General features: G+C 44.4%; 3 protein-coding genes across 7 annotated transcripts; 2 read left to right on the top strand and 1 right to left on the bottom strand.

Annotated features, from left to right (window-relative positions):
* Window positions 1–10,630: 10,630 nt before the first annotated feature.
* Window positions 10,631–75,150, bottom strand: NAA16 (N-alpha-acetyltransferase 16, NatA auxiliary subunit). Its single transcript, XM_040341315.1, has 20 exons — window positions 75,004–75,150; window positions 59,964–60,048; window positions 58,163–58,267; window positions 55,133–55,290; window positions 53,876–54,010; window positions 52,848–53,001; window positions 51,489–51,608; window positions 46,729–46,824; window positions 41,720–41,826; window positions 40,075–40,147; window positions 33,262–33,431; window positions 31,826–31,978; window positions 30,070–30,198; window positions 27,345–27,558; window positions 23,851–24,044; window positions 18,844–18,952; window positions 16,387–16,485; window positions 16,168–16,311; window positions 14,212–14,309; window positions 10,631–11,032 (listed from the first exon to the last, which is right to left on the bottom strand). Exons 1-20 carry the CDS (start codon window positions 75,055–75,057, stop codon window positions 10,832–10,834), a joined length of 2,598 nt encoding a protein of 865 aa, XP_040197249.1. The 5' UTR covers window positions 75,058–75,150; the 3' UTR covers window positions 10,631–10,831.
* Window positions 75,151–75,163: 13 nt separating this feature from the next.
* On the top strand, window positions 75,164–107,134 carry MTRF1 (mitochondrial translation release factor 1). 5 transcript variants are annotated; one of them, XM_040341319.1, is made up of 10 exons: window positions 75,164–75,247; window positions 79,715–80,143; window positions 80,266–80,357; window positions 82,526–82,607; window positions 85,717–85,824; window positions 93,725–93,897; window positions 93,987–94,104; window positions 95,669–95,805; window positions 104,173–104,271; window positions 106,890–107,134. In XM_040341319.1, exons 2-10 carry the CDS (start codon window positions 79,732–79,734, stop codon window positions 107,004–107,006), a joined length of 1,338 nt encoding a protein of 445 aa, XP_040197253.1. In that variant the 5' UTR covers window positions 75,164–75,247; window positions 79,715–79,731; the 3' UTR covers window positions 107,007–107,134. The 5 variants fall into 5 exon arrangements, with proteins under 5 accessions (XP_040197253.1, XP_040197254.1, XP_040197252.1 ...); XM_040341320.1 differs by having other exon boundaries at window positions 75,171–75,247; window positions 79,712–80,143; XM_040341318.1 differs by lacking the exon at window positions 75,164–75,247 and adding an exon at window positions 75,260–75,444 and having other exon boundaries at window positions 79,712–80,143.
* An 11,834-nt stretch (window positions 107,135–118,968) lies between these two features.
* KBTBD7 (kelch repeat and BTB domain containing 7) lies at window positions 118,969–121,576 on the top strand. Its single transcript, XM_040341322.1, has one exon. The coding sequence runs from the start codon at window positions 119,086–119,088 to the stop codon at window positions 121,003–121,005; it is 1,920 nt and encodes a 639-aa protein (XP_040197256.1). The 5' UTR covers window positions 118,969–119,085; the 3' UTR covers window positions 121,006–121,576.
* The last annotated feature ends 12,921 nt before the right edge of the window (window positions 121,577–134,497 follow it).

The following is a 134,497-nucleotide window of genomic DNA, read 5'->3' on the forward strand; positions in this document are numbered from 1 at the left end:
AACTGTAGGTTAAGGATTGTGTATATGGGGTTGTATTTATTTTTATTTTGTTAAACTCGATTGAATTGTGTGTTTTTTCCATTTCAGTCGTTTTATTCAGTTTTGTCATGCAAAAGTTCTTCCCACGCATAAGAAAAGCAAAAATAAAGCAACACAAGTAGAAAAAAAAATGCAAGTGTAGTAAATTTAAGTGTGAATGAAACTGTCAGGATCCAGGGGTCCCAGATAGACTCTCCATAACTACCCCTAGGCCCCTTGAAACCCAAAAGGAGGTGCAATGTACAGCCAAAATGAAACTAACAAGGATAGAGGAGCAGAAAAGGGATAGGGGAGTCTAGGAAAGTTCAGAAGGATGGGGACCTGGGGATGGGGAAGAGAGAAGGGCTCGGAAACATCCAGGCCATCCGTCACAGGCAGCCCAAACTAGCTGGGGGGAGGGTGGGAAAGGCATACGACAGCCATGGTTTCCAAATTATGAGAAACTTGGCCTGAGCGTCACCGCGAATGCTCGACATCTGTTCATTAAGCATCAATGTGGTCATGCAATCTTTCACCTCCTGAAAGGTGAAAGATGTTTTTTTCCAGGTTTGGGCAATAGTTATTTTGGCTGACAGAAATAGGTAGGAGGCAAATTTCCGCTGAAAAAAAAAACAGGCCTGGAAATGAACAGTGGAAGGCAAACTTGGCCTCTTTTGGTACGGGCAGGTGAAACAACATAAATAGGAGGCCAAATACCCGAGACCAGAAGCCAATTCGTCTAGGACATTTCCACCATGTCTTTTTTCAACCTATGTAACTGCAGATAAACAGGTACAACTTATGTAGGAGGATTTGTTTAATCTCTGTGTATCACCTGAGGCAAGTCACTTTGCGTGGTATATGTAAGTGTTTACAATTACTTTAACTAATTTTAATGATTTAATTGATGTAAATGGAATTTTATTAGTGTAGCGCTACCCCCTCAGGAGCCGCTGATTTGTTGTTGGGATCAGCGTATTGAGTTACCGTAGTGTTGTCTAGGGGTGCAGTTGGAGAACAGAGTAGTGAGCGAATGTCCAGACAATGAATAAAGGTCTTCCAATGCTTTATTTCCAGGCCAACACAGCCAACATCAACGTCAAATAGGAAGAAAAGGTTGATGAAGCAGAAGGGAGAACTTTGCAGTATCAGGCCTGGATATGAACCGAGCAATCCTGCTCTCGGTAGTATCAAATTGCAGTTCGCCAGAGTGGGTGAAGTGCCCCCGGACAGACTTCTGCCACAAGCCTGGCAGCCGAAGTGTCACTTTAGATTGCTGGGAGGAACAGGCCTCTCTCACAGACCCGGCTCTAGGGCCTCTGCCACAGGCCTATTACTTTGGATGAGCTAAATGGATGAATGGAGCGAATCCTCCTAGTAGATTTAAGCTTAGGTCACCGGATGACAGCAAAGCGTACCTGTCAGCATTGCCATCACCAGATCCCCGATGGTTCGTTCAAGCTCTGTTGGATAACCTGCCTCCGGGTTCTCCTCAAGCCGACCCCCCAATCGAACGGCTCCTAGCCTGGGATCTTGTCAGTAAAGCGGGGAACCCAGCAAGTCACTGGGGCCACTCTCAGCAATATAGAAGCATTTGACCCCGGCCTGGAAGGCCATCGACGGGGTCCGTTGGATGCGCGCACCCTAAAGGTGGATGCTGCACCTGGAACCCGGAACCAATAGAACCAATAAAGATGGCCTCTGCCACAGATATACCCCTCCCCAGCATGCTCCGCGAGGGAAAACTCCTCTAATTGGCTGCTGGGGAAAAGTGGCTCCGCCAGAACCCCTCTAGCTCCACCTGTCGCCCAGGGGTGGAAACAACACCCCTGGAGCGCAGGCTGACCTACAGGACATTTATGGACTGACAGCAGCCCAAATTTGACAAATTGTGAATGGGAGCAAAAATAACCCTCCCATTCCCCACTAACTTTAGCGTAGTGCCCATACTGAAAGTAAGGGGGCGCTACAGTAGTGTTACCCTTTTTTACGCCTATTCCTGCATAAGCAGCTGTTATGTTTGGATAGAGGTAGGGGTGGTATGTAGGATTTTTAAATATTATATAGATTTAGGTAATATATTACTATAGGTGCATAGGGTATAGAGATATGGGGTTTTGTGGATTCATGCTGTTCCCTATCTTTAGATCCAGGTAAGAGCATACAGTATGGGCAAACAGTGTATATAAAATGGACACTTCCAGTTCTGATGACACATCCTGGGGAAGGAAAATTACAAAATGTGTCGAGCAGAAGCGACGTCATGACACCAGGAAGTACTGGAGCTTTTGCCTTTAATGGACTTTTTCCTTATGTGTGTAATAATTTTATTAAAGCACTTTTGATTATAAATTTACTACACTGTGGGACCATCTTTTCTTTTATTATTGGTTTCAGTTGGGCCACGCACAGTGTGAATCCGGATATTGGCCAGGGGACTGAAGGGATCGATTTGGACATGTGTTGGTCTCATTGTACATTAGGAAGCCCAGCAGGTGTGGAGGTGTTTAGCTAGATGTTCTATCAGTTGCAACAAACGAATAGGAAAAAGGGGGAGCACTCACATTGCCACATCCGTAAATTTGGAAGACGAAAAAGGAAAATATAGCACAGGCTATCCCCCGGGGCACACGGCGTCACTTGTTTTGTTATATTACTCTGGCTGCCTTATCTTTGAGGGTCTTTTAGTACATAAGTAGCTTGATCTAGGTTTGATGTACCTGGCTGTAGTATATTGGATGCCTATCTGCCTCCGTCATTCCCTCCTTGGATTGCCCCCGAATTAATGTTCCTATATCCTTGAGCCAATGGAACTGGTTTATTGAATACATGATGCCCTCCTACAACCGATATTTTGGGTAGAGGGAGTCTCTCCAGAGTGTTTGGAGATACTTCTGGCCATTTTCTACTGCATATGGAACCCTTCTATTTATGATCTTCCCAACATATATTTATATGATCTGGACTATTTTAAGATAGTGAAATGTTTTTTTTCTACTCTTATTTTCTTCTGCTCATCCTGAGGAAGCCCAACAGCGAAACGCGTAGACGATGCACAGAGGATATTTTCCATACCTTATATCCTATATAATTTTTATTGATCTGTTTTGTAAATTTTCTATTTTTTGTAATAAATTTATACTTTTTGATATCTCTGATATTCCTGTCCTGCCTCCAAAGTCCGACCATTAATTACCTTTTTTGAGTAATTTTTTGTTCGATCAGTTACCTCTACTGGAAGAAAATGATTGTCTCACCTATTATAAAGGGGTCAAATAAGTCTGGTGAGCCTGCTTTTTGTACAGTACCTGTGCTTATAGGTTTATAGGAGAAAAAGGGGGTAGATAAATGGTATGCTATGCGATTATATACTTATACTACACTATGGGAGTATTTGTGTTTTAATGCTGGTCCTGAGGGAATGTGAAAAAGATGAACTGACAACAACTGGAGGAGCTGGAGCATGCAGTGATCCTTGTTTCAGGGGATGCTCAAGGGGATCTGATTGGAGGACCTCCCTGAATAAACTGACCTGGGAAGAATGCAGAGACTCATTTGAGACTCAATGATGTGCAGTAAGCCTATAATCTTGACATAATACCTTACCTTACTTATCTCAATTATTGAATTGGCTACACTTGTTTCTTTTTTTTTTTTTTAAGTGTATTTTGTGCGTGTACTCGAGAGAGGAGCCGGACTGCAGGAGTTGGGAGTAGGCAGGCCTCCCCCAGAGGCAATCTGCCACCTTTCTCCATGCCCCGGTTGGCAATGGCGGGTGTGTGAGGGGGTCACACAGCCCGTCCTACCTGCTCCGCTTTGAAGCCCAACAGGCAGAGGGACTCCCTATAAGGGAGTGAGTGGATCTAGCCCGCTCAACCAGCCCCGTTAGTCCTTCGCCTCTCTTTTTAGAGACCGCGTGGTCAAAGTGCGTGCATGTTAACCCAATTTCGAGTGCGTGTAAGTGTGGTGTTTTTTGTGGGAGGGGGGTGGGCGTACTAAGCGCAGGCTTACCTCGCATAGCACACCCACCGGGAGCCGGGCTGAGACCACCAAACTCAATTCACATGTAGCCGAGACCGGGATCCGAACCCCTAGCTGCAGAGGTGAATGGCTTGTCAGCGCAGTGCCAATCGCGTTGAGCCACCGTAGCTCCCTGGCTACACTTGTTTTGATGTTGGTTCGGAGCCGAAGAATATAGGGAGAATATTTGGATTACAACCGAGGAATGGCGTTATGGAATCAGTCTAGAACAAACCTATACGTTTTGGTGGAGGGGATTTAGATATCCTTGTAATTATACACAACTGGGAAAGCGTTGTTTGACTCTTATTTTTACCATATGCCTACTGGGCACTTATACCCACTTCCTGCCCTGACCAGTTTTCAGTGCTGTCACACTTTGAATGACAATTGCGTGGTCATTCAACACTAACGAAATGAAATTATTTATTTTCACACAAATAGATCTGTCTTTTGGTGGTATTTAATCACCACTGCGTTTTTTATTTTTTGCTAAAGAAACAAAAAAAAATCAAAATTTGTTTTTGTTTTTTCTTACGTAGTTTGTAATAAAATATTGCAAATGTAATTTTTCTACTTCACTGATGAGGCTGCACTGATGAACACTGAGGCGGCACTATAGAAAAATTGGGTCAATGGTCCCCAAACCAAAGAGCCAAAAGGAAGGGGGGCGATTGGACTATTGTGGTACTGGTGAATAAATAACATCAAGTGTAAAAATGCAGATATAAAATAAAATGAAATTGTATTGAATACAGCATCAATAGGACACAATTGAAATGTACAAAGTTAAAATAGTGATAACCATACACAACACCAGTATAATGATCCCCAAAGGGGGGGGGGGGAACAAAATAAGTTGAGGGTCACGACAATCATTTTGACTAGTTTTGTAGAAAGTGCCGCTTCATCAGGAGCATATATGAAATTTAATTGACAGTCAGTCAATAGTTATACATTGAATAGGAGCAACAATGTGTGGATTGGGGAGCAAGGACTTAGCTGCTTACCTAAAAGGCCCCGCCAGGCGAGGGCAATGGGGGTCACCCTGAGGTGGCACTGATGGACACTGATAGGTACTGATACAGTGAGGGAAAAAAATAGTTGATCCTCTCCTGATTTTGTATGTTTGCCCACTGACAAAAAATATCAGCCTATAATTTTAATGGTATATGTGTACACAGGGGGAGGGAACCTGCTGCCTGTGCCGCGCTGATGGCTGATCTGAAGTACTGAATGGGATGGGGGAGGGGGGTCCGTCTGTGCGGAATGGAGGGGTCTGTGCGGAATGGAGGGGTCTGTGCTGAAGGGTGGTCCATCTGTGCTGAATGGAGGGGTCTGTGCATAATGGGGGGTCCATCTGTACTGAATAGGGGGAGGGGGGGTCTGTACATTCTCTAGGCTATATTTATATGGGCATTGAGTGACGCTGAATTCTCACAAGCTATTTCACACTGCCAGCTGGCCGCGTTATCGGTAAAGTGCCGCTAAAAAGCGGCATTTTACCATTGTTTTAGCTGCGCTATTCGGGGCACTTTTAACCCCCACTAGCGTTTGAAGAAAGGGTTAAATGTGACCATCGCCGCTGCCGAAGTCCCCCCCCCTGAAAAAATTTCAGCGGATGCCCATGTCCAAGTCATTGAGGTTTCTACATATTTTCTGTGGGATTAATGTCTGGAGACGGATAGGCCACTCCAGGACCTTAATGTGCTTTTTCTTGAGACACTCATTTGTTGCCTTGGCTGTGTTTTTGGTCATTGTCATGCTGGAATACCCCATCCGCAACCCATTTTCAATGCCCTGGCTATGGGAAGGAGGCTCTCACCCAAGATTTGACAATACATAGCCCCATCCATCGTCCCTTTGATGCAGTGAAGTTGTCCCCTTAGCAGAAATACACCCCCAAAGCATAATGTTTCCACCTTCATGTTTGACGGTGGGGATGGTGTTCTTGGGGTCAAAGGCAGCATTCCTCCTCCAAACACAGCGAGTTGAGCTGATGCCAAAGAGCTTAATTTTGGTCTGATCTGACCACAACACTTTCACTCAGTTCTCCGAATCATTCAGATGTTTATTAGCAAACTTCAGACGGGCCTGTACATGTGCTTCAGGGTTCCAGTCCTTCATCAGAATTATAGTCATCGCTCAAAATACCATTATACCCGTTTCTTAATGCCCAATGCTGTATATCAATAATGTTGTTCTGTACCAGTACTGCTCTATCCTATAGTGTAGGGTGTTATAACTGCCTGGCTTATAACCAAAACTAAAACAAATTGGAAAAGAAAGAAGGGAAAATTATTATTAATCACAGACTTCATTATTATCACCAAGTAGAGGCAGTATTGCAGACTCCGTATAACCGAGATTCATAGTAGCCCTTGGACCAAAAGAAATCTAGATGCTTTATGAATGCCCCACAATCCCACAGGTCAAGTATTAAAATGAATTACAATAAAGACTCATGTTTGTCTAAATGGGTGAATTTTCAAGTCTCTGATACCCCGGACTAAACACAGTTTTAAAAGGCCTTGGATATGCCACCCTCCTTTTCCCTATTTCTTCCCTTTTTTTTTTTATCACCTGGTACTTACTTACCATGTATCTGATATATATTACCCTGCAAAAAAAAAAAAAACTCAAAAAGGAAGAAATATTTTTGTTCCCTTGCTAGCAAGTATATATTTTTTAAATGCGATTTTCATAAGAGATGTTTGATCTAATCGTATTAATGATGGCCTGAAAATGGTAATTTTGACTAATATGTCGATTATTCCAGCACAATATTTGGCCGAAAGCAACTGTAGAATACTTTCTTCTCTTCCCTCTCCATACGATGAGTCTTAAGGTCCATTCTGGAGTCTCCCATGTGGGTTAATTGTGTGCTGATAAGGTAATTGTAGATGTGCATACCCTTTGGCTATGGCAGCGACCAATGTTTTTTGTATGTCATTAGTAAATAATGTCTGACTGATGCGTTTTATCATAGATAGTGAGACCGTTTTTTTTTTTGATCATCCCCAAGTATGTGTCCCGACGAAGCGAAATAGCGAAACGCGTTGACTCACAGCTGTCTATTTGGTGTCAACCTTCTGTTCACATCATAGTTTTATGTATCTTTTGTGCTCTATGTATGTTTTGTTAACTCTTTCTATACTTTATTTATCTGTGAATGATTCGTTGTTAATAAAATACAATTATTTTCTTAATTATACTCTCGTCCACCTTGCCCATAAAGTCCGACCTAGAGCCTTTGACTCTATGTTTTTCCACAAATTACAATAAAGCTTAGTGATACTTTAGCTGGGAGTTTCTGTGCACAGAGGGCTCTTCCACCCAAAACCTACTTTTGTTTTCTACAGATACTACTAAAAAGATCATTTTGGATCATGATAGATAGGTCTATCTATCTCTCTTATGTCCTGTACACACGACCGTTTTTTGCTTCGGAATAAACTCAACGTTTTTAGCGACGGAGTTCCGCTCAAGCTGTCTTGCATACACACGGTCACACCAAATTCCGACCGTCTACAACACGGTGAAGTACAACACTACGACGAGCTGAGAAAAATTAAGTTCAATGCTTCAGAGAATGCGTCCACTTGATTCTGAGCATGCATGGTTTTTAGTCCATCGGAATTGCATCCAGACGAACGGAAATTCTGTTCTCTAATTCCATCAGAATTTCCGACAGAAAAAGTCCAATGGGGCATACACACGGACGGAATATCCAATGAAAAGCTTTCATCTGACTTTTCCGTCAGAAATTCCGCTTGTGTGTACAAGGCATAAGGGGTTCAAAGCATCTCTTCCCCTTCCACTGAGAGAAGGGGTGCAAATGTACAGGCATTTGGACAAAGGGTAGACCATAGGAACAGCAGCAGTAACCAAACTAATGGCTCAGATATTATACTGGATCTGTAGTCAGTATCCTTTGCCAGCAAGGCTGGCAATGCTGAGAGTGGAGACGCAGACTTACACCTGGCAAAATAAATATTGTCGCAGTTTAGTATATTAGAAACTAGAAGGCTGGTTTGCAATCAAGAATTGGGCCAATTATTGGATGTTTGCTCATTTCTGATTATGATTGGATCTTTTTAAATATTGCATTATGGTAAAACAAAGAACGGAGCCAATACTCTTACAAAGAATTTATTTATAAATCCATATCACATGAAATAAATAGAACCTCTTTGTAGCAATGCAAAAGGTTATAATAACACATGGTACAGCTGTAAACGTATGTAACAAAGTGTGATAAAACAGCCGCCGATTTTGTAAAGAAAAAGGGATTATGAACGCCACACAATTCCAGTGCAATCAATAGATAAAACATGTTCTGTGATACCAGCTGATAAAAGTTTGAGATCTCAAACCAACCGAACCCAGGTGACTGGAAGTTTCATGGATGACACTATAATGCGAGTTAAGCTATCCTAGTGAACAGTTTCAGCTTTGTGTCACTGGCTTAAGCTGGCCATATATTATACAGTTTTCTTGTACAATTTCTCTTTAGAGAGTTACAAAACCATATAAGAAGAGGTCAAACCTAACCACTTTCAATTTGTATGCAGACAGGCCCCCTGAACTACAAAGTTGAAGGTAAATCTAATGCAAATTGAACAAGAAAATGGCCAGCCTTACACAAAACTCCTGGAAGAAATACCACCTGTGCCAAGCTATAAAAAAAAATATATATATTTGATATATATATATATATATCAACCACCACCTCACGTTTTCTGGGCTTTTAATCTCCAAGGCACAACCATACACTACTGAAGATCACAGAGGATGGCACAATGAAAGATTTTTCCATCAATCATAAAGATCACTTTATTGGAATGGCAGCAAATTAAATGGATTTCTGGCCAATATAAACAAAGGACTGAGCCTAGCTTTTATTTAAAAAAAAATAAGTGTCAGTGTTCGCCAAAACTAAGTATAAATGCTTATTATAAGTGAGCCCCATCTCTGCTTGGGCTTTGTGAAATACGTGATCCTGTACGCTTAAGTACAACATGCAACCTACACACTCAAATCCTATGTCAGTACAGCACGTAGGTTAGTGCAAATTCTGTTGTATGAGGGGTTCTAACTTCCAAACAATTAAACTGGCAGGTAAATGAGTAGTCCTTTCATCTCAGACCCATTCACATTCACGCAGGTCTTATCTGAAGGTCTAACACATGGGTCTTCGAACTACGGCCCTCCAGTTCAGGAACAACCATTCCCATCATGCCTAGACATGTCTGTGAATGTCAGAGTTTTACAATGCCTCATGGGATGTGTAGTTCTGCAACAGCTGGAGGGCCGTAGTTTGAGGATGCCTGGTCTAACATATCAACTAGTCTTAAAGACAGCTCCTCTGCAACAAAACCAAGATGACTGAAGTTGAGCAGGTACGTGATTGTGCCCAGCCGTGCCATTCTGCCGACGTATATCGGCGTGAATGGGTCCTTAAGTGGTTAATGCTCTAGGATTTTAGTCATATGACACAAAAGTAAGAACTTGTCTCAGGATCTCGAAAGGTGGCTTGAGAACACCCTGGCCTAGAATCGGTGGTTGAGGTCCACAGTGGAGACTGCGATTCAGTGGGAGCTTTTGACTTCCTACAATACTACATCCAGGCATTATGAAAGGTTGTTTGAGCAAATTACAGCACTTGTAAATCATCCTCATTGCAGAAGGCCTCATCATTATTTTGCTCTCAACATATATTTAACCACTTCCATACCAGGCCTATTCTGGCACTCCTCTCCAAAAATCATCATTTTTTTGGCTTGAAAATTACTCAGAACCCCTAAACATTATATATATTTTTTAGCAGACACCCTAGGGAATAAATGGCGGCCGTTGAAACTTTTCCTCGCACGGTATTTGCATGAATTAAAAAAATTAACAAAACAGTAAAGTTAGCCCAATTTTTTTTTTGGTGAAAAAGATGTTACCCCGAGTAAATAGATAGCCAACATGTCAAGCTTTACAATTGCGCACACTCATGTAGCTGCAGGCATCATTCAGATATTCCCACTGAAAGTCAAGGACGGCATATGACGTCCTTGGGCTGGAAGTGGCTAAGACAATGAAAATAATGAGTCTGAACAAGAAAAAAACAACCCACATGGACAGCTTATTCAGCTGACCGGTTTAAAAGCCAATTGAAAACTCTCCTCACAACGCACACAAGTTACAAGTAAACACAGATATTGTTTTGATATTGCTTCCTTGATATGTTGCATTCTCTTTTAAAAATAAAGTGATTGGTGTTTGATCGGTGTCTATGGTTGGCAAACAAGTACTATTCAGCCTATTCAGAGCACATGGCAGCGGTGCTTCCCTGAACAGGTCACTGACACTTCGCATTGTTTTAAAGAGACTTCATAAAAATTACATTTTCAACCGTTTCGTTTTTAAAATCAATCCAAAAAAAATGTAAAAATCTTTGCGCTAAGTGTATGCCCCCCCCCCCCCAACTAAAACTGCTACATATGATGCAAAATATACTAGATTTGCAACATTCTAGGAAAGCATTTTGCCCTGTCTTAATGTTCATATTGCAGAAGAGGGAGTAATTAAGAACTCCTTCAAGAAAAAAAAAAAAAAGACTGAAGACTGTACATTTGCAAACATGACAGATACTGATCTATTGGCCTTTCTTTGGGAGGCTCATTGAGAGAAATAATAGAAGGCCAAAAGGCCGCGACAACAAAGCAAACCACATTCAGATCTGCCATGCATTTCAATGCACGTGAACCCTGAACTTTTTTCTCCTGAATGCGGGCTGTCTGTGTTAGAGTTCGTTGCAGAGTACATCATGGTTAATGGCGGTGTGGTTTATTTGTCCGGTGCTACAATCTTCCTCATTCGCAGATAACATAAAGGCAGGCGTAAATGGGAAAAGTTTATGGCAGGCTGCCCGGTACTCCTCATACTGAGTATTACAGCTTCCAAAGCTGCCATCAAGCAGAGCTTCCAAGACGTTTGTCAGACTCTGTACAAGAATAATGGGAAAGATAAATATAGAAATTATATATACACAGAGTATCTATCGATCCATAGCTATAAATATAGCCTAAAGTATATATATATATATATATATATATATATATATATATATATATATATATATATATATATATATATATAAATAAATAAATAAATAAATACATATATAAAAATAAATAAACACATACATCTAATATTATATATATAAATAAACACATACATATAATATTATATATATATAAATAAACACATACATATTATATATATATATATATATATATATATATATATTATTTTAATTTATTCAGTTCTTGTATGTACATTGAAACGTTATGTAAATAAGCAATCTGCATATGCAATTTTATTTATATAACAACTGTCAAATAAAACAGTTTGGGGAAAAATGCTTTCAAAACACATGGCCTATTCAAAGAAGTGCAACTGCAGTAGATTTTTCCCTTTTGAGTGGACTAGTATCAGGTTCAACCCCTTAAGCCTCCTAAAGTAGTAGTTTGCTTCAACTATTTCCATTACTAAACGATGTGGCAGTTGTGTGAGCTGTAACACACTCTAGTAGCATTAGTGGTCTATGTTTCGGCAGCAATACGGGCAATTTTTTAAAATGGAGTTGGGCTGAGTGCTTTTCTGCCATTCAAGAGAAGCCTTGTGTTTTTTCCTCCGCCCCCCCCAATCACAAAACACAAGCCTTCTTTAGATTGGTGGAGAGGCAGGCAGATGATGTCACAATTTCCACCTTGGCCATTTAGAGGGAACTTTGTATTCACTGATAAAAAATACAAGGCTTCTCCTGAATGGTCGAGAAGACCTCAGCCCAACTCTCTTGGCGGTAGATGGGAAGTCCTGGTGATACTGCTGCCAGGACACGGTGCGGCTTACTGAATGTAGATAATGCTACTGCAGTGCATTATAGAACGCACAACAATGTCGTTAGCGATGAAAATAGGTTGTTTGATCTAGCTTAACCCAAACAAATTATTTAAAGTTAAACAGAACCAGGAATATTCCACCACTTCTAGTATGTGACATATGAAGCTTGGCTTTAGAGCTGTTCACCCGATTGTCCAGTTACCTGGGTCAATGCCAATTCTCCACACGCTACACAATTACAGGGTGTTCCGTTTCTGTGACCAGTACCTTCTATCAGGTGATTAGGAGCACATTAATAATTATTTTCAGCACGACATTTGAAGTGTGGCTAAAAGGGAAGTTAAGCCTGTCACAGCCACGCTAAATAGAAGATGAATATTCCCTCTAGAGTCCTAAAGAGTTAGAAAACCCAACAGGCTATAACACCCTGCCTTCTCCACCAAAACTGGAATCATTCCTGTGAAGCGTCTCAGGAAAGTGAAGGTTACAGTTTAAACCAACCCCCAAAAAGAATTCAGTGCCGTCTGTGAGAAATTAATGTACATGTAATAAACAGGAAAATTAGTTTGTTGCATGAAGGCATGGGGGGCACCTCTGAGGCCAACCTCAGTGTAAACTCAGTCCCCCACAAGGAAGGTCATAACTATGCAGCCAATTTGTTGAAAATTTCTGTCACAGTAAAAAATATGGTAATTGCCATGGGTAAAGACGTCACAAGCATCCACGCCCTTTGTTTACATCCAGCAGTGGAATGTGGCAGGGGATGAATAATCAGTTGCTAGGAAGTCGTGGCATCCAAGCAATCACAAGCCCTGTGCTTGAAGCTGCAACATTCATGTCAGCGTCCCAGCACAGACATGCCCCGCTCTGAGAACTCTCTCTGTGTAACCCAATTCAGATTTAGTCTTAAAGCGGAGTTCAACCCAAAAATGGAATTTCCACTTTTCGGAACCCACCCCCCCACGGGAGTCACTCTACCCCACTCCCCCTTCTGGGAAACACACTGGTCCCAGGAGACAGCGGGGACCAAACGCAGTAGGGAACCGGGCAGTGAAGTTCCAAAGCTTCACTTCCTGATTCCCTCAATGAGGATGGCGGCGGGGGCAGCAGAGAGATGATCGATTACTCGTCTTCTGCTGCCGACATCGCAGGTGCGCTGGACAGGTAAGTGTCCATTTATTAAAAGTCAGCAGCTGCAGTATTTGTAGCTGCTGGCTTTTAATAAGTGTTATTTCGCGGGACCTCCACTTTAATTACAGCCAGTTTCCTAATCTGCAAACTGGTGACAATTCTTTTTGAATCTGTTGCTGCCAAAGTGATAGATTCTAAAAACTGGCAGTAATAAGTACCTTAAAGTGATTGTAAATGTTCTACTCACCTGTCTTGTGCAGTGGTTTTGCACAGAACAGCCCGAGCCTCCTTTTCTCGTGTCCCACGCCTGGGCCCCTCCCCCTTGCCGAGTGCCCCCATGACAAGCTGCTGGCTGTGGGGGGCACACGTGCGTGCTCGCTCCAGAGCCAGCTCTCTGCATCCATAAGACAGAGTGCAGCTCAGCCCTGCCCTCTGCTCCCGCCTCACTGGCTGCAATTGATAGTAGCGGGAGCCAATGGCTCCTGCATCTCACCCAAATCAGGAGGGAGAGACCCAGGAGAGTCTCAGGTCTTGTGCACATCACTGGATCAAGATCAGGCTTAGGTAAAGTATTAGGGGGGCTGCACACTGAGGGTTTTTTATCTTCATACATAGAATGCATGAAGGTAAAAAAAACACTCAGTCTTTGCTGCAAAGCTTTCCTGAATTAAGAGAGTTGTAATAATTGTATTATTCCCCACACATGCACAATGGAGCTACTACTTGAAAAGCAATTAGCTCTTTCCTCTCTCTCTGTACATGGGAGCCGTTTTACCTAACAAAGGATTTATATTTTTGTCCATCCAGCCCTGATATTTACACAGCCCAGTGTGCATGTCAAGCCTTGCATAGGAGGAGACCTGATCTTTCTATGCTACAATTGAACTTTTACATACAGATCTTACTTTGGTGATAGATTCGCAGCAGTACAGGAGTTTATGCTTCTGACGTGTCAATTCAAACCCTACCTGGAAGGTCCTAGTTCCCAGCATATCAGATAAGCAATCCTATATTATTACAATGCCAAAGACAAAAAGGTTCCATCATAGGAAGCTTACAGCCTTCTGCTCAAGTACATACAACATTTTGTATGTGTGTCCACATTGGCTACTGAGTGTGACCATTCCACCAAGTTGCCAGCCTTACCTGAACATTTCTATCATTTAAAGTGTCTTCAAGTTTTGTAGCTATGGCAATTGCTTTCTCCTGTCTTGACTTGTCAAGATAATGCATCATCTTTGCGCCTGCAAAAAAAAAAAAAAAAAAAAAAAAAAAATGATTGGAGAGAACATGGTCAGGGTAAATTAAAATATAAAGGGGGTCACAAGCTGCAGATTATTATTTGACCATTATAAAAGAAATATGATCTTTTTTGGTAGCCGGACTTAAACCAGGCAGCAGGCCTGCCCTTTTTTGCCTCGGTATTGGTCGGGGATCAGATGCCTGCAGCCATTTGAATTTGAAATCTAGCCACTATTTTATTATCAGGAAACTCAATACAGGTAACCTTTAATTGGTAACTCCACTTTCATATAATATAGTATAGACAAGTATTACACAAGCCATATTGTATTTGAACAACTACCTTTCCAATCTGTAAACACTGGAATTTTCTGTAAAATTCTATTCAATATGGCAATCTGGAAACGTTCTGCATATATGGTGTATGGCATGTGCCCAGAAATGTAATTTCCTGCCTGTGTGATTGGCTCACTGATTTTATCAGAAATCTGCACCAAGATAAAAGAAAGGGCAATTACTCAAAAAAATAGCAATTGAAGAGTCAGATTTTGGAGGCAAGACGGGAATATATAAAAATATAAATGTTATTACAAAAATAGAAATTTAACAAAAAACAAGAATAAAGATAGTAAAACCATATAAATTGTATAGTATATATGGACAGTATGCTCTGTACATCGTCTACGCGTTTTGCCGTTGGGCTTCCTCAGGACGAGCAGAAGGGACTTAACAATGTAAGGATATATTTAATTGTCTATAGCATCATAATGGATATAGCCATCCAGAACACCTCAGAGCATTCCAAAAAGGTATATAGATATATCAAAAGGTGGTGTAGGGAGGTCCAAGTATAAATCGGAAAATCTCCAAAAATCGGAAAATCTCCAAAAATCGGAAAATCTCCAAAAATCGGAAAATCTCCAAAAATCGGAAAATCTCCAAAATCGGAAAATCTCCAAAATCGGAAAATCTCCAAAATCGGAAAATCTCCAAAATCGGAAAATCTCCAAAATCGGAAAATCTCCAAAATCGGAAAAAGGGGATTCACTAAGCCTATGATGTAAACCATAGGGGGACACCGCAGGTACACAGAAAGAAGTGGAAACCAAATCTGAAAAAATCCAGGCAAAGGTTTCAATTCCAGGGCAAACCAATAAATTATATCATAAGCAGCCAGGTGTATGAAGCATGCATCCAAGTACTATTTATATTAGTAGCCACAAAGCAGACAGTACAGTCTATGGAGCTGCAAACACTTGTACACAGAGTACCCCATGGTAATAGCCTGTGCTATACGTATTTTTTGTTAAATTTCTATTTTTGTAATAAAATTTATATTTTTATATATTCCCGTCTTGCCTCCAAAATCCGACCATCAATTGCTATTTTTTTTTGAGCAATTGCCCTTTCTTTTGTCTTCTAAATTTATGGATGTGGCAAATGTGAGTGCTCCCCCGTCTCTCTCCCCCCGTTTTTATGTTTTTTTGAGTCTGCACTAAGATACAAGTTAGATTTTTGGCATTCTTATTTTGGTTAGATATTCCGAAAGGGTTAAATCACGTCTAAAGGAATGCAGAATTCGATTTTTTTAATTAAAAGAATGCAAGTGCATCAGCAGATTAATAATGAAGAAGTCACTCCCATTCAGATGCACTCTGCACATCGACATAAACAGCTTTTTCTTCAGAGCAGAAACAGGTAGGATTTTGCAACAAAGTTTGTTAAAATCCTTGAAATGTACGTTGATCACCCAGAGGGGATTTTTTCCCCCTCAACAAAAGTGGAGTTACTCTAAGCTTCATTTACATAGTCTAAATATATTTTACACCAGTGGAGACAATTTCAACAAGGACGTTGTACCTGAAAGCAAATGCTGAATGGAGGTAGAATTGTTTCTGAGAAACTCTTCATTGAAGCTCTCCAGATCCTTGTTCGTAAAGATACTCTTCATTTCATGTAAGAGGACTTTATTCACAATTTCTGGGAGATTGCTGTGATCTGAAACTGAAATAATGGAAGAGACCCATTAGTTACAGACAAAGGCACAGAAAGTGTATTCCTTGCAGAAGAGGGTTTTACCTGATTTTGAGAATCGTATTAAACACTCATGTAGCCACGGGTTATTGCTATCAATGGCAAATGCCCTTTTCACAGACTGCAACATCAAAAGGAATCTACCTATGAAAAAAAAAAAAAATCCTGTTCAAAAGGCATAGAAGGATGACAAAATACACACCGACTAAGTAGTTATCAAAAGTGAAACCAGTAATTATTATATGCAGACCGGTACCGCATCCACATTTTAGCTTACTGAATCATACATTAGCTTCTGTGGATTACCTCTGTTTGCATGTGGAGTTTTGCCTTATTGAATAAGCAACACTGCATCTTCTTCCAATGCTCCTTTCTGCCCTCCACTGACAATTAGTTCCTGCATTTCCTCCACTGTCCCCTGTCCATGATCAGAACTTGATCTCTCTCTGCCACACAGGCTCCCATTCCCTCTAAATCAGGGGTCTCAAAGTCCTGGCCCACGGACCTGTTATAAATGTCCCGCAGGCAGGGCTGGGGGTGCCGCCTTGTGCTTGTGACGACAACAAGTAAACGCTGACCTGTGCCCCATGTACCCTGATTGTGCCCTCATGTGCCCCTGATTGTGCCCCATGTACCCTGATGTGCTCCATGTATCCCGATTGTGACGTCATGTGCCCCATGTACCCTGATTGTGCCCCATGTACCCTGATGTACCCCATGCACCCTGATGTGACATCAGGGTACAGGGCACAGCGCACATCAGGGTACAGGGCACAGCGCACATCAGGGTACAGGGCACAGCGCACATCAGGGTACAGGGCACAGCACATCAGAGCACAACAGGCCACATGTGGCACATCAGGGTACATGGAACACAATCAGGGGTCCCGGAGCATGATGGGACTGCGACGTCATAAGAGGCCTATATAAATCGGTGTGAGCCGCGCACCCGTCATTACAGCGGGAGGAAGCGTCGCATCAACATAAGAAGAAAAGAAGAATGCAAAGAAGAGCGGGCTGCGCCGCCGCTAGTAAGAGAGCTACAAAGAAGATAGCGGCTGCCAGCCCCGAAGAAGGCATCGGAGAGCGAGTGGGAGAAGAACCGGGGAGCGCCGAGACGACAGCGGAGAAGATGGAAGAAGACCTCCCGGAGAGTGGAGAAGACCTCCCGGAGCTGACTAATAAATTATTTTAAAACCCTGTGTTGTGTGTTTATTTTATTGACACTTTGCCTCCAGGTGAATGGGTAGGGGTACGATGTACCCCCATTCTCATTCACCTAGGGTGGGGGGGCCGGTATCTGTGGGCCCCTTATTAAAAGGGGACTCCCAGATTCCGATAAGCCCCCCACCCGCAGACCCCGACAACCAACGGCCAGGGTTGTCGGGAAGAGGCCCTGTCCTTATCAACATGGGGACAGGGTACTTTGGGGAGGGGGGCCGCAAGGCGCCCCCCTGCCCCAGAGCACTCAACCCCCCATATTGAGGGAATGCGGCCTGGTGCGGCTCAGGAGGGGGGGCGCCCGCTCGTCCCCACTCTATTCCTGACCAGCCGGGCGACGTGCTTGGATACGGGTCTGGTATGGATTGAGGAGGAACCTCCACGCCGTTTTTTCGGCGTAGGGGGTTCTCCCTACAATCCATACCAGATCTAAGGTCCCTGGGGGGGGGGAACCCATGCCGGTTTTTTATTTAAAATTTGTCGTGGAGTTCCCCCCTCATTATTCATACCAAACGCCGCGGCTAGAATTGGCGGGAATCCAAGTCGGATCCCCGTTGCTTCTATGATGGCTTTTTCCCATCGCGGCGAGCCGGCTTGGCGCTGGCTCCCGCGACGGGGCTCGTAGGTGGTCAATCTCGCTGAGAAAGGGAGCAAGATTGACACAATATCGCGGTCACCTACTGTAAAGATTTCAGTTTGTTGTTTCCATTGAGCTGTACAGTTTATAGGTCACATTAAAAGGTGGAAAAAGTTGTGAAATTATTAATCTGTCTCTTTTTTTTTTTATATCACAAAAACCTGACATTTTATATCCACTGTATGTTATGCTCCATGGTTTTGCTCCCATGCTCTCTCTGCCGCCCTGCTTAGTGTGTTTTGTTAGTCTCGGTGGTATGTCTAGGTACACAGGTGTCAAACTGGTGGCCCCCCAGCTGTAGTGAAATTACAAGTTCCATGAGGCATTGCAAGGCTGACAGTTAAAAGCATGACTCCATCAGGATGGAGCATGATGGGACTTGTAGTTCCATAAAAGCTGGAGGGCTGCCAGTTTGACACCCCTGGTCTAGGACATAAAACAATTCTCTAAATATTAATCACATTTCATAAAACAAACTATAAACCATATTTCTCGATAGTTTAACACATTATGGTATGCGGAGTGGTAAAAAAAAAAGAAAAGAAAAGTAAACTGGAGCATGCCAACTCTTCAAAATTTGCTCTGGGATTTTATTAACCCTTGAATTTAAAGTAGCTCAAAAATATGGCTGATTGTTTAGTTACCTTTTCTAAAGTAAATTTCAAATGCCAGTAGGTGCGTATGTATGTTATTTGCAGCAAGGCTTTTCAATGGTGTAAGAAACTTGATAGCTTCTTCTAAGGGATTTTCAACCTGTATGGGACACAATAAAGATCAGTCAATAACACCGCCACGGTGATGTCCCAGAGAGCACCATAACGAACATATTCAATAAAATCCTATTTTAACCACTGGACCTCCGGAAGGTTTACCCCTCTTCATGACCAGGCAATTATTTGCAATACGCCACTGGGTTACTTCAACTGACAATTGCGCAGTCATGCAACGCAGTGCTCAAATAACATTTATATAATTCCCCCAAACACCCCCCCCCCACAAATAGAGCTATCTTTTGGTGGTATTTGATCACCACTGCGTTTCTTTATTTTTTTCGACTGACAATTAAAAAAATATATATATTTTTTACTTTCTGCTATAAAATATATCCTATCCAATAATAAAAAATAAATACAAATTTAGGCCAACATGTAGTCTGCTACATATATTTTTTTTTAATACTAGTAATGGCGGCGATTAACGACTTATAGCAGAACAGCGATATTGTGGTGGACAATCGGACACTGACACTTGTTGGGAACTTGTAACACTAATACAGTGATCAGAACAATATGCACGGTCACTGTACTAATGACACTGGCTGGGAATGGGTTAAATATCTAGGGCAATCAAATGGTTGACTGTACCTAGCCAGTGTTTTTGTGTAAACTGTGTGCCGCTTTTACTAAGGGAAAGTGATGAAGTGAATGTACAAAAAGAGATGCCTCTACCGATATAATTTTAGAAACCTATACATAGCATAAACTAATATGAACTTTCAATCACTTTTATTGCTGTAAGATTTGCTGAAAATGTGATCATAGGTTACAGTGCCTTAAAAAAGTATTCATACCCCTTGAAATTTTCCACATTTTTTCACGTTACAACCAAAAACATATATGTATTTTATTGGGATTTTATGTGATAGACCAACACAAAGTGGCAAATAATTGTGAAGTGAAAAGAAAAATTATAAAAATGGTTTTCCAGATTTTTTTCCAAATAAATATCTGAAAAGTGTGACGTGCATTTGTATTCAGCCCCCAGAGTTCCTTTGTAGGAACCACCTTTCGCTTCAATTACAGCTGCAAGTCTTTTTGGGGATGTCTCTACCAGCTTTGCACAGCTAGAGAGTGACATTTTCGCCCATTCTTCTTTGCAAAATATCTCAAGTTCTCTCAGATTAAATGGAGAGCGTCTGAACAGCAATTTTCAAGTCTTGCCACAGATTCTCAATTGGATTTAGGTCTGGACATTGACTGGGACATTCTAACACATGAATATGCTTTGATCTAAAATATTCCATTGTAGCTCTGGCTGTATGTTTAGGGTTGTTGTCCTGCAGGAAGGTGAACCTCCGTCCCAGTCAGGTCTTTTGCAGACTGACAGGTTTTCTGCCAAGATTTTCCTGTATTTGGCTCCATCCATCATCCCATCAACTCTGATCAGTTCTCTGTCCCTGCTGAAGAAAGGCATCCCTACAACATGATGGTCCCACCACCATGTTTCACAGAGGGGATGGTGTGTTCAGGGTTATGTGCAGTGTTAGTTTTCTGCCACACATAGCGTTTTGCTTTTACGCCACTCTTCCATAAAGGCCAGATTTGTGGAGTGCACAACTAATAGTTGTCCTGTGGACAGATTCTCTCACCTGAGCTGTGGATCTCTGCAGCTCCTCTAGAGTTATCATGGGCCTCTTGGCTGTATCTCTGATTAATGCTCTCCTTGCCCGGCGTGTCAGTTTAGGTGGACAGCCATGTCTTGGTAGGTTTTCAGTTGTGCCGTACTCTTTCCATTTTTGGAATGATGGATTGAACAGTGTTCTGTGAGATGTTCAAAGCTTGGGATATTTTTTATAACTCAACCCTGCTTTAAATTTCTCTACAACTTTATCCCTAGCCTGTCTGGTGTGTTTTTTGCCCTTTATGATGCCGTTTGTTCAGGAAGGTTCTCTAACAAATCTCTGAGGGCTTCACAGAACAGCTGTATTTATACTGAGATTAAATTACACACAGGTGGACTCTATTTACTAATTAGATGACTTCTGAAGGCAATTGGTTCCACTAGATTTTAGTAAGGGGTATCAGAGAAAAAGGGGGCTGAATACAAATGAACGCCACACTTTTTAGATAATTTTTTTTACTACCATTTATCATTTTCCTTTCACCTCACAATTATGTGCCACTTTGTGTTGGTCTATCACATAAAATACATTTATGCCGCGTACACACGATCGGTCAATCCGATGAGAACGGTCTGATGGACCGTTTTCATCAGACCAAACCGATTGTGTGTAGGCCCCGTCGGTTATTTATCCATCGGTTAAAAATTGTGAAACTTGTTTTAAAATTAACTGATGGATACCTAACCGATAGAAAAAAAACGATCTTTTGTAGGCATGTCCATCGGTTTAAAATCAACGCATGCGCAGACTAAATTAGGGGACAGGAGCGATCGTTCTGGTAAAACTAGCGTTCGTTATGGAGATGGCACATTCATCACGCTGTAACAGACAGAAAAGCACGAATCGTCTTTTACTAACACAAAATCAGCTAAAGCAGCCCCAAGGGTGGCACCATTGGATTTGAACTTCCCCTAGTGCCGTTGTACGTGGTTTACGTGACCGCGTTCTGACACGATCGTTTTTTTAACCGATGGTGTGTAGGCACGACTGACCATCAGTCAGCTTCATCGGTTAACTGATGGAAAAATCCATCAGACCGTTCTCATCGGATTGACCCATCGTGTGTACAGGGCATTAGATTAGCTCCCTTATGCCAATTTTTCTTTCCAATAAGACAATTGGCATTCTTGCTGAACAATTCCTGGAGTGAAGTGCAGTGTAAGGTTAATTCTCTCAGGGGTTGTACTGTTTTCCATGCCGTGAACAGCCCAAGTTATAATAGATCTTCTCAATGAGGTGGGCTGATGAAATCACAATCTCCACCTCAGACAATGACAGGAAGCTTTATATTCAATCACAGAATACAAAGCTGCCTATGAATGGCTAAGCGCCGCTCAGTCCCAGTCTGTTTTGTTCCGTGTGAGATGGGAAGTCTCCGTCTCACATGCGGGAACCAGTACTGTATGTAGCTGAAGCTATATACAGTGCATATAGCCGCTGCAGCAGCTGGTGAAGGAAAACGTTTGTTTGGATCAGCTCAGTCCAAATAAACTATCTAAAGTGACAGGAAACAATGGCGATCAGCTTCCAATAAGTCTAAAAGAAACATAAAAATATTCACAGATGGGTTGGATCACTTGGCAGACTGTCTAGTGATGAGCATTACCCATAGTAGTTTGTGTCTACTCACTCATCCCCAAATCCCATGGTATCGGTTTATTGTGCATTAAAGAGGACCCATCTAGGGAGCACCTCACCAACATTCCGGTTTGTTATGGCCAAATGAGCTGGATAGACCAGAAGTTATCTTATCACTGGATTTCCCAAAAGATTTAAACCAAAAATGTGATTCAACTTGTCAGCAACTATGCCATTTTTTGTAGGGTGTCAATGTTTGGATCTAAAATTTTCTCTGCATATTTCTAGTGAACCGAGTCCAATAACAACATTTGAATTTTAGGCTTCATTCACATAGGGTGTACGTATTGATACTAAAGGGACATCTTCACCCGCACAGGTGTTCCATGCAGCCACGTGTGGGCAGCCTGTTCAAATCAATGACACGTGTGAGGCTGCCTGGACCTGCAGATATCTACAAGCGAATCCCCAATTGTACACCCCAACGCAGGGGTCGACAATATCCGGGCGCCAGGTCGCATTGGCGACAAGAAATTGTGACCAGGCGCCCGCCGGTAATTGAGGCCGCGGTTTTGCGGCCTACAAGGCTGCAGCCTCAATTACCGGCCACCGCGGGCCCGCCACGATCGCGCGGTGGGGGAGGCACAGGATCCTGTGTCTCCGTGTGCCCCCACCTCCCCCGCTGCTATCGCGACGGCCGGTAATTGAGGCCGCGGCTTTGCGGCCTTGTGAAGTCCCAAGCTCTTCGGAAGCTTCTGTGAGCTGGCTCCATCTGGTGGTGGCCGTTGGCATTACATTACATTGCATTGCAGCAATTCTAATGTGTGTCATTTTACACTATTTTCACTGCCATCTCCTTCCCTCTAATTAGAACCCCCAAACATTATATATAATTTTTTATTCTAACATCCTAAAGAATAAAATGGCTATCGTTGCAATACTTTCTGTCACGCCGTATTTGTGCAGCGGTCTTACAAGCGCACTTTTTTTGGGGGAAAAAAATACACTTTTTTTAATAAAACAATAAGACAACAGTAAAGTTATCCCAATTTTTGTTTATATTGTGAAAGATAATGTTACGCCGAGTAAATTGATACCCAACATGTCACGCTTCAAAATTGCGTCCGCTCATGGAATGCTGACAAACTTTTACCCTTTAAAATCTCCATAGGCGACGTCTAAAAAAATCTACAGGTTGCATATTTTGAGTTACAGATGAGGTCTAGGGCTAGAATTATTGCTCTCGCTCGAACGATCGGGGCGATACCTCACGTGTGGTTTGAATACAGTTTACATATGCGGGCGCTACTCACGTATGTGTTCGCTTCTGTGCGCAAGCTCGTCGGGACGGGGCGCATTTTCTGGCTCCTAACTTTTTTAGCTGGCTCCTAGATTCCAAGCAAATTTGTCAAACCCTGCCCCAACGGGTCTGATGAATGGATTAAAACACAGATGGCTCTAGGCACTGGTTTACCGATTGGTATACACGAGTAAATGAGGCCTTAATGCCATCAAACACAAATTAAGTCATAGTAGGAACAGATGCAGTTCAATCGATTTTAACAGTTCAAACTGTTGAATATTTTCATGAATAGGTACTTCACACTCTTTTCAGAACTGAACAGCAACAATAAGAATACAGTTTTACATGTAAAATAACAGGATAGCCCACCCTTTCCAGTTTTTCAGGAACAAGTTCTTCTTTAGGCCCACTTGTTTCCTCCTCCTCTTCATCTCTCTTTTTCTTCTGATTCTTCTGCTGTCGTTCTCTCTCTGCATGTTTTCTCTCCTCTTCCAGTTTAGCCTTCTTTTGCGCTCTCCTTTGTTTACTTAAAACTTTTTTTAGTTCCTTGGCCGAGAGGTTTTCTGTACAAAAATGAACAGAAATGATTCTTACTTTCGTATGCAGGATTATAGATTTTCGATCAGTGTAGGACTTCCAAAATCAGCTGCAGCCACTGATCAATGTAAACGGACATCAGTGGGTACCTTGTAAGTGTGGATGGAAGAAAACTAACCAGGGGGTTGATTTACTAAAGGCAAATCCACTTTGCACTACAAGTGAACTTGGAAGGGCAGTCGCTGTAAATCTGAGGGGAAGATCTGAAATGAGGGGAAGCTCTGCTGATTCTATCATCCAATCATGTGCAAGCTAAAATGTTGTTTATTTTTCTTGCATGTCCCCCCTCGGACCTAAAGCGACTGCACTTCTAAGTGTATTTGCAGTGCATTTGCCTTTAGTAAATAACCCCCCATGTGATGCCAGACAAAATGTTTAAAATTTGGCTGCTTGCTGCAGATTCAACTATTCTTACTTTTGTGTGCAGGATTATTTGGTTTCTAAAGAAAGCATAAATGTGTTAAATGGCAGAATTGTACATCTGCGTGGAACTTTAAATAGGAAATGATCGTGTATTTTTAGTGACTATCAAAGCATTGAAATGTTAACACGAAAGCACTTTTGAAATGCACCATTTCCATGATAAAATCTCATACACCATATTGAAGGCTCCCTCTAGTGGCTATTTGGATGTCAGAAAAGGCTCTCATTTAAAGAGCATGTAAACCCTTAAAGCGGAGTTCCACCTAAAAATGGAACTTCTGCTTAATCCACTCCTTTCCCCCTTACATGCCACATTTGGCATGCAATTTTTTTTTTGGGGGGGGGGGGCTTCAGGAGGAGTGGGACTTCCTGTCCCACTTCCTCCTTCTGCAGAGGGGCTGGTAAGGCGAATAGCTTAATCGCCTTATTGCAGCCCCTCCCTGTAGGCGAGCGCCTGTCCAATCGGACGGCGCCGCTCGCGCATGCGCAGTGGGTGCCTGGCCGTGAAGCCAAAAGCTGTCACTGCCGGGTGCCCACACTAGAAATGAAGACGCCGGCCGGCAAGGGGGGGCGAGGAGCAGAGCCCCGGCCGGCGCGTCGCTGGAACCGTGGAGCAGGTAAGTGTCTTTTTATTAAAAGCCAGCAGCTACACTTTTTGTAGCTGCTGACTTTTAATAAACTTAAAAACAGGCTGGAACACCCCTTTAACTTCTTTTATTTGGTCCCTGTTGGTTCATTCTAAATATGCCATTGAAAGGGTTTTGTTATATGCCTTTGTAGAGTGCAAACAAATCACTGATCTTGTCAGATCATAACAATTAAAAGCAAACAGCATTGGAAGTTATCAGTTGCATTTTATTAGCCATCTATGAGGACTACAGAAGAGAACAAAGAAGAGATGGGGGAGGTGTTTGTCCTAGGGGGGGGCAAGGTAGCTTCTACACGGTATAGTGAGTGAATGTTGTCACCCTAGCACAGGAAGCATGCTACTCTGAGTTCAGATATGCTTTAAAGTAGAGATGCACTGAAACATTTGTGGTGTTATTGGCATTTGGCCGATAAGAGAAAAAGGTGCCGATAATGGCACCGAAATTATCTGTCTGTTTTTCATAGGTCATGTAACTCAAAAAACACATTAAAAACGCAACACTGGTGCGTTCTTGCTGCGTTTTCAAGGCATTTCAACTGTGAGGTGCATTTTTTTTAACTGATGAAAAATGCACTAAGCTGGATTTTTAACACAACGGAAGCCAAACAGTTCAGGGTGCAGACCTACATAGAATTTAAAGGGATACATTTTTCTTGCGATATGGGCCGCTTCCCACTGCTGTGATGTCAGAATTTGCATGCAATTCGCACTGCACTGCAAATCACATGCAATGTCTGTGCGATGCAAATTCAGCCATACAGATAGTATGGCTGAATTTGCATCGCATTTGGACCAAACTCATGCAAGACCCTTTTTTGGTCCACACCAGAATCGGATCGCATGGGCGTTGAAACCCATGTGATCCGATTCCCGACTGAATTGACAGTTTGCACTGCAATATGCAAACTGATCTGGGTGTGTCAATAACTTTGTATTGATACTCCCAGCATGTATTGATATGCGATGCGGGAACCCATACTGAATTTGCAGGGTTCCTGCATCGCTGCAGTGTGAACCGAGCCTAAAAGGTGCCTATAACAGCCGGCATTAAATTCATATTCAGTTAAATGAATGATATGAATTAAAAAGTTGAATATTTATATATACCGTATTTATCGGCGTATACCGCGCACTTTTTTGCCCTGAAAATCAGGGCAAAATCGTGGGTGCGCGGTATACGCCGATACCCGCGCCGAGTTTTGAATACTGCGCCAACATATACAGAGTGCAGTACACTCGGGTATAGTCGGGCAGTCTCGGCACCTTCCGCGCTCACGTCCTGGACGTCAGCGCGACAGTTGCCGACAATACACGAGTGTACTGCGCTCTGTATATGTCGGCGCAGTATTCAAACTCGGCGCCGGAAACGAGCGGGGAGGACGCGGCAGAAGGACGACGGACCCGACGAAGAGGACACCCGAAGCCGCAGAAGGACGCCGGACCCGACGAAGAGGACACCCGAAGCCGCAGACGCGCAAGACACCAAAACTGGAAGTACAAAAAAAACGTTTTTTCTACAGGATTGGGGGCAACTTTAGGGGTGCGCGGTATATGCGGGAGCGCGTTATACCGCGATAAATACGGTATATACACATATACACATACATACATACATATACACACACACACCCTTTTTATTTTTTATTACATTTTTGGTTTTCGGCTAAGTGCATCCGGCATTTTCGGCACACATCTACTTTAAAGGATAAAGCAAATGAAAGATATGAAGCAACAATTCAGGTGATGGTATATCCATGGGCAGCCCAAGCCACATATATGTGGAATTCAATAAAATCTCACTACTGTGCCTATATTGTTTTATTATATATATATATATATATAAACAAACAACACATGTACAGTGTGATTAGCAAGATAATTTATATTATTCCCTAAACAGCGCGCTGTCTGTACAGGTTTACACTAGGCTGCGTTTTTGCAGGCCACGTATTGAACTGTATTGTAATGTCTGCACCTATGTTGTAAAGCGCTGCACAAACTGTTGGCACCATATAAATCCCGTATAATATTAAACAGAAATCACATCATCTACTGTATGTATAATGATCAAATATTACTGTCCAATCTACATATTGGTTTTATATTAATCAAGGCTGATCCTTCCAATAGATTGTCTGAATCACATGTTTATATATGATGCAAGGACATTGGTTGTCTATAAAGATGAGCTTACCAGAATTGACTTCCTGCTCTTTGCTCTCATTCATTAAAGGATTTTCATGCAGCTTTAGATAGATTCCTATAGCAGCCTGAGCAGCTTTAAAATAAAACACATGCTGCCGCAGTACATCTTCCAAGCGCAGGAGATCGACATATGCTCGCAAGGTCATCTTCCTCATACAGTATGTGTGGAAATCAAACTGATCATCGGTGATCTCAAAAAAGTGCTGAAAGACAAACAAGTTATTAAAGATTTACAAGATTACCTTTATAAAAAAACAGTAGCCTCCGATTCAAACCCCTCCAAAAGAAAAAACACAGATGGTTACCCTCCTTCAGCAGTGGAGTTGTGGACTAACACCTACATCACTAGGCCTAAATCTGGCTAATGTGCTGCTATAGTGGAAAACATGGGCGATCGCTTTTTACCATTTTCATGACTCTTGTATTAAAACAAAATTTGCTTATCCCAGAGTTTAGCTTAACCGCTTGCCGACCAGCCGCCGCAGTTATACGGTCGGCAGGTTGGCTCTGGTAGGCGAGATCATGTAGCTATACGTCATCTCTCCCAGCAGCCAATAGGGGCGCCCCCGCTCGCCCCTGATCCTGGCACGCATGCCTGGCGGGCGCGATCGCCACCGGGAACCCTGCGATCGCTCGTTACAGAGCGAGAACCGGGAGCTGTGTGTGTAAACACAGCTCCCGGTCCTGTCAGGGGGAAAAATGCCTGATCTTCTGTTCATACAATGTATGAACAGCGATCAGTCATTTCCCCTAGTCAGTCCCACCCCCCCTTCAGTTAGAACACACCCAGGGAACATACTTAACCCCTTCCCCGCCCCCTAGTGTTAACCCCTTCCCTGCCAGTGGCATTTTTATAGTAATCAATGCATTTTTATAGCACTGATCTCTATAAAAATGCCAATGGTCCCAAAAATGTGTCAAAAGTGTCCGAAGTGTCCGCCATAAGGTCGCAGTACCGAAAAAAAAAAAAACGCTGATCGCCGCCATTACTAGTAAAAAAAATATATATATATTAATAAAAATGCCATAAAACTATCCCCTATTTTATAGACGCTATAACTTTTGCGCAAACCAAACGCTTATTGCGATTTTTGTTACGAAAAATATGTAGAAGAATACGTATCGGCCTAAACTGAGGAAAAATCGTTTTTTTTTATATATTTTGGGGATATTTATTACAGCAAAAAGTAAAAAATATTCATTTCAATTGTGGCTCTATTTTTGTTTATAGCGCAAAAAATAAAAACCGCAGAGGTGATCAAATACCACCAAAAGAAATCTCTATTTGTGGGAAAAAAAAGGACGCCAATTTTGTCTGGGAGCCACGTCGCACGACCGTGCAATTGTCAGTTAAATCGACGCAGTGCCGAATCGCAAAAAGTGGCCCAGTCATTGACCAGCAATATGGTCCAGGGCTGAAGTGGTTAAAGAAAAGACATTGCCAAGTTCAAACTCAGCTTGTGCAGTTTTGGTCCTGAAGAAGGCAAAGCAAAATAGGTCTCAAAACTGATGGCAATACTGCGACAAAAGAGAAAACAATTTATCACAGACTTTAGAAAAGCAGTAGGATTCATGTCCTAAAATTAAAATACTGCATTAGCCTTTTTTTAAATTACAGTTCAGGATATTCATTAGAAAAAACAGTCATGGACTGGATAATTTCTTGTAACACTAAAGCGAAGGTGGAGAAGCATTACAGCTTAACCCCTCTTACTGCAGAGTGCCCAATGATAAACAAATGGGGAAATCTGACGTCCAATTTCATTTATACAGTCTATGAAATAAAACTATTCATTGTCAAATCTTAATTAGGATTGGATTAATTCTAAACCTGCTAAATAATTAGCCTCTAATTCGTCTTTTTTTTGTAATCTAAAAATGCTTTTTTTAATCATCCGAAAGGCTACACTGCCGGGTTCCCTTACCCGCAATGGCATTGGCAGCACCCGACAGCTGATGGAAACATCAGCTGCGGGTGCCAACATCGCTGGACTCCAGGACAGGTAAGTGTCCTATTATTAAAAGTAAAAAATATCTGGTTTTCTAATCATAGTATTACTGCGCTTGATAGGCCAGCCAACTCGCCTGACCTAAACCCCATAGAGAATCTGTGGGGTATTGTCAAGAGGAAGATGAGACACACCAGACCCAACAATGCAGACGAGCTGAAAGCCGCTATCAAAGCAACCTGGACTTCCATAACACCTCAGCAATGCCACTGATCGCCTCCATGCCACTCCGCATTCATGCAGTAATTTATGAAAACGGAGCCCCAACCAAGTATTGAGTGCATGAACATACTTTTCAGTAAGCCAACATTTCTGTATTAATATTTTTTTAGTGGTCTTATGCAATATTCAAATTTTCAGAATTTGGGGTTTTCACTAGCTGTAAGCAACAATCATCAATATCAAAAGAAAAAAATGCTTAAAATATATATCACTCTGCGTGTAAACACATCTATATAAAATATACGAGTTTCACTTTTTCAATTGAATAACTGAAAAACTTTCTGATGACATTCTAATTTTATGAGATGCACCTGTATACCAGACTATTAGATTGCACTATCAATTGCTATAGCACATTTAACATACACTAGTTCTATGATGTATTAAATCTATGTTGATTCTTCACACTCCTTAAAAAACACAACTACACCATAAAAAAGATAAAGCACAGAGATTTCAAGTTTCATCATATTTTGCATTTACCCTTTCTATCTCGTGGCATTTTTTTAATGCTTCCCCATATTTGCCCATTCTTTGATAGGCACCGCCACACTCGGTCTGGAACCACATGCACTGCATCTCATTCAGATTCTCCATGGCAGGTGTTCCTTCCTGAAAGAAAGGGTCCGATTATTAAAAGAACACTAAAGGCAAACTTTTTTTTTAAATAACAAACATGTTATACTTACCTCCACTGTGCAGCTCGTTTTGCACAGAGTGTCCCCGAACCCTTAATTCTGGGGTCCCTCGGTGGCTGTCTCGGCTCCTCCTCGCAAAAGCTTTCCACCTTCATGCGAGCGAGCCCCGCCCCCCGCGTCATCCGCTGTTATTGACAGCAGCGCCAGCCAATGGCTGCGCTGCTATCAATCCGTCCAGCCTAGCCAATCAACGGCCAGGCTGGGAACCGAAGAGGATCACATGGACGCGCGCGGGACCTTCGAAGGGTCAGGTAAGTAAAACGGGGGGTTCGGGGGGGGGGGGCTGGTACCGTCTAATGTTTTTTCACCTTAATGCATAGGATGCATTAACCACTTCCTTACTGGGCACGTATACCCCTTCCTGACCAGGTGAAATTTCAGCTTCTGGCACTGCGTCGCTTTAACTGACAATTGCGCGGTCGTGCGACGTGGCTCCCAAACAAAATTGGCGTCCTTTTTTCCCCACAAATAGAGCTTTCTTTTGGTGGTATTTGATCATCTCTGCGGTTTTTATTTTTTGCGCTATAAACAAAAAAAGAGCGACAATTTTGAAAAAAAAATATTTTTTACTTTTTGCTGTAATAAATATCCCCAAAATATATAAAAAAAACTATATTTTTTCCTCAGTTTAGGCCGATACGTATTCTTCTATATTTTTTAATTGTTACTATAATAAATAGCCATTTTTTTTTCTCAGTTTAGGCCGATACGTATTATTCTACATATTTTTGGTAAAAAAAAAAAAAATCGCAATAAGCGACTGGTTTGCGCAAAAGTTATAGCGCTTACAAAATAGGGGACAGAATTATTATTAATTTTTATTATTATTTTTTTTTTTACTAGTAATGGCAGCGATCTGCGATTTTTATTGGGACTGCAACGTTATGGCGGACACATCGGACACTTTTGACACATTTTTGGCGCCATTCACATTTATACTGCGATCAGTGCTATAAAAATGCACCGATTACTGTATAAATGTGACTGGCAGTGAAGGGGTTAACACTAGGGGGGCATGGAAGGGGTTAAATGTATTCCCTGGGTGTGTTCTAACTGTGGGGGAAGGGGGGTGACTGGGAGAGGTGACCGATGCTGTGTCCCTATGTACAAGGGACACAGATCGGTCTCCTCTCTCCCCTGACAGGACATGGATCTCTGTGTTTACACACAGAGATCCTTGTCCCTGTAACCGCCGATTGCGAGTGCCTGGCGGACATTGCGGCCGCCAGGCACGCGCATCGGTATGTCAGGAATGCGCGGGCGTCCTGTCAGAGATTTAGAACCACCCCGCGGCCGCACATATTCGTACGGCCGTCGGGAAGTGGTTAAGGTGAAAAAACATTTACCTTTACAACCCCTTTAAAAACTGTAGTTATTATCTAATAACATTCAGTGATAAGACATGGGAAGCCCCTTATAATTTGTCAAACTCTACGCTTGTAACACATAAAATGACCTGCCCTTTTGAGCTCTGAAGAAAAGTTTGTCATATTAAAAATAACAGTTTCTTTAATGTAATCTAAACATTTATCAGTTTTTACCCTTGTAAACTTTGAACACATCTCTTCTGCTTCTTGGATCATATTAGCTCGGAGCATGTATTTTGCGCACTTGGAGTTAATGAACCGGTCTGCAGTGTCCAATGACTGAGCTTCATCCATCCACTTGGCAGCTTCTTTGAGATTTCCTATATGCTGTGTTAAGAAAAGGAAAGGCATTCAAGTCTTGTACCAATCAAGTAGTATTCTGAAAAGGTGATATTGGCTGCATTGCAAATACAATTTCATGGAGTCCAGAAACACTCAAGCACATTTAGACAAGGCTCTGTACCACAAGAAAATCATTATAGACCAACAAAGAACATGGTTAGTATTTGACATGTACTCAGCTAAAATTTCTAAAAAGTATTAAAATCTGTAGATACACAGAAAACCCTTCCTAAACAAATGTATATTACTAAAGCTTGTAAGAAAATGCAGAAAACTTTATAGCCCCTGGGATTTTTTTTTGTAGGTCGTCGTACAAAAAATTGCCACACATGTACAAATAGATACTGTATTTATTGGCGTATAACACTCACTTTTTTGCCCTGAAAATAGAGGGTAAACTGTGACTGCGTGTTATACGCAGGAGGCTGTGGAATGCTTTTTTTCCTAAAAGTTCCGTCTTAAAGTTAGGGTGCGTGTTATATGCCGATAAATACGGGTACTTTATTATAGACAATGGTTTAAATCAACTTAAAAGACAAAAATGCACAAATACAAAATAAAATAAACCCAACATTATTATAATCTCTCACCTCATCACCCCCTTTTTTTTCTTGACTAGAATGTTTTTTTTTTTGTTAGCCTTTAAGACACCCGGCTGGTAACATCAAAATCTTAATAAAGTAAATGGTGTTTTACAAAACACAAAGATTATGATGTTCTCCAGTTTTTGGATGTAAACCGCCTAATCAAAATTACATGTTTGTATGGAGCGATTTGTACGGATGTACGCACAAGTGGTATTCCTAATATACAGGTTTTGTACATTTTGGGTTTTTAAGTTGGTTTTAACCATTGTCCATAAAAAATATCCATTTGTGGCAAATTTGTATGTTGACCTTCTAAAAAAAAAAAGAAAAATCCCAGGGGCCAAAACGTTTTCTGCATTTTCTTGCAAGTGTGTTTTGAGATGGAGGCATTGAACCTCTGTGATTGGTACTTTTTTTTTATTTGTATTTCTTTAATGTGTATTCTATGTCTGACAGAACAGGCATAAAGCTAGACACAATGGAGGAGCACTTCTTAAATGTATGTATGTATACTATAGAACCCTACAGAGCTAAAATAATTTTGACATATAAATAACCACATACAACGGTTTCTTCTCATCATGTAACTGTAGTGATACAATTATCCTCATCCCACCATCACTACAGTAACCTCTCACTGCTGTATGCTATTGAACAGGATTAAAGAGAGATTTATTTTACCTTATAAATCTTGGCTTTCATATAGAATAGCTCAATTAACGTTGGAGTGCTTGCAATGGCAGAATTGATATAGTCTAAGGCGACAGACCACTGACCAAGCTTATCAAAGTGCTGTGCTAAGAAATATCGAACCCAGAGAAGCGTTGTTGGTGGCTCCCGCTCTTCATTATCTGCAAATATAAAAACAGTACGGTAAATCACCATATTCAATTTGATAACAAACCTAGTACAGTCTCCAGAAAGGGCAGCACTGGAACTGGGCTTGGCTTCCGTATTCATATACTGGTAACATATAAGGAAAGGGATGGTCGGCACTCAGGACTTCCAAAAAATATTATTCCTTTATTGAAAAGACATGTGCAGTGCTGTAAAAACAGCCTGGATGTTAATCCTTATGCCGCGTACACACGACCGTTTTTCGGGTTCTAATAAATGACGTTTTTTTTTAATGTCATTAAAAACGATCGTGTGTGGGCTCCAGAGCATTTTTCACGATCTAAAAAATGGCCATTAAAAATTTCGAACATGCTCTATTTTTTCATGACGTTTTTAATGTTGTCGTTTTTAAGGTTGTAAAAAATGGTCGTGTGTGGGCTTTAACGACGTGAAAAAACAGTGCATGCTCAGAATCAAGTTATGAGATGGGAGCGCTCGTTCTGTTAAAACTATCATTCGTAATGGAGTAAGCACATTTATCACGCTGTAACAGACTGAAAAGTGCGAATCGTCTTTTACTCACACAAAATCAGCAAAAGCAGCCCCAAGGGTGGCATTATCCACATGGAACTTCCTTTATAGTGCCGTCGTACATGTTGTACGTCACCGCGCTTTGCTAGAGCATTTTTTTTTTCACGATCGTGTGTAGGCAAGGCCGTTTTAATGATCGAGTTGGAAAAAAACATCGTTTTTTTCTAGACCCTTAAAAATGTAATTTTTTACAACACGAAAAATGTTGTGTTCGCGGCATTAGTTATGGCTTATATACTGGGAACACACGGCTTTTAAATGCTACAGGGAAAAAAAATAAAAAATGATCTTGAAGCCCACAGCCAATTAACATCCAGCTGAAATTTCTGCAGTGCAGGATTAAAAATGAAACAAGGAAAATGATTGGGGAATATGAAAACACAACAAAAAGTTTCCCATTTAAGTGACTCGCCAATTCTTTATTGCAATCAAGCACGTAGAAGAATAAAAAAAGAAAAAAAAAAAAAACACAACATGTCATGTCATAACATGTCTGAATCAGGATAAAAGAAAATAAAAAAAACACAACTCGTTATAACGGGCCAGATCCACAAAAACCTGACGTAACTTAAAAAATCCAATTTAACCACTTCCCTACCGGCCCATAGTAAAATGACGTCCACAAAGAACTTCTGCCGTTCAGAGTGGACGTCATGTGACGTCCTGGGCTTTCCGGGTGGATATCTGAATGATGCCTGCAGCTAGAGGCATCATTCAGATATCCTTCTAAACTGCCGGCGATTCTGCACAACGTAAGAACGATCATAGCGGCGGTTCCGCCGCTAGATCGTTCTTACAGGCGGCGGGAGGGGACATCCCCCCCCTCCCGCCGCCATCCGGTGCTTCTCCGGGCTCTCCCGTGCCATCGGGGGCCCGGAGAACGAATCGTCCGGCGCTCGCAGGAAGCATAGAGATGACTGGTGACCAGATGGTCACCAGTCATCTCTATGACCGTCGGAGGACCCGGGCGCGATGTGATGACGTCACGCCCGGGTCCCCGTAAGTAAACAAAGCCGCGATTGCGGCTGCTAAGCAACCACAAGCATGAGATCGGTGAATTTTTTTTCACCGATTTCATGCTTTACAGCCTGGAGGAGAGATGTGGTGTCTTATTGACCCTGCATCTCTCCATAAAGAGTACCTGTCACACACATTCCTATTACAAGGGATGTTTACATTCCTTGTAATAGGAATAAAAGTGATAAAAAAAAAAAAAAAATTAAAAAAAAAAGTGTAAAAAAAGAAATAAATATATTAAAAAAAAAAAGAAATAAAAATAAATTTTTTTAACGCCCCTGTCCCCGGTAGCTTGCGCGCAGAAGCGAACGCACACGCAAGTCCCGCCGACATATGTAAACGCCGTTTAAACCACATATGTGAGGTATCGCCGCGTGCGTTAGAGTGCCAGCAACAATTCTAGCACTAGATCTCCTCTGTAAATCTAAACTGGTAACTTGTAAAAAATTTCAAATCGTTGCCTATGGAGATTTTTAAGTACCGAAGTTTGGCGCCATTCCATGAGTGTGAGCAATTTTAAAGCGTGACATGTTAGGTATCTATTTACTCGGTGTAACATCATATTTCATATTTTACAAAAAAATTGGGCTAACTTTACTGTTTTTAAATTTTTTTAATTCATGAAACAATTTTTTTCCCAAAAAAAGGCGTTTGAAAAATTATTGCGCAAATACCGTGCAAGATAAAAGGTTTCAATGACCGTCGTTTTATTCCCTAGGGTGTCTGCTAAAAAAACATATATAATGTTTGGGGGTTCTGCGTAATTTTCTAGCAAAAAAATTATGATTTGTACATGTAGGAGAGAAGTGCCAGAATAGGCCCGGTATGGATGGGTGTATAACTGCCCGGTATGGAAGAGGTTAAGTTACACTGCCTTAAAGTTTCTACCTAAGTGCCTGATCCACAAAGCACTTATCTAGAAATTTCAGGCTGTGTAACTAAAATTCCGCCGGCGCAAGGCGTTCCTATTCAAATGGGGCGAGTCCCATTTAAATGAGGCGCGCTCCCGCGCCGGCCGTACTGCGCATGCGCGAAGTTACGTTACGCCGAGTTTTGAGGATCGCGACGGCTTAAAAAAGTTGCGTCGGGGAAAAAAAAAAAAATGACAGCGGCATGCATTCCTGAGGGAGAACTCCATGCCAATTTTCAAAGAAAAAACCGGCATGGGTTCCCCCCCCAGGAGCATACCAGGCCCTTAGGTCTGGCATGGGTTGTAAGGAGACCCCCCCCACGCCGAAAAATTGACGTAGGGGGTCCCCCTACAATCCATACCAGACCCGTATCCAAAGCACGCTACCCGGCCGGCCAGGAAAGGAGTGGGGACGAGCGAGCGCCCCCCCCCCTCCTGAGCCGTGCCAGGCCGCATGCCCTCAACATGGGGGGGTTGGGTGCTCTGGGGCAGGGGGGCGCACTGCGGGCCCCCCCACCCCAGAGCACCCTGTCCCCATGTTGATGAGGACAGGACCTCTTCCCGACAACCCTTGCCATTGGTTGTCGGGGTCTGCGGGCGGAGGCTTATCGGAATCTGGGAGTCCCCTTTAATAAGGGGGCCCCCAGATACCGGCCCCCCACCCTAAGTGAATGGATATGGGGTACATCGTACCCCTATCCATTCACCTGTAGGCAAAAAGTAAAAGTTAATAAACACACAACACAAGGCTTTTTAAAATATTTTATTTTTCTGCTCCGGATGCCCCCCTGTCTTCGTTATTAGCTCAATTACCAGGGGGGGCTTCTTCTTCCGCTCTCCGGGGGTCTTCTTCCACTCTCCGGGGGTCTTCTCCGCTCTCCGGGGGGGGGGGGGGGTTTCTTCTTCCGCTCTCCGGGGGGGCTTCTCCGGACTCCGGGGGGCTTCTTCCATCTTCTCCCCTCTTGACTCGGCGAACCCCGGTTCTTCTGCAGCTCTCCGGTGCCTTCTTCTTCAGCGCTGGCTGCCTGCTATGTTTGTGTGTTAGCTCGATTTCAAACAGGCAGCCGGCGCGGTCTTCTGTGGCGTCAGGGTCTTCTCTTCCTTTCTTCCGATGTTGCCTCGTCGCCTGTTGTCGCTGTAATGATGGAAGCGCGCCTTGCATCACATTTATATAGGCATCACCGTCCCATCATGCTCCGGTAGGTACCCACGTGGTGGGTGCACGTGGGTAGGCACCCACCACGTGGGTACCTGCCGGAGCATGATGGGACGGTGATGCCTATATAAATGTGATGCAAGGCGCGCTTCCATCATTACAGCGACAACAGGCGACGAGGCAACATCGGAAGAAAGGAAGAGAAGACCCTGACGCCACAGAAGACCGCGCCGGCTGCCTGTTTGAAATCGAGCTAACACACAAACATAGCAGGCAGCCAGCGCTGAAGAAGAAGGCACCGGAGAGCTGCACAAGAACCGGGGTTCGCCGAGTCAAGAGCGGAAGAGGGGAGAAGATGGAAGAAGCCCCCCGGAGTCCGGAGAAGCCCCCCCCGGAGAGCGGAGAAAACCCCCGGAGAGCGGAAGACCCCCGGAGAGTGGAAGACCCCCGGAGAGCGGAAGAAGAAGCCCCCCCTGGTAATTGAGCTAATAACGAAGACAGGGGGGGCCTCCGGAGCAGAAAAATAAAATATTTTAAAAAGCCTTGTGTTGTGTGTTTATTAACTTTTACTTTTTGCCTACAGGTGAATGGATAGGGGTACGATGTACCCCATATCCATTCACTTAGGGTGGGGGGCCAGTATCTGGGGGCCCCCTTATTAAAGGGGACTCCCAGATTCCGATAAGCCTCCGCCCGCAGACCCCGACAACCAATGGCAAGGGTTGTCGGGAAGAGGTCCTGTTCTCATCAACATGGGGACAGGGTGCTCTGGGGTGGGGGGGCCCGCAGTGCGCCCCCCTGCCCCAGAGCACCCAACCCCCCCATGTTGAGGGCACGCGGCCTGGCCCGGCTCAGGAGGGGGGGGGACGCTCGCTCGTCCCCACTCCTTTCCTGGCCGGCCGGGTAGCGTGCTTTGGATACGGGTCTGGTATGGATTGTAGGGGGACCCCTACGTCGATTTTTCGGCGTGGGGGGGGTCTCCTTACAACCCATACCAGACCTAAGGGCCTGGTATGCTCCTGGGGGGGAACCCATGCCGGTTTTGTTTTTACAAATTGCCGTGGAGTTCTCCCTCGGGAAAGCATACCAAATGCCGTCGCTGGAATGGGCTTTTACAAGGTGTGACTAGTTTACACTTTGTAGAACCAGCCCTAATTTTACACTTGCAAAATAACACTTACGGCGCAAAAATGAAGCTAGAAAGCTTTGTGGATCGCCTTAAGTGCTAATTTGCATACTAGCAACGGCATTTCGACTCGAAATGCCCCCAGCGGCGGATGCGGTACTGCATCCTAAGATTCGGCAGTGTAATTCAATTACACATGCCGGATCTTCTGTCTAACTTTGGAAAAAGCCTTTTGAGGATCGTTTCCAAAGTTACACACAGACTGAACAGCACTTAAGTCGGAGTATCTCTTTTGAGGATCTGGCCCAACATGTCTGAATCTGAAGAAAAGAAAAGAAAAAAAGAAAAGAAAATAAGCTCTCCAAGTTGCTATAGGCCTTCAGACATGTTAATGGGTACTTGATGCAGTCTATTCGCCAGGGAAAAAAAAAAAAAAAAAAAAAAAAAAGTATATATGAGCCCAACTTTATTTACCCAATAAACGTAAAATATTACAAAATAGGTGTGCTATAAACTTTACTTTAAAATAAGCATAATGTAGTGTTGGGGAAAGACGAAGATGAGATTTTTCAGGTGGCAAACATTGACGCTACTCTATGGGTCTTTAAGAGCAACTTAGAAAACCACCAATACATTTGCATAAAAAACATACCGTATTTTCCGGCGTATAAGACGACTTTTTACACCGGAATTTCACAGCCAAAAACTGGGGGTCGTCTTATACGCCGGGTTAAGCAGCTGCTCGCTCGATTTCAGCCTGCCAGGCGCTCTGTAAGTCTGTATTCTGCGCCGCTCAGCCAATCCCGATGCACTCTGTTGATGACAGAGAATGCTAAGCCTGCTTGGATTGGAGTAATAACCTCTGCCAATCCGAGCAGGCTTAGCATGCTCTGTCATCAACACAGTGCATCGGGATTGGCTGAGCGGCGCATATACAGACTACATACAGCACCCGGCGGCATTTTCGTTTTGAAAAGGCATTACATACAGCCTTACAAAGCACCCGGCGACGGCGGTTTCGTTTTTAAAAGGCATTCCATACAGCCTTACAAAGCACCCGGCGGGGGGTCGTCTAATACGGTGAGTAGACAACAAAACCACAGTTTTTTGCAGTGTATTAGGGGGTCGTCTTATATTCCGAGTCGTCTTATACCCCGGCAAATACGGTAGTTTTTATTACATCCATATATTCTATAAAAATTACAATACAAATGGTTAAAAATAGGTCATCAAGCATTAACGGCTGAATTCTTTAGGCAATATACATATATAGGCAATAATGTCTGCACTACTTAGTTTCTTCAGGGATATTTGGGGGGGGGGGGGGGGGGGAAATCACACATTTTAAATTCATTCAAGATGAGCAGCACTTTCGCCATAGGTGAATGTTCCAAGGCCCCAGGCACCCCCCAAACAAACATGGGGCCAGAGTGGTCCACACTAAGGGTCCCCCCACAACAATGACCAAAGAAATTATAAAGAACCTGAAATCTGATAGAGTTTGGTGGTTATGGGAAATTTATGTGGCTCTGGTTAGACAGGGCAGAAGTGCGCTTGTTCCCCTGAAGAAAATGATTGAAGTCTTCCTGAAACGTATCAGAGAAGTAGAGAAGACAGTATCACCTATATATGTATATTGCCCAAACAATTCAGCCGTTCATTCTTGACGACCTATTTTTAACTGTATTGTCATTATTATCGTTTATATGGATGTAATAAAAGAAAATAGGTTTTTAATACAAATGTATTAGTGGTTTCCAAGTTGCCCTAAAGTTCCATAGAAGTACTTGGGGTTTACGGTTTTTTTTTTTTCAAATTTGTACAATGACACAAAAAAAGAAATAAAAAAATATTTACCATCAGTACTAAACAAGCCACAGGCCTTCAATGAATTTTCATAACCAATAGCGAGTTCTTGGATTACTGAAAGCTGTAAATTAAAACAAACATAATAAAACTATAAAATGTGGATATCTTCTACTGTGTCCTCATATTCTTCACAAGTCAGAATACACAGATCAGATCAAGAACAATGGCAAGCAGTTGAACAAAAAAAGTTTATGGATGTATAATTCAGAAAAAAAAAAAAAAAAGGAAAAAATGCCTAGTTACTATTGGTTATTCACAGAAGCCTTTGTAATTAGCAAACGTATTCACATAATACCAAGGCTTCTGTGATTGGGCAGGGGGAGGGGCAGGCAAAGCACCTGCAGTGACTCTCCTGTTCAGGATGCATAGCTCGGAAAGATCAGTATTGCTCTACAGTGACAGCTATCTTTCGGGAGTACTATAAAGCAGTCAGATATACACAATAGAGTTCAACCCATGAGGTGGCATGCACCTTGTTGGACTTAACTGATGATGCGCTTTCATTTTTTACAAAAGGAGCTGAATTCATGGAACTCAGCTTTAAGTTACCCATACAAAGTAACTGGAGATTTAAGCCACATGAAGCAATGGCTTGCATGTCCATGGACAGTTGGAGACACCCAAGATTACTGTTCCAGTGAATCCAGCAGCCAGTTAAGTTAAATTATTTTGGTCAGTCATCACTGGTTTCCCTAAAGGTTAGCCAGGACTAGGTGTGCAAGACAAGTACCTCCACCCCACTCCTAAACAGTAATATGAGCAATCCAAGTATGCACAGTAACAGAAAGGAAAAAACGATTTCAGCCTGGGTTCACACTAGTGCGACCTCAGAGATCGCTTGCGATTCACACATGCAGTGCAGGTGCTGATCACATGCGATCTCTGGGCAATGCAAGCTCAGTCATACAGTTGTATGGCTAAACTTTCAGTGGATTTGCACAGAAAATGTTGCAGAGACTCGTTTTTCCCCGCACAAGAATCGGATCGCATGGGTGTTCTCACCTATGTGATCTGATTTTTGTGCGAGTTTCACAGTTCGCACTGCAATCTGTGAACTGAACTGGGGGCGTCAATGACACCCACAGCGTCTCGCACAAGGCAGTGTGAATTACCTGTGGGAGAAGAGCGGTGCGGGAACCGGCGCTGGTTCCCGCATCGCACTAGTGTGAACCCAGGGTCAAGGATTATTCTGGAGCACCAGAACTCTAGGATTTTCATGAAAAAACATGTATTTCTATAAGAATGTGTAATATCTGTATCTCTATACAGATATTATACATCCTGAAGAAAGATGGTCTTTTGATAGCAATCAATTGGATTTTCCAGTGGATGCACAGAAACAATGGACAGGCTGAGCAGAGTTTACAGTGGCAACAGGAGTGTAGGCAGAGGTGTACAAGACTGTGCGGGGGTAACCTAAAGGATAAACTATACAAGTTAAAATATAGTTATTTAATGCAATCTGCTCTCCATTACTGAAAAATTCAATCATGACAACTCTCCTAAAGGCAGAACTGAAAACAGTACAGCTGATAGGGGGTAATATAGACCGTCAACACATAAGGTATACAAGCTTTGTTACAGTGTTGTGCATTTACATACCAATACAGGCCAACAATCAAAAGTGCTTCACCTTTTCTGATGAACTGAACAGTGATTTTAATGTAGTAAACAATGGAGGGCAACCTTTGCTGAAGTTGATTCGTAAGAACTTATCCATTCTGTCTCTAAATTTGTTGCCTAAAGACATAAAAATGCAATCATTCAAACTTTTAAATATTGACACATGCAGATATAATAGGAAAGAGAATATTTAGCCCTGTTTATAGAAATTGATGGGGGGGGGGGGGGGGGGGAGAAGAAAAAACAGCGGGACTCACCTCAAAACTATTTAAAGTTTTGGGTACTGTGCAAAAGTATTAGAAACGTTCAGCTTTTTGTTGCTCTCAAAATACAAAGGGTGCCAACACCAAAGGGGTTGTAAAGGATTTTTTTTTTCTCTAAATAGCTTCCTTTACCTTAGTGCAGTCCTCCTTCACTTACCTCATCCTTCCATTTTGCTTTTAAATGTCCTTATTTCTCCTGAGAAATCCTCACTTCCTGTTCTTCTGTCTGTAACTCCACACAGTAATGCAAGGCTTTCTCCCTGGTGTGGAGTGTCGTGCTCGCCCTCTCCCTTGGACTACAGGAGAGTCATGACGCTCTCTACGTTGCAGATAGAGAAAGGAGCTGTGCGTTAGTGGATGTCCTGACTCTCCTATATTCCAGGGGAGGGGGCGAGCACGACACTCCACACCAGGGAGAAAGCCTTGCATTACTGTGTGGAGTTACAGACAGAAGAACAGGAAGTGAGGATTTCTCAAAAGAAATAAGGACATTTAAAAGCAAAATGGAAGGATGAGGTAAGTGAAGGAGGACTGCACTAAGGTAAAGGAAGCTATTTAGGGAAAAAATGTTTTTTTCTTTACAACCCCTTTAATAAAATAATTGTATGGGATGACCTTAAAGGGGTGTTCCAGGCATTTTTTGTGTTTATTAAAAGTCAGCAGCTACAAAAAGTGTAGCTGCTGGCTTTTAATAAACACACACTCACCTGCTCCACGTTCCAGCGACACGCCGACCGGGGCTCCTCTCCCCCCCTCCCCGGCCGGCGTCTTCATCCTAAGTGTGGGCACCCGGCCGTGACAGCTTTCGGCTTCACGGCCAGGCACCCACTGCGCATGCGCGAGTGGCGCTGCGCTCTCTCATTGGACAGGCGATCGCATGGGACCTGTCATGTGTCCCAGGTGATCGCCTACTGCAGCCCCTACCTGTAGGCGATTAAGCTATTCGCCTACGATGCCCCTCGGCGGAAGGAGGAAGTGGGACAGGAAGTCCCACTCCTCCTGAAGCCCCCACTAACCCCCCAAAAAAATTACATGCCAAATGTGGCATGTAAGGGGGCGAGGAGTGGGTTAAGCGGAAGTTCCAATTTTGGGTGGAACTCCGCTTTAAATACTCTGGCATGCTGCAGTTCCCCCATCTGCCTTTAATGTCCGTTCTCTACAATCCTACTTTCCCGCAGGGTTTGGAAAACCCATGTGCAATTCAGCATTGGCTAGACCAGCATTTCTCAACCGGGGAGTCGCAGCAAAAAAGACCAAAAACTTGCACTGGTAACCCCAGTACATAGAGAGGTGAGCGAACACAGCCCAGACCACCTCCTCCCCGTTCTCTATACCCCCCCCCCCCCCATGGCAATACAGAATGTCACCCAATATAGATAGCGGCAGGGAGGAGGTCCGTTCTCCCCTCTATACACTCTATAGTGAGAAATGCTGCCGACTCCCAGGACCATCTAAAAAATGCAATCCGATTTCCTTCAGCTTTGTCAGTACTGCAGTAGAATGTAAAATTTATAACCAGCCAAAGCTGAAGGCCACAGTGTGCAATCTGTTCAAGTAAAAAGGTACGGCAATTTTTGGTGCTGGAAGCAAAACTTGTGATTTAAGTCATGTAACAATTTGTAATATAACAAATTACAAATGGTTACAGATAGATTTGTAACTACTACAGAATCTCTTAGGTGTTCCAGCATGGAGCATAGAGTAACTGCAGCATTTTGCTAATAATAGCAAATGGGATGCCAGTGAAGAATAAATAAATTAGGACAAAGATAATGACAAAGGGCCAAATCCTCAGCCAGGCGGCGTAACTTAACTTTCAGCAGTTAAGTTACACTGACTTAAAGTTTTTACCTAAGTGGCTGATCCTCAAAGCACTTGCGTAAAAATTTCAAGCCGTGTAAGTTAAGTGCCGCCGTCGTAAGGCGTTCCTCCTCTCCGGGGGGCGTTTACAATTTAAATGAGGCGCGCTCCCGCGCCGGCCGTACTGCGCATGCGTGTGACGTCATTTTCCCGACGTGCATCGCGCGAACGTAATTGACGCCGGGCGGCTTTGTGGATTGCGACGGGACACTAAAGTTGCGACGGGTGAAAAAAAGACGCGCCGGGAAAACAAATAATTATAAAAAAAAATGACAGCGTCGCTCGGCATGCATTCCTGAGGGAGAACTCCATGCCAATTTTCAATGAAAAAAATGGCATGGGTTCCCCCCCCAGGAGCATACCAGGCCCGTAGGTCTGTTATGGGTTGTAAGGAGACCCCCCCTCCGCCGAAAAATTGACGTAGGGGGTCCCCCTACAATCCATACCAGACCCGTATCCAAAGCACGCTACCCGGCCAGCCAGGAAGGGAGTGGGGACGAGCGAGCGCCCCCCCCCCCCTCCTGAGCCGTGCCAGGCCGCATGCCCTCAACATGGGGGGGTTGGGTGCTCTGGGGCAGGGGGGCGCACTGCGGGCCCCCCCACCCCAGAGCACCCTGTCCCCATGTTGATGAGGACAGGACCTCTTCCCGACAACCCTTGCCATTGGTTGTCGGGGTCTGCGGGCGGAGGCTTATCGGAATCTGGGAGTCCCCTTTAATAAGGGGGCCCCCAGATACCGGCCCCCCACCCTAAGTGAATGGATATGGGGTACATCGTACCCCTATCCATTCACCTGTAGGCAAAAAGTAAAAGTTAATAAACACACAACACAAGGCTTTTTAAAATATTTTATTATTCTGGTCCGGATGCCCCCCCTGTCTTCGTTATTAGCTCAATTACCAGGGGGGGCTTCTTCTTCCACTCTCCGGGGGTCTTCTCCGCTCTCCGGGGGTCTTCTCCGCTCTCCGGGGGGGGTTTCTGCTTCCGCTCTCCGGGGGGGGGCTTCTCCGCTCTCCGGGGGGCTTCTTCCATCTTCTCCCCTCTTCCGCTCTTGACTCGGCGAACCCCGGTTCTTCTGCAGCTCTCCGGTGCCTTCTTCTTCAGCGCTGGCTGCCTGCTATGTTTGTGTGTTAGCTCGATTTCTAACAGGCAGCCGGCGCGGTCTTCTGTGACGTCATCTTCTCTTCTGTTCTTCTCCCCTCTTCCGATGTTGCCTCGTCGCCTGTTGTCGCTGTAATGATGGAAGCGCGCCTTGCATCACATTTATATAGGCATCACCGTCCCATCATGCTCCGGCAGGTACCCACGTGGTGGGTGCCTACCCACGTGCACCCACCACGTGGGTACCTACCGGAGCATGATGGGACGGTGATGCCTATATAAATGTGATGCAAGGCGCGCTTCCATCATTACAGCGACAACAGGCGACGAGGCAACATAGGAAGAACAGAAGACCAGAAGACCCTGACGTCACAGAAGACCGCGCCGGCTGCCTGTTTGAAATCGAGCTAACACACAAACATAGCAGGCAGCCAGCGCTGAAGAAGAAGGCACCGGAGAGCTGCAGAAGAACCGGGGTTCGCCGAGTCAAGAGCGGAAGAGGGGAGAAGATGGAAGAAGCCCCCCGGAGTCCGGAGAAGCCCCCCCCGGAGAGCGGAACACCCCCGGAGAGCGGAGAAGACCCCCGGAGAGCGGAAGAAGAAGCCCCCCCTGGTAATTGAGCTAATAACGAAGACAGGGGGGGCGTCCGGAGCAGAATAATAAAATATTTTAAAAAGCCTTGTGTTGTGTGTTTATTAACTTTTACTTTTTGCCTACAGGTGAATGGATAGGGGTACGATGTACCCCATATCCATTCACTTAGGGTGGGGGGCCGGTATCTGGGGGCCCCCTTATTAAAGGGGACTCCCAGATTCCGATAAGCCTCCGCCCGCAGACCCCGACAACCAATGGCAAGGGTTGTCGGGAAGAGGTCCTGTCCTCATCAACATGGGGACAGGGTGCTCTGGGGTGGGGGGGCCCGCAGTGCGCCCCCCTGCCCCAGAGCACCCAACCCCCCCATGTTGAGGGCATGCGGCCTGGCACGGCTCAGGAGGGGGGGGGGGGCGCTCGCTCGTCCCCACCCCCTTCCTGGCTGGCCGGGTAGCGTGCTTTGGATACGGGTCTGGTATGGATTGTAGGGGGACCCCCTACGTCAATTTTGCGGCGGAGGGGGGTCTCCTTACAACCCATAACAGACCTAAGGGCCTGGTATGCTCCTGAGGGGGAACCCATGCCGTTTTTTTCATTGAAAATTGGCATGGAGTTCTCCCTCGGGAATGCATACCAAATGCCGTCGCTTGAATGGGCCTTTACAAGGTGTGACTAACTTTACACTTTGTAAAAGCAGCCCTAGTTTTACACCAGGCAAACTAACACTTACGGCGAAAAAACTAGGCACAAAAGCTTTGAGGATCGCCCTAAGTGCTAATTTGCATACTAACAGAGGCATTTCGACTCGAAATGCCCCCAGTGGCGGATGCGGTACTGCATCCCAAGATCCGGCAGTGTAAGTCCCTTACAGATGTCGGATCTTCTGCCTAACTTAGGAAAACTGCTTCTGAGGATCAGTTCCAAAGTTAGAACCAGAGATACGACGGCTTACGCCGGAGTATCTCTTTTGTGGATTTGGCCCAAAGAGTGGATGCCCGATAATGAATATGGCTTAGAAACTGGGTCAGTTTTTTCCACTCAAAAGTGGAATAAAAATTAAATGTGCATTCTCATACAGAAAAGCTCAGTGATGGCAACTTCTTGTTGAAAGATCCTAAAGCAACTATATTTAAATTTACAAACAGTAACCGCCCACTATACAACGCACACACGCCCATTTAATGACATAACCCTGATACTTCACCTGTAATAAAATTTAACGGTAGTCTTCTTGGTGAAACTGCCCGTGGGTATCTTTTGCCAAGATCATCATAGATTTTAAGCCGTTCTTCAACAGTAGCTACAATTAAAAGAAATACAGTTATCTTGTGGTATGCCTAAGCTACAGAAAACGTATCGTTTTAAACCTGCGTGCACGAATGCAATTAAAGAATACTAAAATGAATGTTTGGTTTTCCCAGATTCAGGTATCTATTTAGCAAGCCTCAGAGTAAACCTCCTAAAACACTCAGTCTGAAGCATCCACCCCATAAGTTTGTTTAGTGTAAAAATTCCCTGTAAAATTTATGTACTGTGATAATTGCTGCTTATAACAGATACGCCTTCTGAAAGTGTGTTTGATTTCTGTCTGTCCTGAATACATGGACCAAATATGTCCAAATCGATTTCTGTGAGACTAGAAATATGGAAGCCGAAGTTGCAGGCTGCAGGGCTGACGCTCCTTTACTAACTAATCAGGGACCCGGAATACGCATGCTAACAGTGAGGACTAAAAAGTCTCAACTTTCCTACGGAATGCTTATACTAGAGTCTATAACTCACTAAGCCAGGATCAGGTGCAAACTTAAAAAGGTCATTTAGTGGGTAGCTCTTTATTTACATTTAATGTCAAGTGCACTTGTAAGGCCTTTTTCACACATGCAGACCGTTTATCTGTTTTTTTCAACCATCAACGGATGAAAAATGGACATCAATGCGTCTATGAAAAAATGGATTACATCCGTTTACATCTACTTCTTTCAACATCTGTTTTTTGGAATGGATCAAAGACCTATTTTTCTTTTTTGTTAAAAAAAAATTACTGAACGTAAACTGACAAATAGTCAATTTTGCATGAAAAAAATGGCTCTGTGGTTAAGGATTCTAGTTGGTGGATGTAAGAAACGGGTGTAAAAAAAAATGAATGAAAAACTGATGTAAACTTTATCTGTTTTTTTTTCTTTAAAAAAAAAACATGACTGAACTGATGAAACAAAAAGGTCTGCATGTGCGAAAGGGGCCTAATGCCGCGTACACACGGTCGTTTTTGGGATGAATAAAAACAAAACTTTTAAAAACGTCATTTAAAAATGACCGTGTGTGGGGAAAACGTTGTTTTATGTCTTCTGAAAAACTACATAAAAAAATAAAAAATAATTCGAACATGCTTCAATTTTTTATGTCGTTTTTCAAAACGTTGTTTTTTGTGTCATAAAAAATGATCGTGTGTGGGCTAAAACAACGTTTTTAAACCTGCGCATGCTCAGAAGCAAGTTATGACGCAAGCTTAAATGGAACAGAGTGCCGCCGTACGTGCTGAACGTAACCGCGCTTTGCTAGAGCATTTTGAAAAAACGATGGTGTGTAGGCAACGTCGTTTTTTAATATGAAGTTTCAAAAACGTTGTTTTTTTTCCATGAGAAAAAACAACGTTTTTTTACAAGACAAAAAACGACCGTGTGTGCATTAGAGTCATGTGTTTGATTCCAATAAGCAAAAGTACAATATTTTCTGTTTTGTATGTTGTGGCCTTAGCTTTCAGTATTACTGGTACTTAAAGAGAAAGCAAAACCATCACTGATGGGTTTTACCCCCCCCCCTGCAAAGTATAAGCATAATGTGCTAGTACGCATCGCATACTAGCACATTATGTGACACTTGCAGGGACAGGCTTCGTTTGCAGGCAAGTGTCACATAATGTGCTAGTATAATTCCCACCCTAAAGGTGGGTGCCACACTGGACGAAGAAGACCCAGAACCAATGGCGTCTGCATCATAAATACCCCTCCCCAGCATGCACAGCGAGGACAAACCCTCCTGATTGGCTGCTGGGAAAGAGCACCCAAACCTTGACTCCACTTCTGCCCCCTGCAGTACCGGGGCTGGAAGAACACCCCAGTACAACAGAACAAGCCCACAGCACAGCCAAGCTGAGGCAGAGACCCTGTTTTTCACTTAATCTTGATCAGAGTTTAACTACACTCAGATCTACCTTTAAATTTACCTAGCACCGGTACCATAAAGTACACAGGCGCTACATCAGGGCTCGACAAATCCCGGTCACCAGGTCGCCATGGCGACTAGAAATAGCGTCCTGGCGACTTGGCTTGGAAGGTGGAATTTATTTATTTTTATTTTTTTTGTGAAGTCCCCAGCTCTTCCTTGTGTGAGCTGGTGCCATCTGGTGGTGGCCGTTGTTATTACAAGTTAAACAGCAATTCTAATGCCATTTTTCACTATTTTTACTGCCATCTTCTTCCCTCTAATTAGAACCCCCAAACATTATATATATTTTTTATCCTAACACCCTAGAGAATAAAATGGCGATCGTTGCAATACTTTCTGTCACACTGTATTTGCGCAGCGGTCTTACAAGCGCATTTTTTGGGGGAAAAAATTACATTTTTTTTTTATTAAAAAATAAGACAACAGTAAAGTTATCCCCATTTTTTTTTTATATTATGAAAGGTAATGTTACGCCGAGTAAATTCATATCCAACATGTCACGCTTCAAAATTGCGTCCGCTCGTGGAATACCGACAAACTTTTACCCTTTAAAATCTTCATAGGCGACGTTTAAAAAAATCTACAGGTTGCATGTTTTGAGTTAGAGGAGGTCTAGGGCTATTATTGCTCTCGCTCTACCAATCACGGCGATAACTCACATGTGTGGTTTGAACACCGTTTACATATGCGGGCGCTGCTCGCGTATGTTTTTGCTTCTGCGCGCAAGCTCGTCGGGACGGGGTGCGTTTTCTGGCTCCTAGACTTTTTTAGCTGGCTCCTAGATTCCAAGCAAATTTGTCAAACCCTGCGCTACATATACATATATATATGCTATGAGCATAATATATATGTTATGCTCATAAGTTTACATACCCTGTCAGAATTTATGATTTCTTGGCCATTTCAGAGAATATGAATAACACAAAAACATTTTTCACTCAGAGCCGGTTCACACTGGGGCAACCTGGGATCCGACTTGAAGTTGCCCCAAGTCGTGTGGTTGAGAAAATCAATGGAAGTGAATGGAGCCGTCTTAATGTACACTATTGAAGTCGCTGCTCTGACTTCAGAAAAGGTTCCTGTACTACTTCAATCCGACTTGTAGGCAACTTGTACCCATTGATTTCAATAGAAGTCGCCTCCAAGTCTGATCACTGTCTTAACTGAAGCAACAATATAGGAAGAGAACATACATTTCTCAGGCAAACCCCTCCCTCCCACAGAGCTGATTGTTGTTTGATTGGCCACTGGAAAGCCTCCTGTCCTGGAGGAAACTTGAAGTTGCCTTGTACTGTCCTGGAGGCAACTTGAAGTTGCCTTGTAAGTTACCTGATGATTCATACACAAGTCGTGTTCAAGTTGCCTCCCAAAGTCGTGTTGCCCCTGTGTAAACCGGCTCTCATGGTTAGTGTTTGGCTAAAGCCATTTATTATCAAATCAACGAGGATATAAAAAGATATCCAAGGAATTGAGAATGCCAATCAGCAGTGTTCAAACTCTAAAATCGACAAGTGGAAAATGAGGGGTTCTGTTGAAACCACACCACAGTCCGTCAGGTAGATCAACTAAAATTTCAGCCACAACTGCCAGGAAAATTGTTTGGGATGCAAAGAAAAAAAACACAAAATAACTTTAGGTGAAATACAGGACTCTGAAAACATGTGGTGTGGCTATTTCAAGATGCACAATAAGGAGGTACTTGAAGAAATATGGGCTGCATGGTCGAGTCGCCAGAAGAAAGTCATTACTATGCAAATGTATCCCAAAAGTATCCCGCTTACAATACGCCAAACAGCACAGAGACAAGCCTCAAACCTTCTGGCATAAAATCATTTGGAGTGATGAGATCGAAATTGAGCTTTTTGGCCACAACCATAAACGCTTCATTTGGAGAGGAGTCAACAAGGCCTATGAGGAAAGGTACGGAGGTGGATTGCTGATGTTTTGGGGATGTGTGGGCTACAAAGGCACAGAAAATTTGGTCAAAATTTATGTCAAGATGAATGCAGTACGTTATCAAAAAATACTGGAGGAACGTTTTCACTCATTAGCCAGGAAGCTACGCATGGGACGTACTTGGACATTCCAACATGACAATGATCCAAAACACAAAGCCAGGTTAAACCATCATTAAAACCATCATTAAAACCATCATTAAACCATCATTGGCTACAGCAGAATAAAGTAATGGTTCTGGAGTGGCCATCTCAGTCTCCTGACCTCAATATCATTGAGCCACTCTGGGGAGAATTTAAACATGCAGTTTATACAAGACAGTCCAAGAATGCACAGGAACTGGAGGCTTTTTGCCAAGAGGAATGGGCAGCTTTACCATCTGAGAAAATAAAGAGCCTCATCCACAAATACCACAAAATTCTTCAAGCTGTCATAGATGTTAAAGGGGGCAATACACGGTATTAAGAACATGGGTATTTAAACTTTTGATCAGGGTCATTTGGGTAGTTTCTGTTGTGATTATGATTTAAAAAGAGTAAACACAGTTTATTGATAATAAATGGCTTCAGCCAAACACTAACCATGAGTGAAAGAAAAATGTTTGTGTTATCATTCATATTCTCTGAAAAATAGCCAAGAAATCATAAATTCTGCCAGGGTATGTAAACTTATGAGTATATATATATAAAAATAAATGTGCGTAAAATCCGAGTTAACCCAAAGCATCTTTTATACACCGATAACTTTCAACAACATTCCATTGTTTGAAGGATTGTGTCTTACCAGGTTTCAATGCTTTCTCCAGATTTTCATAGTATTTCCAGTTGTCAGGATTACGGTCAATAAGTTCTCTATAGACTTCAGCAGCTTCTTTTAATCTTCCTAGATTTAACAATACTTCCCCTTTAAAACAATAAAATTACCAAAACAAAATTCAGGCACAAGAAAAATAAAACATGACTACAATTGTAAACAAATCTATATATATATATATATATATATATATATATATATATATATATATATATATATATATATATATATATATATATATATATATATATATATATATTTAAATTTTTTTAACACGACTTGGTTTAACCGAAAATTCATATCAAGCTTTGGGCCCTTTCAGAAGTGTTTAGTGTCATCGAACAGCAGACAATTCAACCAACCATTCTTGTAAAGCCAGGAGTTCCCCGTGAGTAGACCCTCTAGGGTTGAGATAAGTGTATGCCAGCTCCACGTTTGATAAAAATGCCTGGTACCAGTCATTTATGGGCCTCCCAAAGAATGGGAGAGGTGACTTCCTCAGGTTTATTGGTGTGAAAATACGATTGTAATTCCCTTGTAACTTCCAGGATAGTGTCCTGGTCCTGTAGTAATGTTTTTTCATTCGAGTGGCAGTTAGGTAGTGGTATGCAGTGGGGGGGGGGGGGAGGATAATGGTGAGAGTTAGCTGTATAGGGGTGTTAAAGAAGAGTACATGTCATTCTCATCCGTGGCAGCTGGAAGCCTTCACATAACCTGATGAATAGTGCCGCAAGAGAAATCAGTAGTGGAAGTCGACCAAGGCACAGCTGTATCATGTATTGTGAGCAGGGACCTAGCCATTCCTGCTGATCTGTGGTTTCTATTTAAAGCAGCTCCTGCTCTGGAAATAGATCTCCGTAAAGGAGTATTGTGGGGGTTCCATGCAATCTCTGAAGAATCTACCATAATTGGGGTAGACTGGGGGAGAATTCTCCCCATCGCTATTTATAATATTTGAAAATTGAAGATACGTGGCTAGGTTTACTTCAAGCACCACCTGCTGGTCACATTGGGTATCACAGCACCTCAAGCCAGATACAGTATAATGCAGTTTTCCAAAAAAGACCTGTGTACACAAGCAGTGTTACATCCACAGCACTGATATTGGCATGTACAGGGTACAGGACACACTGCACTCACCATACGGTGCAGAAGCAAATGCTGAAAAACATAAAAAGAATGACAAAAATGTATTTATCCTGGAATATTAAGCAGAAAATGAATTTTTGAAGAATTATGCAAAAAATCCTTCTCTGCCGAAACTGTCCAGAACATGTGAGGTGCCCATAATCTCCTTTCATGAACAGGACAGGGAGACCAACAATTTACCTTTAATCTCCTCTATCTGAAGCTTGTCACATATTTGCTTCTCATAGGCTTCAATATGATCCAGGGACTCTTGAAAGAGACTGGCTTCCCTCATTACTTGGTTCTGATACAAGATTAGCTCACTATATTCATAGTCAATCTTATTTGGAGGTACCTGCAAGCACATGGCAACAATATAACTGGCCTGGCAATAAAATGTACTGAAAAAATTATAAAATGTACCCAATATTACATTTTATTAAACAAACTAGACACCGATTTTCTCTGCAATCTTCTTTAGTATGTGAACAGGTTTTTGTTTTATATTTTTACAATAAGCAAGTAATATGCATAAATGGTAGACCTAGTTAGTATGTGTAACTAACAGTAAAAAAAAAAAGTGCTTAAATTGTTGCATTTAAAGATTTCACTACAATACTATTCTGCCAATCTTTACTGCAAAAATATGACCATGGATACATGGGGGGAAAAAAATAAAATAAAAATGCTGTGTTTCTCCAAAACCCCAGGTACTCCATTGTTCTAACCACCAACTAAAGTATGCAGCTGCATAGCAAAATAACCAGGGCACTCTAGAATATTTAGGACAGCCAACAGCCAATTGTAGGTGCCAGCCATCAATGAATGCTGCCAATTTATTTAAAGGGAAAACAAGTTGACTTTATTACAAAAACCCCAAGACCACTTTCACACTGGATCTTTTTTCAGGCGCTCTTGGGCTAAAAATAGCACCTGTAAAGCGCCTGAAAAACACCTCCCCAGCAGCCCCAATGTGAAAGCCTGAGTGTTTTCACACAGGGGGTGTGTGCTTGCAGGACAATAGGAAAAATCCAGCAAGCAGCATGTTTCGGGTGGTGCAGGAGCGCTGTACACACCGCCCCTGCCATTGGAATCAATGGGCACTGCTGCAGCAACACTTTTAATCATTTATTCTGTGCTTTACCGCTAACTCCCCCCCTGCCCCAGTGTAAAATTAGCCTAAAGGGTAGAAAATTATACAGCTATAAAGTTTAAAATTAGTGCTGTACCTGCTGAGTCTTCCTGAATTCCTCAAGCAATTTTAAGGCCATTTCGTAGTCCTTCAATAAATGATATGCTATGGCATAGCCAATCCATGATGCCCTCTGCATTGGCCGCAACTGAAGGAGTTGATATCTCGTTTCCTATTACAAAAAAAAACATTTACAACATGCTGGATACTTATATAACAAAATGTCTTTTTCTTTGTAAGTTCACCTTACCGATTTTTCTGAAAAAGGTAAACTTACCCTTTAAAGAATAAATATATATCATTATTTTTTCGCTATACGTACTGTCTTATAGTTCTTTTCACCCGGCTCCGAGTTCTTACTCCCGCGGGGAGTAGGCGTTCCTATGAAGAGGCGTAGATGATTGACGTGCGAGTAAGGCGCGTCACGCATTCTGAAAATAGATGAACTAGGACTCGGCTCTATACAGCGCAATACGGCGCCTGCCGTGTAGAGCAGACTGCGCAGGCGCCGTATAAAGTAGAGTCCCAGTTCGTCTGTTTTCGGAACGCGTGACGCGCCTTACCCGCACGTCAATCATCTACGCATCTTCATAGGAACGCCTACTCCCCGGGGCAGTGAGAACCCGGAAGCCGGGTGAAAAGAACTATAAGAAGGTATGTACAGCGGAAAAAAAAAAAAATACCAGCATACTGTAGATGTCAGCAGTATGCTGGATGTAACGGTATATAATTGTTTTAGGGTGAACCTCCGCTTTAACAACCGATATGACCCCAAACAAATATTTTCCATCAGAAAAAACCCAGGCTGTATATAGTGTCTGTGTGGGATTTACATCCTGTGGCACAAAGGATACAGTGATTTGGGGCATGTAGCATACTCCAGGATGAAGGTCATCCTAGCTCAAGGTGGACAACCCAACATCAACCCCTGTCCCCCTAAGTGTACTGTTCACCCCCACGCATTGTCTCAGGAGCATTGGAGAAAGTAAATACTACACCAGTCCCATATTTGAAGAAGGGATTTTGCTGACACAAGCTATTCGTTTATATTTCAAGTCTGGGAACAAATCATCATTGTGATTTTCCAGTTTCACATTTTCACACTCTTTAATGCCCTTCTATAAATGCTTTGTGGGATCTATTTAGAAGTTTGGTTCTGTAGGCAAAAACAACAGCCTTATAACCAGTTAAATTATGAGGATAACAGAATTACATAAGAAAGAAAAACATAAGCATTTCACGTTTTCATTTTGTAGTTCTAGAAATTGAGAAAGATAAATGCAGACATACATACCCGATACCCTTCCAAGTCTCTCATCTGTATCTGTAATAATGAGAGGTCCCGGAGTATCTGCAAATTGTCCTTGTCCAGCTTCAGTGCATTTCTATAACACTTGATTGCTTCATCGTACTTCTTGTCAGACCTCTGTAAAAGACCATACACATGCCAACCTGTCTAATGTTGAGGAAAACAGATGAAAAAAACATTCACCTAAGGGTGAAGTAATGAGTCCCGAGAGCCATTTTTATTTTGTATATCAGTAATGCAAGAATAAAATGACAGAAACAAGCCTGCACAGTTTGGCCCTAGTCATTATAGAAATCTAAAGCACAATGTAAATAATTTATCTGCATATCTGAACAGTACTATTAGTAAAAAAGAATGAACAGATTGATGAAAGAATTTTTTTTATTCCCCCCCCATTTTGGATAGAGTAGGGGGGGGGGGTTATAATCGTCAGATTATTTTTCACCACCTGTGTCGCATTACAGATATTTGCATTCACTTCCTGTCCCATAGCCAAACAGGAAGCGAGAGGAAATTCCTGCAAACTAAGGGAATTTTTTGAGATCCACCAGGTCATCAGAACTAGTCTCCTTATTGAAAAAATTCTCCTCCATTACATTTCTGGAGACAACGCAATTTTTTTTACTTTTTTTTACTTTTTATGATAATTGTCAACAAGACAAATAGAGAGGGTGAGTTAATCTCCCTAACAGGGGCATAGAAGACAAAATCTGACAGGGGGTATAATCCCTCTCCACTACATACAAGAAAATAATAATAATAATAATAATAATAATAATAATAATAATAATATGTGCCTTTAGTTATACTTAATTATGTAATCATTATCAACGTTTAGCAATTTTCTTAGTCACTAAGTGGTTCTAAAAGGCTAAAGTTTTTTTTTTCCTTAAAAGCAGAGTTCCACTGGAAATTCCGCTTTTCTGGTTCCTCCCCCCCTCCGGTGTCACATTTGGCACCTTTCAGGGGGGAGCAGATACCTGTCTAATGCAGGTATTTGCTCCCACTTCCGGTGATAGATTGCTGCAGATTCTGTGGTGATCTATGCCATGTCCCCCTCCCCTCCCCCCGCTGTCTTTTAGGAGACACACAGGTCCCAGAAGACAGCAGGGACCAGTGAAGACACAGCACGACTCGCACATGCGCAGTTGGGAACCAGGCTGTGAAGCCACAAAGCTTCACTTCCCGATTCCTTTACTAAGGATGCGGACGCCTGCACTCGGGAGCCGAGGGACAGATCGGCTTTGGGTGAGGACATTGCGGGCACCCTGGACAGGGAAGTATCCCAATATTAAAAGTCTGCAGCTGCAGTATTTGTAGTTACTGACTTTCATTTAACAATTTAATTTAACAAGGTTTGGGATCTTCGGATTAATTCAAACACTACGACAGCAAACTATGTTGCCCCCTCAGCTTCTTAAATTGTGTTATCATTGCCCAGTTAGCAATAAGGGGCTACTTTTCTATCTATGGGCCGAGTCATCTCAGTGCTACAGTTGATTTACCTCCTCCAAGGCAACGATTTGTGAATTGAGGGAATAGGAGGATCCCCTTTTGGCTCCTGAATTTGAAGTCTGGAAGCAGAATCAATTACCATGCGATTCTCCTTTATGTAGGAACTGAGCACCGGTTGTTCTTTTGATACTGGTTGTTTCTGTTGTTTTTGTATTTGAAGTTGAAATTACTCAAGGGGCCCCCTCAAGGGATATTACATTAAAGACTTCCCATAATCCCTTAAGGACCCACTATCAGAAAGAAGTCGATTTAAAAAATCCTGGTTGAAACACAGGGTTTATAGAAATGAATGCTGCATAGGAAGAAATCAATTTGCCAGAGTTTTTCACACTGTTCCAAATCTGTAACTAATAGTGGATGATTGTTGCTGAATTGCCCAAATCATCTGCAAACACATTAAAAACCCAGGGCCAGATTCACGTAGACTCGCGCAAAACTGCGGCGGCGTAACGTATGACATTTACGTTACGCCGCCGCAAGTTTTACGGGCAAGTGCTTGATTCACAAAGCACTTGCCTGTAAAGTTGCGGCGGCGTAGCGTAAATCCCCCGGCGCAAGCCCGCCTAATTCAAATGATCCGGGTAGGGGGCGTGGATCATTTAAATTAGGCTCGTTCCGGCGCCGTCCCTAAAATTTCCTGACGTGCATTGCGCTAAATGACGTCGCAAGGACGTCATTGGTTTCGACGTGAACGTAAATGGCGTCCAGCCCCATTCACGAACGACTTACGCAAACGACGTAAAATTTTCAAATTGCGACACGGGAACGACGGCCATACTTAACAATGGATACGCCACCTAGGGGGCATGTTTATCTTTACGCCGCGTATCTCTTTCGGAAATGGCGTAAATTTACTGCGACGGGCAAGCGTACGTTCGTGAATCGGCGTAACGACTCATTTGCATATTCTACGCTGACCGCAATGGAAGCGCCACCTAGCGGCCAGCGTAAATATTGCACCCTAAGATACGACGGCGCAGGCTGTCGTATCTTAGGCATGTTTAAGTGTATCTCAGTTTGAGAATACATTTAAACATACGACGGGCTTAGATTCGGAGTTACGTCGGCGTATCTACTGATACGCCGGCGTAACTCTTTTTGAATCTGGGCCCCAGTGTCTCCACCGAGATAGGATCAAGTTCCACATCCTCCGACGGTCTCCCTTTAGCTTGAACGCACCTGATGAATTGTCTAGCGATTTGTGGAGCCAGACTCTTGGAATAAGCAGCCTATGTGCCGTGAAACATGTTGACAACCATATATGATGTTATTTCTGACCACCCATCATGTACATGTGATTTTGATATATTTAAAGGCTTTTGTCTGCCCAATTTTTTCTGTGTATGTTTGTCCTTTATAATTGAATTAATGCTTTTTTAAAGAATACATTTGTATATTTTATCACCAGGGAAATACTATTTAACGCCCACCTTTTTCATTTACCTCTATGTACTACCAGATATAAATATGTCCCTTAAAAAAATACCATGCAAAGGATACAGACATGACTTTTAACATCATTGCGTAGCCCTTTTCGCACAAACTCATAAGCTTCTTCTTTCTTTCCCAGGCAGTTCAGTGTCAGTCCTTTCATAGCCAATGTTTCTGTAATAAATTAAAAGATCTTCTAATTAGATACTAGATAATTTATTAATATAACCATTTGACCCTAGATTAGCTTTTATTAGGCTGGTTACATGAATTTGCAACCAGCTTATATCCAATTGGATGTTTTTTTATATTACAGCATAATATATATATATATATATATATATATATATATATATATATATATATATATATATATATATATATATATATACACACATACATACATACATACATACACACACACACACACACACACACACAATGACCCTCCCCTATCCAAAATGGGGGGAAAAATACTTTTTGCCTATAGTTCTACTTCTAAAGAGATGAAAACCCACAGCTTTCCTCATTTGTCTAGAAATAATATAGTGAAAAAGCAGTTTCTAACAGAAAAAGGTAGATGGGATTATTATCTTTTTCAACAAAAATTAGTCACAGTGGTGGCATGGTTACTTGATATTTATTTTATTTTATTGGTGACATTCTTCATTTGATCAAATAAACATTTGTTGTACTTAATGTTCTGTTGCCCTTTTAGTGTGTGTGTGTGTGTGTGTGTGTGTGTGTGTGTGTGTGTGTGTGTGTGTGTGTGTGTGTGTGTGTGTGTGTATGTATGTATGTATGTATGTATGTATGTATGTATGTATGTATGTATGTATGTATGTATGTATATATATATATATATATATATATATATATATATATATATATATATATATACACACACATACACATATACACATATACACACACACATACATACATACATACATATACACACACACACACATATACACATACATATATACAAAATAAATAAAAGGGCAACAGAACATTAAGTACAACAAATGTTTATTTGATCAAATGAAGAATGTCACCAATAAAATAAAAAAATTATCAAGTAACCATGCCACCACTGTGACTAATTTTTGTTGAAAAAGATAATAATCCCATCTACCTTTTTCTGTTAGAAACTGCTTTTTCACTATATTATTTCTAGACAAATGAGGAAAGCTGTGGGTTTTCATCTCTTTAGAAGTAGCACTATAGGCAAAAAGTATTTTTCCCCCCATTTTGGATAGAGCAGGGGAGGGTCATAACCTGTGTCAGATTGCAAAACAAAAATCTGTGTCCCATTATGGAGATTTCCCTTCACTTCCTGTCCAACAGCCAAACAGGAAATCCCTGCAAATGAAGGAAATCTCTTGGGGACCCCCAGAACTAGTATCCCTATTGGAAGATTTCCCCTTTATCACCTTTCTGGGGACAATCCACGTTTGGGGTATACATTCCTAAAACTTAAGATTCACTCATAACAGGGTACAGTCACTGCATATTTCAGCTTGTCATTGATTTTACCAGGGCTGCTGGTAGTGAGCCGCAGGCTGCACCTCCCAGGCGCCACAATATGCCTAATTTTGATACTGTGCACGAGCCCTAGTAAAAGCAGTGTTATTATTTTACTCAGTCCCATGTGTGCTTGTATCCAGTAATAACATCTAAATGGAAATACCATGAAGAAAATGACTGCATGAAAAACACAGGGGTTGCACAAAATCTGGTGCAGCTGTACATGATAGCCAATCAGCTTCTAACTACAGCTTTTTCAATTAAGCTTTGACAAAAAAAAAAAGCTGACCCAGATTTTGTAAATCAACCCCACAGTTTGCTCTACCTCCACAAAACTTACCTCCATGTTCAGCAAATTTTGGGTTGGTCAAGATCATCTTACAAAATTTAAGCCCATTTTTGTACTGCTTTTGTTCATAGCATTTCTAGAAGAAAAAAAAAAAGAAAAAATGATCTTTGTTATTTCAAGCAGATAATAATATAAAAATCGAAAACATTTTAATAGTGTATGGAGATAATTATCTGGTCCCTCATGCCATGCTATTTGATGAGCTGTACACTATGGAGTTAAGTGAGAGGTTTGGGATGTTGCAGAAAGAGTAGTTACGGTGAGAGGTCTAAAGAGCTGATCACAGAGTAGTGAGGTGAAATGTCTATGTAGCTACAAAATGAACAGCGGAAAGGGAGGTTTGACGAGCTACACAAACTAGGAGCGTGAGAGGTCTGGGGTGCTGCACTGTGAGGGGAGGATTAAGAGGTCCAAGGAGCTACACAGAGGAAAGGTTTACTTAGCTGCACACAAAGCAAAGATTTGAAAGGTCTGAGGAGCAATACAGGAGTAGAAGTTTAGAGGTCTGAGGAGCTAGACACAAAGATAAGGTTTAACTAGCTGCACACAAAGCAGAGGCTTGATGGTTAGAGGAGCTATACAGAAGTTTGGGGCAAGAGGTCTCAGTAGCTGTACACAGAGAGGTATGAGGTCCGAGGAGCTGTACAGAGTAGCGGGGGGGGGGGGGAGGGAAGGCCCGAGGAGCTGTACAGAGTAGTGGGGGGGGGGCAGGCCCGAGGAGCTGTACAGAGTAGTGGGGGTGGGGGGGTTATAAGGCCCGAGGAGCTGTACAGAGTAGTGGGGGGGGGGAGGCCAGAGGAGCTGCACAGAGTAGTGGGGGGGAGGCCCGAGGAGCTGTACAAAGTAGTGGGGGGGGGGGAGGCACGAGGAGCTGTACAGAGTAGTGGGGGGGGGGAAGGCACGAGGAGCTGTACAGAGTAGTGGGGGGGGGGGGAGGCACGAGGAGCTGTACAGAGTAGTGGGGGGGGGGGAAGGCCCGAGGAGCTGCAGAGTAGTGGGGGGGGGGGGGGAAGGCCCGAGGAGCTGTACAAAGTAGTGGGGGGGGGAGGCACGAGGAGCTGTACAGAGTAGTGGGGGGGGGGAAGGCACGAGGAGCTGTACAGAGTAGTGGGGGGGGGGAGGCACGAGGAGCTGTACAGAGTAGTGGGGGGGGGGCACGAGGAGCTGTACAGAGTAGTGGGGGGGAGGCACGAGGAGCTGTACAGAGTAGTGGGGGGGGGAAGGCACGAGGAGCTGTACAGAGTAGTGGGGGGGGGGGAAGGCACGAGGAGCTGTACAGAGTAGTGGGGGGGGGGGGAAGGCACGAGGAGCTGTACAGAGTAGTGGGGGGGGGGGGAAGGCCCGAGGAGCTGCAGAGTAGTGGGGGGGGGGGGAAGGCCCGAGGAGCTGTACAAAGTAGTGGGGGGGGGGAGGCACGAGGAGCTGTACAGAGTAGTGGGGGGGGGGGGGGAAGGCACGAGGAGCTGTACAGAGTAGTGGGGGGGGGGGGAGGCACGAGGAGCTGTACAGAGTAGTGGGGGGGGGAAAGGCCCGAAGAGCTGTACAGAGTAGTGGGGGGGGGGGGGGAGGCACGAGGAGCTGTACAGAGTAGTGGGGGGGGGCACGAGGAGCTGTACAGAGTAGTGGGGGGGGGGAGGCACGAGGAGCTGTACAGAGTAGTGGGGGGGGGGGGAAGGCACGAGGAGCTGTACAGAGTAGTGGGGGGGGGGGGGAGGCCCGAGGAGCTGCAGAGTAGTGGGGGGGGGGGGGGGGAAGGCCCGAGGAGCTGTACAAAGTAGTGGGGGGGGGAGGCACGAGGAGCTGTACAGAGTAGTGGGGGGGGGGGAGGCACGAGGAGCTGTACAGAGTAGTGGGGGGGGGGAGGCACGAGGAGCTGTACAGAGTAGTGGGGGGGGGGGCACGAGGAGCTGTACAGAGTAGTGGGGGGGGGGGGCACGAGGAGCTGTACAGAGTAGTGGGGGGGGGGAAGGCACGAGGAGCTGTACAGAGTAGTGGGGGGGGGGGGAAGGCACGAGGAGCTGTACAGAGTAGTGGGGGGGGGGGGAAGGCCCGAGGAGCTGCAGAGTAGTGGGGGGGGGGGGGAAGGCCCGAGGAGCTGTACAAAGTAGTGGGGGGGGGAGGCACGAGGAGCTGTACAGAGTAGTGGGGGGGGGGGGAAGGCACGAGGAGCTGTACAGAGTAGTGGGGGGGGGGGGAGGCACGAGGAGCTGTACAGAGTAGTGGGGGGGGGGAGGCACGAGGAGCTGTACAGAGTAGTGGGGGGGGGGGGGAAGGCACGAGGAGCTGTACAGAGTAGTGGGGGGGGGGGGGGAGGCACGAGGAGCTGTACAGAGTAGTGGGGGGGGGGAAGGCCCGAAGAGCTGTACAGAGTAGTGGGGGGGGGGGGGGAGGCACGAGGAGCTGTACAGAGTAGTGGGGGGGGGGCACGAGGAGCTGTACAGAGTAGTGGGGGGGGGGGGCACGAGGAGCTGTACAGAGTAGTGGGGGGGGGGAAGGCACGAGGAGCTGTACAGAGTAGTGGGGGGGGGGGAGGCACGAGGAGCTGTACAGAGTAGTGGGGGGGGGGGGAAGGCACGAGGAGCTGTACAGAGTAGTGGGGGGGGGGGAGGCACGAGGAGCTGTACAGAGTAGTGGGGGGGGGAAGGCACGAGGAGCTGTACAGAGTAGTGGGGGGGGGAGGCACGAGGAGCTGTACAGAGTAGTGGGGGGGGGGAAGGCACGAGGAGCTGTACAGAGTAGTGGGGGGGGGGAAGGCACGAGGAGCTGTACAGGAGTAGTGGGGGGGGGGGGGCACGAGGAGCTGTACAGAGTAGTGGGGGGGGGGGAAGGCACGAGGAGCTGTACAGAGTAGTGGGGGGGGGAGGCACGAGGAGCTGTACAGAGTAGTGGGGGGGGGGAGGCACGAGGAGCTGTACAGAGTAGTGGGGGGGGGGGAAGGCACGAGGAGCTGTACAGAGTAGTGGGGGGGGGGGGGCACGAGGAGCTGTACAGAGGAGGGGGGGGGGGAGGCACGAGGAGCTGTACAGAGTAGTGGGGGGGGAAGGCACGAGGAGCTGTACAGAGTAGTGGGGGGGGGGAGGCACGAGGAGCTGTACAGAGTAGTGGGGGGGGGGAAGGCACGAGGAGCTGTACAGGAGTAGTGGGGGGGGGGAGGCACGAGGAGCTGTACAGAGTAGTGGGGGGGGGAAGGCACGAGGAGCTGTACAGAGTAGTGGAGGGGGGGGAGACACGAGGAGCTGTACAGAGTAGTGGGGGGGGGGAAGGCACGAGGAGCTGTACAGAGTAGTGGGGGGGGGGGAAGGCACGAGGAGCTGTACAGAGTAGGGGGGGGGGGGGGGCACGAGGAGCTGTACAGAGTAGTGGGGGGGGGAGGCACGAGGAGCTGTACAGAGTAGTGGGGGGGGAAGGCACGAGGAGCTGTACAGAGTAGTGGGGGGGGGGGAGGCACGAGGAGCTGTACAGAGTAGTGGGGGGGGGGAAGGCACGAGGAGCTGTACAGGAGTAGTGGGGGGGGGGGAGGCACGAGGAGCTGTACAGAGTAGTGGGGGGGGGAAGGCACGAGGAGCTGTACAGAGTAGTGGGGGGGGGGGGAGACACGAGGAGCTGTACAGAGTAGTGGGGGGGGGAAGGCACGAGGAGCTGTACAGAGTAGTGGGGGGGGGGGAAGGCACGAGGAGCTGTACAGAGTAGTGGGGGGGGGAGGCCCAAGGAGCTGTACAGAGTAGTGGGGGGGAGGCCCAAGGAGCTGTACAGAGTAGTGGGGGGGGATGGCACGAGGAGCTGTACAGAGTAGTGGGGGGGGGGGCCCGAGGAGCTGTACAGAGTAGTGGGGGGGGGGGGAGGCCCGAGGAGCTGTACAGAGTAGTGGGGGGGGAGGCCCAAGGAGCTGTACAGAGTAGTGGGGGGGAGGCCCAAGGAGCTGTACAGAGTTGTTAGGTGAGTACAGGAGTAGTGGGGGGGGGGAGGCACGAGGAGCTGTACAGAGTAGTGGGGGGGGGAAGGCACGAGGAGCTGTACAGAGTAGTGGAGGGGGGGGAGACACGAGGAGCTGTACAGAGTAGTGGGGGGGGGGGAAGGCACGAGGAGCTGTACAGAGTAGTGGGGGGGGGGGAAGGCACGAGGAGCTGTACAGAGTAGTGGGGGGGGGGAGGCACGAGGAGCTGTACAGAGTAGTGGGGGGGGGAGGCACGAGGAGCTGTACAGAGTAGTGGGGGGGGAAGGCACGAGGAGCTGTACAGAGTAGTGGGGGGGGGGGAGGCACGAGGAGCTGTACAGAGTAGTGGGGGGGGGGAAGGCACGAGGAGCTGTACAGGAGTAGTGGGGGGGGGGGAGGCACGAGGAGCTGTACAGAGTAGTGGGGGGGGGGAAGGCACGAGGAGCTGTACAGAGTAGTGGGGGGGGGGGGAGACACGAGGAGCTGTACAGAGTAGTGGGGGGGGGAAGGCACGAGGAGCTGTACAGAGTAGTGGGGGGGGGGGAAGGCACGAGGAGCTGTACAGAGTAGTGGGGGGGGGAGGCCCAAGGAGCTGTACAGAGTAGTGGGGGGGAGGCCCAAGGAGCTGTACAGAGTAGTGGGGGGGGATGGCACGAGGAGCTGTACAGAGTAGTGGGGGGGGGGGCCCGAGGAGCTGTACAGAGTAGTGGGGGGGGGGGGGGGCCCGAGGAGCTGTACAGAGTAGTGGGGGGGGAGGCCCAAGGAGCTGTACAGAGTAGTGGGGGGGAGGCCCAAGGAGCTGTACAGAGTTGTTAGGTGAGAGGTCTGAGAATCTGTACCTGTGAAAGGAGGTACAACCAGAACCGAGACCTGTCCCCTAAGATGACTGCTTTTTTACTCTCAATGAAAAAATTAGGGATGCCCTGGCAGGATGGATTTAAACTGGACCAAAGGCTACATGCACTTGTTCCCCATAAAAGGACTAAATAATAAGTTTTAGAAGTCTAGTGAGACTTCTTTAAAGCCCACAACCAGCAATAATGCTTCTTGTAATGCTTCTGATAAAAGGATGAAGGATGTGGAGTGTTTGTTGCAGTCTCCCCTCACTTCCTCTCTATATGACAGTTGTCAGCACGTGAATTGGGAGGAAACAGGTGTCAGAGAGGAAATCTCACAAACAGCAACATAAACTTTTGGTAGGAAGAGTTAGAAAATCGGTGAGGTTTTATTTTAACTTTGTCCCTTTTGGGGAGGCCCACCTCACTTTCTGACAAAGTGACAGGTATCTGACAGCGCAACAAGTGGGGGGGGGGGGGGGGGGGCTTTATCTCAAAAGCATTTTGAACTGAACAGACATTCTAAAGCTAGCGGTACACCGATAGGCGTTTGTACAAATGTTAAAAAAAAAAAAAAAAAGTGGTCAGTACATGCAATAATGCCATCAGAGACTTGACAAATGCTTTATGAAAGTAATTTAAAATTCAGTTTTTAACATTCGATTTTGCAAAGAATGGAATTTCCCGAAATAAAACCACATTCGCATTTAGAATTTCATTCATTTAGCCCTGGTTCACACTGGGTACGATTTGGACATGTCAAATCGCATCTCAAATCGGCGGCAATTGTCGGCAATGGCACTGTCCTAATCAGTGCGACGCTGCATCTGCGATTTCAAAAAGTAGTTCCTGTACTACTTTTTGCGATTTCGGGCCGCGATTTACATTAAATTGCGGCCGAAATTGCGGCAAAATCGCACATTTTACCGCAATTTTGAAATCGCAGCAGTGTGAACCTAGGCTAAAGGGGAGTTCCAGGCATTTTTTATGTTTATTAAAAGTCAGCAGCTACAAAAAGTGTAGCTGCTGGCCTTAAATAAACAGACACTCACCTGCTCCACGGCCCAGCGACGCGCCGGCTGGAGCTCCGCTCCTCTCCGGCCGGCGTCCTCATTGTTACTGTGGGCACCCGGCCGTGACAGCTTTCGGCTTCACGGCCGGGCACTCACTGCGCATGCGCAAGCAGCGCAACGCAATCTGATTGGACAGGTGCCTACAGGGAGGGGCCGCCAAAAGGCAATATGACGTACATCGCCTTAGCAGCCCCTCGGCGGGAGGAGGAAGTGGGACAGGATGTCCTTCTCCTCCTGAAGCCCCCACTCCCCCCCCAAAAAATGATATGCCAAATGTGGCATGTAAGGGGGCAAGGAGTGGATTAAGTGGAAGTTCCACTTTTGGGTGGAACTCCGCTTTAAAGAAAATGTTTCCAACCAACGCCTTAAATTTTTTTCATCACTACAGTAGAAAACGACCCCACTAACTATCAGAAAAACAAAATGAATGTTCCAAAAAAGAGAAATCTCATCCAAAATGCTATTGGTGGGGTACAGGTACCTAGTTATGATACATACCTGCCTTCCACTTCCGCTCAGGAATTCTCCTCTCCCCCTCCCTTGCTGCAGTCTTCTGGGACACGTCACAGGTCCCAAAAGACTGACTGACCATTCAAGATGCGCAGCACAACTATCACAGCCGGGTGCCCACAGTGAGGGAGAGAAGACAGGTGGAAGGGACGGCTCGGGGTGAGCACAACGCTGGATCATGGAAAAGATGCGTGTTTATTAAAAGTCAGCAGCTACAGTTTTTGTAGCTGCTGACTTTTAATAAACACATTAAAAAAATAAAAACACTGGAGCTCTTCTTTAGGCACCAAGAACAATACTCTCAAGAGTCATGCAGATGGTTTCAACGAGGATTGCACTGATGGTACTCGTGCAAATGCACCGATATCTGAAACCGATACCTTCAGATTCGGCTCTTTCATCTGTCAGTGCGATTCCCCACTGACAGATGAAATGTATACAAAAGAATTTTGCAGGCAGTCATTAGTTGTTAAGGAGCAGAGCCGCCTTGTCCTTAAAGCGGAGGTCCACACAAAAAGTGAATCTCCTATTTTTGAAACCCTCCCCCCCTCCGGTGTCACATTTGCCAACTTTCAGGGTGGAGGGAAACCCCTGCTGTCTTCTGGGAAACACACTGGTCCCAGGAGGCAGCGGGGACCAGCGAGGATGGGCCGCGCCTCTCGCGCATGCGCAGTAGGGAACCCGGGCAGTGAAGCTGCAATGCTTCACTTCCCGATTCCCTCACAGAGGATGGCGGCGGGGGCAGCCGAGAGACGGGCAATTGCTCGGCTTCGGCTTCCGACATCGCTGACGTGCTAGACAAGCACGTGGATCTCTGCTTGAACAACCAATGACGTTTCAGCTGGCAGTGGGGATTTCCCTTCTCTTCAGTGGACCTGCACCGGCTCCACCCCCTCTCGCGCCAGCCCTGCTTTTTGTGTCTTCTGGCGATATGCGTCTACTCCTCTGGCTCCTCTGCGGGCGGCTGCAGGGTGACAGCTCTGCCTGCCGAGTAATGTGCCCTACACTGAGCCAGGCTTTACTGCTGCAGAACCTTGGAGGGGGAGGGCATGTCTGCTGGGTGTTATAGTTCAGTGATTGGGTTTCCGTTACCCTCTTCCCCTCGCCCCTCTCCACCCCAAAACAATAACCCCCCTCCCAATCCCTCCACCTTAATAACAGTTCTCCACCCTAAACAAGAACCCCGTCCACACCCTAAACAATAACCCCCCTCCCCACCAAAAAAAGTTAAAGTTATTTTTACTTTTTTTTTTATAATATTATTAATATTATTATTAATAATAATAATAATAATAATAATAATAATAATAATAATAGGTACAGGTAACTAGTACTTGAGGAAAAGTAATCAGTACTCGTACTTAAAAAACTGGTATCGATGCAACCCTAGTTTCAACTGTGTAATATACAAAGACCTACAAAAGAGGGAATCTATAAATCTGAACATTAAACGGTTGCAATGAAATTTGAGACAAACTTATAATACCTGCTAAAGCCACTTCTCAAAAATATTTTGTCAAATTTACACAATTAAAATTAACAACTTCTATTCTTTACTTGATAAGGTCAAAGTTCAAGGTCTGGCTGGCTTGAAATCAATGAAAAGAATTCATGGACAGCGGCACACCAAAATAAACCTAAAAAAGGTAGCCTTTATTGGTGTAAAAAAGAATAAAAAGCACTACAAAACACAGCACAGCAAGCAGTGGGGTAAAAAACTGACGCGTTTCGCACAGTGCTTAGTCATAGCCTATGACTAAGCACTGATTGTGCGAAACGCGTCATATTTTTTTTTACCCCACTGCTTGCTGTGCTGTGTTTTGTAGTGCTTTTTATCCTTTTTACACCAATAAAGGCTACCTTTTTAGGTTTATTTTGGTGTGCGGCTGTCCATGAATTCTTTTCATAGATTTTTTGCCTTGTGCATTGCCAGCACCCACGGTCTTTGAGGACGACATTGATTGCTTATTGCATTTGCCTGGAGCGGCGGTCTCTTTTTCTTCTCTGGCTGGCTTGAAGTTGAGGGTCCAACATCTTCACCAGATTTTGTTTTCATAGTAAGTAAACCACAGAAACTGTGGAACTCATGTGAATCCCATAAAATAAAAAAAAGGGGGGATGCCAGGATCTGCTTCAAGTTACCGTATTTATCGGCGTATAACTTTAAGAGGGAAGTTTCAGGAAAAAAAAAACTGCACAGCCCCCTGCGTATAACACGCAGGCACAGTTTACCCTCTATTTTCAGGGCAAAAAAGTGAGCGTTATACGCCGATAAATACAGCACCTTAGTATTTAATGTACTGCTATCCAGTGCTCATAGCTGGCTGGCAGCTAAGACCCTGGTCAGCTATAAAAGGGGACTTACAAGGACAGAGATATGTGAAGTGACATTTCTTCTGAAGGCACAAGCACCAGCAACTGTCATACTTGTCCTTGCTTTACTGCTCATCAGTCACCAACCTGCTACATGCGAGCAGCCAGTGAAGAGTCGAATTTGTTATGCCCATGTTTGTTATAGACCAGTTACTCACTTCTTGCACGAAAAAAATAAAAAAGTCAATAATGGCAGCTCTCATATATTGGTCCTGCCAGGTTTCTTTAACTGCAAGAGTGAGCTACTACTTATTTATGTCACTTTACATTTTAGCTTTTGTATGTGTAGCTTACAGCATTTTAATATAAAAGCCACATTTCTGTGAAGCGGGGGGGAATATTTATAAAGCTGTGCGAGTTTGATATTTGTTAAACAGTTACTGTAGGTGAACCAATCACTGTAACCAATTAAGTGCCATTTTAAACTGGCACAGGAATAGCAACAAGGGCTTTTTGTCCCATCACCGTTTCAAAACGCCATCTGGACTCTGGGGCTCCCAATCAGCGTTGTAGGTGGAACTGCTGGCATCTGGCACAAAGCCCAGGAGCTGAGAAGATCATGGGTATCTGAACCTTCTACACAGCGCTTCATAGAAGTGCTTGTAGCAGATCACTGTAAACACAATGCTTTCACATGATTGGGCATTTATTTCAGGTCTCCCCTGACCAGATCCAGATCTCCCTATTAACCACTTCAGGACCAAGCCTATTTTTTTTACACTTGTTGTTCACAATTTAACCACTTCACGACGGCCGACTTTATACGGCCGCAGGGTGGCTCTAAATCTCCGGGAGGCCGTGTTTTTACGGCCTCCGCTCCCCCTGGCCACTGGGGGGCGTGCGCGCCCGCCGCATCACTGGGATGCCGATGCACGTGCCTGGCGGCCGCGATGTCCGCCAGGCTCCCGCGATCGGTGGTTACCGAGAGAGGGACATGGATCTGTGTGTTTGAACACACAGATCCATGTCCTGTCAGGGAGAAAGGAGACCGATCTGTGTCTCTTGTACATAGGGACACAGATCGGTCACCTCCCCCAGTCAGTCCCCTTCCCCCACAGTTAGTAACACTATATAGGGTACACATTTAACCCCTTCCTCACCCCCTAGTGTTAACCCCTTCAATGCCAGTCACATTTATACAGTAATTAGTGCATATTTATAGCACTGATCGCAGTATAATTGTGAATGGTGCCAAAAATGTGTCAAAAGTGTCCGCCATAATGTCGCAGTACCGATAAAAATCGCAGATCGCCGCCATTACTAGTAAAAATATATATATATACAATAATTCTGTCCCCTATTTTGTAGGCGCTATACCTTTTGTGCAAACCAGTCGCTTATTGAGATTTTTTTTTTTTTACCAAAAATGTAGAATACGTATCGGCCTAGACTGAAAAAAAAAAAATTTAGCTATTTATTACAGCAACAAGTAAAAAATATTATATTTTTTTCAAAATTGTCGCTCTATTTTTGTTTATAGCGCAAAAAATAAAAACCGCAGAGGTGATCAAATACCACCAAAAGAAAGCTCTATTTGTGGGAAAAGAAGGACGTCAATTTTGTTTGGGAGCCACGTCGCACGACCACGCAATTGTCAGTTAAAGCGACGCAGTGCCGAATCGCAAAAAGTCCTCTGGTCAGGAAGGGGGTATATGTGCCCAGTAAGCAAGTGGTTAAAATCATTTGTTTTGCTAGAAAATTACTTAGAACTCCAAAACATTAAATATTTTTTTCCAGACCTCCTAGAGCAGTTGGTGGCAAACCTTGGCACCCCAGAGTAGAGCTGCACAATTAAATCGTTAAAAAAATCTCGATTCAACCCCCCTGTTTGCTGATTCTTTCATAGAACAAGTTGAGGGCCTTTATCTGCTCACTCAGCTGTCAAAAGAAAACATCTGGGCAGTCTGACAAGTTTAGATCAAAGGGATAAACTTCTGTGTGTGTAAAGAAAAAATCTGGGCAGTCTGCCAAGTTTTTAACAACATGAAACATTGTTACTAACTTCCTTTGTGTAAATGCAGGAAGTTTAAGTCCAAATCTTTTTCTGACACTTTTTTCTTAAGTTAAAATCAATATTGTCTGCTAGAAAATTACTAGGGAATAAAATGGCAATAGCTGCAATATTTTATGTCGCACTGTATTTGCCCAGTGGTCTTTCAAATGCAATTTATGGGGAAAAAATACACTTCAACGAATAAAAAAAAAAAAAAAAAAAAAAGAAACAGTAAAGTTTGCCCAATTTATTTTGTGTTTTAATGTGAAAGATGACGTTACGCCGCACAAATCGTGAGAGAATCATGATCTATTTTCAAAGCAAAAAAATTGCGATTCTCATTTTAGCCAGAATCGTGCAGCTCTACCCCCAGATGTTTTGGAAATACATTTCCCATGATATTCAACCACACTGCAGAGTGCATGAGCATCATGGGAAACTTAGTTCCAAAACATTTGGGGTGCCAAGGTTCGCCATCACTGCCACAAAGACTAAAATGGCAATTGTTGCAATACGTTGCCACACCGTATTTGTGCAGCGGTCTTACAAATGCGATTTTTGGGGGGGGGGGGGGGGGGACACACTTTTTTAAAATAAAAAAATAAGAAGTCAGTAAAGTTAGCCCAATTGTTTTTTACATCGTGAAAGATAATGTTACACCGAGTAAATTGACATCCAACATGGCGTGCTTCAAAATTGCGCCGGCTCATGGGAATGGAGCTGGTTTCTGGACAGGTGAGGTGCACCCTGTAGATGTATACAAGTATAAGAAGATGGTACACAGAGATCTGGTCTCTGGACAGGTGAGGTGCACCCTGTAGATGTATACAAGTATAAGGAGATGGTGCACAGAGATCTGGTTTCCGGACAGGTAGTGTGTATACAAGTATAAGAAGATGGTACATAGAGATCTGGTCTCTGGACAAGTGAGGTGCACACTGTAGATGTATACAAGTATAAGAAGATGGTACATAGAGATCTGGTCTCTGGACAAGTGAGGTGCACACTGTAGATGTATACAAGTATAAGAAGATGGTACATAGAGATCTGGTCTCTGGACAAGTGAGGTGCACACTGTAGATGTATACAAGTATAAGAAGATGGTACACAGAGATCTGGTTTCCGGACAGGTAGTGTGTATACTGTAGATATATACAAGTATAAGAAGATGGTACACAGAGATCTGGTCTCCGGACAGGTGAGGTACACCCTGTAGATATATACAAGTATAAGAAGATGGTACACAGAGATCTGGTCTCCGGACAGGTGAGGTACACCCTGTAGATAGATACAAGTATAAGAAGATGGTACACAGAGATCTGGTCTCTGGACAGGTGAGGTGCACACTGTAGATGTATACAAGTATAAGAAGATGGTACACAGAGATCTGGTTTCCGGACAGGTAGTGTGTATACTGTAGATATATACAAGTATAAGAAGATGGTACACAGAGATCTGGTCTCCGGACAGGTGAGGTACACCCTGTAGATATATACAAGTATAAGAAGATGGTACACAGAGATCTGGTCTCCGGACAGGTGAGGTACACCCTGTAGATAGATACAAGTATAAGAAGATGGTACACAGAGATCTGGTCTCCGGACAGGTAGTGTGCACACTGTAGATCTATACAAGTATAAGAAGATGGTACACAGAGATCTGGTCTCTGTACAGGTGAGGTACACCCTGTAGATATATACAAGTATAAGAAGATTGTACACAGAGATCTGGTCTCCGGACAGGTAGTGTACACCCTGTAGATGTATACAAGTATAAGAAGATGGTACACAGAGATCTGGTCTCTGTACAGGTGAGGTACACCCTGTAGATATATACAAGTATAAGAAGATGGTACACAGAGATCTGGTCTCCGGACAGGTAGTGTACACCCTGTAGATGTATACAAGTATAAGAAGATGGTACACAGAGATTTGGTCTCTGGACAGGTGAGGTGCACCCTGTAGATGTATACAAGTATAAGAAGATGGTACACAGAGATCTGGTCTCTGGACCGGTGAGGTGCACACTGCATATGTATACAAGTATAAGAAGATGGTACACAGAGATCTGGTCTCTGTACAGGTGAGGTACACCCTGTAGATATATACAAGTATAAGAAGATGGTACACAGAGATCTGGTCTCCGGACAGGTGAGGTACACCCTGTAGATATATACAAGTATAAGAAGATGGTACACAGAGATCTGGTCTCCGGACAGGTAGTGTGCACACTGTAGATGTATACAAGTATAAGAAGATTGTACACAGAGATCTGGTCTCTGGACAGGTGAGGTACACCCTGCAGATGTATACAAGTATAAGAAGATGGTACACAGAGATCTGGTCTCTGGACAGGTGAGGTGCACACTGTAGATGTATACAAGTATAAGAAGATGGTACACAGAGATCTGGTCTCTGGACAGGTGAGGTGCACCCTGTAGATGTATACAAGTATAAGAAGATGGTACACAGAGATCTGGTTTCCGGACAGGTAGTGTGTATACTGTAGATATATACAAGTATAAGAAGATGGTACACAGAGATCTGGTCTCTGGACAGGTGAGGTGCACACTGTAGATGTATACAAGTATAAGTAGTTGGTACACAGAGATCTGGTCTCTGGACAGGTGAGGTACACCCTGTAGATAGATACAAGTATAAGAAGATGGTACACAGAGATCTGGTCTCCGGACAGGTGAGGTGCACACTGTAGATGTATACAAGTAGTTGGTACACAGAGATCTGGTCTCTGTACAGGTGAGGTACACCCTGTAGATATATACAAGTATAAGAAGATTGTACACAGAGATCTGGTCTCCGGACAGGTAGTGTACACCCTGTAGATGTATACAAGTATAAGAAGATGGTACACAGAGATTTGGTCTCTGGACAGGTGAGGTGCACACTGTAGATGTATACAAGTATAAGAAGATGGTACACAGAGATCTGGTCTCTGGACCGGTGAGGTGCACACTGCATATGTATACAAGTATAAGAAGATGGTACACAGAGATCTGGTCTCCGGACAGGTGAGGTACACCCTGTAGATATATACAAGTATAAGAAGATGGTACACAGAGATCTGGTCTCCGGACAGGTAGTGTGCACACTGTAGATGTATACAAGTATAAGAAGATTGTACACAGAGATCTGGTCTCTGGACAGGTGAGGTACACCCTGTAGATGTATACAAGTATAAGAAGATGGTACACAGAGATCTGGTCTCTGGACAGGTGAGGTACACCCTGTACATGTATACAAGTATAAGAAGATGGTACACAGAGATCTGGTCTCCGGACAGGTGAGGTGCACACTGTAGATGTATACAAGTAGTTGGTACACAGAGATCTGGTCTCTGTACAGGTGAGGTACACCCTGTAGATATATACAAGTATAAGAAGATTGTACACAGAGATCTGGTCTCCGGACAGGTAGTGTACACCCTGTAGATGTATACAAGTATAAGAAGATGGTACACAGAGATTTGGTCTCTGGACCGGTGAGGTGCACACTGCATATGTATACAAGTATAAGAAGATGGTACACAGAGATCTGGTCTCCGGACAGGTGAGGTACACCCTGTAGATATATACAAGTATAAGAAGATGGTACACAGAGATCTGGTCTCCGGACAGGTAGTGTGCACACTGTAGATGTATACAAGTATAAGAAGATTGTACACAGAGATCTGGTCTCTGGACAGGTGAGGTACACCCTGTAGATGTATACAAGTATAAGAAGATGGTACACAGAGATCTGGTCTCTGGACCGGTGAGGTGCACACTGCATATGTATACAAGTATAAGAAGATGGTACACAGAGATCTGGTCTCCGGACAGGTGAGGTACACCCTGTAGATATATACAAGTATAAGAAGATGGTACACAGAGAACTGGTCTCCGGACAGGTAGTGTGCACACTGTAGATGTATACAAGTATAAGAAGATTGTACACAGAGATCTGGTCTCTGGACAGGTGAGGTACACCCTGTAGATGTATACAAGTATAAGAAGATGGTACACAGAGATCTGGTCTCTGGACAGGTGAGGTACACCCTGTACATGTATACAAGTATAAGAAGATGGTACACAGAGATCTGGTCTCTGTACAGGTGAGGTACACCATGTAGATGGGGTTTAGAAGCTACACAGAAGGCCTTGATGAGCAGTAGAAGCAGCTTGCTGGGTGTAGGTGTGTAGTGAGTGTATTGTTGCACCCTGATGACGGGGGACCAGTGTCAGCACGAGGATGACAGGTCGCACTGAGTCATTATTAGAGTGTGTGCTCTGTGGCCCAGGTGACCAGGCTCTCACCAAGATCCTCTTGAAGAGGTTGTTCTCCTTTGGGGGGAGGGTGACACCCGGCATGATGTCTCCGTGTTCTGCCCGCCCCTCGCGGGGGTCCAGAGGAAGAAGCCACCTTTCTCGGAGGCCGCACTACAAGATGGGGACTGCGCCTGCGCACACAGCTCCTCGCGTCTTCTGTGAGAAGCACACTGATGACGTCATTTTCGCTTTCTGATCCCCCGGGTGGCTGTAGAACGGTGTCTGTGAAATGGTGAGGTCTTGTCATGCGTCAGAATTATTCCGTCCTGATCGTTTTAGTGCAGTGAGGCCTTGTTCACGGAAATGCAGGCATGTGACTTGTACGGGGAAGTTTGGTACTCATCGCTTTCCGTAGACCTGGAGTGTGTCCCTGTGCATCATGGGAGTTGTAGTCTGTATGTCCTGACCTCAGAGTTTGCTGGCTGTAAGGTGAGTGCTCTGCTGGGGGGACAGATAGGGGATGACATACACGAGACTCTGTGTTCTTCTTCCATTGAATTATGATTTAGAGGACGATGGCTGCACACCGGCCCCATACCTGGTCTATTGGACACAGAGCACAGCACCCATGTGCTACAGCTCTGATGGAAGCAGCTCTTTTTGCATACAAGTTCTGGGGAAGTGAGAAGTCACAGGACTCTTCTGTGATCTATAAGGCCCCATTTACAATATGACGCCATCTGTTGCACATGTGTGTGTGTTTTGTCACACTATGCGGATAGAGGAGCCCATTCATTTCAGTAGGAAGCTGTCCGACATCCCACTTTATTTTTGTGCTTTGTACACTTAAAGCGGAGGTTCACCCTAAAACAATTATATACCATTACATCCAGCATACTTCCGACATGTACAGTATGCTGTACATACCGTCTTATAGTTCTTTTTCACCCGGCTTCCGGGTTCTCACTACCGCCGGGAGTAGGCGTTCCTCTGCAGAGGCGTAGATGATTGACGTGCGGATAAGGCGCGTCACGCGTTCCGAAAATATCCGAACTGGGACTCGGCTCTATACGGCGCCTGTGCAGTCAGCTCTACACGGCTCCTAGTCTGTACGCAGGCGCTGTATAGAGCCGAGTCCCAGTCCGGCTATTTTTGGAACGCGTGACGCGCCTTATCCGCACGTCATTTATCTACGCCTCTTCATAGGAACGCCTATTCCCCGCGGGAGTGAGAACCCAGGAGCCGGGTGAAAAAGAACTATAAGACGGTATGTACAGCGGAAAAAAAAAATACGAGCATACTGTATGCTGGATGTAATGGTATATAATTGTTTTAGGGTGAACCTCCGCTTTAAGCGTACCTCGCTTACCAATAAAAATCACCGCAAGTGTGACACAGGTTTGTGCATTTCATGAATTTGTGTGATTTTGCATACCTTCATGTGCTGATTATAGAGTGAATGTACATGAAGTCAGGGAATGGATGCTTCCTCCTTTTATGTACAAGAGTTTGCTTTAAACATTTTTAAAGGGGAGAAGAATGGAGGCACCCATTGAGGACTTATCCATCTGAAAATGCTGGTTGCCCTGGCTTTCATGCAAACCCCCTAACCTGCATACGTTATTATTACGGGCGCTTTATAGCACTCCATCGCTTTGCACAGTACTTTATAAAATGAAGACAGTTGCAATACAGTTCATTGCGATGAATTTGGTGGCCCTGCCCATTAGAGCTTCCAATTATACGATATGGAGTCACTAGCCTGAAACGACTATGTAGATGAGGATTTGAGGCCAGTGGGAGAGAGAATTTTATATTTCCTGGCCCTGCTTCACGTCAGCACAGGACCCATTGGGGTTGATTTACTAAAGGCAAATCCACTGTGCACCGCAAGTGCAGTCGCTGTAGATCAGACGGGGACATGCTAGGAAAATAAAAATCCAAATTTTTGCTTGCGCATGATTGGATGATAAAATCAGCAGGGCTTCCCCTCTAGTTTCAAGAGCTTTCCCCTCTAGTTTCAAGAGCTTTCCCCTCTAGTTTCAAGAGCTTTCCCCTCTAGTTTCAAGAGATTCCCCTCTAGTTTCAAGAGCTTTCCCCTCTAGTTTCAAGAGCTTTCCCCTCTAGTTTCAAGAGCTTTCCCCTCTAGTTTCAAGAGCTTTCCCCTCTAGTTTCAAGAGCTTTCCCCTCTAGTTTCAGGAGCTTTCCCCTCTAGTTTCAGGAGCTTTCCCCTCTAGTTTCAGGAGCTTTCCCCTCTAGTTTCAGGAGCTTTCCCCTCTAGTTTCAAGAGCTTTCCCCTCTAGTTTCAGGAGCTTTCCCCTCTAGTTTCAGGAGCTTTCCCCTCTAGTTTCAGGAGCTTTCCCCTCTAGTTTCAGGAGCTTTCCCCTCTAGTTTCAGGAGCTTTCCCCTCTAGTTTCAGGAGCTTTCCCCTCTAGTTTCAGGAGCTTTCCCCTCTAGTTTCAGGAGCTTTCCCCTCTAGTTTCAGGAGCTTTCCCCTCTAGTTTCAGGAGCTTTCCCCTCTAGTTTCAGGAGCTTTCCCCTCTAGTTTCAGGAGCTTTCCCCTCTAGTTTCAGGAGCTTTCCCCTCTAGTTTCAGGAGCTTTCCCCTCTAGTTTCAGGAGCTTTCCCCTCTAGTTTCAGGAGCTTTCCCCTCTAGTTTCAGGAGCTTTCCCCTCTAGTTTCAGGAGCTTTCCCCTCTAGTTTCAGGAGCTTTCCCCTCTAGTTTCAGGAGCTCTCCCCTCTAGTTTCAGGAGCTTTCCCCTCTGATCTAAAGCGACTGCACCTGCAGTGCAGATTTGCGTTTAGTAACTCAACCCCACCGTGTGTTGATGTGAGGATAGGCTAGGAAAGGAAAATAACAGTAAGTATCTGATAACCATTTTCAGGTTTTTTTAGAATGACGTCAGCAGTGGCTGTAATTTTCTCATAACAGTGACCGATCATGTTAAAGGGACCCTATCGCTCTCTAATCCTGTCTGAAGCCCCTTGCAGTAGAACAGCTATTATACTTGCCTCTCTGTCACCCCACTTTCCCTCTATTCCAACACTGTAAAGGCTGTTTCACATGGGGCGGATTTGTTTCACAGACTCTGTTTTGCTCAGCGGAGGAAAGGTCCGCTGATCCCCACTGAGCAGGCAGATGACGGATCCATCTTCGCTTACTTTGTAGAGATGGACCTGTCAGTCTCTCGCTCTCCTCTATGGGGAGATCGGATGAATACAGATCGTCTGTCCATTTTCATCCGATCCGCCAGTTGGATGGAAAATAGGGTCACCATCCGTCTGGATTTGGTGGCTCAGATCGGATAGCGGCGGATGTCAATGGACATCTGATGCCCCATAGGGGTGAATGGAGCGTCTGAAAAACTGACAGATGGACCTGATCGGAAAGCCCGTGTGAAAGGGACCTTAGGCTTCGTGAATTGGGGGTTGGCAAACGTGAGATTGAGACATGTTTTTGCTAGCGGCCAACCCATGACTTTTTTTTCATTTGTCATTCGATTCCATGGGTTCTGGAACACATAAAAAATCACATCGGTGCGAACCAAGTTTTAAAATTCGCCTTTGAATCTGGCTATATTTTTATTAAAAATAGAATTCTCGCTTATTCAGAATGTTATTTTACTGGCATTAATTATACAATGGCTTAAAGTGTTACTAAACCCAGGACCCTGCATTCACTATATCTGGTCTCCCACAGTACACAGAACATGAAAATGCAATTATTTTAGTAAATCTAAACTGCTAAATACCTTTTCTCATTAGCAGTATAAAGCAGTCTTGTGACCTCTATCAGTGTCTGGTTAAAGCTTGTAGGAGACATTTTTCATTTACCTCTGACTGTCATTTGAGTCTGCATGGCTCCTGACCCTCTGTCTGGACAGCGCTGATTCGCCCTGTGCTGATCACATGCACTCCTAAAAAAAAAAAGCACTCTAGCCATACATATCAAACTGAGCATGTGCAGAGTGCCCCAAGGCCCTGTAATAACTGCAGATGGATTGATGACTGTAAAAGAAGGGGAGGATCAGAGAAGATGGGATGAAACAGCCTTTTTACAAAATGCAGAGGATTAACCCCTTAAAGTTCACAATGAGAGTAATAAGCATGCTTTAATGCATTTACAGACTGATTTTACTGTTGGGTGTTTAGTAACACTTTAAATACATTGAGTCACTGACTAAATACACCTATGCAAATCAGGAGTCCTACCTTTACCCAAATTATGCCCTATGCCTGTCTAGAGTCTCTTACTCAGTTAGGCTTCATTTCCATGGACGTTTTTACTGCCACTTTTCTGAGCGTTTTTTGCAGCTTAAAAACGGCTCTCCATGTTAGTCTATGGCCTCATGCCCACCATGACGTTTTTAAGCTGCAAAAAAAAAAACAGGACCAGTGCGTTCTGAAGCTCCAGCGTTAGAGCTGTAAAAACGCCAGACGTTAAACGCTCAAATGCGCGAAAATGCTACCGCAGCGTTTTTAAGCTCCAGCTCCAAAAAAAAAAAAAAACATGGACAGGTGTTTTTAAGCTGTAAAAAAGGCTAAAAAAGGCTAAAAAAAGTGGCTGTAAAAACATGAATGGAAATGAAGACTAAGTATTAGAACTAGAACCAACCAGGCAAATATTTTGAAGGCTGTCAGCAATTGCAGCCTATGTTATTCTCTCAGTACAGGTTTTTAGGTTTAGACTGCAGATCTGTTTTTATTTCCAAGCTACTTAAAATCTTTGATATTTAACATCTATGAATTTCTGTCAGCAGGAATACGGGATGTCACAATGAAACGTCTGCCGGGTTTTGCATTGTGGAGGAGTTGCCATCGTTTTCATTCGTGTGCTTTTGACCAGCCATCTCGCAGACTATGTACAACGTTTTTTATAAAGCAACTTCTTGGATCCCATTTACAAAATAGAAGTCCTTCTTATGGTGTGGTCATTCATGGGTTTCAGCCAAGAAGAAGCTGTTCTCATGGCATTGGAGCTCTCTGGCCAAATGATACCTTGCAGAATTACTTGCAGTCCTTAGTCAAGGAGCATGGACGAATAGGGGAAATGTTAAACCATACACTAAAAGAAGAGGAACGCAAAGCTCTAAATGTTCAGCATGCTGAACTGTCTTCTATTTGTTCTTTGCTGTGCCAAATACAAGAGTCAGAAATAGAAGGCAAGGAGTTGGAGGCTATGTGTGCTGGTAGGTAATGGACAAGCTTCCTGTAAACCCAGACTTAAACCTTAACCATGTCATTACTGTCCTGTTTATGAACTGTAAATGAATGTTGTCCATTAACTGCAATACTTACTGGATTTTTTTAGATCTCACATCCAAAGAAGAGGAGCAGTTTCGGAGCCTTGCATTGGAAGAAAAGGATGCTTTAAATCATAACATCAGTCAGTTGCGTACAAAGGTGATTTATAGTCGATAAATAAATTGATTAAACCATTCACTAAAGTTAAATTTGCAGAGCCAGTGAAGTGGATTTTTGTTCTGTGAACACTAATTGCACATGCATGGGAGAATGGATGCCTAAAGCAGCTTCAACCACAAGACTGGATTCTTCTTAACCACTTGCCGACCGCCGCATGTACATATACGTTGGCGGAATGGCACGGCTGCGCAAAGGGACATGCCTGTACATATTTTATATTGTGTTTGGTAGTCCAATAACAGATTAATCGTCTTCTAAGCAATTCTTAAAACACAGCTGAGCTACATAGCTCCAGCCCTGATGAGAGACTTGCAGGGGAGGATTGTGGGATACGCTCAAATATTCTGGTCATGAGTGACAGAAATCCTACAGCAATGTGGTTAACCACTTAAGGACCACCGCACCACTATATATGTCCTGACTTTAAAGAGGGATATCTTGGTAATGGCAGCAGCTGCTGCCACCACCGAGGTATCCATCTCTTTAGGCAGCAGTCCTGTTAATGATGATGGTGGTCTCTGCAGCGGATTCACCGCAAGATCACCCTTATCGCCAGGAGAGTGCCCTCCGCCGCTTACCGGAGCCGTCGGTAGCAGCGGAGGCGAACGGGTCCATCTCCCTCTGTGGTATGGAAAATTAATGTGTAGCGCTCAAACTGACTGTCAATAATGAAAATCAATTGCCAAAAAATGTGAAACACATAACAATTATAAACAAAATGTGCATCAACAACTTACAAGTCCCATATTGCAGGAAATGAATATGGTGCCGCTGGGCACGTGGTGCAGTGTGAACTGTTGCGCCTGTTGGTTGATGCCAAAGCGCAAAAAGTGATACAATCAACAATAGTTCGATGAAAATATTCACATAAACCAAAACAAAGTCAATCTAGTGAAAAAGTGAATGGATGAGATGAGTGACTTCTCCAATACGTGATAAAACCACCACCGAAAGCAATGCAGGCTTACCGGAGCGTGTTGACTTAAGAAGACATATGCCACCGAAAGTCAAGGGAGGCTTATAATGACTGATGTCATATACGATCCAAGGCAGAGTAGTACATCAACCGATCATCGTATCCGCTACGAGATCGGTGGATTGAAAGAGACTGGATACTATGCTGACGATAGAGTCCCCAGGCTGGTTATTCCTCACTCCGTACTCTGTGTTATGGATACGAGTGAGTGAGGCCCCCACCCATGTCCATACCATAGCAGGGCAGAGGCAACGTCAAAACATCACTTCCGCCCTTGCGTCTTAAAGGGCCATTTTTATTTTTGTCAATTTTTTCAAATGACAAAAAAAATTATATATTTTTTTTCTTGCATTTTTGTCCAAATATGAGATCTGACTTCTTTTTGATGCCAGATCTCGTATTTAAGACGACCTGTCATGTTTTTTTGTATTACAAGGGATGTTTACATCCCCTGTAATAGGAATAAAAGTGACCCAAATTTTGGGGTAAAAAAAACTGTGTAACAATAAATAAAATAATAAAAAAAAAATTCAAAGTGCCGCATATGAAAACCTTCTCTGTAAATCAAAACGTGCAACCTGTAGAATTTTTTTAAACGTCGCCTATGGAGATTATTAAGGGTAAAAGTTTTATGCCATTTCATGAGCGGTCACAATTTTGAAGCGTGACATGTTGGGGGTCAATTTGCTCAGCGTAACATTATCTTTCACAATATAAAAAAAAATGTAGGATTTTTGTACTCACTGTAAAATCTTTTTCTCTGAAGTTCATCGACGGACCCAGCACTTTAATCTTGACCTTAGCCTAAGGTCAAGATTAAAGTGCTGGGTCCGTCAATGAATGAAAGAGAAATTGCGCTAACTTTACTGTTGTCTTTATTATTAATTTATTATTAATTATTTCCAAAAAAAGTGCGCTTGTAAGACCGCTGCGTGAATACGGTGTGACAAAAAGTATTGCAATGACCACCATTTTATTCTCTAGGGTGTTAGAATTTTTTTTATGTTTGGGGGTTCTTGGTAATTTTCTAGCAAAAACTATTTTTTGTAAACACAGAGTCTGAAAAAAAGGCTGGGTCCTTAAGTGGTTAATATGGCATTCAGTGACTGGTGATGTGACAATCAATTCAAGTTGAAATAAATAGGTGTGTTTTTTTTGTTTGTTTTTTCAGCTATTAAAGCTTCTGGTGCCTCAGGAAAAATATGACAAGAACGATGCAATGCTAGAGGTAGTATCTGGCAGAACTACGGGAGGTTAGTTTATCATATATTTAATGTTGTACAGTAAATCAAGATCACTATCCATACACTATTGTGGTCATAACTACAGGTTGTGGAATGAGACTATGCACTTCCACATGCTGGTATGCAAGTTTTAATTGACTGTTATGTATTTTGAAAACCCACGTGAACCTGTAACATGACTAACCAGCTTTGTGGTCCCTGGCTTCACTCCTCATTTCATCTGTTGTTCTAGTAGCCCATTGTTATGATGGACAGCGTTACTAACCAATAAAGCAGATGAGGCGAAGGCAGTTCCAGTGACCATGAAACATGTCTGTAATTGCATTTCAGTGTGATTTGGACGTTCCGCAAGAGTCATTTTATGAGGCCAGTTTGCAATGTGGAAATTGTTTTGGATATTGTGGTTATTCATTTTCAACAACCAGTTTTCATGTTTCTGACTCTGGTGCTTGATGTTGGCCCTACTCATACCTGAGCACACCTTGGGTCACATTGTATAAAAGCAGCTCACTCACTTTGAATGGGACCTTTACCACGTATAATAATACAACTGTACTAATACTAAGCAGCGCAGTGTACAAGACACAAAGCATTTAAGTCAGTGTGTTGTAGTGCACTGAAGTGGAGGTGCATTTGTTTATACTACATATGGTATGTGTTGGGGTGCCTTTCACAATAATGCACATCACAGTGGGGTTCATTTACTAACACTGGAGAGTGCAAAATGTGGTGCAGCTCTGCATAGAAGCCAATCGGCTTCCAGGTTTTATTGTCAAAGCTGAAGCTAGAAGCTGATTGGCTACCATGCACAGCTGCACCAGATTTTGCATTCTCCGGTTTTAGTAAATCTCCCCCAGTGTGTGCTAATGTAAGTGCATAAGTGTAATTTTAACCTTATTAAAGGTTAATCCACGCAAAACTAATATTTCTGCAGGGTCTTTTTTGAATCTATACAGTACTCATGCGTGTGCCTGGGCACACCCTAATCGCCCTGTGTGGGGCAGATTGCACCGAAATATACTGCGACAAACGCACACAAAAATACAGCGTTAAACGGCACATAACACACCAAAATATACAACGTTAAACGTGCACTAATGCACAGAAATATGCTGCATTAAACGTGCAGTAACACACTGGAATATACTGTGTTAAACATGCAGTAATGCACAGAAATATACTACGTTAAGCGTGCAGTAACGCGCAGAAATAGACCCCTGATATTTCACCAAAGCTCCCTAATTGGGCTCCTAAAATAAAATAAATGTGTAATAAAAATAAAAAACTACTGACACTGTCCACTGCCCTACTGACACCAATCTCTGCCCTACGGACACTGTCCACTGCTCTGCTGAAACCATCAGTATACTGTGTATATACACATGCAAATATGTTTCAGCTTTGGGGTGCACACCCTAATGCAATAGGCTGCGCACACCTATGACAGCACTCCAGGGTCAAATCTTGGTTTCTTTCTCAGATCTGCCTGCAGTAAAGTCTAATGGCCCATACACACAATCCGAATATCGGACAACAGATCGTCCGACTTTTTTCACTTTATAGTGGCAAGTACAAATTGAATTGGTTACTAAAGTCACAAAAATTCTCGTACGACAAAAAAAAAAATTGGAAGTGATGTCATGTTTTGTAATGTATTTTTATTGTATTTTTGGATGGCAACTGTACTGATTAAACGAAAATCGTACGATCTGGTATCGTGCGTGAAATTTTTCGTGCTTGTCCAATCTAATAATATCGGATGAATTGTCGTGATCGGCTCTCGAAAGCTCTGTACTAATGATCCGATTATTGAACAATTCTTCCTCGGACGACAGTTTTCATACGATATCCGAATCGTGTGTACAGCCCATTACGCTTCCTACTGCAGTCACAGAGCATCATATCCCGAGTATATCGAAAGGAAAAACATATTTTTTGTTTGGACAAAGTAGGGAAGGATTAGAACCCCTATCGAGTTTTTATTGCAATTTGTGTTTATGTTGGGGAGATTTCGCTTTATATTATATCACCAGGACCGAAGGTGCCGGAAAATGCTACGTTTTGAGTTGTCGCCAAAAGTAGACAACCGTTTGCTGGCTACGAGGGGAATTTCTCTCACTTTGGAAAGATTTCTTCTCACTTCCTGTTGTGTTTACAGGACAAGAAGTGAAAAACTTTCTTCATAGTGCACAAATGACAAAAAAAAATGTCAGGATTTAACCGACGCCTACTCTACCCAAAATGAAAAATAATGTTTTAGCTTTAGATATACCGGTACTTGAACTGCCACATTCCACATAATCTAATATCTGGTAAACTTGCACATTGCTCCAAAGGTGGAGATGTACTGCTTCTGTATGCTGCATATTATTGTTGGGTTATCCCAATTATGCAAGATATGTTTAATAATATAGCCCAGGGGTGCCCAACCTTTTGAAGAGCAAGGGCCACATAAGCAAGTTGGTAACCAGTCGAGGGCCACAATGAGCGGAGCGGGCGGATGACAGGTCACGGCTACTCTATAGGCCCTCCGATCCGCCCAGATGAAAGGGGACGAATTCCCTTCTGTTTTTCTGATTGGAGGTAGGCAGGTGTAAACAGGCATCTGTCGCTCTATAGAGGTGAATTAAGGGTCCCATTTGGACAGGCTGATCGTGTGAAAAGGGCCCAAGACTGCTTTCACATTGATGCGCTGCGGTTTACCCAAACCGCGGGTGCAGCGTAGTGCACCTGTGTCTATCCTGCGGGTTAGTTGAACTTTGCCATAGACTCCACCTGTGGCAAAAGCCGGCGCTGTAGAGGAAGCATTGGCTCATGGGGCTCTGCTTCGCAGCCGCTTTCTTCCTCTACCACCAGCTTCATTCACAACACTGATGCTGTGGTATAGTGGGTCAGCAACCTGCGATCTGGGCTTGCCAACCCACCATTCTAGAGCAGGAGGTCGTGGGCCACATCAGAGGGCTCCGCAGGCCACATGTGGCTCCTGGGCCACTGGTTGGCCACCCCTGATATAGCCTGTATGCATGTGTGTATTTACTGTATGTATGTGAATGCAGCTTGTACCAGTAATATATAAATGTGTAGCTGCTTGAGGTTTAGTAACGTCCTTCTTTTTCAGGTGATATTTGCCAGCAGTTTACAAGAGAGATTTTTGACATGTACCAAAACTACGCACACTACAAGTCTTGGACATTTGAAATCTTAAATTACACACCGGAAGGCAGTGGTAATATTTTTTTACACCATTTACATTTACAAATGTCATTCCTTTTGTGTCAAAGAAGCCAAGGCTTGCTCCAGAAAGATGCTAACTAAAACCCCATCTAATCCAGTCATGTTTAAACTAAAGCATATTGAAATGTATTTTAAAGCATGGCTGTTGTAGGTACTTAAAGTGGAGTCCCGCTGATCGGAACCCTCCCCCCTCCGGTGTCACATTTGACACCTTTCAGGGGGGAGGGGGGTGCAGATACCTGTCTGATGACAGGTATTTGCACCCACTTCCGGCCCGGCATTCACGGGCAAAAGACGGGCATTCCGTCACATCCCGTCCTCCCCCCGTTGTGTGCTGGGAACACTCGGCTCCCAGCACACAGCGTGTGAGCCAATCGGCGGGCGTGGCGCGACTCGCGCATGCGCCGTAGGGAACCGGGCAGTGAAGCCGCAGCGCTTCACTTCCTGGTTCCCTCAGCGTGGATGGCGGGGGGAGCAGCAGAGACACGAGCGATCGCTCCTCCTCTGCTGCGGACGGCGCTGGACTCCAGGACAGGTAAGTGTCCTAATATTAAAAGTCAGCAGCTGCAGTATTTGTAGCTGCTGGCTTTTAATATTTTTTTCCCATGGCACATCCGCTTTAAGACTTTTTTTTTTTTTTACCTTGAAACGGTATTAAACGCAAACATACACAGTATTTCATTGCAGCTTAAAAAATCTTAGATGTGATGACTGCTTTACTTTTCCCTTTTTTTATGGCTTTCTTCTACTTTCATCTGGTGATCCAGCCATTAAGTCTTTTTTTCAACAAATAAGAAAAATAAAAAATAAATCTGCGCTATCAAAGTAACAAGCAGCTACATACAATCCAGTGAAAAAAAGGAAAGCAATACAAACAGAAAACAAAAAATGCAGCGCTGAAAAATAAAGAATAAACAATAATGTCTATATAAAACACATATATGTGTAAACAAAAGTGTATAGGTCCATAAATTGGTGCAAATAGTCTTTAAGTTGAAAATGTCGATCAGTGTGTTGAAAACACTGTAGACATATATTTCAATCTCAATGAATGTGAAAATAAGAGTCCATAAAAATGAACGTGAAAATAAAGGTGAGATGGTCAATCGAATGACAATGACAGTGACACGACACCCACGGTGATTCAGAATGAACTGGAATATTAGTGATAACGCCCGCCACCATTGGAGGCTTACCGGATGCGATGGACCCTAATGAGCTTATGCCCAAAGGATCAATAAAGCTTGTAAATGGGTTGAATATGAGAGAGAAGATCACCGCTCAAGGTAGGTCTATTGTAGGGTCGTTTCAAAAATATAGGACTCCAAGGGTGCAGGCAATGCACTAAGGCAAATATTGGTAAAAAGATGAGGGATGGACTCCAAACCAAACAGGTTGTCTTTATTCAAATCAACAGCAAGAACACAGCAGATCACAGCAATAGGAACAGGAGAATACCGACGTTTCGCACTGGCTTCAGTGCTTATTCAATAAGCACTGAAGCCAGTGCGAAACGTCGGTATTCTCCTGTTCCTATTGCTGTGATCTGCTGTGTTCTTGCTGTTGATTTGAATAAAGACAACCTGTTTGGTTTGGAGTGCGGCTGTCCATCCCTCATCTTTTTACCAAGGGTTGAATATGAGGATGAACCGAACCACACCAAAACGTACGACCAGCAGACAACGATGAAGTTTTCACTTAATGGCAGGTGGAAAGGGTAACCCCAGCTGGGAGATGACTCATGGAAGTGGAAGAGCTTGCCCAGAGTATGTGGAGGAAAATAAAAGGCACAAAGCGTAACTCCGCAAAAAAGGGGAAGTTTAATACTGGTTAAAAACACTTACAGTTATGTAGGCATAAAAGGACATCAATGTAGAATGGTGCATGGCAGCAGTAGAGTCCCGACGCGTTTCGCTACAACTAGCATCGTCTGGGGTAAGACTCTACTGTTGCTACCATGCTTAAATGTAAAATATGACCTGTTTGGGAACACTCCCCTGGGGGATCACCCAATGAGAGTGCACTTCCGGGTCAACCAAGTGTCTCGTACAATATTGGATGTATAAGACTTCTATTGTGCAAAATCTATGACAGCATATGTATAAAAGTAAGATATGGCCAGTTAGATGTTTAGGGTCTACTAACCTGGTATGTATATGATGTGTACCTGTTGGCGCATGGTGGTCAAGCTTGCTGGGGACACATGCCTTAATCACGTGTACATCCGAGGCAGGTAGCCAGGACCAATGGAAGGAATCCACGTCACTGCAGAGCACCGCAATGTAGACAGACAGCGAATGAGCATTGCCGTCGTCCCGGTCACATGACCGTGTCTACAGGGCGCATAAACAGATCGTCATCCGGCGTGCCATTCGTCCCATAGATCCGACGTAGCGTCGCATGGTGACGTTCATGGTGGGCGTTCTCTGTGTTTCCAAACGTCAATACGTGCGTGCGTGTATACGCATACACGCGTTGCGTTCCAGGATGGTTAAACATGGAACGCTGCGCTCCACTGTGCGTTTTTTCAACAGAAAAGCTCTTGCAGGGATGAGACAAACCATTTTACCATTGACAAGGTTGCTTACAGTGATCAGCTTTTATTTATGTACATATTTTATCCCAAAAAGGAACAAAACTGTTTGCTAGAACTGATTATAAAGCATTAGCTGGAGTTTGGCGTCAATGTGTTACCATGTTTAAATCTGCTAGTACATCAACACTACCCTTCCCCCAGACTGAAAATGCTGCTGTCCAAATCTGCCTTGTGTGCTCATTCATCTAGAGCAGGGGTCTCCCAACGTTCTAAAAAAAAAGGGCTAGTTTACTGTCCTTCAGACTTTAGGGGGGCCAGACTGTGGCTGTTGGGAGTGGAAAAGGTCCCGAAGTCGGTGAGAAAAAATAATGCCTCAGCCTTTTGATTCAGTGGGAATAATTGTGCTGCATCATCGGTGTCATTGGGAGGAGTTGCGCCCCATCGTTAATGTCATTGGGAGGAATAGTGCCTCTTTATTCATTGTTGATATCGATGGATGAAATAGTACCCCAAGGGCCGGATAAAAGCAAGCAAAGGGCCGCAGTTTGAAAACCACTGATCTAGAGTAGTGTCTGTGTAATACAGGAAGTGTAAAAGTGAAAAAAGTAAAAAAAAGAAAACAAATACAGCCATCACCTTTGATTGGTAAGCTGCAATGTATTATATATTTTGTTTGGGGTTTAATACCGCTTTAGCCCTGGTTCACATTGATGCGATTTGGCATGTCAAATCGGTGGCTAAAATCATTCTCTGCAGCTATTCCCTTTTGTACCACCACCCCTCGCTTTAGAATGTAATCTCTATGAGCAGGCACTCCTGTTGGCGCTATATAAATTGTGAAGAATAATAATTGCTGGCAATGGAACCGTCCGAATCGATACGATGCTGACTTTGCGGCACCGCACTGATTCCCAAAAGTAGTTTCTTTACTAATTTTGGCGATTTTTTTTCAATAGACATCTGTTCAGCTGAACTCGCATGATTTTAATCCCGCATCAATGTGAACCAGGGCTGAATGCAGTCGCCTGTACAGCAACATCTAGACAGTGAGCAGAATTGTTAGCACTCTGGGCCAGCCAGGTCTTTATTGCTTTGCATTGTGCATTCAGAAAGTAAGTGCACAGACATGATTTCATCAGTGTGCTATAGCTACATTGTCCCTCCATTTGTGACCTTACATGAAGTGAAAGCACAGCAGTGAGCTCATCAATATGTTGCGGCTCCTACATTGTCCCTCATTTTGTGAGCATTCTTGCAAGCGGTGGAACACGGAGGTGACCTCATTAATGTGTTACTGCTTCTACATTGTCCTACAGCAGGCTAGCGATGGAGAAGTGATTGCATATGCAAAATATCAGAAATTGTTTCCCTATGGTCACTAAGTACCATTACTAGGAGTTCAGAGAGAGACAGGTGTTGAACTGTGCGCATGGGGGACGTTTGCAGGTATAAGAGTAAAGTAGATTCCTACATTGAGGTAAAAATGAGACCCAGAGATTTATTTTGCCTGGTATTCTTCTTAAATATTTTTCAGGTTATTTGCCAATAAAAATATGCTCCTGTAATGTACAAACCAAAAAGACAGACAGTAGGGGTATGTCTGTACATTGATTGCTCTCTGCGGAGAACTGAGAGGCCAGTAACCATGGGATGTAGTTGGCATTTCCTGCCAAAGTGCTTTCATAATATGAATAAATAAAAATAAATATTATTTTATTTTACATTTTTTTTTTTTTTTTTGCCGGGAAAACTTTTTTTAAATCTGCTTGTGTATAGGGCATATACTTGCATTAGGGCTGCAGAAGAAAATGTTACTGGTGTACACTGTTTTGTAAGTAAATGTGTGTAGGGCTTTCTCCTTATTTCCAAAAGGAGTCTGTGTTTTTTTTTTTTTTTTTTTTGGACGGGTGTTAAAGGAGTCTGTGTTTTTTTTTTTTTTTTTTTAACACCAGTCCACAAAAAAAAAAAATCAGACTCCTTTAGGAAATAAAGGAGTGTACACCAATAACATTTTCTTACAAAAGCAGATTTAAAAAAAAGTTTTCCAGCAAAACAAAACACAAGTAGAAGGTTTATTAAGAAAAGCAAAAAGTACGCTTGCCAAAGCAGCATACATAGCTCAACAAGTGTCAACGTACTGCATCTTAAAGCGGTAGTTCACCCTCACTGACATGATTTTTCCATCGAGACAGGCATTGTAGCGCGAGCTACAGTATGCCTGTCCCGATTTTTTTACCCCCGTACTCACTGTGTACTCGTACATTAAAGATTTCGGCTCCCGCGGGGAATGGGCGTGCCTATGGAGAGGGAGGATGATTGACGGCCGGCCCTGGCATGTCACTCTCCCCGAAGACAGCCGGAGTAGGTCTCGGCTCTTCACGGCGCCTGCGCACAGGCTATGCGCAGGCGCCGTGAAGAGCCAAGCCTATTTCGGCTATTTCCGGAGAAGCGTGACGCGCCAGAGCCGGCCGTCAATCATCCTCCGTCTCCATAGGCACGCCCATTCCCCGAGGGGAGTCGGTATCTTCGATGTACGAGTACAAGGTGAGTACGGGGATAAAAAAATCGGGACAGGCATACTGTAGCTCGCGCTACAATGCCTGATTTTATGGTAGAAGAAAAAAATATTTTTTTTTTTGCGTTTATAGGGTGAACCCCCGCTTTAAGTCGGCCATAGAGGCAGCAAGGTCCAGATCTGTGGGCAGGCTGACTGTACCCAAGTCAATAGTAACCTTAGTTCTATGCAAGTTGTTTGAAAATGTGCTAAGCCAAAAGCTGCTATAAAAAAAAAAATTGGATTGCCAAACATTGCATCGAAAAACAAAATGCTAATTTGGGCATACAGGTGCTTGTAGGAAGTTTTAATCTAGGGGTGCCCAACCAGTGGCCCGGGGGCCACATGTGGCCCACGGAGTCCTCTGATGTGCCCCTTGACCTCCTGTTCTGGGATGGCAGATTGGCAAGCCCAGATCACGGGTTGCTGACCCGCCATCCCAGAGCAGCAGTTTTGTGAATGAAGCCGCTGGTAGAGGAAGCAAGTGGCTGCAGAGCAGAGCCACATAAGCTGATGCTTTCTGTATAGCACCAACTCTTGTCACAGGCGGAGTTATAGCAAATGCACTCTTCCTGGGTCAGCAACAGCCGGCGATACCTGAATGGAAGACTGTTATTAAAAGTTTACTACTAAATTCACAGTGTATATATCGGTATATCTGTTCTGCAGTGGTTACTGGGCTGCTTTCAAACTTATCCACAGGTGCAGTGCAACTGTGGGTTACCTGCACTGAGCCATAAACTTCTGTTATTACCTGCGTGTTTGTTGCGCTTTCAGAAAGTGTGCCAGACCTGCTGGATAATCCTAGAAGTTTACGGCAAAGTGCAGCTAACCCGCAGAAAATCCACAGGGATTTTATCCTTTTGCACCAATAAAGGCTACCTTAAAAGGTTGATTTTGGTGTGCGGCTGTCCATATAATTCTTCCTTTGAGTTAGGCCCCTCTTAGACATGATCGGGCCGACCCAATCGGACTCACTATTTACCTCCTATCGAGCAGCAGATGTAAAACAGGCTTGTGTCTGTTTACACCTGCCTACCTAAAAAAAAAAAAAAATAGAAGGGAATCTGCGCCCTTCCATCTGGGTAGATCATTTGGGATGGTTATTGCAGGAGGAAATGAGAAACTGGAGGACCCACCACCAGATGCCTGGAACATTCTTCAGCTTTGCTCTTTTCTGTCCATCTCAGAAATTATATTTACAGGGCCCTCGCCATTTGCAGAACCAGCATGGGACTCGATTTCCTCTCTTTACAGAGACTTTATTACTCACTCCTCCCTCTATTGGCAATGCCAGCAACATTTATTGCGTTTCGGCCTTGTCCCTTGCGTACAGAGATTCCTCCCAGGTTCTTGGAATCTTTTCATATTGTGCACTGTAGATGAGGATATATTTCAAGTATTTGTAGTTTTACATTGGGGAACATTTTTCTGAAATTGAACATTTTTAGATGTAGCTTTTTACAGATTGGTGAACCTCTGCCCATCTTTACTTCTGAGACACACTGACTCTAAGGCCTCGTACACACGACAGAGATTCTCGGCAGAATTCGCCGAGAAACTCGGTCAAAACCCGGATTCTGCCGAGAATCTCTGTCGTCTGTACAGTTTTGGCTCGATGGAGCCGCCGAGGAGCTCGACGAGAAAATAGAGAACATGTTCTCTATTTTCTCGTTGGCCGCGTTGTTCTATAGGAGAAGGCGGCCCGCCGAGCTCTTCGGCGGCTTCATCCCAAAACGAGACGAGGAACTCGACGTGCCAAGCACGTCGAGTTTCTCTGTCGTGTGTACGAGGCCTAAGATGCTCTTTTTATACCCAGTCATGTTACTGACCTTTTGCCGGTTAACCAAATTAATTGCAAAATGTTCTTCCAGCCTTTCCTTATTGGTATAATTTACTTTGCCAGATTTTTGTTGCCCTGTGTCAACTTTTTTGAGACGTGTTTCTGCCATCAATTTCAAAAATACTTTTCTTAAAATGGTACATTTTTCTCAGTTTAAATATTTGATATCAATATATGAGTGCAGCGCTGAATCAAGAAATATAAACAATAATCATTGAATCAAAAAACATATAAAGTGCATAATTGAATGTCCATACAATAAAGTGCAAAACCTAATTTTACCACTATAAACTGGGAAACGTTATTGATTTAAGTATAAGCCTAGAGTGAGAAATGCAGCAGCTACTGGAAGTAGAATGTGCCCATTTGCAGCTTCACTGTGCCCATTTGCAGCTTCACTGTGCCCATCTGCAGCCTCATTTACCTGATCTCCAGAACACCGGCGCTGTGACATGCATTCAGTCTAGTCGGCGGCCGTCCAGTGTAACAAAGCCCCGCCGCCTCCTCGTCCGCGACGGAACACTGTCCGTGTCCGTGTTCCACCTATCACGGACGAGGAGGAGGCAGGGCTTTGTTACACTGGACGGCTGCCGACTAGACCAAGTCACAGTGCCAGGAGATCAGGCGCATGAAGCTGCAGATGGACACAGTGAGACTCGAGTACAAGCCGAGGGGGGGCTTTTTCAGCACAAAAAAGTGCTGAAAAACTCGGCTTATACTCGAGTATATACGGTAGTTACTTTTGGGTAGCTCATAAGACTCTATCACATATTTACACATTTGATATGTTTTCTTTTGTGAATAAAATATGGGTTTATGAGGTGTACAGGTCATTGCATTGACTACACTGTTTGTATGTAGCTTTTACACAGCGTCCCAACTTAATTGGAGTTGTATGTACAATATTGGTTTTGTTTTTTTGGTTGTACCTAATGAAAGGCCTTTTAATATTGTTACAGGAGGGCTGCACCATGCGGCTGCACGTATTGCGGGAGAAGGTGTGTACAAACGTTTGAAATATGAAGGTGGAGTTCATAGAGTTCAGCGCATTCCATTGGTGGGCCTTTCCTCTAGAATGCAGAGGATTCACACAGGAACCATGACTGTAATCGTCCTTCCACAGCCAGATGAGGTAAAGCACATGAATTTATCATCAGCTGGGTCTGGCGGTTTTCTTATGTTTAATTCATAGAAATTAAGTGTTTTTTATGTCCTAAACAGGTTGATATTAAAATTGATCCAAAGGACTTGAGAATTGATACTTTCAGAGCTAAAGGGGCTGGAGGTCAACATGTTAATACGACAGACAGTGCAGTGAGGATTGTTCACCTACCTACAGGTACTGTATAATATCAATCTTTTACAATCCATGCACTGCCAGTAAAAGAACCTGAACTCCAGGCAAACAGTAAATACACAGATAACAGATGTATGTAATACACGTATTTTATGTGTACATATTCAGTATGTACAATATACTGCATGTTACCTGTCAAAGGTTTAGCATTTATCCCTTTGCACTCCTGTTATTTATACAGCCAGGTAGTACACTTAAGACAGGAATACAGTAGTCTCCTCTTTCCACCCTGGTACACACTATCCAAATTTTATTTTTATTTTTTTCCTGTTCAACCCTGCGGGCTGAACTAAAAAAAAACCTGAGGAGCTCGCTATACTAACTATGCAATGTTGGTACAGAAATCTCTCCGCTTAGCTATTGTGTTCTAAAATTGGGGCAGTCCCACCTTTTGATTCCCCCCACCAGAACACGACAATCTGCGTTGTCAGCCATTGGCTGATCAGATGCTGGTTTCCCAGAATGCCTGGCTTCTTTTAGGCTGATGTACACACGGGCCGAAGGTCGGAGAGTTTCTGTTGAGCCAGTTGATAATCAGCCCGTGTCGTATTAGGCACTAGTTTGCTATCTGGATAATGAAAAGGCAGCCACAGGCTACTGAGCTTGTCCATCTGTTCATATTGCTTCCCTCCTATCGGCATGAGCCTTGCAGGGCCTGTTGACGGCCTTGGAACCTGAACTTAAAGACTTTGTACCACAGACTGCTATTACACACTTTGGTGTGTTAAACGGACTCTTCTGTGGAACTCATTCACAGGAGGACATTGACAGTGCCTGGCGGGTGCTGTGTTGCTTTAAAGACGCTTTATGGTACGCCAGGAACCGCCGCGTACACCACCGGCCGAGGATGTCCATCGAGGACTGTCGCAGACTGACCTTCAGTCTGCTGAGAGACTATACCTTGATGGACTTTAAGGAGGAAGAGGACGTCTGAAGATTTCCCCTTCCCCCTGACATTGACATTTCTTGACACGCTTTTTTGAACTACTGTTTTCAGGGTAATGCGGCGTCATGCACGATGTGATGTTTTCGAGGTTTCACAACTCTGCGCAACACATCAGGCATCATACCGCAGAATGGGTTGAATGAATGTAATTTAATTGTATGCTTGCAACTGTATTGATATGTAGTGTATTTTTTGCGCTGCGTCGCAGTACAGAGAATGTACCCTGTTGAAAGTATTTGATTTTTGTATATTTGCTTTGCAAAATAAACTTAAATATTGCCTTGTCAACGCTTTTGCATACAGCACACTTGATTGGCTTCCAGTCTTGTTTCATAGTCTGAGCTTTGTGGATTGCAGGAAGTTGAAGTCAAATCAAATTCAGGTGCATTATAAAACCTTTTTATAATGAAAACAAAGCTGCACTAATGTTGTGCATTGTATATTTGCCTGGAGTACTTCTTTAGATATAAAGAATACAGACATGTTATTTCCCCTCCCTCCACTGTTTGACTACCATTTTTAGATTTTATTTATCTAGCCACTGCTATTTGTTTATTTTATACTTCAATTTTGCCTATTCTATTTGTTGTTCTCGTGTAGGAATGTCAGTGGAATGCCAAGAAGATCGTTCTCAAATTATGAATAAGGAAACTGCCATGAAGATGTTAAGGGCTAAACTCTTTGAACAGACGGTAAATCTGGAACTGTCCCAAAGGCAAAGTGCCAGGAAACTGCAGGTGGGTTAAATACATGTACACTACATTAAATTGTATCTAACTATGACCCTTTGCATGCTGTTAACTGGCCTCTGCAAGGTGAAGGCCCTGCATGCACGGCTTACTCATTACAAGACATGGAAACCTTGGGTGCTGTGTGCTGAAGTGCAGAGGATTCCAGCACCCAGCAATTATTTACATGTCATATTGGGTGAAATGAACTTCTGCCAGCTGTGACGTAGGACGTGGAGCCCACAGGGAGGTGAATGCCACTGACAATAATGCTACAGGGGATTTTTTATTACCGTATTTATCGGGGTATTGCGCGCTCCGGCGTATAGTGCGCACCCCTAATTTTGACCCTAAAATCCTGTAAAAAAAAATGTTATTGCGTTTTACTACTTACAGTTTTGGTGTCTTGGCCTCGGTGGTGTCCTCCCAGGTTCTCCCGCGCTGTTTTCATGTCGAATCCCCGCTTCCCACGCTCAGTTTGAAGCCTCCGCCGACGTATACCGAGCGCAGTACACTCGGGTATATTCGGCCAGGCTCGGCTTCTCACGCATAAACGTCACAGAGCGTGACTACGAGCGAAGCCGAGCCTGGCTGAATGTACCCGAGTGTACAGCGCAGGCATTCAAACACGGCGCGGGTATCGGCGTATATCGCGCACCCACGATTTTGCCCTGATTTTCAGGGCAAAAAAGTGCGCGGTATACGCCGATAAATACGGTATTCCCAATAACGCCAGTGCATTAGGTCCCCAGACACCAATGAATTATAAGGCACATTTAAAGTGGTAGTAAAGGCTTTTTTTTTAAATGTATACCTACATGTAAGCCTATAATGAGGCTTACCTGTCGGTACAGAAAAGATCTCCTAAACATGCACCGTGGATGGCGTCCATAGTCCTGACTCCTGCACGGCTCGGCCAATCGAACAGCAGCTGCCCGTGAACCCAGAAGAAAGTACGGGCGAGGATGGAAGCTGTGTCAGCGGTGAAGGCACACTGCTGGAGGGCTTTGTTTTCACATAAGTCTTTCATATTGTGCTAGTATGACATTAATTTGCAGAGAGAATATATATATATTTTTTTTCCTTGTGATTTACTCCTGCTTTATTATGCCCACGGACACCAATATCTGGGGTAGGCTCCTTTATTTAGCCCACTGACACCAATGCCTGAGGGGGCTTTTTATTATGCCCATTGACACCAAATCTGGGGGTTTCTTTTATTACGGCAACTGACATCCGTGCCCACTGACACAAATGCCTAGGGGTCTTTTTTTTTACTACACCTACACCCGTGCCTGGAGGGTACCTCTTATTATGCCAATTGACACCAATGCCTAAGCACATATAAACCTCATGTTTTAAGAGCTCTATTGTTCTGGTAAGCAAATTTTCTGATAATTTCCTTGATTAAGGTCCACTGAAGTTTGTGTAAATAGCCTTCAGCAGATCCGCATTCTCCTGTCATCACTTATGGCACATTTTCGATTGACTTTTTATGAAATTTGTGTTTTTTTTAAAGCATTATTTATTGCACTGGCACTTTATTGTTCATGCATGCTAGTGTATTGGATAACTTATTTTCTCACCTCGTCTTTCAGGACAGCACCTGGAGAGAGCGCAGCTCCACCCACTTCCCAGGAAACACTGCAGTCAATGCTATAAATTCCGCCCCCTTCCACCATGGCCTCAGTTGTAGTGTTTCCTCCGGCCATGGTGGAAGCGCTGCAGGGAACCAGGGGTGTGCTGTTCTCTCCCCAGGCGGGGAAGGTGGATTGTGTTTGAGCATACCGGTGTTTTAGGTTAGGAGGTGATTCTCCAGAGGCGGACCCGACTTCTCCCCTGACGCGCGGGTGAAGGTCGGGTGCTTCTCCTCTTCGGTCCGGCGAGGACAGAGGCTGCTGGAGGTCCCGCTCCCTTAGTCCGGGCATCGTAGCTTGCGGGGGGGCGGTCAGGTGCCGTCCTTCCGGCATACGAGGCTCCGGAGCGGAGGGCGTAGTGACGTCCTTTCCGGGTGGAGGCGGGACTTCCGGCGGCGCGTGGCGGCTTCCGGTTCCGGCCGCCTGGAACGCAAGAGGGGGAGTGAGCCTCGGCGGTGCTATTTCCGGGTCTCGCAGCGGCGAGAGGAACCCGGGAGATTTAAAAGAGCTGTCGCACGCCCGCAGCGTTCTGGGACCATGGAGCCAGAAGACGCAGCGGAGGTGGCGGGAGCAGGAGCCACAAGCACCAGCCCGGCCCAGGTAGGAGACCCAGCGAGGGTCAATGTACCAGGGTGTTGTTATGTCCCTCTTTTCTGCCCCTTCGGGGGAGGGGAGCCTGCCTCACTCACCCTAGTCACTTCTGTGGGTGCGTGTAGTTTTCTGGTACAGCGGTGATGGGTGCTGGTTTTTTATTTGTTCACTAGCTGTGTGCACTTGTGTGTTTTGTTGGCTGGCGTACAAAGGTTAAACATAGCGTTGTTGTCCTTTGTGTCGTTTCAGAAAGTTAAAGAAAAACTTAAAGTGGTAGAACCTCCTCCTTCCAAGAAGCGGTGTGCTACTTGTAAAGCTTCCCTTAAAGGGAACTGGACCAAACCTTTATGCAAAACTTGTATTGCGGAGATTGTCAGGGGGGAAGCCTCTACTAGTTCGGCCTCTGAGCAGACCACCGTCAAGGGAATGGGGGAGTTGCTCTCTTCATTTAGGGAGGAGTTGCACCAGACTTTCCAGTCTTTTCGCTCCTTCCTGGACAAGGGTCCGACTAAAGGATCTAAGGCCAGGGCCAGTACCCCCTCCACATCTAGAAGGTTAGACAGTGAGTCCGAGGAGGAGGAACCTGAAAATGCTATTTCAGGATCAGAGGCGGAGGATGAAGGAGAAAGGGATACTTCTTCCTCACGCTATAAATTGTCCTTAGAGGAGGTTGATGACCTATTAAGGACAATTCATTCTACCCTAAACATTAAAGAAGATGCGACTCAGCTGTCATTGCATGACAGGATGTACCAGGGTTTGGAGGAGGTAAAACATCGTACCTTTCCGGTACATAAAGTATTGTCTGAGACAATTAAAAGAGAATGGAAGGACCCAGAGAAGGCACCCTTCTTTTCTAAATCTCTGAAAAGGAGATTTCCCTTCGATGAGGATCCAACGCAGGCCTGGAATAAAAGGCCTAAACTGGATGCAGCATTCTCAAAAGTTTCCCGCAATACGGACCTAGCTTTTGAGGATACAGGTGCCCTTAAGGATCCCATGGATAAAAGAGCAGATAGCCTGCTCAAAAAAGCCTGGGATACCTCCTTGATTAATCTTAAACCAGCTATGGCATCCACTGTGGTGGCCAGAAACCTTGAGCATTGGCTGGATCAGCTCAAGGGTCACATTGAGGCCGGTACCTCTCGTAGAGAGCTTTTGGAGTCCTTTCCAGTCCTTATGAAAGCGGTAGGCTATATAGCGGATGCTTCGGCTGAATCCGTGAAGCTCTCCGCCAGATCCTCGGCGTTGATAAATTCAACCAGAAGGGCCTTATGGGTTAAGACCTGGCAGGGGGACACAGCCTCTAAGCTGAAACTGTGTGGGTTACCTTTTGAAGGAGACTTGGTTTTTGGCACAGGACTAGACACCGTCCTAGATAGGACGGCGGATAGAAAGAAGGCTCTTCCTTTAAAAAAGGTAGATTCGGGGCCCAAGAAAAATTTTCGTCCTTTTTTCCAAGCCAAGGGTCCTAAGGAGGCACAAAGAGGTCAGGGTGGTAGACCCTGGCGGTCCCAGAGGGGCCGCGGGAAGCCTGGGGTGTTGTTTCGCTCCCCCAGCCAACCTGCTAAGCCCCAGTGACGGTCTCCCAGCTGTGGGTGGTCGGCTCCAAGCCTTCCTTCCACAGTGGGCAGAGGCGACGTCCAGTCCGTATGTGCTCAAACTGATTGCAGAGGGATACGCACTGGAGTTTTCGGGAAAACCACCGTCGCGGTTTTATGTGACCCAATTGCCCAGGGAGCAAGGGAAGTCTCAGGCTATGCTGACATTAGTGGAGGATTTTCTCCAACAGAGGGTGATTACGCCAGTTCCCCAGAGAGAACAGGGGGAGGGCTGTTATTCCCATATATTCCTTGTAAAGAAGCCGTCGGGCAAATTCAGGTTAATTTTAAACCTAAAAGTCCTGAATCTAGCTATCCGGTACAAGAGATTCCGCATGGACTCTATATACTCGGTGAGAAAGCTTCTTCCCTTGGGGTGCTTTCTAGCATCAATAGATTTAAGGGATGCATATTTGCACGTCTCGATCAGGACTTCCTCCCAGCGCTATCTGCGCCTAGCCATCAGTACAGAGAGCGGAGTGAGACATTTTCAATTCAGAGCCCTCCCATTCGGCCTTTCCTCCTCTCCCAGAGTCTTTTCAAAGGTGGTGGCAGAGGCCTTAGCACCCCTAAGGCTCAGGGGGATTTCTATAATTCCATACTTGGACGACCTCCTGCTGTTCGCCAAGTCGGAGGAGCAGCTTCTCCTGGACCTGAGGAGGACCCAGGCTCATTTGGAAGGGCTCGGTTGGATCCTGAACAAAGAAAAGTCAAGTCTAGTGCCCTCCCAGAGGATAGTCTTTCTAGGATACGTTATAGACTCTGTTCAGGGGAAAATCTTTCTACCAGAAGAAAAGATAGAGAAAGTTCAGGCTGCGGTGAAGACAATTCAGACGAATGTGCCGATTTCTGTGCGCTCAGCCATGTCCACAATGGGCTTACTCACGGCCGCCATTCCGGCGGTGCAGTGGGCTCGTCTCCATTCAAGGGGCCTGCAACAGGTGATCCTTCAGAATTGGACCCATGGGGAATCCCTAGAGAAGAGATTCAGAGTTCCGTCTTCAGTGAAGAGGAAACTTTGGTGGTGGAGAAGCCAGGCAAATTTGCGCCTAGGTCTGTCTTGGTCCTTCCTCACTACAAAGGTCCTAACTACGGACGCGAGTTCGTGGGGATGGGGTGCTCACCTGAACGGGCAGATGGCACAGGGATCCTGGACGAAGGAAGAGTCCAGAAGGTCCTCCAATTGGAGAGAACTCGGGGCCATTTGGTTAGGGCTAAGGGCCTTCCAGGAGCTGATTCTGGACCAGCATGTCCAGATTCTGTCAGACAACGCCACAGCAGTGGCGTATGTTTCCAGACAGGGGGGCACGAGAAGCAGAGTACTCCTCAGTCTGGCCCTACAGACTCTGTCCTGGGCAGAGGCGAACTTGGCTTCCCTATCGGCAGTACACCTAAAAGGCAGCCTAAACATGCTGGCAGACTTTTTAAGTCGGACGAGGGTTCTGGAATCGGAGTGGTGTTTATGCCCGGAGGTCTTCCAAGAGCTAGTAAACAAGTGGGGAACTCCTCAGATAGACCTGTTCGCGGCCCAGTCCAATGCCAAGGTTCCGGCTTATTTCTCTCTAAACAGAATGGACCAGGCAGAGGGTCTAGATGCGTTAGTTCAACGCTGGCCCTTCCGCCTGTGCTATGCCTTCCCCCCGGTTCAGATCATTCCCTTAGTGTTACGGAAGCTTCAGGAGGAGAAGACTACTCTGATCCTGATAGCCCCGTACTGGCCCAAGAGGCCTTGGTTTTCGAATCTGTTGGAACTGGCGGTAGAAGACCCCTGGGTTCTACCAGTCAGAAGAGATCTACTTTTTCAGGGCCCTCTACTGCATCCAGACGTGAGTCGGTTAAGGCTCACGGCCTGGTTACTGAAGAGCTAATTCTTAGCAGGAAGGGTCTATCCAAACGTTTGGTAGATACGCTACTTAGTAGTAGGAAAGAGGTCACGAGGGCCATCTATTTCAAGACTTGGAAGGTTTTCAATTCTTGGTGTGAAGTTAAAAATTATTCTCCTTTGAATACTTGTTCCGTCTTGGAGTTTTTACAAGACGGTATGGATAAGGGTCTGGCAGCCAGCACCTTGAAGGCGCAGGTGGCGGCTTTGTCAGTGTTTCTAGAGAGACGTTTATCTCTAGAGCCCTATGTCATCAGATTTTTTAAGGCCTTAGCCAGGGCTAGGCCTTCCCCGTTTAAATTTTTCCCCAAGTGGGATTTATCAGTGGTCCTGGGGGGTTTGACTCAAAAACCCTTCGAACCACTGGTAGACGCCTCTGTAAAGTTTCTAACTTTAAAATTGGTGCTTTTGGTGGCGGTCACCTCGGCAAGGAGGATTAGCGAGCTTCAGGCGCTTTCCGTTTTGGAGCCTTTTTTGTCAATCTTCCCTGATAGGGTAGTATTAAGAACTGATCCGAGTTTTCTTCCGAAGGTAGTGTCAGTATTTCATAGGACGCAGGAAATAGTGTTACCTACCTTTTGTTCAACTCCTTCTTGTCCGAAGGAGAGGGAATTCCATTCCTTAGATGTCAGGAGATGCATTAGACGCTATCTAGAGGTCTCTAGCAAGTACAGAAAGGCGAATTCGCTTTTCGTTCTGTTTTCAGGATCCCGCAAGGGACATGGGGCTTCCAAAAGTACTCTGGCTAGATGGTTACGCATGGCTATCCATGAGGCATACAAAGCTAAAGGTTTGGATCCCCCTCCGGGAGTAATGGCCCATTCTACTAGGGCGGTGGCAACTTCCTGGGCAGAACGGGCTGGAGCTTCACCAGAACACATCTGTAAAGCGGCAACGTGGACGAGCTTTTCCACCTTCGCTCGTCATTATAGGATGGATTTGCTCTCTGTGTCAGAGCAGTCTTTTGGCAGGAAAGTCCTGCAAGCGGTGGTCCCACCCTAGAGTAAGTACTCGGTTATCATCTCCAGGTGCTGTCCTGAAAGACGAGGTGAGAAAACCTTAGTTAGACTTACCGGTAACGGTATTTCTATGAGTCTTTCAGGACAGCACCGATAACCCGCCCTTTTATTATTAAAGATAATATATATATATGCTAATGTGTGTAGTTTCTATGTTCTGCTTATCTAATTTCAGCGTGGCCGGAGGTACTCGTGAACAACTGAGGCCATGGTGGAAGGGGGCGGAATTTATAGCATTGACTGCAGTGTTTCCTGGGAAGTGGGCGGAGCTGCGCTCTCTCCAGGTGCTGTCCTGAAAGACTCATAGAAATACCGTTACCGGTAAGTCTAACTAAGGTTTTTTTTATTTTTAAGCTTTATTGCTCTTAACATTTGCTTTGATGCATTTTATTGCACTTTTATGAGTGTTTTGTTTAATGAGTTTTTAATTTTTTTTGCACTTTTGAACATGTTTATTTATCGGCTGCACTTTTAGTCATATGTTTGTCATTTTAAGTATAGCGCACCTAATTTTGATATGTTTTCGTTTTGGGTGGTTTTGTATTTAGGCACTCTGTTAGTGTGTGCTGCTTTCCCTTAGTTGAAATTATTTTTTCACTAGGATTTAGGTTATTGTTTTTCCATACACTAAGCGCAAAGGTACAGTAATTTAAATATATACAGTATCTCACAAAAGTGAGTACACCCCTCAAATATTTCTAAATATTTTATTATATCTTTTCATGTGACACTGAAGAAATTACACTTTGCTACAATATAAAATAGTGAGTGTACAGCTTGTATAACAGTGTAAATTTGCTGTCCCCTCAAAATAACTCGACACACAGCCATTCATGTCTAAACCACTGGCAACAAAAGTGAGTACACCTCTAAGTAAAAATGTCCAATTTGGGCCCAATTAGCCATTTTCCCTCCCAGTATCATGTGACTCGTTAGTGTTACAAGGTCTCAGGTGTGAATGGGGAGCAGGTGTGTTAAATTTGGGTCTCTCTCTCTCTCTCTCATAAAGAAGTTGAGTGCACGTGCTTAGCGTTTTATCCGGAGGTTGTCTTTGAGGTTCAAGGGGTAGGGGGTCAGTCCTCAGACCATACGCCAGACACTGCATCAAATTGGTCTGCATGGCTGTCGTCCCAGAAGGAAGCCTCTTCTAAAGATGATGCACAAGAAAGCCCACAAACAGTTTGCTGAAGACAAGCAGACTAAGGACATGGATTAGTGGACCCCTGTCCTGTGGTCTGATGAGACCAATATAAACGTATTTGCTTCAGATGGTGTCAAGTGTGTGTGGCAACAACCAGGTGAGGAGTACAAAGACAAGTGTGTCTTGCCTACAGTCAAGCATGGTGGTGGCAATGTCATGGTCTGGGGGCTGCATGAGTTCTGCCAGCACTGGGGAGCTACAGTTCATTTAATGCTTTATGTTTAGATACGTTAGAACAAGTTGCACCCATTTCATGATATTTCCTCATCTACGTTTAAAATTGTACATGTTGTTTACTTTGTTTTTTATACATGCCATGCTCCTAGATTAATTGAATAGTAGTGAAAGTCATCATCTGCAAAATAGGTCATCATCTTGAAGGCCATTTTACTGTTTTCTTTAAACATTTAATGAGTGTTGGGTTATGGTATTATTTCCCCAACAGGTTGGTACAAGAGACCAGTCTGACCGAATTCGTACCTACAACTTCACACAGGACAGACTTACTGACCACCGGATATCTTTCGACTCCCGAAATTTAAAGGTAAGTATTTAATCTAGTGAGATTTAAAATGCCTAATTTACCAAAACGGTGATTACCCATAAGAATTATTATCGTTTGCTGGGATTACTCCATTGTGGAATCTATCTTCCCTAATAATCAGCAAGTTTCTGCATGTATGGCACCCTCATCTCCTCTAATGAGCTGCTTAAGCAGAAATCTGTAACACAATGGGGTCGATTTACTAAAACCGGTGCACTCAGAATCTGGTGCAGTTGTTCATAGTACCCATTCAGTTTCTAATTTAAGCTTGTCTAATTAAGCTTCGACTAAAAACCCTGGAAGCTGATTGGATTCTACGCAGAGCTACCCCAGATTTTGCACACTCCAGTTTTAGCAAGGCCCCTTTCACACTTGTGCGACTTGGGACTGCAAAGTCGCATGCCAAGTCGCATGTGGAGGTCGGGTCCGCTCGGGGAGCGATCCGGGACGACGGCACGGCTATTTGTTTATAGCCGCTCCGTCGCGATCGCTCCCCGGAGCTGAAGAACGGGGAGAGCCGTGTGTAAACACGGCTTCCCCGTGCTTCACTGTGGCGGCGCATCGATCGGGTGATCCCCTTTATAGGGGAGACTCAATCGATTACGTCATTCCTACAGCCACACCCCCCTACACTAGTAAACACATACACAGTGATCCCTAAATGTTACAGCGCCCCCTTGTGGTTAACTCCCAAACTGCAACTGTCATTTTCACAATAAACAATGCAATTTAAATGCATTTTTTGCTGTGAAAATGACAATGGTCCCAAAAATGTGTCAAAATTGTCCGAAGTGTCCGCCATAATGTCGCAGTCACGAAAAAAATCGCTGATCGCCGCCATTACTAGTAAAAAAAAATAAAAAAAAAAAAATGCAAAAAAACTATTCCCTATTTTGTAAGCGCTATAAATTTTGCGCAAATCAACCGATAAACGATTATTGCGATTTTTTTTTTTTTTTTTTTTACCAAAAATAGGTAGAAGAATACGTATCAGCCTAAACTGAGGGGAAAAAAAAAATTATATGTTTTTGGGGGATATTTATTACAGCAAAAAGTAAAAAGTATTGCATTTTTTTCAAAATTGTCGCTCTATTTTTGTTTATAGCGCAAAAAATAAAAACCGCAGAGGTGATCAAATACCACCAAAAGAAAGCTCTATTTGTGGGGAAAAAAGGACGCCAATTTTGTTTGGGAGCCACGTCGCACGACCGCGCAATTGTCTGTTAAAGCGACGCAGTCCCGAACTGTAAAAACCCCTTGGGTCTTTAGCCAGCATATTGGTCCGGGGCTTAAGTGGTTAACCGACAACTGCGTGGGTCATGCAACGCTGTACCCAAATAAAATTAAGGTCCTCCTTTTTTTTTTTTTTTTTTGCACAAATAGAGCTTTCTTTTGGTGTTTGATCACCTCTGTGGTTTTTATTTTGTGCGCTTTAAACAAAAGAAGAGCGACAATTTTGAAAAGAAAAAACAATATTTTTTACTTTCTGCTATAAAACACACCCAATAATTAAAATAAAAAAATCCCAATAAGCGTGTATTGATTTGTTTGCACAAAAGTTATAGCGTCTACAAACTATGGGATATTTTTATGGCGTTTTTATTTAGTAGTAATGGTGGCGATCAGTGATTTTTAGCGGAACTGCGACACTGTGGCAGGAAAATCGAACACCTAACGCAGTATTTCTCAACTCCAGTCCTCAAGGCGCCCCAACAGGTCAAGTTTTCAGGATTTCCTTCAGATGAAACTGCTGTGGTAAATACTAAGGCTGCATTCACACCTGAGCGTAGCGTTTTGCGGCGTTTTTTACCGCAATTTGTCGCCCAAATACGCTCAATTCGAGCGACAAAAAAGGGTCCAGAACTTGTTTGAGCTTCAGGCGTTCTGGAGTGAAGATGTGAACCATCTCCATTGAGAATAATGTATTTTTTCCCCTCTAGCGTTTTGGAGCTTCATGCTTCAGGCGACAAAACGCTCAGGTGTGAATGCAGCCTAAGGCAGTGAAACTGATCAAATCATCTGTGCAAAATAATAATAATAATAATAATAATAAAGCCTGAAAACATGACCTGTTGGGGTGCTTTGAGGACTGGAGCTGAGAAACACTGACCTAACTGACACTTTTTTCGGGAACCAGTGACATTATTACAGTGATCGGTACTAAAAATATGCACTCTTACTGTAATAATGACACTGGTAATAAAAGGGTTAACACCAAGTGCAGTCTAAAGGTTAAGTGTGTCCCTAGGAGGTTCTTGCTAACTGTGTGGGGGTTGGACTGACTGGGTGAACACAGAGATCCGTGTACCTGCTTAGCAGGAACAGAAGATCACTGTGTTCTCCCCTGTCAGAACAGTAATCTGTCTTGTTTACATGGGCAGATCACCATTCTGCCTCTCTGGAATGATTGCGGGTGGCCGGCGGACGTTGGGTGTGATTGGTTTCCCCTAACAGTATCTATTGCACAAAATGATGTACAGGTATGTCATTTCGTGCAATAGAGCCACCCTGCCGCAGTATATATGTGATGAAAGCAAAGTTTGCTCCTTGATATATAAAAATATGTGTAACTGCACAGCTTTTTGTCAAAGTGCTGATGTTTTGTTTTTCTCTTTCAGGAATTCATAAACGGTGAAGATCTCTTGGATGACTTAATAGATAGGTTACAGCAGTCGGCAGATGCAGAGGCTCTTCTTGAGGTCATAGAAAACAATTCCTTCAAGCTAAATAGGTGAGGGGCTCTGGGCCTGTGATGGCATTCACTGCTTGGCCCCTGTACCCCTTGCCTTGTCTGTCCTTCTAAGCCTTGCCTTGTCATCTGTCAACTTTCTTTTTATGGCCTAACCCAAAGCAGGCCAGCACATTTTAGACCAGGGGTCTCAAACTCAAATTACCTGAGGGCCACAAGACAAGTTTTCATATGCCATGGGGGGCCGCATGCAAACTTTCAAACTTCAAAAACAACAGTACTGGTGTCAGCGAACACATTATTAACCCCCAGCACTGGTGTCAGCGAGCGCATTATTACCAACAGCAAGGGTTTGACAAATTTGCTTGCAATCTAGGAGCCAGCTAAAAAAAGTTAGGAGCCAGAAAACGCGCCCCGTCGAGCTTGCGCGCAGAAGCGAACAGATACGCGAGCAGCGCCCGCATATGTAAACTGTGTTCAAACCACACATGTGAGGTATTGCCGCGATTGGTAGAGCGAGAGCAATAATTCTAGCACTAGACCTCCTCTGTAACTTAAAACATGCAACCTGTAGATTTTTTTAAACGTCGCCTATGAAGATTTTAAAGGGTAAAAAAGTTTGTCGGCATTCCACGAGCGGATGCAATTTTAAAGCATGACACGTTGGGTATGAATTTATTTGGCGTAACATTATTTTTCATAATATAAAAAAAAAATGGGGATAACTTTACTGTTGTCTTATTTTTTAATTTAAAAAAGTGTAATTTTTTCCCAAAAAAGTGCGCTTGTAAGACCGCTGCGCAAATACGGCGTAACAGAAAGTATTGCAACGATCGCCATTTTATTCTCTAGGGTGTTAGGATAAAAAATATATATAATGTTTGGGGGTTCTACTTAGAGGGAAGAAGATGGCAGTGAAAATAGTGTAAAATGACATTAGAATTGCTGTTTAACTTGTAATGCTTAACTTGTAATACCAACGGCCACCACCAGACGGCGCCAGCTCACATCTGGTGGTAATAACTTGTAATACCAACGGCTCACCACCAGATGGCGCCAGCTCACAAAAAAAAATTTCCTCTTTGCTCCCCCCACTTCCGCCCTGCCTGCGGGCCATTTATAACTGGTCCGCGGGCCGGTACTTTGAGACCACTGTTTTAGACAGTGGCTGAATTCCTGAAGTTCATCTTTAAGTTTGAGATCATGTTAACTGATAGAGTAGATCTTGGGAAGTACTGTACAGCAGATAATTCAAATGTATGTATTAAAGGGTAATTTTTTAGTGTAGTAAGTGGAATACTTGTGCTGAGTAGTAGAGCGCATCACCCCCTCTGTAGTGAAATTAGTCTCTGCATCTTACTCCTGAGTCCTGCATTTGTTAAAGTGTGTGTGTGTGTGTGTGTGTGTGTGTATAGGCTGGAGACATGGAAACATTGTGCTTTGATTTAGGAAGTCAATTGTACATGCTGAACAAAAAGACTGGGTGCTTTCTTGGATGTAAATATTGTAAATACAGCAATATGTGTATAATTTATATATTTTGCAATAAAATGTTTTATTATTTCATTTTTTGTTATTATATAAATATTTATTTCACTGTGTTACTTTTGTTACAAAACAACCGAGAAAGAGGTCCTGCCCAGCTATAATTTTCATTGACCTTTTTGTAAAAACAAACCTAAGGGTACTTTCAGACTTGCGGATCATATGTCCGTATTTCAACCATCCATTTTCGAATGAAATACGGACTTGCATGTATTCCCCATGGGATTGCGGATGTCAGCGGATGAACTTCCGCTGACATCCAATTTCATCATTCCGCGCTATGGTCCGATTCTGCAGATGGAGGAAAATCCTATTTTTTTCAAACCTCCCCCCCCCCCCCCCCCCGCCATAGTGGAGAGCAGTGATCTTACAGGGCGATTCCCTGCCAAGTGTGCAGGGACCGCCCTGTCATCTGCCGGCTCAGTGGGGATCAACAGAGCAATTCCCCCCCGAGCAAGCGGATGTTAAATGTACGGATCCTCACGTGATCCGTACATGCGAAAGGGGCCTGACTCGCATCACCCTCCACCAGTACCCCGTAGCAGCTTGATATCTTGCCAAGGAAGACATACAGTAGTTACTTTGTATAGAACTGCTAACTCACTAATTATCGGAGATTAGTAGCTCAATGATTGAGTTTGAGCAGCATTTTAGTGTCAATATCAACGGCAACAATCATTCTGCATTCGCCTCTATGGCTTCAAAATGCTGAAGGAGAGTGGTTTGTAGCAGAGCACACTATTGGAATACTGTAGCACTAGTTTAACCTAGAGCAGCAACAATCCGTTTCTTTGTGAAAAAAATCTCTGTTTATTTTTGGCATTTAGTGATTTATTCGCTGCTATAAAATCATCCATCTGACTTGGCCCATTGCTTTGCTGCTTGACTATGCAGCCTGTGCAATCCTACCCCACACAAGGCTGATATCAGAGGGGCAATTCTGGCCCTATAGGTAAATCCCCTTGAGCAGATCACCCATCTGACATAGAGCTTTATGTGAGGTGGAATTGCATTGACTAACAGCAGGGCAATGCGCCAAGTCAGATGGGGTGACTTTGTACAGGTGATGGCTAATGCCGCGTACACACGATAATTTTTTCGGGTTGTAAAAAACGTTTTTTCAACTTCATCATTAAAATGAATGCTCTATCAAAGCGCGGTGACGTACAACACGTTCACTATAAAAAGAAAGTTCCATGCGAATTGCTGATTTAGTGTTAGTAAAAGGCGATTTGCGCTTTTCAGTCTGTTACAGCGTGATGAATGTGCTTACTCCATTACGCACGCTAGTTTTACCAGAACGAGCGCTCCCGTCTCATAACTTGCTTCTGAGCACACACGATAATTTTTTACAACTCGAAAAACGACATAGTTTAAAACGTTGTGAAAAAATAGAGCATGTTCTAAAAAAAAATTTGCAGTTTTTCATAACCTGAAAAATGCTCTGAAGCCCACACACGATAGTTTTAAATGACCTTTTTAAAAACTTTTTACAACCCGAAAAATTATTGTGTGTACACGGCATAAGAGTTCTGCCTACACGTTTGCATAGAAACCAATCAGCTTCCAGGTTGTATTGCCAAAGTTTAATTGAACAAGCTAAGGTCAGAAGCTGATTGGTTTCTATGCAGAAGTGACTAATTTTGCACGCTCTAGCTTTAGTAAATAAACCCTGTGTGTCACTATGAAAGCACTTCCTCTTTAACCAGATGCAGCAGGATGTTGCATTGTTTATGCTCAATATCAGTCACTAGTGACAGGAGAGACCCCTTCGCTACAGGAAGGAGTGATGGCATAGGAGACAGCTTCTTGGCCATCCTGACACAATTTCAGCAGGCTGTCGGTGTCGGGACCAACTGTCTGTCAGCCACCACTTTAGGTCGGAAGCTCATTAAACGGAACTAAACTCTCGTTCAATAAACGTAATTATGTTGTTAGCCGTAGTAATTGGATAGAAAGGTGTATTCTTTTTCTTGCTTGAACCCTTTTTTTAAATATTTCTTCAGTTGTTCACTGGTTTCTGGTCTAAGCCAAAATTCTGTCGTACATCCCAAAGATCGTGGCGCTTTTATTTATTTTTTACTTTTTCCCCTTTCATCTGGAGGAGCATTCTCAGCTAAGCACACCTTCCTACCTGCATGCCTGAGCCAGATGTACTCTGAGAAGTACCGTATTTGCCGGCGTATAAGACGACCCCCTAATTTTCCAGCCAAAATGTTGGTTTGGGGATATACTCGCCGTATAAGACTACCCCCTTCCTACTAGTCATGGCAGACTGTGCCCCATTACATGCCAGACTCGCTTTGCCCTTACCTTATCCTAAGACATGCAGAATCGCGGCCGTGAGTTTTTTCAAACCCGCGCCTCCTACGTCTTCTGTTCCGTGATAGGCGGAACACTCAGCTTTCCAGGAGGCACTGTGTTCAGTGTTCGCCTATCACGGAGGCCCTCTCGTCCGAGGACGAGAGGGCCTCCATGATAGGCGGACACTAAACACAGGACGAGAGGGCCTCTGTGATAGGCGGACACTAAACACAGTGTCTCCTGGGAAGCTGAGTGTTCCGCCTATCACGAAACAGAAGACGTAGGAGGCGCGGGTTTTGAAAAAACGTATGGCCGCGATTCTGCATGTCTTAGGATAAGGTAAGGGTTGTTAGGTTACCGGCGTATAAGACGACCCCCGACTTTTAAGATTTTAAGGGGTTAAAAAGTCGTCTTATACGCCAGAAAATACGGTAAATGCTACATGAATTATCTGTCCTTATTCAAGGTGGCCATGGCTAGAATAGCTAGGGGGGGTTTTTCAAAGCGATTTCACAACAAAATAAAGCATGAAGACATGGATGGACGAGTTTGCTTTTAATCATTAGGTTTTTGGTTTGTGGTGCTCAGATACAGTTTAATCCTGCTTTAAAGTGGAACTTTACTAAGTAAATTAAAAAAAAAAAGTTTGTGATCAAGATGGCTTTTTAACACAGAAATACTATATGTCGTGAAGGGGTTAAACTGCATAGGTACTTACATAAAATATTAAGCCATACATACAGTGAATATGGAAAGTATTTGCAGCGCTTCACTTTTTCCACATTTTATGCTACAGCCTTATTCCAAAATGGATTAAATTCATAATTTTCCCTAAATTCTACAAACAATACTTCATAATGACAAATAAAAATTGAAAACAATCGCATGTACATAAGTATTCAGTTGATTTGGAAAGGCACACACATGTCTATATAAGGTCCCACAGTTAACAGTGCATATCAGAGCACAAACCAAGCTATGAAGTCCAAGGAATTGTCTGTAGACATCTGAGACAGGATTGTATCGAGGGACAGATCTGGGGAAGGGTACAGAAAAATTTCTGCAGCATTGAAGGTCTCAATAGGCACAGTGGCCTTCATCGTTCGTAAATGGAAAAAGTTTGGAACCACCAGGACTCTTCCTAGAGAGGGCCGCCCAGCCAAACTGAGCGATCAGGTAGAAGGGCCTTAGTCAGGGAGGTGACCAAGAAGCCGATGGTCACTCTTACAGAGCTACAGCATTTCTCTGTGGAGAGAGGAGAACCTTCCAGAAGAACAACCATCTCTGCAGCACTCCACCAATTGGGCATGTATGGTAGACAGAAGCCACTCCTCAGTAAAAGGCACATGACAACCCGCCTGGAGTTTGCCAAAAGTCACCTGAAGGACTCTCAAACCATGAGAAACAAAATTCTCTTGTCTGATAAAACAAAGATTAAACTCTGGCTTGAATGGCAAGCATCATGTCTGGAGGAAACCAGGCACCGCTCATCACCTGGCCAATACCATCCCTACAGAGTGAGTTGTGGGCTTCACCAGCGGTTGATGGAGGGATTACCACACTAGCGGCTCCTGCAGAGGTGCACTACAGTAGGGTGCAACACAATTTTTACAAACTGACAGCTGAAAGAAAATTGGCTTTTAAGAGACAAACGGTAATATTATAATCCCAATGTCTATGGTTTATGTACTTTTAAGTTGTTATTGGGTACATTACATTAATACATTTTCTCTAGAGTCTTTGAAGGAGAAGTACAGCTAAAGCTTGTTTGGCTGTACTTCTCCTGTGGATCACAGGAGTGGTTTGTTCTGCACTACTGTGACCCACTTTCAACAGACAGCAGGCTCAAGTCCGCTGTCAGCTGACATTACAGGGCTGGGGCAAAATTGCGACAATGAAGTCGCAATCTGTCCAAATGCCTGGATCGATGCCCGGCTTAGCTTCTCAGTGAGCCGGCCACTTCAGCCCCCTCCAGTGAGCGAAGGGGGGGGGGGGCAGAGCAGACAGGTGCAGGCCAGCAGATCATGACAATATGGTTGGGATCTGCCCACAACCCTGTACTGGCACCTGGCTCAGCCTTTCAGCAAGCCGCTAAGAGCCAGCTGCTCCCGCCCCCTGCACAGGCCTCCAGCAGTGCACTGTCACCGCTAAAATCACTTCCATCTTAACTTGGTATTCCCTCCGGGGTTTGCGGACTCCGGCTGTGTGAGTGGCCAGAACCGCAATGACGTCACACCCACGCATGGGCTCAGGACAAGCTGTTTATGGCACAGGACTTTATGGCACATACCCGTGCTGTTCCTTCAAAGCGCATGCACCACTGATGTTACCGGCTGCATGTACAATAAATCTCTCTTAAACGGTGCACATTTAGGAGATATTTACAGTACCCATAGGTAAAACTGTGATTGTTATTTTTAATTTAAAAAAAAAAAGAGACTTTACAAACATGTCATACTTGCCAGCTCTGTTGTAGTAGATTTGCACAGAGCAGCCCCGATCCTCCTCTTCTCTGGTCCCCTCCCTCCTGTTGGGTGTCCCCACAGCAAGCAGCTTGCAATTGAGGCACCCGAGCAGAGTTGCAGCTCTGTGTGTCCATTCATACATGGAGCTGCGGTCCTGCCCCCTTTCTATTCTCATTGGCTGGCTGACTTTGACAGTAGCGGGAGCCAGTGGTGCCACGCTGCTGTCTTAGCCAATGAGGAGGGGAGTCCAAGACAGCCAAAACATTCCTACAACATCACTGGAGCTAGAAGGACCTCAGGTAAGTATTAGGGGGGGGGGGGGGGCTGCTGCACACAGAAGGCTTTTTATCTTAATACATTAGGATAAAAACCTTCTGTCTTTACAACCACTATATAAGCTTACCTATAGGTAGAAACTATTAGGTAGATTCAGTAAGAGTTAGGCCGGCTTATCTACAGATACGCGGCGTAGGTGTAAATGTGTGCCGGCGCGCTTTTGTTCCGTACCCACAGAACAAGATATGCCTGAAAATAGGCTTCCTCCGACTGACGCAACTTTTCTAAGCCGGCCTAACTTGGGCGCATATAGATTTCCTATTTAAATATGCAAATTACGGAGATACGCCGATTCGCGAATGTAAGTGTGCCCGACGAAGGCTAAGTCCGGTGCGCGCAAGTGTTACATCAGGCCTAAAGTTATTCCATCAAAAAGGTGGAATAACTTTGCACCAGACGGACACAGGTCAGCTGGAGAGCAGCTACAGCACCGTTACAGACGAGCTGAGCACCCACACTTGCAGGACAAGGGGATGGTGTCAGCCTCCTGAAGTCCTGTTTCTGATGCCTGGATAAGTCTGGGGGTACCCTGATGTATTCCCTAAACTTTGTGTGCCAGATCATCGGTGCATGTTGCATGCTGCACAACTTCGCCGTGAGAAGGGGCCTGCAGATTGACATACGTGATGACCTGACCCCCGAACCACACAATCCCCCCCTGCCCGAGGGTACCCCGTCTGCTGTGGGAGCAGAAATCAGAAGACGCCTCACAGAAGACATCTTTTCACGTTAAAAACACACATTAATCATGGCACAATGAGAATGCATGCATGCACACCACTGTGGTCCCTAGCACAGACACATCACATCCTCATCAAATTGGATTAGACCAAAGTACACCGCACGGGACTTTGGAGCAGCAACGCCACGCCAAGACTCCAATTATGTCACTGTACATTCATACACCTTTCACACGGCAGAGGGTGACACCCCTTTGCCAGCAGGAGTGACACCCCCCCCCCCCATTCACACTGTAGCAGCACTCCTCACCGTGTGCTTGCAGAAATCAAAGGAAAACAAACAAAAAAGCTCATCACCTGAGCAGAAAACAAACAAAAAAAAGGGCATTTATTTTCCCTTCCGCTGGCTGCGCTTGGTACCAGGTGTTTGGCTCCTCAGCTGCCTGGGGGGAGACTGGGGTGGGGGGGTGGGAGATCTGGAGGGGGCTCATCCACAGGTGGCCCAGTCCTGGCAGGTGACGGCTGCCTGGCCTCCAAGGCAACGGCTATCCGGCTGAGGAACTGGTTAGTCTGGGCCTGCATCCTCAGCTGGCGGGTGAGGTTTGCCCTCTCAGTACGCTGCCTCCGTCTCCCCTCCTCCTGTACGGCAGTGGTATTTGCCTTAACAGCCTTAATAAGGCAATCCACTTTGGTGACCAGGTTGGCAGTGGTGGCCTGCAGGTCAACCACACAGGTGGCTACTGCAGAGCTGTTGCAGCTCACCTCCTGCACTGCCTCCCTTAGTTGTCCAGCATTCTCAGCCATCTTCTGCAGATGCCCGGCGATATCCCCCATATGCCGGGTCTGCTGGCTTTGATCTTGGGCAATCTGGTCCTGTACATCCACCGCTACGCCCCTCGTCTTCCTGGTCGCCTTCCTGGGGGCCAGAAGAGGCGACTGAGCGGGTGTATGGGGAGCCCCTTGAGGTGGTTCCCCTGCTGGTGGGTGATGCTGAGGGGCTTCCTATCATGGGGGTGGAGGTGTTAGAGGGCCCAACCATCAACATGGACTCCTCAATGATGAGCCCAATCTGGCCAAGGTCCACTGAATCATCCAACACCACCTCAATAGGAGAGGTGTGGACAGTCCCCACCACCACAGCATCTTGGGGGTCTTCCTGAGGCTCCTGGGACGATGTGGTGGGACGGCCACCGACACCAGATGTGCCCGCCCCTTCCTGCACATCTGTGGATGACAAAAAGCAGTCACATGTTGGGGGACCCACACACTTGTCACATGTTCCCTTCCCCCACCCACACATGCTACACACCAGATAGGAAATATAAAACACACTTACCTGTCCTCAAGACCTTTTCCCGGGAATCAAACCCCTCAACACCCTCCACCTGCTCCCTATGCAGACACCGGGCGATCCTCTCATCCTCCGGGGTCAGCTCTACATCACAGGGTGGTCCACCCCCAGTGCCAGTCCGGTGTTTGTTTATTTTGGCCAGTTTCTCCCGCACACGAAGCCGCATGTCGTTGATCTTTTTGGAGATGTCCTTTGCAATGCGGGGGACATTGCCAAGGGCATTGACCCTAGTGGCTATGGTGTCCAGGATCTCCTGCTTCCTGGCACGGGTGGTATTTCGGCTTTCAGGTCCATGGAGGTACTCATCAAACTCCTCCATCCCAGAGATAATGATAGCCCTCTCCTGGGCAGTAAAAAAATGTTTCCTCTTGCTGACAGGAGCAGCCATCAGACAGAAAAAAAAACAAGCCGGGGGCAAAATTACCACGCTCAGGGGGGGGGGGGGAAGCAGGATGTCATTTTGCGTCGGACAGACGCATGTCTGGGCGTATTTATGCGCTCGACGCAAGCCAATAGGCCGGCGTACAACGGTAAGTTCGGCCGACCTAGATGCGCGCATGCGCACAAGAAAGCCCTCCGGCTTGGACATCACTGCGCATGCTCCGTTGAAGTTAGGCCGGGCGTAAGCCACTGCACCACGCTCACACAATCATTTGCATAAGTTCACACCCACTTCCACTTACACCGGCTTAAGCCTCCAATTTTAAGTTCGGCAGGCGCACATTGGCGAGCAAGTGCTTTGTGAATCATCAACTTTGCTCTCCGGCTTATGCCGACGTAGCGCATATACGTTGCGTTACGCCGGCTCAATTATGCGCCAACCTACCTGAATCTATCTATATGTGTGGGAAATGACTCCCACTTTAATATAAAGTTTTAATTTCTTTTTTTCTCACATCTCTGGAAAACAATTTATGAAAGCTTGTAGAATTTCTTTCAGGCTGAATTCACATATGAGCACGCAGCGGCTCACAGCAGGTGTATGGTGCGTCCTCGTTCATTGTTTCAGGTCCAATTTCAGCCCAAATTTTTGGCTGATTTCGGACCTGAAACAGACCAAAAGACGCACAGATGCAATTTTCACTAAAGCCGCTGCGGATATATGTGAACCGGCTCCATAGAGAGCCAGTCATAATCTCCTGCTATTGCGAAATAAATATGGGGAACCTTAGTGTGAACCTAGCCTCAGGGCCCTTTCACACCTAACACAGTGGATGCGTTTTGGACTGCACTGCAACTGCATAGACAGTCCAAAAGCCAGGCTATCTTATGGCTATAGTTCACACCATTGCAGTGCAGAAAAGTACAGCATGCTGCATTTTTCTACACTACAAACATGCATGCAAACGCACCGCAACACATCACAGTACATATAGAAGTCCAAGGAAAGGAAGTGAAGTCACAGGACAAATGCAGCAGTGGTGGCTATTACTTGGGGTGGCAAACAATCCACCCGCTGCCATAACGACCCGCCCCTGGGTCGGTTGGGTCACAGGTACCCCCCACAGGTCGGTTGGGTCACAGGCACCCCCCACGGGTCAGTTGGTCACCAGCCCTGCATTTACCCCATCTAGGTAGCGGGTAGTGCCTCTTCGGCGGCTTCACCCTGCATCTCCTCCTCGGCGGCCAATACGATCGCCTCTCTCAGGTGATGGGTCTCAGGACCCGCTTCCTGATTGCCTGGGGATTATAATCAGGAATACCATAGAAAATCTTAATTTGCTTTTGTCACAACACTAGGTGGGCTTGGGGTGCAGTGCTCTGCGCCCCGAGCCCACCTTTTTTTTCTGCATGTTGATTAGGGGCCAGGCGCATGGATTAGGGGGCGGCACCCTGTATGGACGGGTCACCACTAAAAATCAGATAAAAACATGTGCGTCAATTGCATGTAAACCCTGCATCAAACACACTTACTTGCAGTTTGGTGTGAATGGGCTCTCAAGATCAAATCAATACTTGGATCTATTGTTGCAGTGCCCATAGGCCAGTGACTACTCTGCCTGATTGGTAATCTGGCACTGATGAGGGATCAATCAGGAGAGATGACAGTGGCTGATGCTGGATGTACCCTTCACATCGCTGGGGGGGGGGGGGGGGGGTCACTTTGAGGATTTTTAGTTCAGCCAGCACAAAGACAGCCTCTGACTTCAGTGGCTTGAAAATAACTCCATGACAAAAATCCCGAGCTCTTATTACTGATCGGCTGTCATCCTCCATGTGTCTGCACACAGAAGGGGTTCTCGGCTGTCATCCTCCATGTGTCTGCACACAGAAGGGTTTTTTGGCTGTCATCCTCCATGTGTCTGCACACAGAAGGGGTTCTCAGCTGTCATCCTCCATGTGTCTGCACACAGAAGGGGTTCTCGGCTGTCATCCTCCATGTGTCTGCACACAGAAGGGGTTCTCGGCTGTCATCCTCCATGTGTCTGCACACAGAAGGGGTTCTCAGCTGTCATCCTCCATGTGTCTGCACACAGAAGGGGTTCTCAGCTGTCATCCTCCATGTGTCTGCACACAGAAGGGGTTCTCGACTGTCACATCCTCCATGTGTCTGCACACAGAAGGGGTTCTCAGCTGTCATCCTCCATGTGTCTGCACACAGAAGGGGTTCTCAGCTGTCACATCCTCCATGTGTCTGCACACAGAAGGGGTTCTCAGCTGTCATCCTCCATGTGTCTGCACACAGAAGGGGTTCTCAGCTGTCATCCTCCATGTGTCTGCACACAGAAGGGGTTCTCGACTGTCACATCCTCCATGTGTCTGCACACAGAAGGGGTTCTCAGCTGTCATCCTCCATGTGTCTGCACACAGAAGGGGTTCTCAGCTGTCATCCTCCATGTGTCTGCACACAGAAGGGGTTCTCGACTGTCACATCCTCCATGTGTCTGCTCACAGAAAAGTTTCTCCTCCATGCGTCTGCACACAGAAGGGGTTCTCAGCTGTCACATCCTCCATGCGTCTGCACACAGAAGGGGTTCATCTCGGCTTTCATCCTCCATGTGTCTGCGCACAGAAGGGGTTCTCAGCTGTCATTAGGGTTACCAACTCATCCCTTTAAAACAGAACACATATTAATTGCACAGGTTCTGAGGCTAATTTAATGCAAAGAAGGCACCAAGTGAGTTTAATTACCTCCTTAATCAGCCACAGAACCCGTGTAATTAATATGTGTTCTGTTTTAAAGGGATGAGTTGGCAACCCTAGCTGTCATCCTCCATGTGTCTGCACACAGAAGGGGTTCTCTCGACTGTCATCCTCCATGTTTCGGCACACAGAAAAGTTTCTCCTCCATGCGTCTGCGCAGAGAAGTTGTGGGAAGAGTTCCCCACTATGAGCGCTCACGCCCCTCCCGGTGTTCTGTGCCGGCACCATGTGACCTGCGCGCTGACGTCACGCGGCCGACGTTGACAGGAAGGAAGTGGTGTGAGTGAGGCGCTCGGTGTCATGTCTGGTCTGGGGGTGTCGAGTTTGTTCTCCGGTCCGGAGGTTCTGGAGGACTCGTCTCACGCCTCGTCTCTTCTAGCTCAGCTGAAATCGTTCTATGACTCGCAGCTGCTGTGCGATGTCACCCTCCGTGTGCTGGGAGGGGGCCCCGAGGAGCCGGAGAGTAGCCGGAGCTTCCTATGTAACCGTAATGTACTGTCTGCGGCCTGCCCGTACTTTAAGAGCATGTTCACCGGGGGGCTGTATGAGAGCAAGCAGCAGGAGGTCACCCTGCATGACGTCAGCCCAGAGTCCATGGCCCTAATCATTGACTACTGCTATACAGGCCGAGTCACCGTCACCGAGGGAAACGTCCAGCGCCTCTACGCCGCTGCCGACATGCTGCAGCTGGAGTACGTACGGCAAGCCTGTGCCAACTACCTCGCCCGCCGCCTCGACCTTCACAACTGTGCCAGTATCCTCCGCTTCGCGGATGCCTTTGACCACCCCGAGCTTAGGTTGCGCTCCCTCGCCTTCATGGCACGCCACTTTGAGCAGCTCGCCCTTGGGGAAGAACTTTGTGAGCTGAGCTTGGCCCAGCTGAAAGCGGTCCTGAGCATGGACAACCTGGACGTGGGCAGCGAGAGAGTGGTGTGCAACGCCGCCCTGCGCTGGCTGGAGGCCAATCCCAAGGAGGCGACTGATGGGTGCCAGGAGGTCCTGGCCTGTGTCCGATGGCAGCACTTCACAGAGAAGGACCATGTGTATCTGGAGGGCCTCAGGGCCAAGCCATTGGTGCGCAAACAGTGCTTGCACTATCTGGACTCCATCCTACCAGGCAAGGAGGATAAACACGCCGCCTGCATGCTACCGTGCCAGGAGAGTAGTCCGCTCCGCAGAATCGGCATGATAGCCAAGGAAATGGTCATCTTCTTTGGTCACCGTAAGGAGCCCTTCTTGTGCTATGACCCTTACTCAGGGGACATTTACACCATGCCTTCTCCACTGACCAACCTAGCGCATGGCAAAGCAGTGACCTCATCTGCTGTATGCGTCTCCCCAGAGAATGACTTGTACTTGGCCACTCAACCTATGAAGCAGCTTTGGGTTTACAGCCCCGTCCAGAACAGCTGGCAACTCCTAGCAGAAAGGCTGCTGTGCCGAGAAGGTATGGATGTGGCTTACCTCAATGGTTACGTCTATATTGTAGGCGGACGTGACCCATCGACCGGTGCCAAGATCAAAGATGTGGAATGCTACAGCGTGCAGAGGAATCAGTGGGCGCTGGTTGCTCCGGTGCCTCACTCTTTTTATGCCTTTGAACTGGTGACCTGTAATGACCATTTGTACGCTATCAGTAACAAAAGAATGTTATGCTATGACCCTTCATGTAACCAGTGGCTCAACTGTGCCTCTTTAAAGAGATGCGACTTCCAGGAAGCCTGTGTCTTCAATGACGAAATCTACTGCATATGTGACATTCCTTTGGTGAAGGCCTACAACCCAGCCAGGGGAGAGTGGCGACGGATCAGCCCCATACCCGCTGAAGGGAACACCAACAATTACCAGATTGTAAAACATGGTTCCAAACTTCTGCTTATCACTACTACCATTGTTCAGTGGAAGAAGAACCGTGTGACTGTTCATGAGTATGATTTGACCAACGATCGCTGGGTGAACATCGGCACCATGTTAGGTCTTCTTCATTATGACACAGGCTTCATTTCCCTTTCTGCCCGTGTCTACCCATCTTGCTTGGAGCCAGGGCAAAGCTTCATCACCGAGGAGGAAGACGTACGCAGCGAGTCGAGTACCGATTGGATGGATGGCTTTAGCGAGTTGGACTCTGAATCAGACAGCCTCAGCTCGTTTTCAGAGGATGAGTGGCCAAGGGTGGCAGTGGTAAGGCCACCACGGTTATATATTGATGACTCTTTCTAATCCCAAATAGAAGAAGCAATATTTATATTTCCTATCAAAGCTCCTACGTGCCGCGGGGTAAAGGGTTTGCGTATGAAAGAGAAAACATGCTGAGATGCTGCACTACTTGAAATGATAACTTGTAACACTTCCTCAAACTTCTACATCATCCACTGGGTGCCCTGTGTTTTGTGTACATTTCCTTTGCTTCCTTTGTTAAACATTACACTGTGACCGTTTTTGTTCTAGATTAGAAACATTTGTTTGACCAAAATGAAAACTTTTTTTTGAAGTATAGATTATTATTAACATTACTCATGGTCATGTCTAATTTTTTGGGCATTTCAGGACATTGAACATGTTCTTTTTTGCTTGTCAAATAATTTTAAGTAGGTTTTATTTATTTTTTCAAACTTTTGAGATAAACAGTGTTAAAAATTTATGTTGACAAATTAGAAAATGTTCTTTTTTTTTTTTTTTTTTGGGAGAGGGGAGCACAATTTGTCCTACAACTTCATAGCAATAAAAACAAGGATTGACGGAATTATACATGTTGTGGCTAATATGGCCTCCAACAACCGCCAAAACCAAAGCCTTTTGTCATATACTAACTCTTGTATGTACCTAATGCAAGTCAACAAACATGCAAAATCGAGGGATCTTTTAATAACTTTCACTGGTTGGATTTCATCTGCCCAAGCTTCCAGTCTCTGGAATTATACTTTTCTAAATAGGTTGAGCTGCTTAAAAGATGAGCATACCCAGAAGGTCTATTTTAGTTATGTTTGGACTGTGTTGGGTAGATATGTCGTCTTCTCTTTTTTTTTTTTCAGGGACAACATGGATTAGGTACCTGCCTGTATGTTGTACCCTACTGTATTTTTCATGACTTAAAGCATGACTTCACCCTATAAAAAAAAAAAAAAAAATTGGGCATAGTTGCGCGAGCTACAGTATGCCTGTCTTAATTTTTTTTATCCCCGTACTCACTGTGTAATCTTACATAGAAGATTCCGAGGAATGGGCGTTCCAATCCAGACGGAAGGTGATTGACGGCTGGCTCTGGCGCGTCACGCTTCTCCGGAAATAGCCGAAATAGGCTTGGCTCTTCGCGGCGCCTGCGCATAGTCTGTGCGCAGGCGCCGTGAAGAGCCGAGACCTACTCCGGCTGTCTTCGGGGAGCGTGACGTGCCAGAGCCGGCCGTCAATCACCCTCCCTCTTAAAAGGAACGCCCATTCCCCGCGGGCAGTCGAAATCTTCTATGTACGATTACACAGTGAGTACGGGGATAAAAAAATTAAGACAGGCATACTGTAGCTCGCGCTACTATGCCTAATTTTATGCTAAAAAGTTGTTCTGCAGGGTGAACCACCGCTTTAAAATACATGTAAAATCCAACTGTATAAAAAAAGCCGATTCTATGGGAGTTTTGCCTGTAGAAGCAGCTTAGTGTTATCCTATGCATTAATGCACATTAGAATGTTTATAGGCATATTTGAAGCTCAGCGTAGAGGCAGGGAAAAAAAAAGCCTGCTTTTGCGTTTTTGATTGGAGTCTTCTGGCAGAATGCAAAATGCTTTATATAAGGTTGTATTTTTTTTTTTCTGCCAAAAAGTTCTGGTATTTTTTTAAGACCCAGTGTGCACGAACCCTCAGGGCTCGTTCCCACCATACATGCATGAAAACTGATAGGAAAGCCATGCAGATTTCACTTGCAGAGACGTCAGTTTTCATGCGTATTTCAGTGAGACCCCTTTCACTGGGTCGGTTTGCAGGAGCTAGAACGCTAAAAATAGCGCCTGCAAGGCGACCTGAAACAGCCGCTGCTGTCTCTACAGTAGGGCCGAAACAACTAATTGATCGACAACTAATCGATTTATGAAAATTGTAATCGATTAATTTCATAATCGATTAATCGGCCAGTAACATAATGGGGTTAAAGAAACTAAAATTATCCCTTTTATAGTACAAAAAAGAAAATCGCTACTGTAAATATTTCACTGTCCCACAGTAAAAAAAAATAACCCTTTACAGTAGCAATTATTTGCTCTTTGTACTTATTTTTGTTTTTTTTAACACCATTATGTTACTAAACATCTCAGGCCGGGGTCTCACCTCTGTTTATTGCAGAAACACACTACAGTTCATTTACATGTTTTCGTATCGATGATTTTTTTTTCAGATGCTGCGTATTTGGAAAGGGCAAGGACTTTTTAAAGGCAAAACGGTGCTATTTTGTTTTTTTTTTGGTTTAATATACTTCAATGGAGAAGCTGCAGAAAAGCATGTAATGTGTTTTTGCTCCAATTTGTGTTTTGTAAACTGCCCAACAACAAATTGGCCCAAAAAAAATTTTTTTTTTTAAGGCTATTATCCGATTAATTGAAACAATAATCGGCCAACTAATCGATTATGAAAATAATCGTTAGTTGCAGCCCTACTCTCCAGTGTGAAAGACCCGAGGGCTTTCACACTGGAGCAGGGCGCTAGCAGGACGGTAAAAAAAAGTCCAGCTAGCAGCATCCTTGGAGAGGTGTGTATACCGCTCCTCCACTCCTCCTACCCATTGGAATCAATGGGGCACCGCGGGTGTATTGAGGTGAATGAGACAAATCCTGAATAGAAATGAACACATCTGCAAATCAGATGCATGCCCATAGAAGATAATGGGCCTGAATTCCCACCTGAGCCGCACCGCAATGCCTAGAAAAGGCACACATTTTTTTGGCAATGTGCAGTGCGAATGCATCGCACATATGTGAACCAGCCTCATTGAAAACAATGTATTTTATAATGTTATGCGAATTGGATGCAGTTTAAGCCGCAACCAATTCGCATAGGTGTGAATCCAGCCTCAAACTAATGTCAATGTGCATAACAACTCAGGCCCCTTTCACACTGGAGCGGCGGCAACAACTCACTGAAACGCAAATGAAAACTAAGGTAAACTGATGTGTCTGCAAGTTTTTCTATCAGTTTTCATGCACGCACGGTGTGAGCGAGCCGTCAAGGTCTCATGCACACTGGAGGTTTTTTCAACTGCTCCTAGGGAAGTCTGGTGATTTACAATGAAAAGGTCAGTTTGTCCAGACATTTAAGCGAGTTGTACAAATCCCCCCCCCAGTGCAGCTATTGTATTGTGACAGCCAGCGCCACCCGTTCTCAAATTACCCAAACAGTGCCTGCATTTGATTTGATGCAAGCGCTGATTGACAATTTCTGGCCCAGCATCTTTGCTGTCAGGTAAGAGGGTGCTGACAGAATAGGCCAAAATTTGCTCCATGTATGGCCAGCTTTAGTTATGGATGGGATATTTCAGGTTAATGTTATTAGGTTTAATCACACATGGAATTCTAGTGACTGTCCTATGCAGGGCCCATTCACACCACATGCGCTTTCTGTGTGCACATTTCATTGCAACACTCACTTTGATTTGTATCCATTGATTTTAACCACTTAAGGACCAGGCCTTTTTCTGACATTTGTTGTTAACAAGTTGAAAGCTGTATTTTTTTGCTAGAAAATTACTTAATCAGAGCTGCAGAGCTAGAGATTTCTGCAGCATATTTGGCAATTACAGAATCGCAGTATGCTTAAAATAAAAGTGGTTGGAGGGAAGCTTCAGAATGGCAAATATGTTCTTATTACAAATTATGTGAGCAGACTGCTGTTCCTTTTTGAAAGCCAGACATCGGTCCAGAAGGTCGGACCGTTTTTTGCTGCTACCAATGGCTTAGGTAAGCCGGGAAAATTAGTAGGAGGGGCACTTCTCACGCTGCCTATAAAAGTGATCCTGTGGCGAATATGCTGCCGTGATCTGCCGATATGGTTCCCCCCTTGACTGCCATTCGCCATTCAAACTGATGGAAATCACCAAACCTGATCAGCTGTAGCAACAGGTCCAGGGCGACGTGGAATTCGCTGTAAGTGGCCAGTCGGCCTCCTGGCTCTTTTTTTAACATCCTCCCAAGTCCACAGGGATGGTAAGGAATGAGCCTGGATGCCATGCATGCGCCATGTAAAGCTGATCAAGTTTGGAGATTTCCGTGGGCTTCATCTGCTTGCTTGCGCAGTTAAGCAGGGAACCATATCGATAGGGGAACTAGCTCGGCAAGACACCGGGACCACTTTTATCTGAAAGAGGATTGCCCACTGTGTAAAAATATACCAGGGTTATGGCAGCTAACATAAAAGTAATGACTTGTTTATACAGTGGGTGATCCAGAAGTGGTTAATAGAATACATATCTGTCAAAAAAAAGACAAGCATGAATAGTCAGTCCCCAAGTCTATGTGGCCAGCTGTCAAAATACAATGGTCGCAGCAAGAGATTCATCCATCTGCACTGTAGAGCATAGATGGGTGATGAATCTTCTAGATTTTTTTCATTCAGCCCACAGTTGTGTGTGGCCAACTTAAAGTGGATGTCAACCCTTTCCTATGACCAGTGAAGTGAACGGCCTCAGATGATACACAGAGATGAAACAAATCTCCCTACATAAGTTTTACTTGTACATCTTCCATTTTCATCTTTAAATTTACTGTTTAGAAAGTGCACATCCTGTTAGATTTTTTTTCTTTTTGTTTCCGCTGTGGGAGAGTTCTTTGGGCATATACTGTGTGACAGCTAATTGTAGGAAAGCTCCCCCTCCACATAGGCAGAGGAAGGAATGTGCAGAGCTTTGCTATGAAGAGACCAGTTCTTTGCTAATCTATTTATAGCACCCCCACCCCGACACAAATTTCTAGCTGCTTTTATCTCCTGTGTCGGAGAACTTTTCCTCATGATAACAGAGGAAGGGAGCAGCAGAAAGATACAAGACTTAGAGCTTTGGAGAGAGATAAGTAAACACTACAGATATGTGTCCAGGTCAAATTTAATGAATCAGGTTTTCTATCTACTTTAATACTTCTAAATGTTCCAGAGGTTTAGTCTTCCCAAGACTAATATTTTGGATGTACAGTAGGTAAAGTCTGGCAGGCTGACTTGGGCATTGGATTTCTACATATGTAGAGTACTCCAGCAAGAGGATCCTTATGTTCTATTTTCCGCAGATATTCCTTTTTGCATCTGACTACTTGTTCCCTTTCTCCTGTCCAGTCTCCAGAATAACGCAGGAACTCAAATGGATCTTTCAGTCTTTTATTGACAAGATATATATATAGAAGATGTTCCTGTGCTTTTTATTAATCTGTGCAGCAGGCGAGCAGAATGGTGTTGTGGTAATACCTGACTGATGGCCAGGTGGAGGTTTTCTTAAAAAATAAAATACATCAAGCTGGGTGTAAGCTTAGAGATAAACTATAGTTTATCTGTCCTCTGTAGCACCAGGATCCAGTGCTGCTCTGCATGTGGCTAGCTTGACTAGTGATGCACACGTGAAGTTATCTACTATATCTAGATTGCTGTAGGTTATCTCTGTGAGTTATAATCTGTATTTCTGACTTCTGAGTGCGCTTACCTCTGTCCCCTGGAGTAGCCTTAAGTGGGGGTACACACTGTAAGAAAATCAGGCGAACGTTCGTCCGATTTTTCTTGATGTTTCACAGTAAATTGGAACTGATGAACGAAAATTCATCCAAAAATTCTTCTACGTTTAGTGTTTCTGATCATGCTCAATCTTTCTTTTTTGATTTTTCTTGTATTAAAAAATCATATGAAAACGGTACACATTAACCCAAAAGGTTTTTTTTGTTTCCGCACAAGAAATTTTGGAGTTTGTCCCTTCGAGAATGTTCGCCTGATTTTCTTATAGTGTGTATGATGACAGCTCATACACACTATAAAAATCGGGTAAACATTTTCGTATAGTGTGTAGACAAGTTTCCACAGTCGATTCCTTCGAGAATTTTCGTATGAAAATTCGGGAACAAATTACGAAATTGTTCTCATGTGGGAACACAACGAATGATTTTTGCTTAATGTGTACCGTTTTTGTACAAGAAAAGTCAGAAAAGAAAGACTGAGCATGATCAGAAACCATAAACAACAACAAAAGCCTTTGTCGTATGAAAATTTTCGGAAAAGCTCCCTCCTTTAGAGTTTCCATTAGCATTTTGTGCATCCTAGGTGCCACATCCTCCATATATTGTCTGTAAATTGCTGGTGAGAAACCATCCACCCCCAGTGTCTCTTTTTTTTTTGATAAATCTTTTTTTATTGCATTTTCGAACAATAAACAACACCAAATCAAACAAACATTAAAAAGAAAAAAAAAAATTCACATCGACTGGTATATAGACAGCATGTCAGATAGTGCTTAACAAGTCTCCGTATTTATAGTATGTAATATGAACAACTCATGACATGTACATGTGCATTTGAGCCACAGTTTGATATCGAGTATGCCAGACACCTCCTCCAACACCAGAAACAGCTATTCCCCGATCACCCCCGGTGTCTTGCCCGATTGCAAAGAGCTTAATGCTTGCTGGACCTCCTCCAACGTCTAAACATCCATCTTAAACACATTAATTTTTTATTTATTTTTTGCTTTAAAAAAAAAAAATGCTGATACAATAACAGAGGAGAGTTCAGGGGCTGTTGGAAAAAAAACACCCAACTGCTCCTAAGGTACACATTGAGCTCCATGCTAGTCTCTCTTTTCCAATGTGCAAAAATTCCTGATAAGACCCCTTTCACAGAAGCGGTTTTCAGGCGTTTTAGCACTAGAAATAGCGCCTGAAAACCGCCTCCTATTCATTTCAGTGTGACTAGGAAAAGTCCTGCAAGCAGCATCGTTGGGGCGGTTTGGGAGCGTTGTGTTTAGCACTCCCAAAACGCTCTGCCCATTGAAATGAATAAGCAGCGCTTCCAAAGCGCCGCAACACGGGCGCTTATAACCCCTTCTTTGGGGTTAAAAGTGCCCCGCTAGAGGCCGAAAAGCACTGCTAAAACATGGCCCCAGTGTGAAAGGGGTCTAATTCGTATGTCAGGAGATTGTGGTTCGGCTCTCAATGGATCCAGTTCATACATCTCCTGGGGTGGCTGAGGTGTGAATTACACAGGAGTCCTGTGCGTCTTCTGGTCCGTTTCAAGTCCGAATTCAGCCAAAAATTCGGACTGAAATGGCGAACAGGGACACACCAGACTTCTGCTGTGAGCCGCTCCGCCCCGCAGTGTGAACCCAGCCTAGGTAGATCTTCAGTCTAATTCTTGTACAACTTTACGTTTGGGAAAGGTTTGCAATATCTGTTTTTTTTTCTGTCCACAACAATGGGAAACCTTCCCAACGTGAACACAGAAAGCATTAAAAACCTGGCAAGTATTATAACGGCTTTATCCATTTATGTATAGCAAGCTTGCATAGAGGGAGTACTGAAACTTCTATTGCGGATCCTTCTGGTTCTCTTATGCTGAGCCATATTTCTCACAATACAGGTTTTCTTTAAAGTCCAATTCCAGAAATGAGAAAGTGCCAGGGCTTAACACTTGTTATACCTGGGGTGTCAGAATAGGACAAATGACCTTTGTTCTTGCACTAGCACTGCAACTGGTTTCCTGCAGCTTCTTTGCTCAGCCACCGTTTCATTCTCACCTCCCTGTCCTGTAAAATTAAAGGGTAACAGCCCTGCATTGTATAGTATATGATGACACTGAGGCAGGTAGGCCTGTAAATGAAAGTATATAGTGGATTTTTTTAAGTTTTACAGTATGGAAGGTTTAAAGCCCCTTGCAGTCTCTGTGCTGTTGCAAAGATGTCCCTTTCCTGGAGCCACTACAAAATCTAATGCCGCGTACACACGATCGGAAATTCCGACAAGAAAACTGTGGGTTTTTTTCAGACGGAATTTTGGCTCAAACTTGACACAAAATTCCGTCCGTCAAGAACGCGGTGACGCACACTACGACGAGCCGGGAAAAATTAAAGGATCACTAAAGGAATTTTTTTTTTTTTTAGCTAAATAGCTTCCTTTACCTTACTGCAGTACTGGTTTCATGTCCTCATTGTTCGCTTTTGCTTTGATGTTGCTGTAATTCTGCTCTGATCTCCACACTTCCTGCTTGTCTGGCTCCTTATGAAAAATCTCATGGCAGCTTTTCACTGTGGTCCAAGCTGTGTGTCTAAAACTCAGAACCAATCAGATTCATTTTAAAAACAAAACACTGCCCTGGATTTGTTTGTTTTGTTCAGTGTCTCTCTCTACTTCACAGAAACATGAAACCAGTTTAAAAACAAAAGTGAAACTAATTTAATCAATTTTTAATCATTTTTAAAAGGAATCAGTTAACTTTTATGTCTCTATACCCTGTAAACAGTCATTTAAGCAAAAAAATGTTTTTCCTTTAGTGACCCTTTAAGTTCAATGATTCCGAGCATGCGTGTTTTTTTGTGCGTCGGAATTGCATACAGACGATCGGAATTTCCGACAATAACTTTTCCCGTCAAAATTTGAGAATCGGCTCTCAAATTTTTGCTGTCGGAATTTCCGACAGAAAAAGTCTGATGGGGCCTACACACGGTCGGAATTTCCGACCAAAAGCTCACATCGAACTTTTCTTGTCAGAATTTCCGATCGTGTGTATGCGGCATTAGAGGAAATCTCTACAGTGAGGGGAATTCTAGATTAAAGGATCACTAAAGGAAAACATTTTTTTTGCTGAAATGACTGTTTACAGGGTATAGAGACATACAAGTTAACTGATTCCTTTTAAAAATGATTAAAAATAGATTTAATTCAATCATATAATGTGCCTGTAGTTTCAATTTCGTTTTTAAACTGGCTTCATGTTTCTGTGAAGTAAAGAGACACACAGAACAAAAACAAACAAATCTAGGGCAGTGTTTTGTTTTTAAAATGAATCTGATTGGTTCTGTTAAGTTTTAGACACACAGTAATGACAGCTTAGACCATCGTGAAAAGCTCCCAGTATGATGCTTATAAGGAAACAGGCAACCAGGAAGTGTGGAGATCACAGCAGTTTTACAGCTACTTCAAAGCAAAAACATGAAACCAGTACTGCAGTAAGGTAAAGGAAGCTATTTAGCTAAAAAAAAAAAAATTCCTTTAGTGATCCTTTAAGTGTCTGTCTTAGAAGATTTACCACCATATTTTGTTCTGGTGACAACATTTTAAATTTCCTACCACTATGTGCCACAGTAAAGGTAGGTACACATTTTAAGGAAATCGGGCAAACGATCATCCTAGTTGGTTCACAGCAAGTTAGAACCGAGGAAGGAAATAATGTCCGAAAATTCTCCTGTAACAGAGGCTCTTTTTTTTTCTCTCTATTGTTTCTGATCATGCGCAGTCTGTTGTTTCTGATTTTTCTCTTACAAAAACGTTACACATTATACAAAAATTGTTCATTCTGTTCCCGTACAAGAAAACTTCTGGGGTTTGAGCCTTCGGAAATCTTAGTTTGGAAGGTCAGAATCAGCTGTCGAAAGTTGTGTACACACTATCAGAAAATTGTATGATTGTTCTTAGGAAGAAAATGTTCTCACTGTGGGGAGACTGACAGCAATGAAAGCCATGTGCCTGCATTGCATAGAGAAGTAAAGAGACAGTTATGACATCACTGGGTCTAAAATAAGATATGGAATGAAAACAGGTCTTATTTAAAAATGTTATTAGCATTGTGATAAAAGGAAAAGTAGGAATCGTGAAACACAATACATGAACATTAAACTTCAGCTTTAAAAGAGCATTCCAGGTTAACTGGCACTTTAATTATTTTGTTTGGGCCTAGCTTAGGCTGTCATATACTTTGTCATATACTTTGTCATATACTTTGGTCACTTTTACTATGTACAGGAAGTGGATCATGTTATGATCTCCACCTCAGCCAATCTGAGGAAGCCTTGTAGTCATAAAAAAATAGAAGGCTTCCCCTATATGGCAGAGATGCGGTACAACCAACTTTCTCTATATCTAAAGCCCCATACACACGGTCACACTTTTTGCCAACCAACTTCAAAATCTGCAAGTTTTCTAATTTGTCTGACCGTGTGTACGCTCCATCAGACCAACTTTTTCGTGTTTCATCCAACAAAAAGTTGGGTCTGCAAACGGACCAACTTTTCGGCAACAAAAGTCCGATGGTGCCTTGTCTGACTGTGTGTACAGCAATCCAACCAACTTTTGGACAAAGTGCATATACACATGCTCAGAACCAATGTTAAAAGCAACAAACAATAGCAGAAGTTAACCAAAGGGTGGCGGTAAAGAGCAGAAAATAGCAAAAAAAACACGTGATCTTAGGAAAGTTTTAGAAAAGTTTGCAGAAAAGTCTGACTGTGTGTATGCTATGGGTGTAGCCGGACAAATCAATTAGGAAAAAAATCCAAGGGAAATTTTGTTGGATGTCTGACTGTGTGTATGAGCCTTTACTGTAGCAACGATGTATCCTGACCTAGGCCAACAAGGCCCAGGCCTAGGGCAGCACTTTGCTGGGGGGCAGCAGGGAAAGAGTCCCCACCGGCTTGCGCTACACTATTAGTGTAGCGCCAGTCTTATGGGGTGGACTGGGCTGAGAGGAAAATTAGTCGAGCGCTCCCATAGTCTAGTGCTGCTTCTAATTTTGACTGTCCTATCATCCTCTACCAGGGGAGGGTTATAGCTCCTGTCAGTTTATTTTTTTACCATCCCTGTCCCATTGCAGAGATTTCCTTTCACTTCCTGCCCCATAGCCAGACAGGAAGTGAGAGGAAATCTATGCAAATTAGGGCAATTCATTCTCCCCCCCCCCCCCCCAGGCCCTCAGAACTAGTGTCCCCACTCGAAAAAAAATCAGGGGTGTGGCCTTGACAGAAAGGGGTGGGTCATATTTAAATTAGGGGGTGCACGAGTTTAGTCAGGCCTAGGGCACCACAAAACCTAAATACACTACTGGACTGTAATGGGGGAAGTGTTTGGCATTGCTGCCAGAACATAGCACAAGCTATTCCAGTAGCCAAAATCACCAATTTGAAGGGAAATGTTTATTCAAAGTAGAAATCCTATTTTGTTCTAAGAGGCTGGTTCACTTCTGTAGTTAAATGCATTTTTAAAGGGGAAACTATAGGGACCTATTCACACCTAAGCTTGTGTGTTACCATGCGTGCCTGTATCACTGTGGCTACCAATATCCTTATTTGTAATGACTCTGGCCCCTTTCATGCAGGTGGTTTATCTTTTTATTATTTTTTGACCAAAACAGACAGCAATACATGCTTATGGGTCCACCTACATCTGCCCACCTCTGGGTTCCCTTTAGGTCAATCGGACCAAACTGAAAAGGTTTGTGTTCAGGTCCACTATTACTGAATGAAGTAAAGGTTGGCAGCTATAGGTGGGCACAAGTCTGCTCACAGCCATAGGCATTGCATGGGAAAATTGGATATAGTCAACACAAATGTAATAGCCATATTGTTCTAATCTGACCCAGGAAGGCATCCATCCAGAATGTTCCTGCTGACAATGAATGGACAGCGTTTGTGTGAAAGGGCCAATGATTGTTGCATTTACACTGATCCTTAGGCCTACCCTTTCAAGTTCTTTTAACATTTTTGTGGTGGGGTTGTGCCTGAACTGCATTGGTTAACTGCTCGTTTTGTCCAGGGGTGCAAGGAAAAGCTATACTTACCTGATCCTTTGGAAAACCACGCTCCCCCTCGACCAGCGGTGGACTGTTCCTGCTGTCCTCACGTCCAGAGGTGATCTATGGGTGCGATGACATCAGGAACAGTCCATTTACAAGACTGCTAGTTTGCGGGTGGGGGGTAGGAACAGTGGGGATTGGTCTTGCGCTCACAGGAGTGGCAGATTAGGTAAGTATATCTACGCTCTACAACCCCCCTAGACAAAAACGAGCAGTTAACCCATGCAGTACCGGGACATCCCCACTGCATCGGGAAATACAACTTTTTCCTTGAGCTCTTCTTGTCGGAAACCTTTCTTGAGTGAAACAGAGGCTGGCATTGCTGATATTGGCTCATTTTGGCAGTTATACTGGCCCTCTTCACTAATTTGAGTCACTACATAGAACAAGTATGCAAATGAGGACTTTGTCCTTCAGTGACTCAGAGAACACTGAAGGCAGAGGATTAGGTTATTGGGTAAGTACCATTTATTTTTAGAAGAAGGTCAACAATGGCAGCCCCATATTTCTCAGAAAAGGTTTACTTTAAAGCTGAACTCCAGGGAAATGGAATATCCTCCATGCAGTGGGGCTGCTCCTGCAGCGCATGGGTTAAATGCTTGTTTTGGGGAAACTAGGGAAAAAACTGTTTCACTTACCCACCCGATCTTTTGCTCCCCTTTACTGCTAGGCTGGTTCCCTTACTTTGTTGGTCGCAGGTCCTGTGATGTCATCAAGTACAATGCAGAGCCCGTAGTATGCTGAGGGACAGTCCATTACTGAAGCGCAGGGGAGTAGAGGAAAGTGCGGGCTGGCAGGTGAACGGGTATGTAAAACTGCGTTTTCTGGTACCCTAGACCTAGATGAGTATTTAACCCTTGCATGAAAGGCAGCCTCACCCTAAATGAAAATGTTTTCTATTTCCCTAGAGCAGGGGTGTCAAACTCAATTTCATCGTGGGCCACATCAGCATTATGATTGTTCTCAAAAGGGCGGGTTGTATCTGTAAGATTAGATGTGCAGCGCATTCCCTCCCTTACATTAGATGACAAGAGCCACCCCACCATCAGAGGTTGAGTCTCCCACTCTCCCTTACATCACAGTGCACCCCCCTTACCTTATGCTGCTGCTGGGAAGAAGCTGGATGCATTGCTTGAAAGCAGAAAGTAAGGGTCTGGAGGAGGACCAGAGGAGGGCTGGAGATCTCCTGAAATGGCCTGGAGGGCCGGATTTGGCCCGCGGGCCTTGTGTTTGACATAGGGTGACCACACATTTCCAAACTGCCATTCAGGGACACCCCCCCTTCCTAAAAAAAGATAACTTTTTATAAAAAAAAAAAATTGTGACCCCCCCCCCCCATAGTTTTCACTGGTTCATCCTGGGACCTGTAGTTATTCACTAGTTGGGGGGGGGGGGGGTCACATCTTTAGCTCTGAGGGGTTCATGGTGGGACCTGTAGTCCTTCACTTTTGGAGGTCACATTCCCCCCAAAAGTGAAGGACTACAAGTCTCATCATGAACTCCTAATATCTAAAGATGTGACCCCCCCCCCTCAATTTGAAGGACTACAACACCCAGAATTTAAACCCCTGAGATCTAAGGGTGTGATCCCATAGATTTCACAGGTTTATGCTGGGACCTGTAGTTCTTCACTATTTGGGGGGCAGGGGGTCTCACATCTTCAGCTCATGCTGGGACCTGTAGTCCTTAACTTTGGGGAGGTCACACCCCCCCCCCCCCAAAGCAAAGGACTACCAATCCCAGCATGAACCGATGATATCTAAAGATGTGACCCACCCCCAATTTTCAAACTCCCAGCATGAACCTGTGAGATCTAAGGGTGTGACCCCCATAGATTTCACAGATCTATGCTGGGACCTGTAGTTCTTCACTAGTTTGGGGGGGGGGGGTCACATCTTAAGCTCTGAGGGGTTCATGCTGGGACCTGTC

Source organism: Rana temporaria, chromosome 2, assembly GCF_905171775.1.
Source record: "Rana temporaria chromosome 2, aRanTem1.1, whole genome shotgun sequence".
NCBI classification, from domain to species: domain Eukaryota; kingdom Metazoa; phylum Chordata; class Amphibia; order Anura; family Ranidae; genus Rana; species Rana temporaria.

Bases quoted from the DNA above. Each gene is read 5' to 3' on its own strand.
- NAA16 (XM_040341315.1), bottom strand. From the start codon at position 75,057: ATGCCGGGTGTCACCCTCCCCCCAAAGGAGAACAACCTCTTCAAGAGG. The intron at 53,002-53,875 runs GTACAGCACTAA...ATGTGCTTGCAG, and splicing joins AATTCAGGAAGACTCAGCAG to GTACCTCCAAATAAGATTGA. The intron at 33,432-40,074 runs GTAAATATTTTT...TTATATTTGCAG, and splicing joins TGGCTTGTTTAGTACTGATG to ATAATGAAGAGCGGGAGCCA.
- MTRF1 (XM_040341319.1), top strand. From the start codon at position 79,732: ATGAAACGTCTGCCGGGTTTTGCATTGTGGAGGAGTTGCCATCGTTTT. The intron at 80,144-80,265 runs GTAGGTAATGGA...GGATTTTTTTAG, and splicing joins GTTGGAGGCTATGTGTGCTG to ATCTCACATCCAAAGAAGAG. The intron at 95,806-104,172 runs GTGGGTTAAATA...TTTCCCCAACAG, and splicing joins AAAGTGCCAGGAAACTGCAG to GTTGGTACAAGAGACCAGTC.
- KBTBD7 (XM_040341322.1), top strand. From the start codon at position 119,086: ATGTCTGGTCTGGGGGTGTCGAGTTTGTTCTCCGGTCCGGAGGTTCTG.